At 38.9% G+C, this 142,781-nt stretch overlaps 2 protein-coding genes across 2 annotated transcripts; both read right to left on the reverse strand.

The window, feature by feature from the left end:
- Window positions 1–3,642: 3,642 nt before the first annotated feature.
- Window positions 3,643–66,059, reverse strand: LOC117299078 (the record flags this gene model as incomplete). Its single annotated transcript, XM_033782494.1, has 32 exons — window positions 3,643–3,915; window positions 4,523–4,649; window positions 4,996–5,061; window positions 5,661–5,731; window positions 6,900–6,997; window positions 8,657–8,842; window positions 12,591–12,734; window positions 16,630–16,802; window positions 19,501–19,737; window positions 21,210–21,391; window positions 22,996–23,091; window positions 23,984–24,069; window positions 25,729–25,912; window positions 26,522–26,681; window positions 27,881–27,988; window positions 28,776–28,880; window positions 31,541–31,690; window positions 32,564–32,638; window positions 35,079–35,213; window positions 35,392–35,525; window positions 36,566–36,745; window positions 37,261–37,363; window positions 38,324–38,386; window positions 40,348–40,511; window positions 42,483–42,636; window positions 44,505–44,692; window positions 45,901–46,041; window positions 48,793–49,004; window positions 50,013–50,182; window positions 64,238–64,410; window positions 64,959–65,102; window positions 65,708–66,059. Coding segments are annotated over 32 exons (4,749 nt in total), but the record flags the coding sequence as incomplete, so codon positions are not given.
- A 5,471-nt stretch (window positions 66,060–71,530) lies between these two features.
- On the reverse strand, window positions 71,531–137,672 carry LOC117299613 (chaoptin-like). Its single transcript, XM_033783161.1, has 40 exons — window positions 137,545–137,672; window positions 127,069–127,290; window positions 126,173–126,320; window positions 122,317–122,382; window positions 121,002–121,070; window positions 120,442–120,507; window positions 119,642–119,719; window positions 118,493–118,561; window positions 117,170–117,319; window positions 116,521–116,592; window positions 115,791–115,862; window positions 114,875–114,946; window positions 114,318–114,404; window positions 112,496–112,573; window positions 111,171–111,302; window positions 110,459–110,608; window positions 108,174–108,251; window positions 106,465–106,602; window positions 105,360–105,503; window positions 104,023–104,238; window positions 103,554–103,622; window positions 101,198–101,263; window positions 95,255–95,329; window positions 94,026–94,094; window positions 92,932–93,000; window positions 91,531–91,602; window positions 89,180–89,248; window positions 88,234–88,374; window positions 86,918–86,989; window positions 83,781–83,846; window positions 82,067–82,144; window positions 78,705–78,892; window positions 77,437–77,551; window positions 76,576–76,769; window positions 75,878–75,941; window positions 74,409–74,627; window positions 73,898–73,963; window positions 73,339–73,428; window positions 72,075–72,253; window positions 71,531–71,712 (listed from the first exon to the last, which is right to left on the reverse strand). The coding sequence occupies exons 2-40, from the start codon at window positions 127,199–127,201 to the stop codon at window positions 71,531–71,533; spliced, it is 4,161 nt and encodes a 1,386-aa protein (XP_033639052.1). The 5' UTR covers window positions 127,202–127,290; window positions 137,545–137,672.
- Between the last annotated feature and the right edge of the window lie 5,109 nt (window positions 137,673–142,781).

Consider the following 142,781-nt stretch of genomic DNA (forward strand, 5'->3'; position numbering starts at 1 on the left):
AAAGTACGTAATTGCCAAATCTGACGTCACACTTCCAGGCTCGCGAGGAAAACAAAACTGGGACCGGTCTAAATGCGTCTTCGCCATAATTAACAAAATAATGTGAGAAATTGCCATCGAGAAAACGCCATGTATGACCCATCGTACACTGCACGGGTCACGCATCAGATCACACATGCAAGGTTTTGTATGGGGAAACTGTACGTAGTTTCCCCATAATAGGGATTCGAACCCACGGTGGGCCATTGCAGTTGTGTGTATAATAAGAGTGCTCTCTCTAGCCATGAATGATATACGCCAGACATTTTAGAATACATTACTCAGAAACAGGAATTCAAAATAGAGGGTTAACTTACAGTACCGATGAGCTGCCGGAGCTGCCTCCAAAGATACATCCAAGGGTTCCATGAGAGCGGTGGCAACTAATTTTATAATCCATTTCCAGAACACAAATAAAATCCTTCCATACGAGCTGCAACAAGCAGCTGCTGATGCATGCAACATGTCTGAGTGATAAACACGCCCTCAAGAGGTCAATCAGAACCATCACGCGGATATTTCGAACTGTCTCGGTTCCCTGACGTGGCGCTCGGTTTGCGAGATAATACCGAAAGAAAAAAACAACATTGTCACACGAAGTTGTGTGCGTTTAGATGGTTGATTTCGATACCTCAAGTTCTAAATCTGAGGTCTCGAAATCAAATTACTTCTTTCTCGAAAACTATGGCACTTCAGAGGAAGCCAATTCTCACAATGTTTTATACCATCAACCTCTCCCCATTACTCGTCACCAAGAAAGGTTTTATGCTGATGAATATTTGTAGTTGATTGCCAATAGTGTCCACTGCCTTTAAAAAGCTCAGACAAAGGTCAATGATTGCATTATTTATCAAATAGAAACAAATAACCATAGAACGATAAAAAAAACCCTAAATGCATTGATGTCATTTGTCGCAGTGTTTTTCAATGTGGGATTTTATTCTTCTAAATCAATTCGAAAAACGGAATCCGTATCAAAACATAAAGAAAATGTTTGAGGATGGCAGGTTTGATACAGGCCCTACATAAACAAATTGCGGTTTGGCAACACAGTTAAATTCTAAGAACGTGTTGGTATGGCAAGATGTTAAAGCCATTGGACACTTCCGGTACAGAAAAAAAAAGAACAAAGTTCACAGATTTACAAATAACTTACAAGGTTTACAGAAGGTAATGGTGAAAGACTTCTCTTGAAATATTATTCCATGAAATACTTTACTTCTCGAGAAAACATTAAAACAATATCAGTTCTCGATATCGAGAATTACGCATTTATTTTAAACACATGTCATGACACGGTGAAACGTGCGGAAACAAGGGTGGGTTTTCCCGTTATTTTTTCCTGACTCTGATGACCAATTGAGCCTAAATTTTTGTTATTCTATATATAAGTTGTGATACACGAAGTGTGGGCCTTTGACATTACTGTTTACCGAAAGTGTCCAATGGCTTGAAGAATTATGCAAATTTGATGTGCCTAATTAACATTTACACTCTGCCCAATCCCAAAACAAAATAATGAGCAACCGGTTTCTCAGCATTCTCAAGGCAAGACAAACATATAATACATCTTACCAAACAAGCAAATCTAAAAGTTATCATCTTCATTGCTTTATTCTATCCTTTTGATAAAAACGAATAAACCTTTCCTCAAACAAACAATATTGCTCTGAAGCTATTTCATTGAAAATATCATTTAAAAAAATCTGTGTATAAAATTTAAAAAAAATATAATCACTCAATATTGATAAGCTGCATAAACGTGGACAGCATTTCTCAACATTCACAGATAACAATAACAATATGTCAAATATGGAATGATAAATAAATCCACTAATTGGACAGTATACAGACATAATCTACAAACAATTAAAAAAGATGAAAAAGTTTGTCCATACCTCAAATACTATATACAAAATCGTCATTGTTGGAATTTGAGTTTTTATATGAAGAAAATTGCACCTACATTCAAAACGAACTACTCTTAAAGGAACATTACCTAAACCATTTATGTGACGTCACTTTATTATCTTTCATTTTACAACAACATTGTGAGAAATAACAACTCTTCTAAGATCACAGATTTACATTAAACTTACACGGTCTAATGATGACGATAGTAGAAAATATCCCTTGAAATACATCTGTCCGAAATGTTGTATTTGATGAGAAATTTATACAACTATTTTCCCATTTTGGCGTAATCGCTCAGTGGGCGTTTCATTATTTTTTTTACTTGATATATCAGTTCAAAAATTGAATGGGTCGGTTTTTCACTTTTCTCTCGGGACCCAGATGGCCGATCGATCTCAAACTTTTACAGGGTTATCAGTTTATGTATATATGGTGGATTACATAAAGTGCTTACACTGCCAGCAATTATTTTGTCAGCAAAACCAATTCTGTAACGTTCCTTTAACTAATTAAACAAAAACAAAATTGCATATTCTCGCAAAACAGCTCCATCTGGAGTCATCATACTTTTCTTCTGAAAGACTTCACACAAGTTCTAAAAAATACTGAATTAAAATTGTGTTTACTGATAATAAAAAAATGAACAAAACAAACAACCAGTGCTTTTCCCCAGTCTTAAAATACTTATAATTTCTTTAAGGACGGAATGAAAATGGTTGTAACAACCAAATATATTATGAAAAGGTTTATTTTCACTAGTTCGTCAACATGTTAAAAAGAAATTTTTGTTTGTTGTTAATACATTTATACAGAAGATTTTCCAGCAAATTTAAATAATTTCAGCTATTTTTAGTAAGCAGCTTTTGAACTTATTTCTGTACTCCAAATCTTATAAGGTGTATTTGTTATTGCATCCTTCGAATTAAGAGAATACACACAAGTAGGCAAACTTAAAGAGCTTGAGTATTCTGGACGGAGTAAAACCGAAGAGCTCAGAGAAAACCAAAGCACAAATCTACTTCAGCCAAAACAGGAATAGAACCTGGGCCAGAGACATGGAGCAAGTTGGAGTGTGCACTCTTTTTGACTCGAACCCAGGCTGGTCAACCAGGCTGGTCAACCAGGCTGGTCAACCAGGCTGGTCAACCAGGCTGGTCAACCAGGCTGGTCAACCAGGCTGGTCAACCAGGCTGGTCAACCAGGCTGGTCAACCAGGCTGGTCAACCAGGCTGGTCAACCAGGCTGGTCAACCAGGCTGGTCAACCAGGCTGGTCAACCAGGCTGGTCAACAACCAGCCTCAGGACCATGGTTTCTTCACTGATGGTCCAAGTAGCAAAGTGTAGATCATCTATACTGCGTCCCCTGCGCCTGTTATCTGGGTAGGTAACCTGGAAGGGAGCTATGTCTAGAGAGCTTGGGGTGAAGAAAGCTCCTCCCATGAAAAACCCAGGTTTAAGTCTACAGTTCTCCATGGCTTTCTTCAAAGTGTAGATCATCTATACTACGTCTCCTGCGCCGTCTACGTCTGTTATCTGGGTAGGTAACCTGGAAGCGAGCTTGGTCTAGAGAGCTTGGGGTGAAGAAAGCTCCTCCCATGATAAACCCAGGTTTAAGTCTACAGTTCTCCATGGCTTTCTTCAAAGTGTAGATCATCTATACTACGTCTCCTGCGCCGTCTACGTCTGTTATCTGGGTAGGTAACCTGGAAGGGAGCTATGTCTAGAGAGCTTTGGGTGAAGAAAGCTCCCCCCCATGATAGACCCAGTTTTAAGTCTAGAGTTCTCCATGGCTTTCTTCAAAGTGTAGATCATCTATACTACGTCTCCTGCGCCGTCTACGTCTGTTATCTGGGTAGGTAACCTGGAAGCGAGCTTGGTCTAGAGAGCTTGGGGTAAAGAAAGCTCCTCCCATGATAAGACCATGGTGGGAATATGAACCTTGATCAAGTAGCATACTGGCACCTTAAGAAAAAAACACAAAAGAAACTAGTTTTAGCCGATCAGTAAGCAATTTGCAGGTTAGATTTGGATATTGCCTGGTATAATGCTGTGCTTGATCACAAGCTTGATCACAAGTATCACTTAAATATTTAATTCCTCAGACAATCAAACGCTGCTTTTAGCTTCTAGAGCCAATAGTTTGTATTACTATTGATTTAAGCGTACATGTAAAACTTCCCTTTAAAGGCATTGAACACGTTTGGTAATTGTCAAAGACCAGTATTCTCACTTAATATATCCCAACATATGCATTATATAACAAGCCTACGAAAATTTGGACTCATTTGGTCATTGAAGTTGCAAGAAAATGATGAAGGAAAAACACCCTTGTTGCATTACTTTGTGTGCTTATAGATAGGAATAAAGGCTTCTGGCCAGAAGTCTTTTATTATTTTAGTGAGAAATTACCTTTTTCTCAAAAACTATGTTACTTCAGAGGGAGCCGTTTCTAACATTGTTTTGTACTATCAACAGCTCTCCATTGCTCATTACCAAGTATCTTTTGATGCTGATATATTTGTTGAGTAATAACCAAACGTGTACAGTGCCTTAAGTAGTTTATTATAACCTTGTTCTTCATTGTCCATACTGTAGCGAGCGTCAAGTAGGTCTTTATGTTTCTGTCGAGCCAGACTAGCAAGTTGCATATGCTCTTGAACTTCAGTGTCAGTCAGAGTCAGTCCCCAAATACGAACCTAGAACAAAAATAATAATGATTGATCAGAAATAGGGTAGAAGATTTTGGTAAGTTAAGGTGTAACTGGACATTTCAATATGGGGGTGGGGAGGGGCTGATGCAATGGGCAAAAACATCATTACTGTTAATCTTTTTGTGTTGGGGGGGGGGGGTGGTTATTACATCAAAACATTCCTTTGTACATTTTGCTACTCTAATTGGTTCCGCTGAGCGGGTGAGCTCTGGTGCCACTCCCCCCACCCCACAATCCTTCTCACTACTTTCTCAATGTAAAAATGATTAACCTCCGAAATTAGTAACAATACCTCATAACATCTTATGATCTTAACAAAAAAAGACCTTACCTCATCCAAAATGCCTGTGAGGAAATTGTTCTCATCTCGTCCAAGAAACAACTGAGTACCATTTACCTGCAGAACAAAGAAATCCAAATCATTAATTATTAAACTGACTCATTCTGTCACCAATGTGACTCTGTTTTCTTTATGTACTGTCAACGAATGAATGTTAATCAGTCAGTTGCCTTACATTGTCTGTATTCTAAACAATAGTTCAAATTTCTCCTTTCAATGCATTTCCTTTCATATGCTTAATCAAAGTTTATTACCATGTGTAATATGTACATTTGTTTTTGTTTTGTTTTTACTCATCATTGTTTTTCCAATGTGATTGTGACTTATTTTAATTTTAATTTTTTTTTTATTGTAAATTTACTTGCAGTTTGACAACAAAATCGTAAATTTACAATAAATTTACAATTAAAAAAGTTTACAATTAAATTGTTCCGGTCCTGGAAATACACGTAGGCAACTGGTCTTGGCATTGGTTCCCCGCTAGATATAAGATTTTGTAATGGAAATGTCCTTTGCAAAGTAAAAAGGGCCTTACCCCCCTCAAAGATATAATTCCATACCTAAAAAGCGATTTGTTATTCAAAATGAAGGCATATAATTTTCTAGTTTTATGATTCTAATTTGTATTCCTACATTTGTTTAAACTAACAACCTACCCAACTATGAGTTGCTACACTTATCTCTGTAGTTTCCAGCACACCATCGATAAACACACTCAGCTCAGCGTCTGAAAAAATGTACAAATTAACAAAATTCATCAATCAGAAAAAGTCTTGATTGATCCAAGCCCCGTTGCAGTCAATCCAACAATCATATCAACCTCCTTCTCAAAATGATTGAGCCCCTCTTCTAGTTACTTTCAATCCACATGGAAACAAGGCTAAAGCCATTGGACACTTTCGGTAAACAGTATTTTCTAAAGGCCCACACTTCGTGTATCACAACTTTTATACAAAATAACAAACCTGTGAAATTTTAGGCTCAATCGGTCGTCGAAATTGGAAGAAAATAACGGGAAAACCAACCCTCGTTTCCGCACGTTTCGCCGTGTCATGACATGTGTTTACAATAAATTTGTAATTCTCGATGTCGAGAATTGATAATTGTTTTAATGATTTCTCAAAAACTAAAGCATTTCAAGGAATAATATTTCAGAAGTCTTCACTGTAAATTCTGTAAGTTATTTGTAAATCTGTGAACTGTTCCGAAAGTGTATAATGGCTTTAATGGGACGAGGTTGGAATTAAGCCCATATGAAATTTATTAACCTTAACTTAAGATCAGTTGAAATAGAAGTTTATCTTTGCTTTTTGTTCTGACTGATTGTTTTAGCCCTTTTACATGTAACATTTTGATATATCATATAATACTAACCTGCGCAAAATTCATTCTTAAAGGTGGTAGGATTTTTGAGATATCACAAAAATCTAGAGGAATTATGTCTGTAGAGGAAGATTAAACAATAATGGAATACATATTCTGAGAAATGTTTCCTGCAGAAATGTTTCTCAGAGTTCAATATTTTTTGAATCCCTGTATGTTTAAAGGGAATTGTTTCTCAAAATTGTGTACAATTTCAACAGCTGCAATACTTCTTATCAAGCACGTTTATATGGTAGCTCTTTTTTTGTGAGTAAATTACCCAAAGGTGTTCCCTCCATTTAAAGTGTATCTGTGTGAGGAGGACAAGTTGTTGTGAGCTTATTTGCTTTGTAAATACACATGAACTATAATCACTAGGACAAACCTGGACTAAGTAGAATATAGAAATTTCTCTAAGAACAAACTCTACCTGGCAAGTAGATACACAATGGTGTTACCGCAAAACAAATATTTATAAGATTGTCACAAACGAGAAAAAGATCCTCTCTTGGTCTGTAACATCCTATACTCACTTTGTGCATCAAATCTTACAGCGAGATGTTTCCAAGTAGAGTTAGTTACAGTGGATGAACTTACAGCAACTTGACTTCCTACTTTAGCAATAAGATTCCTTCAATAAATAACACAGACAAATACACATTAGAAAAAGAAACAATAGTTTTGTGCTCTGGGGCATTAAACTAATATCAATCATTAAGGTTTCAATGACTAGGGGAGGACTTCAAAATGAGTTAAGACTCATCTTATCATGAGTTAAAGCCATTGGACACTCTCGGTAAACAGAATTGTCCAAGGCCCACACTTCATGTATCATAACTTCTATATAAAATAATAAACCTGTGAAAATGTGACGTAGGTTTCGAGAAAGAAGTAATTTTCCATGAATTTGATTTCAAGACCTCAAATTTAGAATTTGAGGTCTCGAAATCAAGCATCTGAAAGCACACAACTTCGTGTGACAAAGGTGTTTTTTTCTTTCAGTATTATCTCACAGCTTCGACGACCAAATGAGCTCAAATTTTCACAGGTTTGTTATTTTATGCATATGTTGAGACACACCCTATAAGACGACTAGTCTTTGACAATTACCAGTAGTGTCCAGTGTCTTTAAGTATACTTTGTTAATCAATATAATTCAAAGCAATTACGATAAATCAGACTCAAAGTCAACAATTTATTATAAATTGTTTTTGTTTAAGATCCTTAACAGTGAGAAACATGCGTTGTTATTCAATTGTCAATTGATTATAAATTGACTGGCCCGTCCCGTAGACCATTTGCCTCGGGCAATTGGACCCATGTAAAAAATTAGCCCCACCATTCAGTGGTCCCAGTCAAAAGGCACTCGGAACAATGAACGGACTTAAAAACAACTCATGAGACTCACCCATTCTGGTAAATGGATAAAGACTCAAACCAAACCTACTCATCTACAACTCACAGCTACTCACAAACAACTCACTAGACTTACCCATTCTCTATGTACATACACAGTGTAGTATCCAATGTACATAATACAGGCATGCTGGGAGTTGGATAAAGACTCAAACCAAACCTACTCATCTACAACTCACAGCTACTCACAAACAACTCACTAGACTTACCCATTCTCTATGTACATACACAGTGTAGTATCCAATGTATATAATACAGGCATGCTGGTAGATGTATAAAGACTCAAACCAAACCTACTCATCTACAACTCACAGCTACTCACAAACAACTCACTAGACTTACCCATTCTCAATGTACATACACAGTGTAGTATCCAATGTACATAATACAGGCATGATGGGAGTTGGATAAAGACTCAAACCAAACCTACTCATCTACAACTCACAGCTACTCACAAACAACTCACTAGACTTACCCATTCTCAATGTACATACACAGTGTAGTATCCAATGTACATAATACAGGCATGCTGGTAGTTGGATAAAGACTCAAACCAAACCTACTCATCTACAACTCACAGCTACTCACAAACAACTCACTAGACTTACCCATTCTCTATGTACATACACAGTGTAGTATCCAATGTATATAATACAGGCATGCTGGTAGATGTATAAAGACTCAAACCAAACCTACTCATCTACAACTCACAGCTACTCACAAACAACTCACTAGACTTACCCATTCTATATGTACATACACAGTGTAGTATCCAATGTATATAATACAGGCATGCACGTAGTTGGATAAAGACTCAAACCAAACCTACTCATCTACAACTCACAGCTACTCACAAACAACTCACTAGACTTACCCATTCTCTATGTACATACACAGTGTAGTATCCAATGTACATAATACAGGCATGCTGGTAGATGGGTAACCTGATGGTAGATACACCCATGCTTCCAACGTGAAGCTTAGTGTTAATTGGAGCGTATCTATCATGGGTAGGATGACGTAATCATCAACTCCATCTAGCTCTAGGGCCTGATTCACTCTGCAAAAATAAACCAAGTAAAATATCTTGAAAGGAATAATCCATCAATACAAATTTATTTTCATCTTCTTGTTGCCACTAAGACCAATAGTAATAATAGAAATTATAAAAACAACTACCGATGCTCGTGGGGAGACCGCTCATTCTGTGTAGTTGCTCCACGAGTTTGGAACACTCTTCTAAGAAAAATTGCTACTGCTACCTCCCTTCAATGCTTCAAGACCGGACTAAAGACATACTTATTCAAGCATTCCTACTAATTCAGTTTCAAGTTTTCTGTTAAATGTTACATTGATTTTCTTATTTGTGCGCCTTGGGTGTCTCTATTGAGACAGCTATGTGCGCGTTATAAATTTATTATTAATAGTTTATTTATTTATTTATTATTATTATAGCATTTTACTTTGACGTATACCGAGCTTTACATTAGTGCCCATGGTACATTAATTGGCCAATAACATTCCTTTATCTTTTTTCAGCTCCCTGGGGAGTATACAACCTGGGCAACAGTAGCACTCCAAAGGTTTTTTCATACACAATATCAACCTCTACCCTCGCAGGTACCCATTTATACCCCTTGGTGAAGAGAAGCAATTATTAGTAAAGCATCTTGCTCATAAACGCAAGTGTCATGGCGGGGATTTGAACCCACACTCCGGTGACTTAGCCACCAGAACTTAAATTGATGCTCATAAACGCAAGTGTCATGGCAGGGATTTGAACCCACACTCCGGTGACTTAGCCACCAGAACTTAAATTGATGCTCATAAACGCAAGTGTCATGGCGGGGATTTGAACCCACACTCCGGTGACTTAGCCACCAGAACTTAAATTGATGCTCATAAACGCAAGTGTCATGGCAGGGATTTGAACCCACACTCCGGTGACTTAGCCACCAGAACTTAAATTGATGCCCATAAACGCAAGTGTCATGGCGGGGATTTGAACACACACTCCAGTGACTTAGCTACCAGAACTTAAATTGATGCTCATAAACGCAAGTGTCATGGCAGGGATTTGAACCCACACTCCGGTGACTTAGCCACCAGAACTTAAATTGATGCTCATAACGCAAGTGTCATGGCGGGGATTTGAACCCACACTCCGGTGACTTAGCCACCAGAACTTAAATTAATGCTCATAAACGCAAGTGTCATGGCAGGGATTTGAACCCACACTCCGGTGACTTAGCCACCAGAACTTAAATTGATGCTCATAAACGCAAGTGTCATGGCGGGGATTTAAACCCACACTCCGGTGACTTAGCCACCAGAACTTAAATTGATGCTCATAAACGCAAGTGTCATGGCGAGGATTTGAACCCACACTCCTGTGACTTAGCTACCAGAACTTAAATTGATGCCCATAAACGCAAGTGTCATGGCGGGGATTTGAACCAACACTCCGGTGACCTAGCTACCAGAACTTAAATTGATGCTCATAAACGCGAGTATCATGGCGGGGATTTGAACCCACCCTCCTGTGACTTAGCTACCAGAACTTAAATTGATGCTCATAAACACAAGTGTCATGGCGGGGATTTGAACCCACACTCCGGTGACTTAGCCACCAGAACTTAAATTGATGCTCATAAACGCAAGTGTCATGGCGGGGATTTGAACCCACACTCCGGTGACTAAGCTACCAGAACTTAAATTGATGCTCATAAACGCAAGTGTCATGGCGGGGATTTGAACCCACACTCCGGTGACTTAGCTACCAGAACTTAAATTGATAATCATAAACGCAAGTGTCATGGCGGGGATTTGAACCCAAACTCCGGTGACTTAGCCACCAGAACTTAAATTGATGCTCATAAACGCAAGTGTCATGGCGGGGATTTGAACCCACACTCCGGTGACTTAGCCACCAGAACTTAAATTGATGCCCATAAACGCAAGTGTCATGGCGGGGATTTGAACCCACACTCCGGTGACTTAGCTACCAGAACTTAAATTGATGCTCATAAACGCAAGTGTCATGGCGACGATTTGAACTCACACTCCGGTGACTAAGCTACCAGAACTTAAATTGATGCTCATAAACGCAAGTGTCATGGCGGGGGTTTGAACCCACACTCCGGTGACTTAGCCACCAGAACTTAAATTGATGCTCATAAACGCAAGTGTCATGGCGGGGATTTGAACCCACACTCCGGTGACTTAGCCACCAGAACTTAAATTGATGCCCATAAACGCAAGTGTCATGGCGGGGATTTGAACACACACTCCAGTGACTTAGCTACCAGAACTTAAATTGATGCTCATAAACGCAAGTGTCATGGCGACGATTTGAACCCACACTCCGGTGACTAAGCCACCAGAACTTAAATTGATGCTCATAAACGCAAGTGTCATGGCGGGGGGATTTGAACCCACACTCCGGTGACTTAGCCACCAGAACTTAAATTGATGCTCATAAACGCAATGTCATGGCGGGGATTTGAACCCACACTCCGGTGACTTAGCCACCAGAACTTAAATTGATGCCCATAAACGCAAGTGTCATGGCAGGGATTTGAACCCACACTCCGGTGACTTAGCTACCAGAACTTAAATTGATGCTCATAAACGCAAGTGTCATGGCGACGATTTGAACCCACACTCCGGTGACTAAGCCACCAGAACTTAAATTGATGCTCATAAACGCAAGTGTCATGGCGGGGATTTGAACCCACACTCCGGTGACTTAGCCACCAGAACTTAAATTGATGCTCATAAACGCAATGTCATGGCGGGGATTTGAACCCACACTCCGGTGACTTAGCTACCAGAACTTAAATTGATGCTCATAAACGCAAGTGTCATGGCGGGGATTTGAACCCACACTCCGGTGACTAAGCTACCAGAACTTAAATTGATGCTCATAAACGCAAGTGTCATGGCGGGGATTTGAACCCACACTCCGATGACTTAGCCACCAGAACTTAAATTGATGCTCATAAACGCAAGTGTCATGGCGGGGATTTGAACCCACACTCCGGTGACTTAGCTACCAGAACTTAAATTGATGCTCATAAACGCAAGTGTCATGGCGGGGATTTGAACCCACACTCCGGTGACTTAGCCACCAGAATTTAAATTGATGCTCATAAACGCAAGTGTCATGGCGAGGATTTGAACCCACACTCCGGTGACTTAGCCACCAGAACTTAAATTGATGCCCATAAACGCAAGTGTCATGGCAGGGATTTGAACCCACACTCCGGTGACCTAGCTACCAGAACTTAAATTGATGCTCATAAACGCAAGTGTCATGGCGGGGATTTGAACCCACACTCCGGTGACTTAGCCACCAGAACTTAAATTGATGCTCATAAACGCAAGTGTCATGGCGGGGATTTGAACCCACACTCCGGTGACTTAGCCACCAGAACTTAAATTGATGCTCTTAAACCCTCAGCCATGACACAGAATTTACTAAACGTTGAGAGGCATTTTTTTTTCATTTTTGCGTCACTTGATTGATGCAACCAATAAGGAAAACTGTTTTTTAGGTGTGTTAAAATGAAATTCAAGAGAACAGGTTTGGCCCAGTGTTTGCAGATTGAAATGCAGCACCTTGTAAACTCCAATCATGACAAGACTTGTAGAGTCAGTAGAAAGCTATAAAATCTTACATATCAGCGCATTTATAGCTGAGTCTAGACCATATGACATCTTGTTTATTATAGACAAAGACACCAAGCCGTCCACCTAGGTAGTTAGTATCATACAAGTCACCTGAATCAACCAGTATAGTGACTTACCTATCAGCACATTTATAGCTGAGTCTGGACCATATGACGTCTTGTTGATTATAGACAAAGACCCCAAGCCGTCCACCTAGGTAGGTAGTATCATACAAGTCACCTGAATCAACCAAAGTGTCTTCACCTTCTTTGATTACCACTCTGAAAAGAAAAGAAAAAAATCACACAAGAATGGTTCATTATTGGTTATTGGAAGAAGAATACTACGTTCAGCACTCAGCAGTATGCTAATAATAATAATTATAAGACTTGTAATGCGCACGTATCCACCCTGGTGTTCAAGGCGCAGTAAAACCAACAAACAAACAAAACAAAACAAAGAAAACCAGACACAACAAAATTAGTCCTTGAAAACCTGTGACATAAGATAAGTTTTGAGAAGAGATTTGAATGTTGTGGTACAAAGACAAGATCTAAGATTAAGTGGCAGAGAGTTCAAGATGCGTGGCGCAGCTGAAGAAAAAGACCTGTCACCCCATTGTCCTGCAAAGTATGCCGAGCTACGTTATTGTAGTAAGAGACCTCACCTTTATAGCACCATGTAATGGTTTACAAGGTACTGAAGTGCAATACGCAGCCAATCAAAACAGGAACACCGGGGTGAGCCCCTTTGCCTTACGATAAGTTCACATAAAGAACCAATGGTTGTACATCCCATCCCAATGCCAAAGGACGAAGCATCATGGTTAAGTGTCTTGCTTAAGCATCATGGTTAAGTGTCTTGCTTAAGCATCATGGTTAAGTGTCTTGCTTAAGCATCATGGTTAAGTGTCTTGCTTAAGGACACAAGGGTCCTGTAAGCAGATAAGGGTCTTGTATTTACATTTTTATGGATTGTTGTATTTCCTCACTTTTGTTATGCGCTTGTGTACATTTTATGGAATGGGCGCAATAAAAGAATAGAGTGTTATTACTAATATTCAGACCAGGACTCGAACCCAAACTGCGCTGATCAAAAACACCAGAGCTTGACTTCGGTGTTCATATCTGTGCGGCCACTTCACATCATAAAGGGATGGTACATCACTGGTTATTGGAAGAGTGCATTCATTCCAATCCTCTAGTAATAAAGGGATGGTTCACCATTGGTTGGTGTCATTCCTATGGTTTTGCACATCATTAAAATCAGTTAAATCAGTTGTTTTTTGAGGATTGAAGCAGTATAGGAATCATATAGTCTTACATTATCGGTTGAATTTGGAGGATTAAAGGCAGTGGACACTATTGGTAATTGTCAAAGACTAGCCTTCACAGTTGGTGTTTCTCAACATAAGCATAAAATAACAAACCTGTGAAAATTTGAACTCAATCGGTCATCGAACTTGCGAGATAATAATGGAAGAAAAAACACCCTTGTCACACGAAGTTGTGTGCGTTTAGATGGTTGATTTCGAGACCTCAAGTTCTAAATCTGAGGTTTCAAAATCAAATTCGTGGAAAATTACTTCTTTCTCGAAAACTATGACACTTCAGAGGGTGCCGTTTTTCACAATGTTTTATACCATCAACCTCTCCCCATTACTCGTCACCAAGAAAGGTTTTATGCTAATAATTACTTTGAGTTATTACCAATAGTGTCCACTGCCTTTAATGCAGTAAGCATCCTACAAACTCATATCAGTTAACTTTGGGGGATTAAAGCAGTAGGCATCCTACAAACTCATATCAGTTAACTTTGGAGGATTGCAGCCGTAGGGATTCTACGTAAACCCATATTGGTTACTTTTGGGGTCAGGGTAAATGTGAGTGTAAGGCCTACATGTACCTTATTAGTCCTATGTCGGGTCGATGAGTAAGGAACCATTTATACGGATCGTGCCTTAGTAGTGAGTCTACATAAGCTCATAATGGTTTGAATTAGGAGGTATTACTTAATTGGGATAAATGGAAGTACCTTATTAGTCCAATGTCGGGTCGATGAGTAAGGAACCGTTTATATGCAATCTGATGTTGCCATAGATACGGATCGTGCCTTAGTAGTGAGTCTACATAAGCTCATAATGGTTTGAATTAGGAGGTATTACTTAATTGGGATAAATGGAAGTACCTTATTAGTCCAATGTCGGGTCGATGAGTAAGGAACCATTTATATGCAATCTGATGTTGCCATAGATACGGATCGTGCCTTAGTAGTGAGTCTACATAAGCTCATAATGGTTTGAATTAGGAGGTATTACTTAATTGGGATAAATGGAAGTACCTTATTAGTCCAATGTCGGGTACATGAGTAAGGAACCATTTATATACAATCTGATATTGCCATAGATACGGATCATGCCTTAGTAGTGAGTCTACATACATGTAAGCTCATAATGGTTTGAATTAGGAGGTATTACTTAATTGGGATAAATGGAAGTACCTTATTAGTCCAATGTCGGGTCGATGAGTAAGGAACCATTTATATGCAATCTGATGTTGCCATAGATACGGATCGTGCCTTAGTAGTGAGTCTACATAAGCTCATAATGGTTTGAATTAGGAGGTATTACTTAATTGGGATAAATGGAAGTACCTTATTAGTCCAATGTCGGGTCGATGAGTAAGGAACCGTTTATATGCAATCTGATGTTGCCATAGATACGGATCATGCCTTAGTAGTGAGTCTACATACATGTAAGCTCATAATGGTTTGAATTAGGAGGTATTACTTAATTGGGATAAATGGAAGTACCTTATTAGTCCAATGTCGGGTCCATGAGTAAGGAACCATTTATATACAATCTGATATTGCCATAGATACGGATCATGCCTTAGTAGTGAGTCTACATACATGTAAGCTCATAATGGTTTGAATTAGGAGGTATTACTTAATTGGGATAAATGGAAGTACCTTATTAGTCCTATGTCGGGTCGATGAGTAAGGAACCATTTATATGCAATCTGATGTTGCCATAGATACGGATCGTGCCTTAGTAGTGAGTCTACATAAGCTCATAATGGTTTGAATTAGGAGGTATTACTTAATTGGGATAAATGGAAGTACCTTATTAGTCCTATGTCGGGTCGATGAGTAAGGAACCATTTATATGCAATCTGATGTTGCCATAGATACGGATCGTGCCTTAGTAGTGAGTCTAAATAAGCTCATAATGGTTTGAATTAGGAGGTATTACTTAATTGGGATAAATGGAAGTACCTTATTAGTCCTATGTCGGGTCGATGAGTAAGGAACCATTTATATGCAATCTGATGTTGCCATAGATACGGATCATGCCTTAGTAGTGAGTCTACATAAGCTCATAATGGTTTGAATTAGGAGGTATTACTTAATTGGGATAAATGGAAGTGCCTTATTAGTCCTACATGTATGTCGGGTCGATGAGTAAGGAACCATTTATATGCAATCTGATGTTGCCATAGATACGGATCGTGCCTTAGTAGTGAGTCTACATAAGCTCATAATGGTTTGAATTAGGAGGTATTACTTAATTGGGATAAATGGAAGTACCTTATTAGTCCTATGTCGGGTCCATGAGTAAGGAACCATTTATATGCAATCTGATGTTGCCATAGATACGGATCATGCCCTAGTAGTGAGTCTACATAAGCTCATAATGGTTTGAATTAGGAGGTTTTACTTAATTGGGATAAATGGAAGTACCTTATTAGTCCAATGTCGGGTCGATGAGTAAGGAACCATTTATATGCAATCTGATGTTGCCATAGATACGGATCATGCCTTAGTAGTGAGTCTACATAAGCTCATAATGGTTTGAATTAGGAGGTATTACTTAATTGGGATAAATGGAAGTACCTTATTAGTCCTATGTCGGGTCGATGAGTAAGGAACCATTTATACGGATCGTGCCTTAGTAGTGAGTCTACATAAGCTCATAATGGTTTGAATTAGGAGGTATTACTTAATTGGGATAAATGGAAGTACCTTATTAGTCCAATGTCGGGTCGATGAGTAAGGAACCATTTATATGCAATCTGATGTTGCCATAGATACGGATCATGCCTTAGTAGTGAGTCTACATAAGCTCATAATGGTTTGAATTAGGAGGTATTACTTAATTGGGATAAATGGAAGTACCTTATTAGTCCAATGTCGGGTCGATGAGTAAGGAACCATTTATATGCAATCTGATGTTGCCATCCTTGTAGATACGGATCGTGCCATAATAACTCCACCTGATCCGCTGTTGTGTAGGAATGATACAAAGCATTGGCTAAAGTCAGACCTGGTCCTGTGTTGGAGTTCACTCTCTGCAAAAATCAACAAGAAATTGATGCTTAGGTGAGAACAGGCTTTTACACTTAATACTGTGACAGGTTTCCATCATTAGTTTTATAATACTGTAACAGGTTTCCATCATGAGTTTTATAATACTGTAACAGGTTTCCATCATTAGTTTTATAATACTGTAACAGGTTTCCATCATTAGTTTTATAATACTGTGACAGGTTTCCATCATTAGTTTTATAATACTGTAACAGGTTTCCATCATTAGTTTTATAATACTGTGACAGGTTTCCATCATGAGTTTTATAATACTGTAACAGGTTTCCATCATTAGTTTTATAATACTGTAACAGGTTTCCATCATTAGTTTTATAATACTGTGACAGGTTTCCATCATTAGTTTTATAATACTGTAACAGGTTTCCATCATTAGTTTTATAATACTGTGACAGGTTTCCATCATGAGTTTTATAATACTGTAACAGGTTTCCATCATTAGTTTTATAATACTGTGACAGGTTTCCATCATTAGTTTTATAATACTGTGACAGGTTTCCATCATTAGTTTTATAATACTGTAACAGGTTTCCATCATTAGTTTTATAATACTGTAACAGGTTTCCATCATTAGTTTTATAATACTGTAACAGGTTTCCATCATTAGTTTATAATACTGTAACAGGTTTCCATCATTAGTTTATAATACTGTAACAGGTTTCCATCATTAGTTTTATAATACTGTAACAGGTTTCCATCATTAGTTTTATAATACTGTGACAGGTTTCCATCATTAGTTTTATAATACTGTAACAGGTTTCCATCATTAGTTTTATAATACTGTGACAGGTTTCCATCATTAGTTTTATAATACTGTGACAGGTTTCCATCATTAGTTTAAAATACTGTGACAGGTTTCCATCATTAGTTTTATAATACTGTGACAGGTTTCCATCATTAGTTTTATAATACTGTGACAGGTTTCCATCATTAGTTTATAATACTGTGACAGGTTTCCATCATTAGTTTTATAATACTGTAACAGGTTTCCATCATTAGTTTTATAATACTGTGACAGGTTTCCATCATTAGTTTTATAATACTGTGACAGGTTTCCATCATTAGTTTTATAATACTGTGACAGGTTTCCATCATTAGTTTTATAATACTGTGACAGGTTTCCATCATTAGTTTTATAATACTGTGACAGGTTTCCATCATTAGTTTTATAATACTGTGACAGGTTTCCATCATTAGTTTATAATACTGTGACAGGTTTCCATCATTAGTTTTATAATACTGTAACAGGTTTCCATCATTAGTTTTATAATACTGTGACAGGTTTCCATCATGAGTTTTATAATACTGTAACAGGTTTCCATCATTAGTTTTATAATACTGTAACAGGTTTCCATCATTAGTTTTATAATACTGTAACAGGTTTCCATCATTAGTTTTATAATACTGTGACAGGTTTCCATCATGAGTTTTATAATACTGTAACAGGTTTCCATCATGAGTTTTATAATACTGTAACAGGTTTCCATCATTAGTTTTATAATACTGTCACAGGTTTCCATCATTAGTTTTATAATACTGTGACAGGTTTCCATCATTAGTTTTATAATACTGTGACAGGTTTCCATCATGAGTTTTATAATACTGTAACAGGTTTCCATCATTAGTTTTATAATACTGTAACAGGTTTCCATCATGAGTTTTATAATACTGTAACAGGTTTCCATCATTAGTTTTATAATACTGTCACAGGTTTCCATCATTAGTTTTATAATACTGTGACAGGTTTCCATCATGAGTTTTATAATACTGTGACAGGTTTCCATCATTAGTTTTATAATACTGTGACAGGTTTCCATCATTAGTTTTATAATACTGTAACAGGTTTCCATCATTAGTTTTATAATACTGTGACAGGTTTCCATCATTAGTTTTATAATACTGTAACAGGTTTCCATTATTAGTTTTATAATGCCATCGTCTGTATACTTTTTAATATGATGAATTGTTTGTTCTTAACTCTATTAAATATGCAGGGACCAAATGGAAACCAGTTCTTTCATTCTTTACGCTGATTTGGCTCACCCTCGGTAAATAAAGGAAACAAATAAATAAAACTACTTTGGCAATTGTCTTGTTTGCTTCCAATTTGGAATAAAGCTGTAGTTTGGATATGTTATTGACTGGTCCAGCGAACTACAAATATAGGTGTTTTACCTCGGCACTATTTTCAGTTGAACACTCTTGTATCATTTGATTTTGCCCACAGTATACTGTTTTCAGAAAGAAATTGTTTGATGCCATTGGTCAATAAGTTATTTAGATTTGTCCTTTCATTATCTGAGGGGAATTTTTTTATTTTTATTGAGTTCTCAAGATAAAACCATTATGAATTGTGTTATGAAGTAAATATATTCTCTACTTTTAAGTTAAGTGTTTGTTCTTGCTAACCCTCCATTCTTTATTGCATTATAAGTTTAGATTTTGTTAAAATTGTAACCCTTCCCTCGGTAATTGGGTTGGTTTAAAAAAATAATAGAAATAAATAAAGTACAATACAATCTGTTTTATATTTCGACCTCAATAGTACAAGTAAATCAAATACAGAACAAATCATAATGATAAAAAAAAAAAAAAAAAAAAAATCAATCAATCAGTCAATCAGTCAATAAATAAAATCATTATTTATTTTAATTTCAAGCTTACCTTAATTTGAATACCTCTGATACCAGCCTTGTCATGAGGATTATTAGCATTACTGTGCCGCCACATTACAACGTAAAACTTCCGATTCGACTGGTAACCAAAAACAAAGCCCATATATTCACTGCCATCATTGCTGTTGACATACATGGTACCAGTGTAGTCTACTGATGCCATGGCAACATGGGTAAGAAGCATGCAAGGCATGATGGTATCGCTGATGTCACGAATTTCCTTGCCCTGTTAGGTTAAATAAAATAGAAATTGGAACTCATTAATCATTTCCCTTTTATGAATCTCTGAATAACCAAATATCTCTGAAATCATTTTTACCCAAACCAATTGTTGTCATAGGAGAGTAATTGTAATAAGGTGGCACTCCACAGGCAAACATTTGGTAACAAGTCACAAAAATGATGAAAGGCAGGGACAAACTCTTACTGTTTCTTATTCTATTTCTCAAGATATATGTGGTCTTATTTTATGATTCAAAGCTGCTTTTATATCAATCTTTTAACACTTACTAAATATTTCACTTTATATATTATTTATATATGAAATGCAAAGCTAATGAGGATTCGTTGAACCTTTTTTTAATATCCTGTCCAGTATTTTCTGTTTGTCTGCCAATAGGTCAATGCACAAAAACTCTGCTTCGCCCTGCAGTAATTGTTGTCCTACTTTAAACTTATTAATCATAACTGTTTATTTTTACAATGCTTGTGCAATACTTTGTTGCCATTTTTAAATTGTAGTTTTTCTATTTTCTTTATGATGTTTTTTATTTTTTACTTTTGTAGTATTTCTTTGTTTTCTTCGGTTGTTTAATTGTAATTGTGCTAATCCCTTGTCTGGTTTTGATGTGTGACCAAGGGTCCCCATTTAGCATGTTTAGTGGGCCTGAGTGCCTGTTAAGCATTGATGTCATTTTTTTTGTATTTGTGCAATGAAGGTATTTAAATAAAAATTAACAAAATAAATATCTAAACCATAGTGAACTATAAATTTTGTCATATCTTACTGTGTTCTACTTCTTATAATTTGAATATAATTGACAAACTTTGTTACAATGTGAAAATGTATGAAGGGCAGCCATAAAATAAACGTCTAATGAATGAATGAATGAATGAATGAATGAATGAATACAAGCCACAAGCTCCACGGAATAGTAAAATTTGATTTTTACTTTTTTCCCCCAAAACGTGACGACTAATGAAGCTGTAACTTCTAGAGGAAAATTGAATTCACAGTGAGTAGGGATTCATGTCATTGTTCAAAACTTGATCTATACAAGGTAGCAAAACCCTTTAAAGGCACTGGACACGTTTGGTAATTGTCAAAGACCAGTATCCCAACATATGCATAAAAAACAAGCCTGTGAGAATTTTGACTTACATGTAATTGGTCTTTCAAGTTGCAAGAAAATGATGAAAGAAAAAAAAACCTTGTTGTACAACATAGTGTGTTTTCAGGTAGAAATAATAGGCTTCTGGACAAAAATCTGTTCTTATTTTAGTGAAAATTACCTCTTTCTAAAAAACTATGTTACTTCAGAGGGAGTCATTTCTCATAATGTTTTATACTATCAACAGCTCTCTGTTGCTTGCTACCTAGTAAGGTTTTATGCAAATATATATTTTGAGTAATTACCAAGCGTGTAGGCCTCCAGTGCCTTTAAGGGTGAATTTTGGGTTAAAGGTTTTGTTACTCACAGTATCTGTAACAATCCAAATAGGACTTGTAGCGTCTGTTAACGTTGGATACAGCTCAACAGAAAGGAAATCTGTCGCAAAATCAGTCACTTGATATAAGTTACTGTTTGGGCAGATGTCATCATTATCTATAGTTCCATCTCCGTCATAGTCAGTCTCACAAACATCTCCAATATTGTTTCCTGTTAGACAATAAGTAGAATTTAAAACTTTGCAAAGGGTGGAAACTATTTCAAAGGAGTAGGGTTTGCAGTGTCACAAAGATTTGAAACTATTCATTCACAATATCAATTGAATGGGTTTAGGAATGAAATTTGGCTCTTTGAGAAAAAACTAAGAAACTTTACCAAGTATAAATATCTTAGGATTCGAGCTACCGGGCAACCTCGGTAGTCTAGTTGGTAAGACACTGCTGTAGAATTGGTTGCAAGGTTCCTGGGTTCAAATCCCACCCGAGTAACATGCCTGTGATATTTGTTCACAGGACATCGGGTACTTGAGTATACAGTGCTAACACCATCGGTGTATGGGTGGTAAAATAAAAATAAAAAATAAAAAAATGACTACAAATATCTTGTACAAGTTTTTTAGACTATTTAGCAACAACTTTACTGTTTTTCCTGAGGGCCCCTACAAAATCGAAAGTCAGACTTAATAGATAAATAAAAAAAGAAAAAAACATGCCTGTTTCTTTACAAAAATTGCAGAGGTTCTTTGGTAGACTTTTGGGACGCTTGGTGGCAGCAGACTTACCAGGTCAAATCCATGGTTCTCGGTCACGTGCGCATGCTGAGAACTATGCGACAATGGAAATTTACCTGGTAAGTCTGCTGCCACCTAGCGTCACAAAGTCTCCCATTGGAACTACATGTATAAATACAGTTTATGTAGCAAGGGGTTATAGCAAGGAGGTGGTGTGCAATCTGGAGGGAACCATATCGGAAACCTCACAAACCCCTACTCCCATAAGCAATTACCGGACTGCCTTATTTATTTAGTGTGCAATACACAACACTTAAAGCCATTGGACACTTTCTGAACAGAACAAAAATAAAAGTTCATAGATTTACAAATAACTTACAGGGCTTACAGAAGGTAATGGTGAAAGACTTCCCTTTTAAATATTTACGTGAAATGCTTTACTTTTTGAGAAAACATTAAAACAATTATCAATTCTCGATATCGGGAATAACAGATTTATTTTTAACAAATGTCATGACACGGCAAAACGTGCGGAAACAAGAGTGGGTTTGCCCGTTTTTTTTCTCCCGACTCTGATGACCGATGGAGCCTAAATTTTCACAGGTTTGTTATTTTATATAGAAGTTGTGATACACGAAGTGTGGGCCTCGGACAATACTGTTTACCGATGTTGTGCGATTGCTTTAAGACCTACAAGTTTATGTCTCAATTGGAAAGACAAAGCAAAAGTTATGTTTCCCACTAACATACACATGTTCCATGTGCAGGAACTGAACTCACACTAAGACAACGCAAGAACTTGTGTTTGGACACACATGTTCCATGTACAGGAACTGAACTCACACTAAGACAACGCAAGAACTTGTGTTTGGATACACATGTTCCATGTGCAGGAACTGAACTCACACTAAGACAACGCAAGAACTTGTGCTTGGATACACATGTTCCATGTGCAGGAACTGAACTCACACTAAGACAACGCAAGAACTTGTGTTTGGACCAAAACAGTTTCAGAACCATCACACCTAATTTTTCAAGATGTTTTTTTTTCTTTTTCCCCAAAACACTTTTTTATATTCCTTACCATTAGTGTCTTCCTGTCCACTGTTTGAGACATATGGACAATTGTCATTGTCCTCTGTAATGCCATCGCCATCTTTGTCATTGTCACAAAGGTCACCTGTGAGAAAATGTTACAAAGTAGTCAAAGGTTTGAAGTTTTTAAATTGTCTCACACTTTGACCCACTAGAGTCAGTCTCAAAAGCTAAACAGACTCTCAACAACAATCTTCTAAGAGGTCATTTTCGTTTTGCTAAAAGGACATTTTCGTTTTGCTAATAATAATAATAATAATCATAACAAATTCTTATAATAGCGCATTTCACAATAACTGTATCAAAGAGCTTTACATTAGTGCCCTGGTCATAGGGCCAATAACCTCCCTTTTTAATGTTTCTCAGCTCCCTTGGGAGTATACAACCTGGGCAACAGTTTATATCGCTCCAAAGGCTTTTTCATTCACAATATCAACCTCTACCCTCGCAGGTACCCATGTATACATGTACCTCTGGGTGAAGAGAAGCAATTATAGTAAAGTATCTTGCTCAAGGACACAAGTGACATGACCGGGATTCGAACCCACACTCTACATAGCACTTTCTATGGAAAAACCTTTCTTGAAGGCTACATCTTATTGACAACACAACAACCATGGACATGTACATAAGTGTAACGCAAGCAGCCAAGTAGAAACACATGAATAGAGAGACAGTAAGAGGATTTGAAAGCACACTGAAAAAGCGAGGGGTAAACAATGAGACAAAGAGGAGTAATATAAGAAAATGTAAAACCTGGTAATATTCTGAAGGTTATTTATAAACCACAACGTTGTGTGGCTTCTGACTGGCACCCCCAAACAAAGCTATTGACAAAATAGGGACACCGCCAACATAGGGCTAGATAGCTCCATTGGTAGAGCGCCGGCACGTTAATCCGGAGGTCATTGGATCAAATCCCACTCTAGTCAATTCGTTGTCCAACCCCAACAACTTTTTTTTATTAATTGACTCACCAATACCATCCATGTCATTGTCTGATTGATCTGAGTTAGGATTACTCTCACAGTTATCAAAGATGTCTAAAATGCCGTCACCATCTCTATAAAAAACAAGAAGAAATCAATTAAAAACAATTGGAGGAGGTTGAATGGGGGTAGGGGGGGAGGTTGGATGGGGGTAGGGGGGGAGGTTGGATGGGGGTAGGGGGGGGGGGGGATGGGGGTAGGGGGGTTGGATGGGGGTAGGGAGGGGGAGGTTGGATGGGGGTAGGGGGGGGGGGAGGTTGGATGGGGGTAGGGGGGAGGTTGGATGGGGGTAGGGGGGGGGGAGGTTGGATGGGGGTAGGGGGGAGGTTGGATGGGGGTAAGGGGGGAGGTTGGATGGGGGTAGGGGGGAGGTTGGATGGGGGTAGGGGGGGTTGGATGGGGGTAGGGAGGGGGAGGTTGGATGGGGGTAGGGGGGGGGGAGGTTGGATGGGGGGTAGGGGGAGGTTGGATGGGGGTAAGGGGGGAGGTTGGATGGGGGTAGGGGGAGGTTGGATGGGGGTAGGGGGGGGGAGGTTGGATGGGGGTAGGGGGGGAGGTTGGATGGGGGTAGGGGGGGAGGTTGGATGGGGGTAAGGGGGGGAGGTTGGATGGGGGTAGGGGGGGAGGTTGGATGGGGGTAAGGGGGGGGATGGATCCTATTAGGGCCAATATGGGGACCAGACCCCACAATGTAAAAAGTGTTCTGCACTTCCATTGCTTCATCTTTGACAGATTTGGCCCCCAAAAAATGTGCGTCTACCGTCTGCCCTTGGGGGTTACACACTTCTCCTTGTATTATTTCTCACACACATTTTGGTTGGCAAATATCTATCTTGCATGGTTAGGTATCATTGAGTATTAGGTTTGCTGTAACACCATGTGTAGATTGACTTGTTGGATAGGTTATGTTCTTTTGAAAACTTGTCCCAAATTCTGAAAAAAATCTACTTCTTGCCGCCATAGAATGTGAATCTGTTGAAATTTGTGGCTTGTTGCAGGTAAGATTTGAGTTATAAAGCTGTGAAAATTTTCCGCCCCAGAAATGTACCCTGATGTCCAGGACGTCACTGTAGTACAAAACGAAAGTGTAAGGCCGCCAGGGCTACAAAAGGAACATAATCTACCTAGCAAGAACATATACAAATCAAAATGTAAAACTGATGCATTTATAGTGACAAATATCAAACTCAGATTTAATAATAATAATAACAATAGTACTCGCGGCGCTTAGTGTATATACATTTTTTACACCAATATGGGTATTGAAGTTGTGAATTCTAAGAACCAATAATTTAGCACCTTATAAGGGTTTAAAAGGTGCTGCGGCGCATTAAGCAGCCACAGCCAGGAACACTGGGGCAAAAACTCCTTTCTCATTTCGATAAGTGCACTGGGTTATTGTACATGCGTTACACAACACATGGGCCCAATGGCTTTACATGTATGTCTCATCTGAAAGAGGAAGCAATGGCTAAGTGTCTTGTACATACATATAAGGACAAAAGTGTCTTGCTTGGGGATTTCGAACCCACACTCTTCTGATCAGAAACACCAGAAGACGAGCAGTGTATACTGTTCGAAACGCCAAGACCAAACCGGCTCTTTTCAGAGCCAATACTCAAACTAAAGAGGTTTTACACATGGTTGTACCCGCAAGTTTACTTCCTATCCTAGAAACACTTCCATTAAATAGAAATCTATGACATTGGTTACACAACTGCCACACTACGTACATGTCTTTGTCAGTTCCTCCAATGACATCACAAATATCTCCATATCGATTCTCATCTGTATCAGTCTGTGTTGGATTATAGTCATCGGGACAATTGTCACAAACGTCACCGACATTGTCACTATCGCTGTCATCTTGTGCCACATTGGGGATGAGGGGACAATTATCAGATCCATCAACAATACCTACAGTTTAGAGAAAACACAACCAGTTATTCATAAATACCTCAGACAGTTTCGCTATTCCTATTGGTGGAGAGCGCGTCACGTGGGTTTGTATAAACCTTTGTTTATGACCAGTAAAAAGTGTTGAAACATGGGCGTGACATCACGCAATACACGCGACGCGCACAGCATTCCCTTATAAGGAGTTGTTTACCCGAGGGCCTTACCATTACATAGCGCGAGGGGTGTTATGTTGAAAGAAATCATTGAACATTTAAAATTTTTGCATTTATTTTACTTTTTGACCAAAAAGTGTTGATGTTTTTTGGCCGTAAAGATATTTATGAATGGGAATCAAAGTGTGTTGAATCAGTATTCAACTAGTGGTTTAAACCCACCGAGGCTTGGTTGTTGATAATTTACCTCGACTTTGTCTCGGTAAAATTATCAAGAACCAGGTTGAGAATTGGTAATAATTGAGAACAAAATAGTTCATTTGAATGTGAAGGTTCAATAATTATAAAAGTTCAAACCAGTACAAACTTGTGTACTTCTCTTGCAACGTTGAGCAATTTTGAGTCACCTTCTTCAATGTCTGTATCTGTTCAAAAGGGATTTTTTTTTTCCTACCATCATTGTCACTGTCAGTGTCACATTCATCCCCCTGTCCATCTCCATCAGTATCCGCTTGATCTGGGTTGCTGTTTGAGGGACAGTTATCACACGCATCACCAACTCCATCAGTATCAGAGTCTACTTGGGCATAGTTGGCTACATACTGGCAGTTATCCTGAATAGGAGAGACAAATACAAGGTCAGAAATGGGGTGTCGTGGCCGAGCAGTAGGGGTGGATTCAAGCACACAGTGAGGGACAGTTATCACAAGAATCACCCACTCCATCGCCATCAGAGTCTACTTGTGGGCATAGTTGGCTACATACTGGCAGTTATCCTGAATGAGACAAATACAAGGTCAGAAATGGGGTGTCGTGGCCAAGCAGTAGGGGGGTGGATTGAAGCACACAGTGAGGGACAGTTATCACAAGAATCACCCACTCCATCGCCATCAGAGTCTACTTGGTCATAGTTGGCTACATACTGGCAGTTATCCTGAATGAGACAAATACAAGGTCAGAAATGGGGTGTCGTGGCCAAGCAGTAGGGGGGTGAGCTCACAAGCGCACAATGAAACCATGCGTCATGTTGAGCACCAAATTTTCAAACCTGCAGAATATGGGTTGGAGCCCTGGTCTGACACATTATTATGTCCGTCAGCAAGATACTTAACTATAAATGATATGCCCTTTGGAAATACAAAAACAACCAGTCCCATATAATGTGTTATGCTTGTAAAAGAACCGAGTACATGTATAAGGGGTTTGCCCTAATTTGTTTATTTGTCTGGAGTTTGTTGGCTGCATTCAAATTTTACTGTATCGCCTTAGAAGGGCGGTAGATTCAAGGTTTGTAATTTACAGAATGTGGGTTCGAAACCTGGCCTCGTCAGTCGTGACACTTGTGCCTTTGAGCAAGCCACTTTACCATGATTGGTTCTCTCCACCCCAGGAGTACAAATGGATAGCTTTGGTTGATAACATTATAACATAATAATAATTTGGGGGGCTAATCGTCCTTACTCGCAGCTAGAGCTGAATTGCGAATGACGCGGCTACAACATGTTCGAGAAGCAGGCATTCAAGGGCGCATTCAGCTGCCAGCCACATCAACCCATTATGACCACGGAGCACAGCCAAGATCGAAAGTGTTTGATTTTTCCCGAGGGAAGAAAACTGGATGGTCTGGAAAATCCTTGTGGCACAGCAGAGAACTAACGCACAACTCACCTCACTTATGGCCCCGACCGGGAATCGAACCGGGGTCACCTTGGAGAGAGGCGAGTGCTTTACGCACAAGCCAACCATGACACAACATGTTGGATGGATGTTGTGTTTTGCACAAAATAAAGGATAAAAATTAATGCGGATTTACCTGACTGTCAAATATGCTGTCATTATCATCATCATTGTCACATAAGTCACCAATGCCATCGCTATCAGTGTCCTCTTGACCACTGTTGGGAAGTTGTGGGCAATTGTCCTGATAAAAAGAAAGAAACCATAATCAGGTGAGGTTAGCGATGGCACTCTTTTGAGTACTGTACATGTAGGTTCTGAGAAGAACCAGTGGTTGACAACTCAACATTTTGATCAGTATGCTGGGATCGTTTTCAGTTTTAAAATAAACCAGTGGTTCTATAATCAAAGTTTCGATCAGTATGCACAAATCATCCTCATGAGAATGTTGGACTCTGTTGCTACATGTAGATGCTGCTTAAAGGCACTGGACATTATTGGTAATTACTCAATATAATTGCTAGCATAAAAAAATTCCTTGGTAACGAACAATGGAGATCTGTTGATACTACAGATGTACATTGTGCAAAACGGCTCCCTCTGAAGTGACATGGTTTGTGAAAGAAAAGTAATTTCTCACTAAAATATTTGAACTGAATTTGAGACCTCAGCTGAGGTCTCAAAATCAAGCATCTAAAAACTCACACAAAACAAGGGTGTTTTTTTAATTCCATTAAACTCTCGCAACTTCCACCAAATTTTCAATGGTCTGTTTTTGATGCATTAGTTAAGATACATGTACACCAAGTGAGAAGACTGGTCTTTGACAGTCACTGAATGTGTCCAGTGCCTTAAAGTACTGCCTTGGAGATTAACTGAGATTTGGGCAAGGCGTCTTTTCTGGTGTTAAGAGGAGAATACCGTACACCGGTGGGATTGGAACCTGGGTCAAAAAGGTGGAAGGTGAAGAAAAAGAACCCACCTTCCCTAGAGCTAGAGGTTGACAAAGATGAACCTTATGAAATACTTACAGCTTTACATGATAATGCACTGCATAGGAGCGTGAACTCTGGACGGCCATCAAGATCAATGTCTACGTCACAATACACGCCGTTACCTGCCCAACCACTGTTGCACTGTAAAATCAATCAAATACAACAATATTACAATTAACTGTTACCTGCCCAGCCACTGTTACACAACATCAATAAAATACAACAATGTTACAATTTACTGTTACCTGCCCAGCCACTGTGACACTGTAACATCAGTCAAATACAGCAATGTTACAATTAACTGTTACCTGCCCAGCCACTGTTACACAACATCAGTCAAATACAACAATATTACAATTTACTGTTACATGCCAAGCCACTGTTACACTGTAACTTCAATCAAATACAACAATATTACAATTTACTGTTACCTGCCCAGCCACTGTGACACTCTAACATCAGTCAAACACAACAATGTTTTTTTTTAGGATGTTTTTTCTTAAATATTGCATTTGTATTATTGTATTCTATACCACATGTTCTAGATTTCTCTCAACTTAGGTTTACATTTTAATTTGTGTTGTTGTTATTGTATATTAATTAATGCTATTGTTTGTATTTTAGCGCCATGAGCACTACTGTGGATTTGTGCGCTTTATAAGTTTTCATTATTATTATTATTATTATTATTAATGTTACTATAAACTGTCACATAAAGTTTGTTAATATTAACCACATGTAGCTCTTACAAAATGACAAAGCGTAATTCAACAATAACTGTTTCACTGTACTTTAAATTTATAATGCCCTGCAGCCGATTTCACGAAACGCTAGGATCAATTTTATCTCGAGTTAGGACGAGTAACCCGTCCTAACTTAGGATGAGTTCAATACGTCCTACGTATTTTCATACGGAACTGAACGCGTCCTAAGTCCTAAGATTAATCCTAAGTTAGGAAGAGTTTGGTGAAATCGACGGCTGGTCACTTGGCCAATAAAATTCTGGAGAGTGAACTAACCCTGGCTGCCGTGTCGCTCCAAAGGCTTTTTCAAACACAATATCAACCTCTTTCCTCGCATGTACCCAATGACATGTACATGTATACCTCTGGATGAAGAGAAGCAATTCAAGTATCTTGCTAAAGGAGACCAGTTTCTTGACCGGGATTCGAACCCACACTCCGATGACTTAAAGACCCTGAACACTTTTGGTAATTGTCAAAGACCAGTCTTCTCACTTGGTGTATCTCAACATGTGCATAAAATAACAAACCTGTGAAAATTTGAGCTCAATTGTCACACGAAGTTGTGTGCTTTCAGATGCTTGGTTTCGAGACCTCAAAATATCTAAATCCGAGGTCTCAAAATCAAATTTGTGGAAAATTACTTCTTTTATCGAAAACAACGTCACTTCAGAGGGAGCCGTATCTCACAATGTGTGATACTATGAACCTCTCCCCATTTCTCGTTACCAAGTAATTGGTTTTATGATGATAATTATTTTGAGTAATTATTAATAGTGTCAACTGCCTTTTAAGGGTGTATGTACTTTTTGTAGGACAAAAAACGCAATGTCCACAGATTTACACTAAACTTACACAGTTTGAAGATAATGATAGCACAACGCTTCCATGAAAATATTACGTGCTGAGGTGCTGTAGTTTTTGGGAAATGAGTAAAACAATGTCATAAAAATAATTTTGAGACCAAATTATTTTAAGCATTTACAAACGTATTTTCATGACATTGTTGTACTCATTTCTCAAAAACTACAGCACCTCAGGAAGTAATATTTGAAGGGGAGCTTTCCACTATCATTATCTTCAAACCCTGTAAGTTTATGAAAAAGTACCCAAACCCTTACAACCACAACTTTAATTCGCTGCTCTAAAGCACTCAGCCATGACACCCTTGTAACTTTAATTCGCTGCTCTAAAGCACTCAGCCATGACACCCTTGTAACTTTAATTCGCTGCTCTAAAGCACTCAGCCATGACACCCTTGTAACTTTAATTCGCTGCTCTAAAGCACTCAGCCATGACACCCTTGTAACTTTAATTCGATGCTCTAAAGCACTCAGCCATGACACCCTTGTAACTTTAATTCGATGCTCTAAAGCACTCAGCCATGACACCCTTGTAACTTTAATTCGCTGCTCTAAAGCACTCAGCCATGACACCCTTGTAACTTTAATTCGCTGCTCTAAAGCACTCAGCCATGACACCCTTGTAACTTTAATTCGCTGCTCTAAAGCACTCAGCCATGACACCCTTGTAACTTTAATTCGCTGCTCTAAAGCACTCAGCCATGACACCCTTGTAACTTTAATTCGCTGCTCTAAAGCACTCAGCCATGACACCCTTGTAACTTTAATTCGCTGCTCTAAAGCACTCAGCCATGACACCCTTGTAACTTTAATTCGCTGCTCTAAAGCACTCAGCCATGACACCCTTGTAACTTTAATTCGATGCTCTAAAGCACTCAGCCATGACACCCTTGTAACTTTAATTCGCTGCTCTAAAGCACTCAGCCATGACACCCTTGTAACTTTAATTCGATGCTCTAAAGCACTCAGCCATGACACCCTTGTAACTTTAATTCGCTGCTCTAAAGCACTCAGCCATGACACCCTTGTAACTTTAATTCGCTGCTCTAAAGCACTCAGCCATGACACCCTTGTAACTTTAATTCGCTGCTCTAAAGCACTCAGCCATGACACCCTTGTAACTTTAATTCGCTGCTCTAAAGCACTCAGCCATGACACCCTTGTAATATTGTTCTCCTCATGTAATATGACCTACCTCACAGACAAATGTACCAGCTCCAGTTGATATACACGTTGCGTTTTCATGACAGTTGTTTTTACCCAGAATGCAATAGTCACCAGGTGTACATCCGATTACACCGTTGCCAAGGTAACCAGGAGGGCAGAAACCACAACTGTAACTTCCCTGTGGATAAAAGAAAAAACAAAAAGTCATATGTTTTTTAAGGATTTACTTATGAATATTTTAAAGGCACATGAAACCTATGGTAATTGTCAAAAACCAGTTTTCTCACTGGTTTATCCCAACATGTGCATAAAATAACAAATCTGTGAAAACTTTGGCTAAATGAGTCATTGAAAAGGCAAAAAAATAATGAAAAAATGATGCTTTCAGATGCATCATAAAATAACCTAACTTGTTAACTTGAAAGTACAACCAACACTTCATGTTTAATAGTTAGAGTTATTTCTTGATTTTTACCATGCAAAGCCTCAAACATCACTTGACACCATACATGTACAATGTAGGCTAGGCGGTTGACACTATTGGTAAATACTCAAAATAATTATTACCATGAACTTTACTTGGTGACGAGTAATGGGGAGAGGTTGATAGTATAAAACATTGTGAGAAGTGGCTCCCTATGAAGTAATGTAGTTTTCGCGAAAGAAGTAATTTTCATCAAATCTGATTTCGAGACCTCAAGTTTAGAATTTGAGGTCTCGAAATCAAGCATCTGAAAGCACTTCGTGTGACAAGGGTGTTTTTTTCTTTCATTATTATCTCGCAACTTCGACGACCGATTGAGCTCAAATTTTCACAGGTTTGTTATTTTATGCATATGTTGAGATACACCAACTGTGAAGACTAATATTTGACAATTACCAACAGTGTCCACTGTCTTTAAGGTTGGTATTAGTGTCCAAAGCACATTCAATTTGTTCATATAATATGATACAAGTACAAACCATATAAATGTCTGAACTAAACAGGCTGTTCAGAGACTAAAATTAATAAATTTGATGCCTAAGAGCCATAAATATGTAGAAAACTTACGTCAGTATTAATGCATTCAGCAACGGGGTCACATCCGCCATTATTCATAGAACACTCATCAATATCAGTACAAACCTGGGAGAAAAACAGAATCACAATTAATCAATGCATTTATATATTCAAATTTTCATTTTTTTCTTCTTCTATACCAGGTTAAGCTTTTTATGTGTGTAATTTTTTTTTTTCAAATACATTTTTTTAAAATTGTTTTATCCTGAAGTTGGCAAAGCAGAAAATGTCTGAATAATAATAATTCATCCGGGGTTGTCAAGGCTCAGATTACACAAAAATTACATACAAATTGCAGCAAATTACAAACAATAACAATTACATAAAGAGCAGACAAAAAATCCCATACAAATGCAATAAAAGAGAGATACAAAAAATTAATGTGTTAATGACTCGTTTAAGAGTAAAAAAAATTGATTTCAATACCAAAGTTTGTGGTAAGACTGTACATCAGCTTTACCTACTGTAATGCATTTTGAGAAACATTGCACTCTCGAGTACTGTGCTTATGGAAAAATATATCCTTTTTTTATCCCCGCAAAAAGTTGAATATAAGAAACCTTATTGTGGGAACGCTTCTAAGATTGTGTAACCAAAGGTATTGTTTGCCGTTAAGTCCTTTACCAGGTAGACATTATAATCATCGCCATTATAAAATTAAACATGTTTTCACAGGTGCCCAATTACTATTTTACTCTGGCTAAAAAATCATAACTAAATTGTTTTGGGTTATAATTCAAAATAAGAAGAAACCTAAAAAAGCCTGATATTTGTTTGGTTACTTGTTGGTTTGTCTGAGCATGATCAACACCAATACCATGAGGTGTGTCTCCTACATAACCTGCTGGACAAGCACTACACTCATAGCCTGGTACTAGATTGATACAAGAAGGAACTAGACTTACTTGTTGGTTTGTCTGAGCATGATCAACACCAATACCATGAGGTGTGTCTCCTACATAACCTGCTGGACAATCACTACACTCATAGCCTGGTACTAGATTGATACAAGAAGGAACTAGACTTACTTGTTGGTTTGTCCCAGCATGATCAACACCAATACCATGAGGTGTGTCTCCTACATAACCTGCTGGACAAGCACTACACTCATAGCCTGGTACTAGATTGATACAAGAAGGAACTAGACTTACTTGTTGGTTTGTCTGAGCATGATCAACACCAATACCATGAGGTGTGTCTCCTACATAACCTGCTGGACAATCACTACACTCATAGCCTGGTACTAGATTGATACAAGAAGGAACTAGACTTACTTGTTGGTTTGTCCCAGCATGATCAACACCAATACCATGAGGTGTGTCTCCTACATAACCTGCTGGACAAGCACTACACTCATAGCCTGGTACTAGATTGATACAAGAAGGAACTAGACTTACTTGTTGGTTTGTCCCAGCATGATCAACACCAATACCATGAGGTGTGTCTCCTACATAACCTGCTGGACAATCACTACACTCATAGCCTGGTACTAGATTGATACAAGAAGGAACTAGACTTACTTGTTGGTTTGTCCCAGCATGATCAACACCAATACCATGAGGTGTGTCTCCTGCATAACCTGCTGGACAAGCACTACACTCATAGCCTGGTACTAGATTGATACAAGAAGGAACTAGACTTACTTGTTGGTTTGTCTGAGCATGATCAACACCAATACCATGAGGTGTGTCTCCTACATAACCTGCTGGACAATCACTACACTCATAGCCTGGTACTAGATTGATACAAGAAGGAACTAGACTTACTTGTTGGTTTGTCCCAGCATGATCAACACCAATACCATGAGGTGTGTCTCCTACATAACCTGCTGGACAAGCACTACACTCATAGCCTGGTACTAGATTGATACAAGAAGGAACTAGACTTACTTGTTGGTTTGTCTGAGCATGATCAACACCAATACCATGAGGTGTGTCTCCTACATAACCTGCTGGACAATCACTACACTCATAGCCTGGTACTAGATTGATGCAAGAAGGAACTAGACTTACTTGTTGGTTTGTCCCAGCATGATCAACACCAATACCATGAGGTGTGTCTCCTACATAACCTGCTGGAGAAGCACTACACTCATAGCCTGGTTCTAGATTGATGCAAGAAGGAACTAGACTTACTTGTTGGTTTGTCTCAGCATGGTCAACACCAATACCATGAGGTGTGTCTCCTACATAACCTGCTGGACAAGCACTACACACTCATAGCCTGGTACTAGATTGATACAAGAAGGAACTAGACTTACTTGTTGGTTTGTCTGAGCATGATCAACACCAATACCATGAGGTGTGTCTCCTACATAACCTGCTGGACAAGCACTACACTCATAGCCTGGTACTAGATTGATGCAAGAAGGAACTAGACTTACTTGTTGGTTTGTCCCAGCATGATCAACACCAATACCATGAGGTGTGTCTCCTACATAACCTGCTGGACAATCACTACACTCATAGCCTGGTACTAGATTGATACAAGAATGAACTAGACTTACTTGTTGGTTTGCCTGAGCATGATCAACACCAATACCATGAGGTGTGTCTCCTACATAACCTGCTGGACAAGCACTACACTCATAGCCTGGTACTAGATTGATGCAAGTTCCCCAACACGGATCATGAGTGTCACACTTCAAGAAAAACATACAAGAAAGATTATTTGACAAATAAATCAAAGTTGTTGATGCTTATTTAAATCAAAGAAGAATAAGAGGCTTTGAAAATGATTTTTTTTTAAACACAGCCAATTACTTACAGGGGGAATGAACCAAGGGATAAACCCTTGTTAATCAAGAAAGGAAACCTTACCTCATTAATATCAGCACAGTTTAGTCCGTCTCCGGAGAAACCATTAGGACATTCCCCACACACATAACTCCCTGAGCCTTGATTCACACAGAACACACCATCAGCACAGGGTCCGGAATCAGACATGCATGGACCTGATCAAGTACATTATGGAAATTAGAAAAGACACAACACCAAATGATTTCAGTTTTACTATTAACACTTTACTTCAAGTATCATAACTACTCCGGAGTAGTTCCAGCTTCCTAGGTCAAACGAGACTACAGTTTTATGACCCATGTGAAGGATAAAGCAATAATGGTTATTTGTTTGTTTTTGCTGAAAGGTAGCGGACACTATTGGTAATTACTCAAAATAATTATTATCATTAAACTTTACTTGTAACGAGTAATGGGGAGAGGATGATAGTATAAAACATTTTGAGAAACGGCTCCCTCTGAAGTAACGTAGTTTTCAAGAAAGAAGTAATTTTCCACGAATTTGATTTTGAGACCTCAGAATTAGATTTTGAGGTCTCGAAATCAAGCATCTGAAAGCATCCGAAAGCACACAATGTGTGTGACAAGGGTGTTTTTTCTTTCATTATTATCTCGCAACTTCGATGACAAATTGAGCTAAAATTTTCACAGGTTTGTTATTTTATGCATATGTTGAGATACACAAAGTGAGAAGACTTGTCTTTGACAGTTACCAATAGTGTCTAGTGTCTTTAAGAACGCTTATAAGTTGGGACTTGAGCCAATGCTCTGCTGATCATCAATGCCAATTCTTGAGTTTAATTGCAGTTGATTGTTTGTGCACACCACCAGTTCTATAACAGTACTCATTAAAATAATTTAAGCATTTCTTACGACAACAGTTTAAAACAACGATATTACAACAATCAACTATTAACAGTAAAGAAACGAGAAGGAAATAAAAAGCCTTTAGAGTAAACAACATAATCCTAGAAAATGTGAGTTTTAAACAATGTTTTGAACTCAGTAAGTGAATGACGTTATTGATAAGGAAGATTGCTTTAGAAGATGATGAGTATCTGGTTTGAGGTTTTGTGAGAATCCTTGTATCTAAGCTTGAAAGGAGTGTGTGATTGGACTGGTAAATTCAGTAACGTATGGAGGAGAAGTTTTATTTTAATGTGTCCGTTGGAATAAACAACAATGTTGAGACTTACATTGCGCTTGACTTGAGCATGATTTACAGAGAGTGCCATCCCCAACAGACCACTCAGTAACCTCACATGGTGCACATGACGTCTTGGCTGTAGTGCTCTGGTAGCCTGGAGGGCAGTTCAGACAGGATGATTGCGCTGTATCGTTATTGTATGTACCAGGCTTGCATTGCTTACAAAACTCTGTTGACAAGTAAACAATAAAACAGCAACATTTTATCATAAAATAGATGTTAGATTTGCATCGAGGATAAAGAATATTAATTTTTTGTTTTTACCCATACACCGATGTGTGTTAGCACTATAAACTCAGTACTTTCCCGAGTCCTGTGAAAAAAAGAAAAGAACAAAATCCCACCCGAGTAGTATGCCTGTGATATTTGTTCACCGGACTCGGGAAAGTACTGAGTATACAGTGCTAACACACATCGGTGTGAGGGTAAAAACCAAAAATTTAGAAATATCTTATCAGATAGACATGCCTAGAAATCCCTCCAATCACTTACCCAGGGGTAGGCTATTGCAAAAAAACTATAAGCGCAAAATGTGAAAGTGTTGCAAGCACAAAGCATGATAACGAGCACGAAGGCTTCCAAGTGCGTGGCCTGCTTTACATGTACATACATTTATTTTGGGTTTGAAAGCCCTACTCTGCAATCTGGAGAAAACGAAATACATGTAATCACATCCCTGCTCACCTGAGTCGGATCCTATTGAGAAGTATCCTCTTGGGCAGATGGACTGGACACCACTGAAGCAAGCGGTACCCGGCTCACATAGGGTGCAGGTTTCCGGACAATACTGTACAAAGAAAAAGAGTTCTTGAAAGAGGCTTGACAGCCAATAGCAGCCAGGTTGGTGTAGTGGTATCGTTCCACCCATGGAACCCCGATTCACATCAAACCAAGGGCACTACAGTACATCCGATCTTGTTTTCAGTCCCTCCCTGAGTGAGTGGGTTTTCCCTGGATTAATTATCTGGGGTTCCCCTCCCACATCTTAAAACCAAACTTCCTTCCTTGTCTTCTCTTCATTTGGGATCTCGGCTAGTACAGTTTCAGTCAGCCTCGTCATTAATCCTTTGTTGTTCTGTTTTTCTTTCTTTCTTTGCTTTGTTCTTGTTTTATTTGTTGTTTAGCGCTTTGACCTGTGTTAAAGGCGCTATATAAATACCTGTAGTATTATTATTATTATTATATTATTATTACAGTGAATAAGTTTGCTTTTCTAAGAGTCCTTGGCTGCACAACCAGAAATATTAAATTAAATGGAATGAAATGAAATTAAACCACTGATTCTTTTCAGAACTGGTACTACTAAAAACCGATTTACACTTGGTGCTACTGCAATCCTCACATAAGAAAAGAGAGGCACTATTGGTAATTGTCAAAGACCAGTCTTCTCACTTACACTGTAATGTATCTCAACATATGCATAAAATAACCAACCTGTGAAAATTTCAGCTCAATTGGTCGTCAAAGTTGCGAGATAACTATGAAAAAAAAAACACCCTCGTCACACTAAGTTGTGTGCTTTCAGATGCTTGATTTCGAGACCTCAAGTTCTAAATCTGAGGTCTCAAAATCAAATTCGTGGAAAAATACTTTTTTTCTCAAAAACTGCGTCACTTCAGAGGGAGCCGTTTCTCACAATGTTTTATACTATCAACCTCTCCCCAGTACTCGTCCCCAAGTAAGGTTTTATGCTTATAAATATTTTGAGTAATTACCAATAGTGTCTGCTGCCTTTAAACTCACTTACCGTTGCATTACATCTACCGTGGTGGTAGGTTGGACAAGGAGTGGCATAACCATCTTTACACAACTAAAAATCAATCAACAAAATCAGTTAAATCAGCAACGGTTGGTAGTTCTGAAAAGAATGAAACTCATATCAGCCTGACGGGTCACACACCACAAACAGTGTTCCTGACTACAAGGTCTGCCATCGATTTCAAAAAGAGTTAGGACTCGTCTTATCTCGAGTAAGGACGAGTTAGGACGAGTAACTAACTCGTCCTAACTTAGGATTAATCTTAAGGTCTGTATATGCTACGGTGCAGGGTTGGGACTCATCCCAAGTCATAAGATTAGTCCTAAGTTAGGAAGAGTTTTGTGAAATCGACGGCTGGCATATCCATCTTTACATGTAACTACAAATAAATCAACACAATGGCAAAGGTTTTCATCATTCTGACTAAACTAAAAAGTGGTTTGTATAAGAGGAAAAGCCATTGAATAGAACTCACATTGAAGACATTTGATCTACATACACCTCGTTCTTTTGAGGCATTACTTCGTTCTTTAATGTATGGATTACATTATGAAGTCATGTCCAAATGAATGTTCAGAAGTGTCACGACTGGGACTCGAACCCACACTCTGCTGAAACACCAGAGCTTGAGTCCACTGCTCTTAATAACATCTATCTACATACACCTCGTTCTTTTGAGGCATTACTTCGTTCTTTAATGTATGGATTACATTATGAAGTCATGTCCAAATGAATGTTCAGAAGTGTCACGACTGGGACTCGAACCCACACTCTGCTGAAACACCAGAGCTTGAGTCCACTGCTCTTAATAACATCTATCTACATACACCTCGTTCTTTTGAGGCATTACTTCGTTCTTTAATGTATGGATTACATTATGAAGTCATGTCCAAATGAATGTTCAGAAGTGTCACGACTGGGACTCGAACCCACACTCTGCTGAAACACCAGAGCTTGAGTCCACTGCTCTTAATAACATCTAGGCTACCCATTGATGTTACCTACCCATCCAACAGGGCAAGACACACATTCACAAACGAATGCTCAGAAGTGTCAGGACCAGGACTCGAACCCACACCATAGATTGAGTCTGGTTCTATTAACCGCCGTAATGGCTCTTAAGCTCTAAGAAACACCCCTGATGTTACCTACCCATCCAATAGGGCAAGACACACATTCACAAACGAATGCTCAGAAGTGTCAGGACCAGGACTCGAACCGTTTAGAAGTGTCATCTTGAGTAGTTTAATCCCTAAACAGCTCACGTAAGAAGCTAAACTGGGATGACTGCAATGGGACTCAAACCCACCCTCATAACATCTAGGCTACCCATTGATGTTACCTACCCATCCAATAGGGCAAGACACACATTCATAAACGAATGCTCAGAAGTGTCAGGACCAGGACTCGAACCCACACCATAGATTGAGTCTGGTTCTCTTAACCGCCGTAATGGCTCTTAAGCTCTAGGAAACACCCCTGATGTTACTTACCCATCCACAGTGCATGACACACATTCACAATGTTTAGAAGTGTCATCTTGAGTAGTTTAATCCCTAAACAGCTCACGTAAGAAGCTAAACTGGGATGGCTGCAATGGGACTCAAACCCACCCTCATAACATCTAGGCTACCCATTGATGTTACCTACCTATCCAATAGGGCAAGACACACATTCACAAACGAATGCTCAGAAGTGTCAGGACCAGGACTCGAACCCACACCATAGATTGAGTCTGGTTCTATTAACCGCCGTAATGGCTCTTAAGCTCTAGAAAACACCCCTGATGTTACCTACCCATCCATAGGGCATGAAACACATTCACAATGTTTAGAAGTGTCATGACTGCAATGGGACTCAAACCCACCCTCATAAAATCTAGGCTACCCATTGATGTTACCTACCCATCCATAGGGCATGAAACACATTCACAATGTTTAGAAGTTTCATGACTGCAATGGGACTCAAACCCACCCTCATAACCTCATGGCTACCCCCTTGATGTTACCTACCCATCCAATGGGGCAAGAAACACATTCATAAGCATGTCCAAATGAATGTTCAGAAGCGGATCTACTACATGAGTCTGATGGTGGATCACATCGGCCGCATGGTCGTTGGATACCATCCCCGATACAGTAGTTAGTTGTCTCACAACGTACACATTGTGTTAGATCTACAGTGTAGATATATATATAGTTAGGAAAACATCAGGCATGCAAGTTATTGGTTATTGTATGAGTAAGTATACAGTCTCATTTAAAGCAGTGCACACTATTGGTAATTTATCATTATTAGCATAACACCTTTTTTTTTTAAGTGCAAGCTCTTTTTTTATTTCATACATAATATGCACGTTATTAAGAAACAATGAATAATTAGTTATGCATAACAACTTGCTTGGTAACGAGCAGTGGAGAGCTGGGTTGTTTAGTATAAAACAATGTGAGAAATGACTCCCTCTAAAATAAAGTAATTTTTCAAGAATTGGATTTTGAAACCTCAGAATTAGATTTTGAGGTCCTGAAATCAAGCATCTGAAAGCACATAACGTTGTGTTGCAAGGGTGTTTTTTCTTCCACCATTAGCTCGAAACTTTGACGATCAATTGAGTTCAAATTTTTCGCAGTATTGTTATTTTATGCAAATTTTTTTTGAGATACACCGAGTGAGAGTACTGGTCTTCGACAATTACCAATAGTGTCCAGTGTCTTTAAGTGGTAAATTATAAGCTTTTAATGAGATCATGCAAAAATGAGTTTTTGTCAACCCAGGGATGGATTTCACAAAGAAAGTCGTAAGTTAGGACTGGCCCTAGGAGACATTAAAGACTTAAGGCTATGTCTTAAGTTAGGACAAGATGACGAGTAACAGGCCAGGATTATTATTTCCACTTAATAGTGGACGGAGGGACTTCTCGTTTTAAACTTCAATATTGTGGAGTGTTTTTATTTAAGTTGCATGGTCACCACATTTCACCTAGCTAGCTCCAGTCATCCTCAGTGGAAAAACAATTGTAAAAAGAAAACATTTAGAAAAGCGTATAATCTAAGCTTTAACACTGTAAAAAACCCTTATTGATACAACCTTTAGTTCAAAACTTGCCAAAGTAGAGATGCGAAAGAATAAAACAGAGAAAAGGAGTTTAAATTCGAGTTGGTTACTGACAAAAATTGACACACATGTTTTAATGCTTGGATCTGTTAAGCTGGATTGCATCACTCAAAAACATAATTTACATGCAGGGTGGAAAAGTAGAAAACTGATAAAAGCTGTCGGTTACTGAGGACAAAAGATGCCTGACTACGAGTCAACAGTTTAAAACAGTTGGAGATAAACAAAACAACAATATTATTCATGGGTGAATAGTGATTCACACATACAAAAATTAATGGACTGCACTCATGTTTTTCAAAATGAAAAAACAAAGTTGTTTATAAAATCCAGTGTTAGAATATTGTTATCGGAATGCATTCAGCATGCAACAAGTATAAATTCCTCTCATGTCTCAACTGATGATCAGAAACAACAGTTACGAGCACATGCGCATACCACACCACAGCCACAATCAGGTCTTTCTTTGACCTCAGCGAGGCAATTTATCAGCTTGTGTCATCACATGCAAGTAAACTTCAAAAACACATTGCATGCACCTTAAACAGCTAAGAATAAGACAGCCTGGCAAGCTGCAGTGCAATTTGGATCTGCTTCAGCTGAAGTGGCAAGAGCAGCAGACGCAAATGCTAAACAGCGTCAACGTCATGAACGGGAGCTATACCCCTTCTACAATCTACTGCATGCACACTATCGCCATGGCAGGTACGCATTGTGGCAGTTGTGTGATGCCATGAATAGGAAATGAAAGAGCTTGTGGCCGACGTCAGGCACCTGAACCAACTAAACTTGACTATGATATCATTATTCTCCCAAGCGAGCTGACAGCCTATAGACCTTTATCATTGGTCTTCATTTTCCCAATTGATAACAATTAAACCAAACCGAGGCTGGAAAAACAATATAGTCTGGTTCCTATTTGCATAATGATTATTAGCATTCATAATTGTAGTTCGATACAAGGAACATGACCAAGATCATCATGTCCCTATATTGTGCAGATGCAGGAAGCATGATAACGGTTTATACTTACATCTGAATCGTTTATCAGTGGAGCAGCCAACGATCTCAGCCCGTAATCCGATCAAACTGTGCCAACTTTGAGGTAGAAAACGAATATATCGGGCGTAGACCTCGTCAAAGTAACCGAAAGAGACGGAATCCTGATCTACATTGCCTGTAAATAACTGAAAAAGTAAAACATTGATTATAGAAACGTTGACATTTGAGTATTTATGAAGTTTTGCATTTTCCAATGGCTGAGCTACATGTAGGAGATAAAACAGAAAACAAATATTGATGGTTGATTGAAAAGTTGCATAGGGTCTATCTGGTATCTCAGTTATCTACCCCTATGTTGCCAGCCTCTGAGTTTTGACAATATATTTGTTTGTGGATTCCAGGCATTAATTATTATTTAGCCAAAGATTACACCCAAGTTTACAATTCAACCTGGACAGTGCCACCAATGGATCACCTTCAATCAATCAATAAAACATTTATTTCCACATTCACATGGGAAGTGTTATTTAAGAAGAAAAAAAGTTCTTAAAGGCAGTGGACACTATTGGTAATTACTCAAAATATTTATTGGCATCTATGTAAACCCTTACTTGGTAACGATTAATGGGGAGAGGTTGGTTAGTATAACACATAGTGATCGTTGTCTTTAAGTTTCCCCTGTGGTTTATTATTTGACATTGTTATAATTGTTATAAACCAAATTAGAGGAAAATTTTGTTGGCTGGGAAGATTGTTTAAAGGCTCTGTACAATGTATACGTTCAGTAATGACTCTGCAAGTTAATGGCAATCAAAATCAACATGGTTGGATGTACACAAGCTTTGGATAGTATAATATATTTTTAGAAACATTTCACTTTGAAAACTACGTTATCATGGAAAAAGAAAATCAATTTTTATCGCCGAAAATCTTAGATGATTTTGGGGGTTAAACAAAGAATTGACTAGAGTGGGACTCGAACCAACGACCTCCGGATTAACGTGCCGGCGCTCTACCAACTGAGCTAACTAGCCCTATATTGGCGGTGTCCCTATTTTGTCAATATCTTTGTTCGGGGGTGCCAGTCAGAAGATATACAACCGTTAACTGCCGTGTAGCCAGGGATCACACCCAAATTACGATACAACCTGGGAAGCGGCAGCCAGGGGATCACCTTAAGGGGATGCGACTTTTTTGTTTCAGATATCAATATAAACCACAAGGGAAACTGACTGGGTAAAACTTTGATAAAAGAAACGTTTCCGCAGTACCTGCTCAGATTGTGTATTCCAATAGGAATTTGTCTTACAGCATGGACATATTTGCTCGGTAGTTTGGGTGATATACAAACACGACCACCTTTTGAAATCAAATTTTCAAAGGTTAACTTGATTTAATACAACTACATTTACAAAGGATCAAACTATTGGAAAATTCTCAAAGTAAGGTTTACTTTGCCTTTAACATTGAACATGTTGAAGAAACTGGACACTATTGGTACTTGCCAAAGACCAGTCTTCTCACTTGGTGTATCTCAACATGCATAAAATAACAAACCTGTGAAAATTTATGCTCAATTGGTCGTTGAAGTTGCGAGACAATAATAGAAGAAAAAAACACCCTTGTCACACAAACATTTGTGCTTTCAGATTTTGAGACCTCAGAATCTATTTATGAGGTCTCAAAATCAAATTTGCTGAAAATTACTTCTTTCTCAAAAACTACGTTACATCAGAGGGAGCTGTTTCTCACAATGTTTTATACTATCAACCTCTCCCCATTACTCGTAACCAAGGAAGGTTTCATGCTAATAATAATTAATTTAAGTAATAACCAATAGTGTCAACTGCTTTTAACAGTAAGAAAGTTTAGAGACACCCGGTTAAAGTTAAAAGTTTAAACAATTAAACCTTCTTAGCCAATCAATCTTACCCCATCATTACCATCAGCATCTTGAATTCTAATCCATGTAGTAGAGTCATTGGAGTATTCTATACAGTAAGTCTCTATCCAATGGTTAAACAATTAAACCTTCTTAGCTTATCAATCTTACCTCATCATTACCATCAGCATCTTGAATTCTAATCCATGTAGTAGAGTCATTGGAGTATTCTACGTAGTAAGTTTCAATCCAAGCTTCAACGTCTCCGACTCCTTGAGTCTTCACTCCAGAGAAGATGCTAACAATTCCCATATCAATTTGAAGCCATTGATTGGTGTCTGAAGCACCGGCAATCCAACCTGGGGTTTAGCAAGGAGAGATGCATAAATGTCATAGTTTTAACCATAGCACTCGAAGCAGTCAATATTTGTATAATATAACCTGTACTTCATACATACATATCAGCATTTATAAGGGGTGCCTTTTTCCCAAGGTTACGTACAAAGCGCCTACAGAAGATGCAACAAAGAAGTCCAAACTCAAGATATTCCAATGTAAAGTGAAATAAAACAGTCAAGTCATTCTGTACAATTGAGTCTTTTGTAGTTTCTTGAATTGTCCATCTTATTTAGTGCTCACGTCGGGCACTTAGTTCAGTGATGCTCACCACTGCAGAGAGGTACTTTTGGCAACAATGGCCACGTTGCCTAGCGAAAAATAAACCTTTTAAAATATTGCAAAAATGCAGGGGCAGAATCCAACTGGCATCTGGTTGGTTAAGACCTAGAGGCCGCTCGAAAACATCTTGGATCAAGCTACCGGCCTGAGTCCACCAAACAAGATGACAGACTCTGGAACCTAGTAACTACAAAGTATGGATTTAGGAGATTGGCATAATGGACCTACATGTATGCGGTCTACGCAAAATTTAGATCATTTTTTGTTAGTGCTTCTAAAAACAGCTTAAAAGTTAAACTGTCTAGAAAGTGTTCTTCTTGTTTTGATTCCTGTTTTGTGGTCTTGTAACAAATTATCCAATCCGGTAAAAGTTTTGAGCTGCAATTACTTTTGTCTCAAAATTTGAGCCCTGAGCGATTGATAACTGGGCCAATTTCATGGCTCCGCTGCTTACCGTAAGCAAAGATACAGTGGTGATGCAAAAAGTGAACTTCGCACTTACATATACATCAACGCATTTCACGGGTAAGCAGGAAATTGTCCTTATGCGCATTCATAATCCACCTTACTAGGCCTCTCTTCATTTACAAAGCTAGCACAGAAATTTAGCACTTACTTCCTAGTAAGCAAGTAATGGTGATTGTAAGTGCAGAATTTGGCGGTAAGCATACATACCAAATTGTACATGTATTAATAGACCTTTATCATGGTGCAGCCATCTTGATTTTCAATCTTTGAGATCAATGCAACAAAACAAAGGATGGAAGAACAAAATAGTCTGGTTCCTCTTTGCAGAATGATTACTAGCATTTATAATTGTTATTTGAAACAAGAAAAATGACCAAGATGGAGGCAGCATGATCAAGTTCTATTGTTAGGAATGCCTCACCTGAGCCTATTTTTCCATCTGAGCTAGCATTTGCGAAAAGTCTCGCTCGATTCGCTGTGTGAGGTTCATTGTAATGGGATGAAGCAGACACCATAGAGTCTTGAATTACTCCGCTCCGTAAACCAAGATCATCTTTACAATCTATGGAAGAAAACATTATTTAGTCAAGTCAAGTCCGTCTCGAGCCAATATAGCTCATCAGGCCGATGTTTACAGTTTCCTAGGGATTAATCAAATGATATTGTATCTATTCCCTGGTACCAATATTATTATTAATAATTAATAATAATAATAAAGAGCACATTTTAAAGTGGAATGCTGGCCGCCTAAAGAAGGCGCTCATGGCACTTAAGGAGAGAAAGACAAGTTAGGACTGAGGATTGTGTGAGTATGCTTGTTTGAAAAGGTGAGATTTTAAGTTTGTCTTGAATGTTGTGATGGATGGAGATGATTTGACAGTCAGTGGGAGTTGGTTCCACACCCTGGCTAAAGCTACAGAAAAGGACCTTTTGCCCAGAAGAGTTTGCAGTAACACCATGTGTGTATCTACTTGCCAGGTAGAGATTGTTCCTTAGAGAACTGTCTTGCTATTATATTCTACTACCCCGGAGTAGATGTACATGTATCAGACAAATTTCAGGAGACTTCTCAGTTCTGGAAAGAGCTGTCCTGCTTTGTAACTACTACCTGTGCAGAGGCTACTACTTTAGCTTATAGGATCGTTATTAACTGTACTACCTGTGCAGAGGCTACTACTTTAGCTTATAGGATCGTTATTAACTGTACTACCTGTGCAGAGGCTACTACTTTAGCTTATAGGATCGTTATTAACTGTACTACCTGTGCAGAGGCTACTACTTTAGCTTATAGGATCGTTATTAACTGTACTACCTGTGCAGAGGCTACTACTTTAGCTTATAGGATCGTTATTAACTGTACTACCTGTGCAGAGGCTACTACTTTAGCTTATAGGATCGTTATTAACTGTACTACCTGTGCAGAGGCTACTACTTTAGCTTATAGGATCGTTATTAACTGTACTACCTGTGCAGAGGCTACTACTTTAGCTTATAGGATCGTTATTAACTGTACTACCTGTGCAGAGGCTACTACTTTAGCTTATAGGATCGTTATTAACTGTACTACCTGTGCAGAGGCTACTACTTTAGCTTATAGGATCGTTATTAACTGTACTACCTGTGCAGAGGCTACTACTTTAGCTTATAGGATCGTTATTAACTGTACTACCTGTGCAGAGGCTACTACTTTAGCTTATAGGATCGTTATTAACTGTACTACCTGTGCAGAGGCTACTACTTTAGCTTATAGGATCGTTATTAACTGTACTACCTGTGCAGAGGCTACTACTTTAGCTTATAGGATCGTTATTAACTGTACTACCTGTGCAGAGGCTACTACTTTAGCTTATAGGATCGTTATTAACTGTACTACCTGTGCAGAGGCTACTACTTTAGCTTATAGGATCGTTATTAACTGTACTACCTGTGCAGAGGCTACTACTTTAGCTTATAGGATCGTTATTAACTGTACTACCTGTGCAGAGGCTACTACTTTAGCTTATAGGATCGTTATAAACTGTACTACCTGTGCAGAGGCTACTACTTTAGCTTATAGGATCGTTATTAACTGTACTACCTGTGCAGAGGCTACTACTTTAGCTTATAGGATCGTTATTAACTGTACTACCTGTGCAGAGGCTACTACTTTAGCTTATAGGATCGTTATTAACTGTACTACCTGTGCAGAGGCTACTACTTTAGCTTATAGGATCGTTATTAACTGTACTACCTGTGCAGAGGCTACTACTTTAGCTTATAGGATCGTTATTAACTGTACTACCTGTGCAGAGGCTACTACTTTAGCTTATAGGATCGTTATTAACTGTACTACCTGTGCAGAGGCTACTACTTTAGCTTATAGGATCGTTATTAACTGTACTACCTGTGCAGAGGCTACTACTTTAGCTTATAGGATCGTTATTAACTGTACTACCTGTGCAGAGGCTACTACTTTAGCTTATAGGATCGTTATAAACTGTACTACCTGTGCAGAGGCTACTACTTTAGCTTATAGGATCGTTATTAACTGTACTACCTGTGCAGAGGCTACTACTTTAGCTTATAGGATCGTTATTAACTGTACTACCTGTGCAGAGGCTACTACTTTAGCTTATAGGATCGTTATTAACTGTACTACCTGTGCAAAGGCTACTTCTTTAGCTTATAGGATCGTTATTAACTGTACTACCTGTGCAGAGGCTACTACTTTAGCTTATAGGATCGTTATTAACTGTACTACCTGTGCAGAGGCTACTACTTTAGCTTATAGGATCGTTATTAACTGTACTACCTGTGCAGAGGCTACTACTTTAGCTTATAGGATCGTTATTAACTGTACTACCTGTGCAGAGGCTACTACTTTAGCTTATAGGATCGTTATTAACTGTACTACCTGTGCAGAGGCTACTACTTTAGCTTATAGGATCGTTATTAACTGTACTACCTGTGCAGAGGCTACTACTTTAGCTTATAGGATCGTTATTAACTGTACTACCGCAGAGTCAGTTCATAATTTAGAGACAAAATCTTGTGCAAAACTGTACCACAAAGCACCCTTTTCATGTGAAGTTGTCCCGGTTTTTAAACCCAATTCCGAATTGAATTGATTTAAATTTTGAATTTTGAACACAATTCATAATACAATACAATACAATAATCTTTATTACATGTAGATCCCAAAAAGGGTAATTCAAATGCTCGCATATAATAAAAACATTGACACATTTAAAACATTATAAAACAGCAAGTGCTAGTATATATAATTACAAGATTACAAGCAAAACCACTAAAAAGCGTTAAGACAAATACTTACCAAACACAATAACATAATATTTAGGGACTCGTAGAAAGAAACCATTATTCGCTGAATCAAAGTAGATATCAATTGGTTCATAGATTGCGTCATACAGACAGGTATTACTGAGAGTCACTGTGATGTTAACAATAGTTCCTCGGGTTGGGATACCGCCATCAATGGCTGCTATTGTTAACTCCAAAATAGAGAAAGTGTCGTTCTCAATCGGGCTGTAAGATTACACAACGAAAAACATTACACATTATTAAAAGATACCTAACAAAACAAGGTAAGAGTAAACAATTAAATATTCACATATTTGCAAAAGACTAAGAGATTTGTTGATGTGTTTTGTGTTGTCATAAAAAACGAGTCTGCTAAGGTCGAAAAAAAGTCAGGGTAGATGACGTTTTTGGCCGTGACAAGAATCCCTACTCACTGTGAATGAAGGTGTTCATGTATGTGATATCATTTACCTATACAGGTTTCAGCATCATAAGTTGTCAAGTTTTTGAAAACTTAGTGAAAAACAAGCACCAATGTTTTCAGGAGAGTCACACAAAATCTGTTAACCATGCAAAGAGAGTTTATGTTTCATTGAGACAACAATTATACTGGTCAAATGTTTTACTTTGCAAGTAATATTCTTCAGTTCTCAGGGAAGCTTTCTACTATAACTATCTTAACCATTTGGTGCACAAGGTGGTCGCTATAGCAACGACCAAAAACACGTCTAATTGGACTTTGAACTTAAAAATTACACCACCCACATACACCGCCATCATTCAGTTGTTTAGATCGATTGTTGAGCTTTCGTTTGGTGTGATGTTCAACAGGGCGTTCTATTGAAACATTTTGAGAAAAACATGGTTAAAAGACATACTTTTTTAAATAAATCTGTGCACCAAAAGGGTTAAGTCATGTAAGTTAAATGTAAAACTGTGGACGTTTGTGTTTTGTTTTTGCATTTATATATTCAATTTAAACTGACTGGGTAAATTTTGAAAAGATTTTGGGGGTTGAACAAAGAATTCACTAGAGTGGGATTCGAACCAACGACCTCCGGATTAATGTGCCGAACAAAGATATTGACAAAATTGGGAGACCACCAACATAGGGCTAGAAAGCTCAGTTGGTAGAGCGCCAGCACGTTAAACCGGAGGTCGTTGGTTCAAATCCCACTCTAGTCAATTCTTGTTCAACCCCAACAATTATTTATATATTCTATCTCAACTTACATCTGTGTTATATCTGATGTGTGATAAGTTATATCCTGATTGGCTCCACTATCAGCATCCGTCGCTAGAACGTTAGTCAAGGATTCTTGCTGCAGTACCGGTATCGGGAAAAACGCCAGACTGTTATTTGCTACAACAGGGCAATTGTCATTCACATCTAGAACGGTTATCTACAAGAAAGAAAACATTCAAATTTTATTTTAACAGTGGTTTAAAGGATTTGGGTATTTTTTTTTTTAAACACAAAACATAATGTCCACAGATTTACATTAAACTTACACTGTTTGAAGATAAAGGTGGTAGAAAGCTTACCTAAAAATATTACTTGTTGAGGTGGTGTAGTTTTTGAGAAATGAGTAGAAAAGGTCACGAAAATACATTTTACATGCTAAATAATTGTCATCTCCTAAAACGAAAACTATGTTTGCTCTTGTTTTTACTCATTTTTTTCAGGTACACATGTAAGCTTTCTACCATCATGATCTTCAAACTGTCCAGATTTAAATGTAACCTTTCTACCATCATGATCTTCAAACTGTCCAGATTTAAATGTAAGCTTTCTACCATCTTGATCTTCAAACTGTCCAGATTTAAATGTAAGCTTTCTACCATCTTGATCTTCAAACTGTCCAGATTTAAATGTAACCTTTCTACCATCATGGTCTTCAAACTGTCCAGATTTAAATGTAAGCTTTCTACCATCTTGATCTTCAAACTGTCCAGATTTAAATGTAAGCTTTCTACCAACATGATCTTCAAACTGTCCAGATTTAAATGTAACCTTTCTACCATCTTGATCTTCAAACTGTCCAGATTTAAATGTAAGCTTTCTACCATCATGATCTTCAAACTGTCCAGATTTAAATGTAACCTTTCTACCATCGTGATCTTCAAACTGTCCAGATTTAAATGTAAGCTTTCTACCATCGTGATCTTCAAACTGTCCAGATTTAAATGTAAGCTTTCTACCATCATGATCTTCAAACTGTCCAGATTTAAATGTAACCTATCGCCCCAAACTTGAAGCATGCATGTATTGGAAGATGTGAGATCGCACAGGAGTAAATGACCTATCGCCCCATGACTTGCTACTCTTAGTAACTTGAAGCATGCATGTATTGGAAGATGTGAGATCGCACAGGAGTAAATGACCTATCGCCCCATGACTTGCTACTCTTAGTAACTTGAAGCATGCATGTATTGGAAGATGTGAGATCGCACAGGAGTAAATGACCTATCGCCCCATGACTTGCTACTCTTAGTAACTTGAAGCATGCATGTATTGGAAGATGTGAGATCGCACAGGAGTAAATGACCTATCGCCCCATGACTTGCTACTCTTAGTAACTTGAAGCATGCATGTATTGGAAGATGTGAGATCGCACAGGAGTAAATGACCTATCGCCCCATGACTTGCTACTCTTAGTAACTTGAAGCATGCATGTATTGGAAGATGTGAGATCGCACAGGAGTAAATGACCTATCGCCCCATGACTTGCTACTCTTAGTAACTTGAAGCATGCATGTATTGGAAGATGTGAGATCGCACAGGAGTAAATGACCTATCGCCCCATGACTTGCTACTCTTAGTAACTTGAAGCATGCATGTATTGGAAGATGTGAGATCGCACAGGAGTAAATGACCTATCGCCCCATGACTTGCTACTCTTAGTAACTTGAAGCATGCATGTATTGGAAGATGCGAGATCGCACAGGAGTAAATGACCTATCGCCCCATGACTTGCTACTCTTAGTAACTTGAAGCATGCATGTATTGGAAGATATGAGATCGCACAGGAATAAATGACCTATCGCCCCATGACTTGCTACTCTTAGTAACTTGAAGCATGCATGTATTGGAAGATGTGAGATCGCACAGGAGTAAATGACCTATCGCCCCATGACTTGCTACTCTTAGTAACTTGAAGCATGCATGTATTGGAAGATGTGAGATCGCACAGGAGTAAATGACCTAACGCCCCATGACTTGCTACTCTTAGTAACTTGAAGCATGCATGTATTGGAAGATGTGAGATCGCACAGGAGTAAATTACCTATCGCCCCATGACTTGCTACTCTTAGTAACTTGAAGCATGCATGTATTGGAAGATATGAGATCGCACAGGAGTAAATTACCTATCGCCCCATGACTTGCTACTCTTAGTATCTTGAAGCATGCATGTATTGGAAGATGTGAGATCGCACAGGAGTAATTGACCTATCGCCCCATGACTTGCTACTCTTAGTAACTTGAAGCCTGCATGTATTGGAAGATGTGAGATCGCACAGGAGTAAATGACCTATCGCCCCATGACTTGCTACTCTTAGTATCTTGAAGCATGCATGTATTGGAAGATGTGAGATCGCACAGGAGTAAATGACCTATCGCCCCATGACTTGCTACTCTTAGTAACTTGAAGCCTGCATGTATTGGAAGATGTGAGATCGCACAGGAGTAAATGACCTATCGCCCCATGACTTGCTACTCTTAGTATCTTGAAGCATGCATGTATTGGAAGATGTGAGATCGCACAGGAGTAAATGACCTATAGCCCCATGACTTGCTACTCTTAGTAACTTGAAGCATGCATGTATTGGAAGATATGAGATCGCACAGGAGTAAATGACCTATCGCCCCATGACTTGCTACTCTTAGTATCTTGAAGCATGCATGTATTGGAAGATGTGAGATCGCACAGGAGTAAATGACCTATCGCCCCATGACTTGCTACTCTTAGTAACTTGAAGCCTGCATGTATTGGAAGATGTCAGATCGCACAGGAGTAAATGACCTATCGCCCCATGACTTGCTACTCTTAGTATCTTGAAGCATGCATGTATTGGAAGATGTGAGATCGCACAGGAGTAAATGACCTATAGCCCCATGACTTGCTACTCTTAGTAACTTGAAGCATGCATGTATTGGAAGATGTGAGATCGCACAGGAGTAAATGACCTATCGCCCCATGACTTGCTACTCTTAGTATCTTGAAGCATGCATGTATTGGAAGATGTGAGATCGCACAGGAGTAAATGACCTATCGCCCCATGACTTGCTACTCTTAGTAACTTGAAGCATGCATGTATTGGAAGATGTGAGATCGCACAGGAGTAAATGACCTATCGCCTCATGACTTGCTACTCTTAGTAACTTGAAGCATGCATGTATTGGAAGATGTGAGATCGCACAGGAGTAAATGACCTATCGCCCCATGACTTGCTACTCTTAGTAACTTGAAGCATGCATGTATTGGAAGATGTGAGATCGCACAGGAGTAAATGACCTATCGCCCCATGACTTGCTACTCTTAGTAACTTGAAGCATGCATGTATTGGAAGATGTGAGATCGCACAGGAGTAAATGACCTATCGCCCCCTGACTTGCTACTCTTAGTAACTTGAAGCATGCATGTATTGGAAGATGTGAGATCGCACAGGAGTAAATGACCTATCGCCCCATGACTTGCTACTCTTAGTAACTTGAAGCATGCATGTATTGGAAGATGTGAGATCGCACAGGAGTAAATGACCTATCGCCCCATGACTTGCTACTCTTAGTAACTTGAAGCATGCATGTATTGGAAGATGTGAGATCGCACAGGAGTAAATGACCTATCGCCCCATGACTTGCTACTCTTAGTAACTTGAAGCATGCATGTATTGGAAGATGTGAGATCGCACAGGAGTAAATGACCTATCGCCCCATGACTTGCTACTCTTAGTAACTTGAAGCATGCATGTATTGGAAGATGTGAGATCGCACAGGAGTAAATGACCTATCGCCCCATGACTTGCTACTCTTAGTAACTTGAAGCATGCATGTATTGGAAGATGTGAGATCGCACAGGAGTAAATGACCTATCGCCCCATGACTTGCTACTCTTAGTAACTTGAAGCATGCATGTATTGGAAGATGTGAGATCGCACAGGAATAAATGACCTATCGCCCCATGACTTGCTACTCTTAGTAACTTGAAGCATGCATGTATTGGAAGATGTGAGATCGCACAGGAGTATATGACCTATCGCCCCATGACTTGCTACTCTTAGTAACTTGAAGCATGCATGTATTGGAAGATGTGAGATCGCACAGGAGTAAATGACCTATCGCCCCATGACTTGCTACTCTTAGTAACTTGAAGCATGCATGTATTGGAAGATGTGAGATCGCACAGGAGTAAATGACCTATCGCCCCATGACTTGCTACTCTTAGTAACTTGAAGCATGCATGTATTGGAAGATGTGAGATCGCACAGGAGTAAATGACCTATCGCCCCATGACTTGCTACTCTTAGTAACTTGAAGCATGCATGTATTGGAAGATATGAGATCGCACAGGAGTAAATTACCTATCGCCCCATGACTTGCTACTCTTAGTAACTTGAAGCATGCATGTATTGGAAGATGTGAGATCGCACAGGAGTAAATGACCTATCGCCCCATGACTTGCTACTCTTAGTAACTTGAAGCATGCATGTATTGGAAGATGTGAGATCGCACAGGAGTAAATGACCTAACGCCCCATGACTTGCTACTCTTAGTAACTTGAAGCATGCATGTATTGGAAGATGTGAGATCGCACAGGAGTAAATTACCTATCGCCCCATGACTTGCTACTCTTAGTAACTTGAAGCATGCATGTATTGGAAGATATGAGATCGCACAGGAGTAAATTACCTATCGCCCCATGACTTGCTACTCTTAGTATCTTGAAGCATGCATGTATTGGAAGATGTGAGATCGCACAGGAGTAATTGACCTATCGCCCCATGACTTGCTACTCTTAGTAACTTGAAGCCTGCATGTATTGGAAGATGTGAGATCGCACAGGAGTAAATGACCTATCGCCCCATGACTTGCTACTCTTAGTATCTTGAAGCATGCATGTATTGGAACATGTGAGATCGCACAGGAGTAAATGACCTATCGCCCCATGACTTGCTACTCTTAGTAACTTGAAGCCTGCATGTATTGGAAGATGTGAGATCGCACAGGAGTAAATGACCTATCGCCCCATGACTTGCTACTCTTAGTATCTTGAAGCATGCATGTATTGGAAGATGTGAGATCGCACAGGAGTAAATGACCTATAGCCCCATGACTTGCTACTCTTAGTAACTTGAAGCATGCATGTATTGGAAGATATGAGATCGCACAGGAGTAAATGACCTATCGCCCCATGACTTGCTACTCTTAGTATCTTGAAGCATGCATGTATTGGAAGATGTGAGATCGCACAGGAGTAAATGACCTATCGCCCCATGACTTGCTACTCTTAGTAACTTGAAGCCTGCATGTATTGGAAGATGTCAGATCGCACAGGAGTAAATGACCTATCGCCCCATGACTTGCTACTCTTAGTATCTTGAAGCATGCATGTATTGGAAGATGTGAGATCGCACAGGAGTAAATGACCTATAGCCCCATGACTTGCTACTCTTAGTAACTTGAAGCATGCATGTATTGGAAGATGTCAGATCGCACAGGAGTAAATGACCTATCGCCCCATGACTTGCTACTCTTAGTATCTTGAAGCATGCATGTATTGGAAGATGTGAGATCGCACAGGAGTAAATGACCTATCGCCCCATGACTTGCTACTCTTAGTAACTTGAAGCATGCATGTATTGGAAGATGTGAGATCGCACAGGAGTAAATGACCTATCGCCTCATGACTTGCTACTCTTAGTAACTTGAAGCATGCATGTATTGGAAGATGTGAGATCGCACAGGAGTAAATGACCTATCGCCCCATGACTTGCTACTCTTAGTAACTTGAAGCATGCATGTATTGGAAGATGTGAGATCGCACAGGAGTAAATGACCTATCGCCCCATGACTTGCTACTCTTAGTAACTTGAAGCATGCATGTATTGGAAGATGTGAGATCGCACAGGAGTAAATGACCTATCGCCCCCTGACTTGCTACTCTTAGTAACTTGAAGCATGCATGTATTGGAAGATGTGAGATCGCACAGGAGTAAATGACCTATCGCCCCATGACTTGCTACTCTTAGTAACTTGAAGCATGCATGTATTGGAAGATGTGAGATCGCACAGGAGTAAATGACCTATCGCCCCATGACTTGCTACTCTTAGTAACTTGAAGCATGCATGTATTGGAAGATGTGAGATCGCACAGGAGTAAATGACCTATCGCCCCATGACTTGCTACTCTTAGTAACTTGAAGCATGCATGTATTGGAAGATGTGAGATCGCACAGGAGTAAATGACCTATCGCCCCATGACTTGCTACTCTTAGTAACTTGAAGCATGCATGTATTGGAAGATGTGAGATCGCACAGGAGTAAATGACCTATCGCCCCATGACTTGCTACTCTTAGTAACTTGAAGCATGCATGTATTGGAAGATGTGAGATCGCACAGGAGTAAATGACCTATCGCCCCATGACTTGCTACTCTTAGTAACTTGAAGCATGCATGTATTGGAAGATGTGAGATCGCACAGGAATAAATGACCTATCGCCCCATGACTTGCTACTCTTAGTAACTTGAAGCATGCATGTATTGGAAGATGTGAGATCGCACAGGAGTATATGACCTATCGCCCCATGACTTGCTACTCTTAGTAACTTGAAGCATGCATGTATTGGAAGATGTGAGATCGCACAGGAGTAAATGACCTATCGCCCCATGACTTGCTACTCTTAGTAACTTGAAGCATGCATGTATTGGAAGATGTGAGATCGCACAGGAGTAAATGACCTATCGCCCCATGACTTGCTACTCTTAGTAACTTGAAGCATGCATGTATTGGAAGATGTGAGATCGCACAGGAGTAAATGACCTATCGCCCCATGACTTGCTACTCTTAGTAACTTGAAGCATGCATGTATTGGAAGATATGAGATCGCACAGGAGTAAATTACCTATCGCCCCATGACTTGCTACTCTTAGTATCTTGAAGCATGCATGTATTGGAAGATGTGAGATCGCACAGGAGTAAATGACCTATCGCCCCATGACTTGCTACTCTTAGTAACTTGAAGCCCGCATGTATTGGAAGATGTGAGATCGCACAGGAGTAAATGACCTATCGCCCCATGACTTGCTACTCTTAGTATCTTGAAGCATGCATGTATTGGAAGATGTGAGATCGCACAGGAGTAAATGACCTATCGCCCCATGACTTGCTACTCTTAGTAACTTGAAGCCTGCATGTATTGGAAGATGTGAGATCGCACAGGAGTAAATGACCTATCGCCCCATGACTTGCTACTCTTAGTATCTTGAAGCATGCATGTATTGGAAGATGTGAGATCGCACAGGAGTAAATGACCTATCGCCCCATGACTTGCTACTCTTAGTAACTTGAAGCATGCATGTATTGGAAGATGTGAGATCGCACAGGAGTAAATGACCTATCGCCCCATGACTTGCTACTCTTAGTATCTTGAAGCATGCATGTATTGGAAGATGTGAGATCGCACAGGAGTAAATGACCTATCGCCCCATGACTTGCTACTCTTAGTAACTTGAAGCATGCATGTATTGGAAGATGTGAGATCGCACAGGAGTAAATGACCTATCGCCCCATGACTTGCTACTCTTAGTATCTTGAAGCATGCATGTATTGGAAGATGTGAGATCGCACAGGAGAAAATGACCTATCGCCCCATGACTTGCTACTCTTAGTAACTTGAAGCATGCATGTATTGGAAGATGTGAGATCGCACAGGAGTAAATGACCTATCGCCCCATGACTTGCTACTCTTAGTAACTTGAAGCATGCATGTATTGGAAGATGTGAGATCGCACAGGAGTAAATGACCTATCGCCCCATGACTTGCTACTCTTAGTATCTTGAAGCATGCATGTATTGGAAGATGTGAGATCGCACAGGAGTAAATGACCTATCGCCCCATGACTTGCTACTCTTAGTAACTTGAAGCATGCATGTATTGGAAGATGTGAGATCGCACAGGAGTAAATGACCTATCGCCCCATGACTTGCTACTCTTAGTATCTTGAAGCATGCATGTATTGGAAGATGTGAGATCGCACAGGAGTAAATGACCTATCGCCCCATGACTTGCTACTCTTAGTAACTTGAAGCATGCATGTATTGGAAGATGTGAGATCGCACAGGAGTAAATGACCTATCGCCCCATGACTTGCTACTCTTAGTAACTTGAAGCATGCATGTATTGGAAGATGTGAGATCGCACAGGAGTAAATGACCTATCGCCCCATGACTTGCTACTCTTAGTATCTTGAAGCATGCATGTATTGGAAGATGTGAGATCGCACAGGAGTAAATGACCTATCGCCCCATGACTTGCTACTCTTAGTAACTTGAAGCATGCATGTATTGGAAGATGTGAGATCGCACAGGAGTAAATGACCTATCGCCCCATGACTTGCTACTCTTAGTAACTTGAAGCATGCATGTATTGGAAGATGTGAGATCGCACAGGAGTAAATGACCTATCGCCCCATGACTTGCTACTCTTAGTATCTTGAAGCATGCATGTATTGGAAGATGTGAGATCGCACAGGAGTAAATGACCTATCGCCCCATGACTTGCTACTCTTAGTAACTTGAAGCATGCATGTATTGGAAGATGTGAGATCGCACAGGAGTAAATGACCTATCGCCCCATGACTTGCTACTCTTAGTATCTTGAAGCATGCATGTATTGGAAGATGTGAGATCGCACAGGAGTAAATGACCTATCGCCCCATGACTTGCTACTCTTAGTAACTTGAAGCATGCATGTATTGGAAGATGTGAGATCGCACAGGAGTATAAGCTTTTACCAAAGAAATGTTATATATAGGAGCAGAACCATTAATGCAATGAAAGATAAGCAACAGAAACTTTAATACAAGATGTTTCTGTTTGTTTTCTACTTCCCGTCCTCTTTGTTTCAACTTCACTGCTGCGGTTACACTAGAATACTTCTTATGTGTGTCGTATTGTCACTTACATGTAGCTTATGAGAAAGACTCTGCTAGGGACGAACTGCCAGTTCATTAAAGGGAAGGTACACGTTTGGTAATAGTCAAAGACTAATCTTCTCACTTGTTGTATCCCAACATAAGCATAAAATAACAAGGCTGTGAAAATTTGAGCTAAATTGGTCGTCGAAGTTGCGAGAAAATGATGGATGAGAGAAAAACACCCTTGTTGGACAAATTTGTGAGCTTTCAGTTATTATTTTAGTGAGAAATTACCTCTTTCTCAAAATCTACGTATTGCTTCTTCAGAGGGAGCGGTTTCCCACAATGTTTTAAACTATCAACAGCTCTCCAATGCTCGTTACCAAGTCAGTTTTTAAATAAATATTTGTTTTGAGTAATTACCAAACCTATAAACAGCTTAATTTTTGCTCAAGGTAAGATGAATTGATAATAAGAGGTAATTTGCCTTAAGTGAGTTTGTCAAATTTCAACATGTCAGGCATAACTCAAACAAGGACATTTAGCCTTTGAGAAAGGCCCTGCCCGGGTCAAAACTACAGACCATTAACTTATCATAAAGGCCCTGCCTGGGTCAAAACTACAGACCATTAACTTATCATAAAGGCCCTGCCTGGGTCAAAACTACAGACCATTAACTTATCATAAAGCCGCGGCTATGAGGCAGTGTAGTTTACACTCAGGATAAGAATTATAGATGATAAGAGATAATTTGCCTAAGTTTGACTAATTTCAACAAGTCAAGCATAACTCCACCAGGGACATTTAGCCTTCAAGAAAGACTCTCCCAGGTTCCAAACTACAGACCTTTGACTTATGATATAGACATACATGTCATTGCGATGCAATTTAGTTTGTGCACAAGATATTAATAGATAATAGGATGTAATTTGCCTAAGTGAGTTTGCCTAATTAGAACAAGTCAAGCATAACTCCAACGAGGATTTTTAGCCTTCAAGAAAGACTCTACCAGGGTTAAAACTCTAGACCATTAAATTTCGCTTAGGATAAGATGAATATATAAGACGGTATTTCTATCATTGGCCATCACTGCATCATATGCTGGTAAGAGAAATAAGATATTTGTTTTCATTTGGTATTTAACCAAAACGAATTGGCAAGGGCTGAACATGCTGAATGTGAACCTACTGATTAACTTTCTGGGATTTTACCTACTGAGCTAAATATGGACAATGTGTAACGCTAACATTCTCCATAAACAGTCAATAGGCGCAATATTTTATTTTTTTATGCAAGTCACCAGACACACAAGGCCTGAAGGCCACTTTAAGGTGTGGGCTACATTGTTTTCTTTAGCGATGGTTTACCTGATTGGCCAAGAGCCTTATCCTGGGTCAAGCCAGAAGCTCTGATGGGTCATCCCAGTGAGAGACCCATGTAGTTGCACTAAGCTTCAACTGGGTGGCATGAACACCATTACACCCTATCGACCTTTCATTTTTCACCCCTTGCTATTGTTATTGTCTTCCTTAGCAATGGTTTGCTTGATTGGTCAAGAGCCTGACCCTGGGTCAAGCCAGCAGCTTCGATGGGTCATCCCAGTGATAGACCCATGTAGTTGCACTGAGCTTCAACTGGGTGGCATGAACACCATTACACCCTATCGACCTTTCAACGTCAATTACTTCGATGATATCAACTTGGGTGACATCAAACAATGGCTAAATTGTTCAAGTAAGTTCTTAAATAGACTATACTTTAAGTATTGTTTGAAGCTTTTCTTGCATGGTGGCGATAAAAAGGAAGAAACTATATGTAGAAATCAATAGCAAACTTGCGGCTGCAACCATGTGTAAATCTCTTTTGTGTGAGTGATGGCTCTGAGAAGAGCCCATGTGGACTCGACGTTTTGAACAGTTTCCTCTGCTCGTCTTCAAGAGCATACTGGTGGTGGCTGAGCTTAAGTATCGCTGGAGGGATGCGCAGATCCAAGCTGTTCTTGACCGGTGATTGGGTTGGCTTAAGGTTAGATGACCAGATGTTGACCACACTCACTAGCTGGACTTTGGACCAAGCCACATCTAAACATAATGGAACCCAGACACCACTTCAAAGATGGTTTAGCTACATGGATGGAGGTTTAGAATGGGGGTGATATGCTTAAGATAATAATAATAGCCATTTATACTGCGCTTTTTGTCAAGGCGGGTTTGTCATAAGATAACCTGGACCTGTGAGTGTTAACCGAGTTCCATATAAGAATTGTTAATTGTTTTTATTACACATCTTCATGTTCACTTTCCAGAACAAGCTCAGCTCCCCAATGTCATTCTTCATCGAAGTCTTGGAGCAAAGCGAGACATTGACATCCCATGTAGGAACCAATCGGTGAATAACAACAGGTATGAAGTCAGAGGGAACCCTGACCTTGTGAAGATGGTTCCTGGTCCTGACGTAGCTGGTCACGCATGCGCTGTGTATGCTCAGTCAGGTTCATACCTAGATCTTGGTGACTTTAAAGACACCTGTATCTCTGACCCGGGTCTCTGTGAATCGATGACGGGGTCTTTATGGCTCAAGATAAATACGTCATCAGGTTTCACTGGGAACCATTACTACATTAGCTCTAGAGGACAAACCAGTCAGGCGGTGGGTTTTGCTATGTTGTACGAAAGCAACTTAAAAAAGTTTGCACTTATTTCCCGATCGGTGAGAAATACTATTGATAAGAGATATAAGAAAAATAGAATCCCTTTAGATAGTTGGTTTCACTTGGCTGTAACTATTGAAATGAAACAGAAGGTAGTGAAGGATGTGAAGCTTTACATTGATGGGGAATTCATACTACAAGATGAAACTAGAACCCCAATCGCTGGTATCGAGGGGCGCTACACTAAGCTGTACTTGGGTATGTCTAACAATAACAGGGTTGATGAGAATAATATATTAACCACATACAGTGGTTCAGCTGCATACAGCAATCTCATGGTGTTTGATCGTCTCCTTAACCAAGACCAGATCAAAAATCTCATGAAATAATCACTATGCAATCTTGTTTGCACCTTTTAAAGGCACTGCACTTTATTGGTAATACTCAAAATAATTGTTAACATAAAAACCAACTTGGTTGTAGTTGATGTTGAATGGTCAGACAGTAGGAGGGTTGACTGTGTACTTTGTATTTACATATTATATTGAATAGAGCACCTCACTCAATAAACAGTAGATGATGTTGAATGGTCAGACAGTAGGAGGGTTGACTGTGTACTTTGTATTACATATATGTATCACAAGGGTTAACCCTAATGAGGGGTGCCCAGCCACAATTGTGAATTTTTTTTTCACTTGGTGATTTGCAAGGATGTTGTTTTTTACACTAGTTAAATTTTGTCACCTTTTGTAATTGCTTTTTTTTTTTTTTTTTTTGCAGGTTTAAAACAAATTAGAGTTGCTTTAACTTGGTGTTAAGATCTTTTACAATGCTTTGTAAGGCTGTTGGGTTTAATTTCATGTTGAATTGTTTGGCTGCTATCCGTACACTTGAGTTTTAAGTTTGAAATGTGTTTATTGTAAAACATGTCATTGTCTTGGTTTTATGTTTTTACGTTAACGCCCTTTGGGGTATTTTACATAAAGTGCCATAATGCATTTTATTATTATTATTATTATTATTATTATTGTTATTATTATTATATTATTATTATTATTATTATTATTGTTTGGCACCCCTGAACAAAGATATTGACAAAATAGGGAGACCGCCAACATAGGGCTAGATAGCTCAGTTGGTAGAGTGCCGGCAAGTTAATCCGGAGGTCGTTGGTTTGAATCCCACTCTAGTGAATTCTTTGTTCGACCCACCCCCCAAACAAATATTATTATTATTGTTACAATAAAACTGAACACTTCTCTAATTTACTTTATATAACACTGGCTGTAGTCAAATAAATACATTATATGTAAAGTGTTAAAGAATAAATGTAGCTAATACTCTGTTTGGAAACAAACTTGATGTCTGTGGCAGTTCTTGCATTAAGATAGTCGACTTCCATCGTATTCAACTGCATAAAAGTTGTGTCATATTATGGGACTTAAACTCGTCACTCAGTGACACTCAGGGTGCTACAACAGTTTGTGCTTTTCCTGTAAGGCATTTTTAAAGTACAAGACAATATAAGTTATCACAAAAGCGCAAGTGGAATACGGAAAAATATAGCCACTGCGTCCCATATCCCACGAGGCGCATGACATAGAACACACAAGACCCAGGTATTAGATATTAGCAGATATTAGCATGTTTTTATCACCACTTCATTCTGCAAATCTGATTGGAGGATAAACCCCTTTATTCATGTACCTGTAATGGTTTACAAGCTGCTGTGGCACAATAATGCCAATCAAACCAAGAACACAGGATTGTGACAATTTAACTTATTGTTTACACAACAGTACATGGAACCTAGCTGCTTTAGTGTATGCCCAACCCGAGCGAAGCAGCAATAACAGTAAACCTCTCTAGTAGCTAGACTTCCACCATAAAGCATTAAAGGCAGTGGACACTATTGGGAATTACTCAAAATCTTTATTAGCATAAAACCTTACTTGAACGAGTAATGGGGAGCTGCAGATAGTAAACAACATTGTGAGAAACGGCTCCCTCTGAAGTGATAGAGTTTTCGAGAAAGAAGTAATTTTCATCGAATTTGATTTCGAGACCTCAGATTTAAAATTTAAGGTCTCGAGATCAAGCATCTGAAAGCGCACATTTTTGTGCGACAAGGGTGTTTTTTCTTTCATTATTATCTCGCAACTTCAATGACCGATTGAGCTTAAACTTTCACAGGTTTGTTATTTTATGAATATGTTGAGATACACCAAGTGAGACGACTGGTTTTTAACAATTACCAATAGTGTCCAGTGTCTTTAAGGACGCAAGAGTCACAGACAGGACTTGAACCTTCACTCTGCTGAACGGAAACACCACATCTTAGATTCAGTGCTCCTACCACTGGGCAAGGACATGCCAATAAGTTGACATGCACAGCGGACAAAGACGAAAATTGAGCTTTCTACTTGCTCTTTTTCGGTATTACTAAGAATACAAACATTTGAGTGCCAGCCGTCGATTACACCAAAATCTTCCTAACTTAGAATATATCCTAGGATGAGTTAAGTTCCTCAACCAAAGACGTCAGGATGCATTGAACTCATCCTTAGTTAGGATGAGTTACTCAGCCTATTGTAGAGATAGGATTAATCCTAGCGATTTGTGAAATCGGTGGCTGGTCCCCCGCCCTGGTAAACAGGGATTGTTCTTACCTGCACTGTAACACTTCCTTCATACTGTGGATTTGCATTGACGTCAATCACGCTGATTATAAGAAGATATGATGATGAACCGGCTTCAAAGTCCAGTTCCGTTGCCAAGGTAATTAGTGCTTTATCAGAATGGACATCAAATGTTTCCGTCTCACTCACATTCAGTTCAGGTACTGAAACAGTAATGAAAACAATCCACAGCTCTCAATGCCTAAAATCTTATGTTCTTGAACACACATACATGTACCAAGGGGAAAATGAAGCAACCTTTTAGCTTTAAAAGTGAGGAAAGAATGATGTTTTGTCTCTAAGAAGGACTCTGGAAGGGTCAAAACATCAGGGCCCAAATTCATAGCGCTGCTTAACGGTAAGCAAATTTGCATGCTTATTGTAGCAGAAAAATTTGCTTACATGTAAGCCTTAGCGTATTTCACAGGTTAGCAGAAAAATTGGGCGGCCATATGGCGTGTTTACCGTGGATTTGCATTGTGACATCATTTATTTTTGTGCAGTTAGCATGCCTTTTCGTGTGCTTATGGTTATAGCAGCGCTATGAAATAGACATCGCACAGTAAGCAAAAAATGGGCCGCTAAGCAGCGCTATGAAATTGGGCCCAGGTATTTTAACCTTTTTGCAAACAACAAAACCTCAACTAACTTTTGATAATTTGATAATTGCATAATCTAACCAATCAACCACCCCTTTTGCTAATGAACTTACCGATTTGTGGTACAGTGTCGCATATAATGAAGGCTGTACCATTAGCATAATAGGTATCTGGTGGTGATTCAGTCGGGGGCTCAGCACCATCTGCAATATTTTCTGCTGTGTTGTTTTTCAGTGTGAAATGTCTGGCCTCGTTCCCTGGGAAAACACAAACAAAAGAATTAAACAAAATCGACGATCTACTCTGAACAGAGACGAGGGAGGGTATGAACTATCACACATATGGGACCCCCTCATACCCCAAGTTCCACCCCGGGGGAGGACACACTCGGCCAAACCACCATCCAGTGGCCGAAGCAGGCAACAGCGCCACCAACCGACTGGTGGTGCCTCGTTCTGAGGATGACTAGTGAAACTAGTCGAAACGTAAACAAAATTACGTGGGTATTTGGCTGTGTTTCTTAGAAAATACATTTAATAAGTTGAAAGTTGAAAGTTTGGTCCAGAAGAGAAGATATCGGGGACCCATATTCCATTCTTATATATTCTGCCTTCTTACATTACAGGTGGCTTTCATTCCATTTAATTCAATTAATTTTTCAGTATTTTATTTATTTTCCAGTAGTTGATGTTTTTTGGTAAGCGCTGTGATTTAGTTTAGTTAGTAGAGCGTATTTAAAAGCCGTTTATTATTATTCTTGGTTTTTTTCCAAGATGTACACAGTGTGTTTTTGTGACCAAACCTGGAGATCATTTAAGTAGAAGGGTTAAACAAACAAACAAACAAAATCTGATATACACACCTTTTGTAATAGTGACTTGAAAGTTGGGTCCAGAGGAGAATACATCAGCAACCCATATGGATTCAATGACAGCGTTGAGATGTAGATCTTCATTGATCGTTACTGAGTAGTCTACCGGTGGGTTCTCAGCTTCAATGGAGAGGAAGGTTACCCCTTGAAGCTCCAGGTAGAACTCTGAGGAACATGGATTACGCTCAGTGTGAAAGAGATCAAAGAAATAACTCACTCCAGTCTGTGGATATAATAACGTGAGAAGTAGGTTTATATAAACTGGATTACGCTCAGTGTGGAAGATATTAAAGAAATAACTCACTCCAGTCTGTGGATATAATAACGTGAGAAGTAGGTTTATATAAACTGGGTTACGCTCAGTGTGAAAGAGATCAAAGAAATAACTCACTCCAGTCTGTGGATATAATAACGTGAGAAGTAGGTTTATATAAACTGGATTACGCTCAGTGTGGAAGAGATCAAAGAAATAACTCACTCCAGTCTGTGGATATAATAACGTGAGAAGTAGGTTTATATAAACTGGGTTACGCTCAGTGTGGAAGATATTAAAGAAATAACTCACTCCAGTCTGTGGATATAATAACGTGAGAAGTAGGTTTATATAAACTGGATTACGCTCAGTGTGGAAGAGATCAAAGAAATAACTCACTCCAGTCTGTGGATATAATAACGTGAGAAGTAGGTTTATATAAACTGGATTACGCTCAGTGTGGAAGATATTAAAGAAATAACTCACTCCAGTCTGTGGATATAATAACGTGAGAAGTAGGTTTATATAAACTGGATTACGCTCAGTGTGGAAGATATTAAAGAAATAACTCACTCCAGTCTGTGGATATAATAAAATGAGAAGTAGGTTTATATAAACTGGGTTACGCTCAGTGTGAAAGAGATCAAAGAAATAACTCACTCCAGTCTGTGGATATAATAACGTGAGAAGTAGGTTTATATAAACTGGATTACGCTCAGTGTGGAAGAGATCAAAGAAATAACTCACTCCAGTCTGTGGATATAATAACGTGAGAAGTAGGTTTATATAAACTGGATTACGCTCAGTGTGGAAGATATTAAAGAAATAACTCACTCCAGTCTGTGGATATAATAACGTGAGAAGTAGGTTTATATAAACTGGGTTACGCTCAGTGTGAAAGAGATCAAAGAAATAACTCACTCCAGTCTGTGGATATAATAACGTGAGAAGTAGGTTTATATAAACTGGATTACGCTCAGTGTGGAAGATATTAAAGAAATAACTCACTCCAGTCTGTGGATATAATAACGTGAGAAGTATGTTTATATAAACTGGGTTACGCTCAGTGTGAAAGAGATCAAAGAAATAACTCACTCCAGTCTGTGGATATAATAACGTGAGAAGTAGGTTTATATAAACTGGATTACGCTCAGTGTGAAAGAGATCAAAGAAATAACTCACTCCAGTCTGTGGATATAATAACGTGAGAAGTAGGTTTATATAAACTGGATTACGCTCAGTGTGGAAGATATTAAAGAAATAACTCACTCCAGTCTGTGGATATAATAACGTGAGAAGTATGTTTATATAAACTGGGTTACGCTCAGTGTGAAAGAGATCAAAGAAATAACTCACTCCAGTCTGTGGATATAATAACGTGAGAAGTATGTTTATATAAACTGGGTTACGCTCAGTGTGAAAGAGATCAAAGAAATAACTCACTCCAGTCTGTGGATATAATAACGTGAGAAGTAGGTTTATATAAACTGGGTTACGCTCAGTGTGGAAGAGATCAAAGAAATAACTCACTCCAGTCTGTGGATATAATAACGTGAGAAGTAGGTTTATATAAACTGGGTTACGCTCAGTGTGGAAGATATTAAAGAAATAACTCACTCCAGTCTGTGGATATAATAACGTGAGAAGTAGGTTTATATAAACTGGGTTACGCTCAGTGTGAAAGAGATCAAAGAAATAACTCACTCCAGTCTGTGGATATAATAACGTGAGAAGTAGGTTTATATAAACTGGATTACGCTCAGTGTGGAAGATATTAAAGAAATAACTCACTCCAGTCTGTGGATATAATAACGTGAGAAGTAGGTTTATATAAACTGGGTTACGCTCAGTGTGAAAGAGATCAAAGAAATAACTCACTCCAGTCTGTGGATATAATAACGTGAGAAGTAGGTTTATATAAACTGGGTTACGCTCAGTGTGAAAGAGATCAAAGAAATAACTCACTCCAGTCTGTGGATATAATAACGTGAGAAGTAGGTTTATATAAACTGGATTACGCTCAGTGTGGAAGATATTAAAGAAATAACTCACTCCAGTCTGTGGATATAATAACGTGAGAAGTATGTTTATATAAACTGGATTACGCTCAGTGTGGAAGATATTAAAGAAATAACTCACTCCAGTCTGTGGATATAATAACGTGAGAAGTAGGTTTATATAAACTGGATTACGCTCAGTGTGGAAGATATTAAAGAAATAACTCACTCCAGTCTGTGGATATAATAACGTGAGAAGTAGGTTTATATAAACTGGATTACGCTCAGTGTGGAAGATATTAAAGAAATAACTCACTCCAGTCTGTGGATATAATAACGTGAGAAGTAGGTTTATATAAACTGGGTTACGCTCAGTGTGAAAGAGATCAAAGAAATAACTCACTCCAGTCTGTGGATATAATAACGTGAGAAGTAGGTTTATATAAACTGGATTACGCTCAGTGTGGAAGATATTAAAGAAATAACTCACTCCAGTCTGTGGATATAATAACGTGAGAAGTAGGTTTATATAAACTGGATTACGCTCAGTGTGAAAGAGATCAAAGAAATAACTCACTCCAGTCTGTGGATATAATAACGTGAGAAGTAGGTTTATATAAACTGGGTTACGCTCAGTGTGAAAGAGATCAAAGAAATAACTCACTCCAGTCTGTGGATATAATAACGTGAGAAGTAGGTTTATATAAACTGGATTACGCTCAGTGTGGAAGATATTAAAGAAATAACTCACTCCAGTCTGTGGATATAATAACGTGAGAAGTATGTTTATATAAACTGGATTACGCTCAGTGTGGAAGATATTAAAGAAATAACTCACTCCAGTCTGTGGATATAATAACGTGAGAAGTAGGTTTATATAAACTGGATTACGCTCAGTGTGGAAGATATTAAAGAAATAACTCACTCCAGTCTGTGGATATAATAACGTGAGAAGTAGGTTTATATAAACTGGGTTACGCTCAGTGTGGAAGATATTAAAGAAATAACTCACTCCAGTCTGTGGATATAATAACGTGAGAAGTAGGTTTATATAAACTGGGTTACGCTCAGTGTGAAAGAGATCAAAGAAATAACTCACTCCAGTCTGTGGATATAATAACGTGAGAAGTAGGTTTATATAAACTGGATTACGCTCAGTGTGGAAGATATTAAAGAAATAACTCACTCCAGTCTGTGGATATAATAACGTGAGAAGTATGTTTATATAAACTGGATTACGCTCAGTGTGGAAGATATTAAAGAAATAACTCACTCCAGTCTGTGGATATAATAACGTGAGAAGTAGGTTTATATAAACTGGGTTACGCTCAGTGTGGAAGATATTAAAGAAATAACTCACTCCAGTCTGTGGATATAATAACGTGAGAAGTAGGTTTATATAAACTGGGTTACGCTCAGTGTGAAAGAGATCAAAGAAATAACTCACTCCAGTCTGTGGATATAATAACGTGAGAAGTAGGTTTATATAAACTGGGTTACGCTCAGTGTGGAAGATATTAAAGAAATAACTCACTCCAGTCTGTGGATATAATAACGTGAGAAGTATGTTTATATAAACTGGGTTACGCTCAGTGTGAAAGAGATCAAAGAAATAACTCACTCCAGTCTGTGGATATAATAACGTGAGAAGTAGGTTTATATAAACTGGGTTACGCTCAGTGTGAAAGAGATCAAAGAAATAACTCACTCCAGTCTGTGGATATAATAACGTGAGAAGTAGGTTTATATAAACTGGATTACGCTCAGTGTGGAAGATATTAAAGAAATAACTCACTCCAGTCTGTGGATATAATAACGTGAGAAGTATGTTTATATAAACTGGATTACGCTCAGTGTGGAAGATATTAAAGAAATAACTCACTCCAGTCTGTGGATATAATAACGTGAGAAGTAGGTTTATATAAACTGGATTACGCTCAGTGTGGAAGATATTAAAGAAATAACTCACTCCAGTCTGTGGATATAATAACGTGAGAAGTAGGTTTATATAAACTGGGTTACGCTCAGTGTGGAAGATATTAAAGAAATAACTCACTCCAGTCTGTGGATATAATAACGTGAGAAGTAGGTTTATATAAACTGGGTTACGCTCAGTGTGAAAGAGATCAAAGAAATAACTCACTCCAGTCTGTGGATATAATAACGTGAGAAGTAGGTTTATATAAACTGGGTTACGCTCAGTGTGAAAGAGATCAAAGAAATAACTCACTCCAGTCTGTGGATATAATAACGTGAGAAGTAGGTTTATATAAACTGGGTTACGCTCAGTGTGAAAGAGATCAAAGAAATAACTCACTCCAGTCTGTGGATATAATAACGTGAGAAGTAGGTTTATATAAACTGGGTTACGCTCAGTGTGAAAGAGATCAAAGAAATAACTCACTCCAGTCTGTGGATATAATAACGTGAGAAGTAGGTTTATATAAACTGGGTTACGCTCAGTGTGAAAGAGATCAAAGAAATAACTCACTCCAGTCTGTGGATATAATAACGTGAGAAGTAGGTTTATATAAACTGGGTTACGCTCAGTGTGAAAGAGATCAAAGAAATAACTCACTCCAGTCTGTGGATATAATAACGTGAGAAGTAGGTTTATATAAACTGGGTTACGCTCAGTGTGAAAGAGATCAAAGAAATAACTCACTCCAGTCTGTGGATATAATAACGTGAGAAGTAGGTTTATATAAACTGGGTTACGCTCAGTGTGAAAGAGATCAAAGAAATAACTCACTCCAGTCTGTGGATATAATAACGTGAGAAGTAGGTTTATATAAACTGGGTTACGCTCAGTGTGAAAGAGATCAAAGAAATAACTCACTCCAGTCTGTGGATATAATAACGTGAGAAGTAGGTTTATATAAACTGGGTTACGCTCAGTGTGAAAGAGATCAAAGAAATAACTCACTCAAGTCTGTTGTAATGAAGACAAAATGAGGAATGTGTATAAACCATTACATAATGCTTTGTAAAAAGAGTAGATCTCATAATTCAAAACATAGTCCCATACACAATGCAGGAAAATTCAAGGTGACAGAACATTAATGATTTCTGAACCCACTTACCTCTAGCTGTAAGAAGACCTCATCATCAGTCAAAGAGCCAATAATGACACATTCTCCATTTACAATCGTTCCATCCTCTGGTATAAACATTGACTCATTCTGAACCCACTTACCTCTAGCTGTAAGAAGACCTCATCATCAGTCAAAGAGCCAATAATGACACATTCTCCATTTACAATCGTTCCTTCCTCTGGTATAAACATTGAATCATTCTGAACCCACTTACCTCTAGCTGTAAGAAGACCTCATCATCAGTCAAAGAGCCAATAATGACACATTCTCCATTTACAATCGTTCCTTCCTCTGGTATAAACATTGACTCATTCTGAACCCACTTACCTCTAGCTGTAAGAAGACCTCATCATCAGTCAAAGAGCCAGTAATGACACATTCTCCATTTACAATCGTTCCTTCCTCTGGTATAAACATTGACTCATTCTGAACCCACTTACCTCTAGCTGTAAGAAGACCTCATCATCAGTCAAAGAGCCAATAATGACACATTCTCCATTAACAATTGTTCCTTCCTCTGGTATAAACATTGACTCATTCTGAACCCACTTACCTCTAGCTGTAAGAAGACCTCATCATCAGTCAAAGAGCCAGTAATGACACATTCTCCATTTACAATCGTTCCTTCCTCCGGTATGACAAATCCTCCTCCTACGAGACAAAACAGATAATAATGTCATTTAAGGCACTGTTGATAATTACTTGAAATAAGTAATTTTCCACAAATTTGATTTTGAGACCTCAGAAGTAGATTTTGAGGTCCTGAAATACAGCATCTCTAAGCACACAACTTTGTGTGACAAGGTGTTTTTTCTGTCATTATTATCGCGCAGTTACAACCACCAATTGAGCTCAAATTTTCACAGGTTTGTTGTTTTATGCGAATGTTGAGGTACACCAAGTGAGAAGACTGGTCTTTGACAGTTACCAATAGTGTCCAGTGTCTTTAAAAAGCCACTTTTATAACAGTAGCTCCATTCGATTTTTATTGTTTTCCCTCATTCCTATATTACCTTCTTGTCCAGCGTTAGCCAAGTTGATCTTCTTGCATTTAATAGGATTTCCTGAGATATCTCCATGAAGTTCCAAGACTAGAATCTTATTGACATAAAACCAGATCTCATCTCCACCTCCAATAGTAATGGTCTCTGAGCCATTAAACGTCATACCAGTACGTATTGCACTTGTAAATCTATGGAGACAAAAACAAACATTCAACTCAATAATTTACATCATTTTAGGAGACCCATTTCTTATCTAATATTTCCATTGGAATAAAGAATAAAAAAACTTTCTCAGACATTTGCCAAAATTGTCTGCAAATTTAAAGTGTCTTTTAAAGGAACACGTTGCCTTGGATCGGACGAGTTGGTCTATAAAAAGTGTTTGTAACCGTTTTTTTAAATAAAATCTGTATGGTTGGAAAGATGTTTTAAAAGTAGAATAAAATGATCCACACAAATTTGTCTCGAAATTGCGTGGTTTTCCTTTTACTGTGTGAACTAACAAGGTCAGGCATTTATGGAACTCAAAAATCTGACTCCCATCAATGGCCGACCGTGTGAGTCAACAAGGTAAAACGAAAACCATGCAATTTCGAGGCATCTTTGTGTGGATCATTGTATTCTACTTTTACAACATCTTTCTACCCATATGCATTTTATAACAAACGGTCTCAAACGCTTTTCAAAGACCAACTCGCCTGATCCAAGGCAACGTGTTCCTTTAAAAGACACAAGTGCCATGACCCAACTCAAAATCTGTACTTGATAGCTACTGTGTAAACTCCATTTGGATATTCAGCACAGGGCGCTGACGGGGAAGCAGGCAGCAAGCATAGTGAAGAGGCCCCCCCCCCCCCCCCGGTCAGTTCAAGTAGACTACTGGAAGTTAATTTATTTTTTAGGTAGAGTAGGAATCAAGACAGCGTTACCACCACAGTGCTCAACCACTCTATGGAATAACTTACATTAACCTGCAACATTCAAACTTCAGAAAAAGAAACAACAATCTATGAGTACACAGATAGCAACGCCAGAAGTTGTGCAAGAAAGCTTAGTACTTATAAATATACACATGATAAAAAAGCAATGTACAAATCTAATTGTATACTATAAGAAAGTTTCTACTGTCTTAAAGCAAATGGCACCCTCTTTTGCCTGAACTTTTCTATCTTATTCATTGCAGCTCTTGTCAGAAATTGGAACATTCTGATTTTTTTGCAGCAGATTTGGACAAGTTCAATTAAATGTGAATAGTTGGCAGATATGAACTTACCCAAAGTTATGAAGAATGAAGTTGCAATCTCTCTGACCCTGTGCAGTGAAGCCGAGACCATCGACTGGATAGTATGAAGCTGAATAATACCTGGCAAAACAGAATGAGAGCTAATATAATAATACTTTTGGTTGTAACCTCCCCAAAAAAAACTGGAAAGCGTCAATGTGAAATAATGTGGTTATGTAAATTATTATCAGTTTGTGTGCCCTCGTACTGCAGTAACGCTTCTGAGATTGTGTATTTGTTTGAGGGATAAGTCTTCCTGCGTGGACATACTTCCAGATTTTCAGCGATATCTCAAAAATTTGAACACAATTTGAAATGAAATTCTCACAAGTTAAATTTGTTGTATACATCTACATTTATATCTAATTAAAACAATCGACCGTTTCCAAAACCCAAAGTTATGGGCGTTTCAGTAGGAGTCGTTTGTGGCTGCTCAGGTCTCTCAGGTAAACCTCTTACCTGTTTGTTGGGTTAGGGTTAGGGTTAGGGTTGATAACACCAGATGAGTTAACCCACTCAAGTACTAGGTCTGTTTCTATAAACCTCTTACCTGTTTAATGGGTTGATAACACCAGATGAGTTAATCCACTCCAGTACTAGGTCTGTTTCTATAAACCTCTTATCTGTTTAATGGGTTGATAACACCAGATGAGTTAACCCACTCAAGTACTAGGTCTGTTTCTATAAACCTCTTACCTGTTTATTGGGTTGATAACACCAGATGAGTTAACCCACTCCAGTACTAGGTCTGTTTCTATAAACCTCTTACCTGTTTAATGGGTTGATAACACCAGATGAGTTAACCCACTCAAGTACTAGGTCTGTTTCTATAAACCTCTTATCTGTTTAATGGGTTGATAACACCAGATGAGTTAACCCACTCCAGTACTAGGTCTGTTTCTATAAACCTCTTATCTGTTTAATGGGTTGATAACACCAGATGAGTTAACCCACTCAAGTACTAGGTCTGTTTCTTTAAACCATTTACCTGTTTAATGGGTTGATAACACCAGATGAGTTAACCCACTCAAGTACTAGGTCTGTTTCTATAAACCTCTTACCTGTTTAATGGGTTGATAACACCAGATGAGTTAACCCACTCAAGTACTAGGTCTGTTTCTATCAACATATTCAACGATGGATCTTGTCTAAACCAACGTGAGAAGGAATCTCCTGAAGGATTCTCTGATATCGCTAACCACGCTCCGTACGGTGACACCACGTAGGTTGGGTTTGAGATTACATCTTTTCCAACAGGAGTGAAGTCAGGATTTCCAAAACTGTAAAGGAACAATTAGTGATAAAATTGAACTAAAGGTTTTCTGAGTACTTAAACTGCATTTTTACAATTCCTTTTAGTTGTTTTTAGTATTTTTAATGGATTTATTTATTTAGGTAACAGCTGGTCTTGCCTAATTTTATACAATTTTGCTGGTAGGCTTAAATTTTGGTATTATACTCATTTGTTTTTAATCCTTTTTATTTTGCTGTGAAGTGCTTTGGAAATGTTTGATTCAAATTGCGCTATAAAAATACTGTTTTATTATTACCATTAATTAGTTACAGTTTCAAACCTTTCTTTCCAATGACTTGCAAGTTTTTATAAACGAATATAAGAGTGGTATTGAGAAAAATAAAAAAAGAAACACTGACACCACGTTGGTTTAATTTGTGATGACTTCCTTTCAAAATTGGTGAACTCTGAGTTCTCAAAACTATAAGGGAACGATTAGTGATCAAGTCCAATAAGGAACAGTTTCAACAACTATTTTTAATGACTTGCAACTTAGTTTTTGAGAAAGAGGTAATTTTTCACCTCACTGACGTATATGAATCTGAGAAAGACTATAGACTTGAAGCCTCTCCCAGGCAACTGAAAGCACACAGATCTGTGCAACAAGGGTGTTTTTTCTTGCTTTATTTTCTTGCAACTTTGATGACCAATTGAGCCCAACTTTTCACAGAATTCCTACTCATATCAGTCATGTATATACTAATAATAAATAAATAAATAAATAATAATAATATCAAAGTCTTATATAGCGCACGTATCTACCAAACAAGGTACTCAAGGTGCTGAGTATATACAAACTTTCAGAAAGATAGGTAATTGCAGTGATGAATTTTGAGACCCAAATATTTAGCACCTTATGGGTTTACAAGGTGCTACGGCGCATACAGCAGCCACAGCCAGGAACACTGGGGCAAACCCTTTCTCTTTTCCAAAAGTGCACTGGGTTCTTTTACATGCGTTACACAACACATGGGACCATCGGCTTTACGTCCCATCCGAAGGACGAAGCAATGGTTAAGTGTCTTGCTTAAGGACACAAGTGTCAAGACTGGGGATTCGAACCCACACTCTGCTGATCAAAAACACCAGAGTTTGAATTTGGTGCTCTTAACCGCTCGGCCACGACACTTCCATACCAAATATAAGAAACTATGGCTAGGATTATGAGTGCCACCATTAGGTTACCTGAAGTCATAGTATTTAACGGCCAGTTTGAGATCCATTCCATTAGCTTACCTGAAGTCATAGTATTTAATGGCCAGTTTAAGATCCATTCCAGTAGCAGTTGCATTCGTTTCAGCTATTAAAAAAAAAAAAAAAGACATTCAGAAATGAGACAAAAGAAATAACACAGTATACATGTATCTGTTCAGGAAACAGAAACGACTATTTGATAGAAATTAACAAAATTCAAACAACTTTAGAAAGTAGTTTACATGTAGCTGCTACGAACTGTTTACCACCTAAAAGGACCTATGGTAAAAACGCAAACAAATTAGAGAATGCTCCAATGTTTTGACCCTAGAAGAGTCTTTCTCGAAAGATAGACTACCACAACACACATGAAGTGGTACAGTGTAAAATATATAAGTGAAAACAACTTTGGGGAAGCCTGTTTACACATGAACATACATGTAGATGTAGATGTACGTATCTGATAAAAACCCTAGCTCTGCAGTCTGGGGCATTCGTTAAGGTTTGTGTCTCTATGTTTTATGAATTTGATCTTTATTAAAAACAAATTAATATTAACAAATAAAAACTACTTATCTATTTTTTATTTTTATATTTTTTTTAATTTTTTTTTAAACAAATTTATCATCTATTAAAAAATTTAACATCTATTTGCAAATTGAACATCTATTAAAAATTAAAGAAATCATACCCATGATTATAGCACAAAGGAAAACAAGTATAGAGTATGATTAACGTACCCACACTCTCCATCGTGGTCACTGGTACATATTCATCCGCTACACTAGTGTAGTTTCCAGACATCAGCGTCACATGACATAAATAGTCGGTACCCGTCTGTACCATGTCATCGGCATCAAAGAGTAATGAACTACTATTCGTTATATCATACAATGTGATTGCTGTCTCACTGGTGCATGTCACACTAAATTGCCTGCAAAATAAACAATAAAAACAATAATAACAAATAGTTTGTATAAAGTGTCCTTCACAAAAACCAGATAATAAATCAATAGACCATTTGAATATATTTTGTCAACATCTACTGTACCTCAACTCAACGGCAATAATGAAATAAATGCAACTGGACAATAGAATGGAAATGTAGCAAAACCTGTACAGGAATCATTTCCTAACGATACATCAAGGAGTCAGAGTAGCTAACAACCGTCAAAGCACGATTACCACAAAAATGGCGCTTTTTCATTTACAAAAGTCCAGTATTATTATTATTATTATTATTATTATTATTGTCATTATTATTACATATTACAGCTTGGCCAACATTATACTCTAGGCATATACAATCAAATCTCTTCTCAAAACTTATCTTATGTCACAGGTTTCCAAGGACTAATATTGTTGTGTCTGATTTTTATTTTTTTTTTTTGGGTTTGTACTGAGCCTTGAACACCCAGCAGTGTGGATATGTGCGCATTACAAGTCTTTTTATTTATTTTATTATTTAATATTTTGAATCAAAGAGAGTAACCAAATTAGAGGTCAACCCTCTACAACCAGCAAAGCCCATCTCCTTCTGTACTTGGTACTTTGGGGGGGGGGGGGGACTTGACACGGTCTGTGTAGACCACTATACTCACCAGTCACTAAAGTCAGTTTCATTTACTGTGATGTTTGGATTAATCTGGACTGGTTCCATCCAAGTCACTAGGATCTGCTCAAGATCTGGTGCTGTTGCAGATACATTGTAAGGAGCTGTAGAGAAAAGAAAAACGACATTAGGAACTAGACGCTAGAATCTGCTCAAGATCTGGAGAATCTGCTCAAGATCTGGTGCTGTTTCAGATACTTTGTAAGGAGCTGTAGAGGAAAGAAAAACGACAATAGAAACTAGACTTTGTGAATTTTGCGTTAAATCTTGTAAATTTGTTAGCCCTTTTTGAAAGCCATGGCTTTGATGTCTCCTTCTGCAACTGTTTCACAGCGACCCTGTGGTTATGAAGGAGTGTCATGACTAAGTGGTTTAGAGAATCAAATTCACGCTCGCTGGGCCAATAAAAATTATGTAATCTTTTTCACCATCCTGGGGAGCATACAGCTCTGAACTGCCGTGGTGCTACAAAGGTTTTTTTCAAACACAATATTCACCTCAACCCTGGCAGGTACCCACTTAAACCCCTGGGTGAAGAGAAGCAATTATAGTAAAGTATCTTGCTCAAGGACACAAGTGTCATAACCGGGATTCGAACTCACACTCCGGTGACTTAACCACCTGAACTTGAATTTGATGCTCTAAACTCTTGGTCACGACATTCACACTTGTGCATGGCTAAGTAAAATGAACCTATTGATAAAAGAGCAAATTGGTTAAAGGATTTGGGTACTTTTTGTAACACAAAACACAACGTCCACAGATTTACATTAAACTTACACCTTTTGAAGATAATGATAGTAGAAAGCTTCCCTTACCAACTACAGCACCTCAGCAAGTAATATTTTTAGGTAAGCTTTCTACTATCATTATTTTCAAACTGTGTAAGTTTAATGTAAATATATGTGTTTTGTGTCCTACATTGTGTTTTGTGTCCTACAAAAAGTACCCATACCCTTTAATGGGTGCGTTCGTTTAGCTTCCCTGGGTCTACCCCGCGGTGCTCACTTGGGTGAGCCCCTGACAAGAGCTAAAAGAATGACCACTCACCGCTCACGTAGTGACGTCGTTTACCTGGGGCCAGCCCCCAAGTGACCCACTCCACAAGCAGGGCACTGGGGGCTGACCAGGGTGAGCCCCTGGAATGACGTCAAAAGCTATTGTAACGCACCGGGGCAGACCGGGGATGACCCAGGGAAGCTTAATGAGTGCACCCAATAAAACAGTAAACCAGTTGAGCAAATGAAAGCAACTCACCACATTGGAAGAGTAATTGGTTATCCCATTGTTGGAAATAGTCCTCACTGTAGCTATTGCTATAAACGAATGTAACTCCATCTGCTTCCTGCGGCGTGGAACATTCTCCACCTTTAATGGCGTCATCATGGTAGACCAATGAGAAGTACATATTGCATGAACAACCCAGGACGTTATTGGCAAGGTTGCTGTAAATACAAGAAGAATTCTGTCTGAAATGCTGTGCATGTCAAAACGTATTTATTTCCAACGTGGCAATAGAAATAAGTATCAACGATTTTATGCTATTTTCATGAATCGGACAATGTATCTGGGTTTATTTGATTAGAAATGCAGTGTGGAAATAAGCAATGGTGGTTTTATGCGAGTCTTTCATTACTATTTTCTTGGCTCTGTGAAAGTTTTCAAGAGAAATGTTTTTCTTGAAGATTGGGTACTGGTGTGATTTTTCAAAAGGGGCTCAAAGTTATACCCTCATTCTTCTAAGAGTCCTTGTAAAAATGGAAAAAGTCCATACATGTACGTCAAGATTTGTCTATGGATGTTTTTATATAATTTGGGAAAGTACTGAATATACAGTGCATAACACAAATCAGTGTAAATGGTTCAACACAAATTAATTAGGCCTATATTATTGTTCATCCCTGATGCAAAATTAACATCTGTTATTAGCATTGATTTTAAAGGGTCTATGTAACTTTTGTACATGTTTGTAGGACAAAAAACACAATGTCCACAGATTTACACTAAACTTACACAGTTTGAAGATAATAATAGTAGAAAGCTTCCCTAAAAATACTACGTGCTGAGGTGCTGCAGTTTTTGGGAAATGAGTAAAACTATGTCATGACAATAATTTTCGTCTCATGAGACAAAAATTATTTTAATCATTAACAAACGTATTTTCATGACATTGTTTTACTCATTTCTCAAAAACTACAGCACCTCAGTAAAAAAGATATGAAGGGAAGCTTTCCACTATCATTATCTTCAAACCCTGTAAGTTTAATGTAAATCTATGGACATTTTGAAAAAGTACCCAAATCCTTTTAAGTAGGATTTGAAATTTTGCAAAGTCATGGAAATACGATATAATGTACATGTAGTAATAATAAAAGAGTATTTCTATAGCGCCTTATGCCAGGACTCAAGGCGCTTTCCACTAAAATACAATCTTTTAAAAACAACACATACATGTATAGTAGGGTTTGGGATAACACCATGTAATGATAACCTCTAAATGAGTTGTGGTGGTTCTAAAGCCTTGACTTAATTGCGATAACACCATGTAATGATAACTTCTAAATGAGTTGTGGTGGTTCTAAAGCCTCCACTTAATTGCGATAACACCATGTAATGATAACCTCTAAATGAGTTGTGGTGGTTCTAAAGCCTCCACTTAATTGCGATAACACCATGTAATGATAACCTCTAAATGAGTTGTGGTGGTTCTAAAGCCTCCACTTAATTGCGATAACACCATGTAATGATAACCTCTAAATGAGTTGTGGTGGTTCTAAAGCCTCCACTTAATTGCGATAACACCATGTAATGATAACCTCTAAATGAGTTGTGGTGGTTCTAAAGCCTCCACTTAATTGCGATAACACCATGTAATGATAACCTCTAAATGAGTTGTGGTGGTTCTAAAGCCTCCACTTAATTGCGATAACACCATGTAAATGATAACCTCTAAATGAGTTGTGGTGGTTCTAAAGCCTCCACTTAATTGCGATAACACCATGTAATGATAACCTCTAAATGAGTTGTGGTGGTTCTAAAGCCTCCACTTAATTGCGATAACACCATGTAATGATAACCTCTAAATGAGTTGTGGTGGTTCTAAAGCCTTGACTTAATTGCGATAACACCATGTAATGATAACCTCTAAATGAGTTGTGGTGGTTCTAAAGCCTCCACTTAATTGCGATAACACCATGTAATGATAACTTCTAAATGAGTTGTGGTGGTTCTAAAGCCTCCACTTAATTGCGATAACACCATGTAATGATAACCTCTAAATGAGTTGTGGTGGTTCTAAAGCCTCCACTTAATTGCGATAACACCATGTAATGATAACCTCTAAATGAGTTGTGGTGGTTCTAAAGCCTCCACTTAATTGCGATAACACCATGTAATGATAACCTCTAAATGAGTTGTGGTGGTTCTAAAGCCTCCACTTAATTGCGATAACACCATGTAAATGATAACCTCTAAATGAGTTGTGGTGGTTCTAAAGCCTCCACTTAATTGCGATAACACCATGTAATGATAACCTCTAAATGAGTTGTGGTGGTTCTAAAGCCTCCACTTAATTGCGATAACACCATGTAATGATAACCTCTAATGAGTTGTGGTGGTTCTAAAGCCTCCACTTAATTGCGATAACACCATGTAATGATAACCTCTAAATGAGTTGTGGTGGTTCTAAAGCCTCCACTTAATTGCGATAACACCATGTAATGATAACCTCTAAATGAGTTGTGGTGGTTCTAAAGCCTCCACTTAATTGCGATAACACCATGTAATGATAACCTCTAAATGAGTGGTGGTACATGTAGTTCTAAAGCCTAAGGTGGAGTTGAAACCAACGGTTCTTTTCAGAACCACCTCAACTCAATTAAAGATTATCATTACATGGTGTTACTGCAAACATTAATGTACCGTGTGTCTCAAAAAAAAAAAAAAAAAAAATCGAAATGGCTGCCGAATAACAAATATATGATTCTGGGGAAAAAGGTTTATACAATGTATGTATGGTTAGCTTATGGATTCAACTTTCATATGACCGATGACACCAACAAGTCTGCAAATAATTGATGTTTCGATGAGCACTGGTCACTTTTGTAAAAGGGTATGAAAATGAGGCTGCGCATGAATTAGGATTCAATTTGTGAGAGGTAAGTCCTTTGGAGCTTACATACTTCAATTCAAGATGATGGCTACTTTTATTCTTCAGGTCAATGGGTAACCTGAAGAAGAAGTAGCCAACATGTATGACATTCCTTTTTCAAACAAACTGATCTTGAATAACCAATTAACATAATCCCCATCTTGTTATTAGGTAAATCAACGAGATGTTCAACTACATGTACTCTGACAATAACTGAAGTGTGGGGTGAAGGTTTTTCTTCAAAGTCTCATTTTCATACCTTTTACAAAAGTGAGCGGTGCTCACCCAAGCATGAATTATTTTTGGACTTTTTGGTGTCCTATGAAAGTTGAGTACATAAGCTATCCATACATATAAACATTTTTCCCAAGAATCATATATTTGTTCTGGCAGCCATTTCAAAAGTGTCTAGTTTTTTCTTGAGACACCCTGTATTATGTAGTAGTAGTGGATATTAATAAGATCTTACAGTGAGCTGAAGACAGTTGTGCTAAGTTGATGGAACGCTTGGATACCAACAGATTCGATCTTGTTGTTTGATAGATCCCTGTAAAGAATCAACAATAGGTTCAGTTCAGTAATTCCATTGCATCTTTGAACAAATAGCCCGTTTCATAAGAATATGTGGTCGAGCGGATGAGAGCACCAAACTCAAGCTCAGGTGTTTCTTTTCAGCTGAGTGTGGGTTTGAGTCCCAGTCATGACGCTTGTGTCCTTAAGTAAGACACTTTGTGGGGTGTTGTGGTCGAGCGGATGAGAGCACCAAACTCAAGCTCAGGTGTTTCTTTTCAGCTGAGTGTGGGTTTGAGTCCCAGTCATGACGCTTGTGTCCTTAAGTAAGACACTTTGTGGGGTGTTGTGGTCGAGCGGATGAGAGCACCAAACTCAAGCTAAGGTGTTTCTTTTCAGCTGAGTGTGGGTTTGAGTCCCAGTCATGACGCTTGTGTCCTTAAGTAAGACACTTTGTGGGGTGTTGTGGTCGAGCGGATGAGAGCACCAAACTCAAGCTAATGTGTTTCTTTTCAGCTGAGTGTGGGTTTGAGTCCCAGTCATGACGCTTGTGTCCTTAAGTAAGACACTTTGTGGGGTGTTGTGGTCGAGCGGATGAGAGCACCAAACTCAAGCTAATGTGTTTCTTTTCAGCTGAGTGTGGGTTTGAGTCCCAGTCGTGACGCTTGTGTCCTTAAGTAAGACACTTTGTGGGGTGTTGTGGTCGAGCGGATGAGAGCACCAAACTCAAGCTCAGGTGTTTCTTTTCAGCTGAGTGTGGGTTCCAGTCCCGGTTGTGACACTTGTGAACATGGCACCGCATCAATTGCTGCTGGGTACTATTGGAACCTTGAACATGGCACCGCATCAATTGCTGCTGGGTACTATTGGAACCTTGAACATGGCACCGCATCAATTGCTGCTGGGTACTATTGGAACCTTGAACATGGCACCGCATCAATTGCTGCTGGGTACTATTGGAACCTTGAACATGGCACCGCATCAATTGCTGCTGGGTACTATTGGAACCTTGAACATGGCACCGCATCAATTGCTGCTGGGTACTATTGGAACCTTGAACATGGCACCGCATCAATTGCTGCTGGGTACTATTGGAACCTTGAACATGGCACCGCATCAATTGCTGCTGGGTACTATTGGAACCTTGAACATGGCACCGCATCAATTGCTGCTGGTTTATTTCAAGGCCTGAGATCAGATTTCCATTGTAGTCAAAACGGGAACAGACAATTTTTATCTGTTTCTGATATAACATGTACAAATGGTTAATTACAAATAAAGGAACAAGAAAAGCGTTTGAAACTGTTTGTTATGAGATGCATGGTTAGAAAGATGTTTTAAAGTAGATTACAATGATCCTCACAAATATGCCTCGAAATTGCACGGTTTTCTTTTTAATTTGCAAACTAACACGGACGGCCCTTTTGTGTAGTCAAATCTTTGACTCGACAAATTGGCGTGCCGTGTTAGTTCACAAAGTTTAATTGTAATTTTGATCTGTAATTTCAAGTCATATTTGTGTGGATCATTATATTCTACTTTTATAACATCTTTCTAACCATATGCATTTCATAACAAACGATTTCAAACGCTTTTCAAAGACCATTGCCCAATCCAAGGCAATGTCCAACTTTTAACTAAGAAAATCAATTTCAATTGACAATTGGACTTACAGTGTTCTTAGGTTTGGTAGGCTTGGCATTGTTGGCCAGAAACTAAGCTCGTTGCCCGAGAGATCTCTGCAAAATTTAAGAAATGTGTAAGAAAATTGGTAAAACGTGGAATGTAGGTTACAGGGTAGCGTTATGTAAGGGGTCTATAAAAGTCAATAGACATCCTTGCATAAAACGCTACAGGTTCGCTCAGCCCTTCCATTGCAAAACAGCCTTGAACTCTAAACATACGATTTTGAGAAAAGAAAGTTCAGAGATAAGATTTGCCATAATAGTAAGTGGACCGTTTTTAAGCCTCCTACAAAAGACTCATTATCTGTGAGCTGTCCATTGACTATTCTTTTTTTTTCATTTTCATTTTAGTTAAACAAGTTGTTGTTGTTGTTGTTTGTAAGTTGTTTTGTGCCTATTTTGTACGTCCTCTGTTTGTCCGTTTATCTTGTCTCTGTCTGTCCACAGGCTGATTACTACCAGCCTCGGCTTGTCAAATCAGCCCCTATACTGTCTGTTTGTCTATTGGTCTTCACTGTCCGTATACGGAGCGTGACAAAATGACATTTCACAATACGCACTGTGTAATAAAAACAGAGGAAGTAGGATATAAAACAGAGGTCGTAGCATATATGTTTTTATCCCCCTAGTAGTTCGAGCTTCTGATTGGTGGATTAGCGCGTACTGGAGATATATGTTTTTATCCCCCTAGTAGTTTGAGCTTCTGATTGGTGGATTAGCGCGTACTGGAAGATATATGTTTTTATCCCCCTAGTAGTTTGAGCTTCTGATTGGTGGATTAGCGCGTACTGGAAGATATATGTTTTTATCCCCCTAGTAGTTTGAGCTTCTGATTGGTGGATTAGCGCGTACTGGAAGATATATGTTTTTATCCCCCTAGTATTCCAAGCTTCTGATTGGTGGATTAGCGCGTACTGGAAGATATATGTTTTTATCCCCCTAGTAGTTCGAGCTTCTGATTGGTGGATTAGCGCGTACTGGAAGATACATGTATATGTTTTTATCCCCCTAGTAGTTCGAGCTTCTGATTGGTGGATTAGCGCGTACTGGAAGATATATGTTTTTATCCCCCTAGTAGTTTGAGCTTCTGATTGGTGGATTAGCGCGTACTGGAAGATACATGTATATGTTTTTATCCCCCTAGTAGTTCGAGCTTCTGATTGGTGGATTAGCGCGTACTGGAAGATATATGTTTTTATCCCCCTAGTAGTTTGAGCTTCTGATTGGTGGATTAGCGCGTACTGGAAGATATATGTTTTTATCCCCCTAGTATTCCAAGCTTCTGATTGGTGGATTAGCGCGTACTGGAAGATATATGTTTTTATCCCCCTAGTAGTTCGAGCTTCTGATTGGTGGATTAGCGCGTACTGGAAGATACATGTATATGTTTTTATCCCCCTAGTAGTTCGAGCTTCTGATTGGTGGATTAGCGCGTACTGGAAGATATATGTTTTTATCCCCCTAGTAGTTTGAGCTTCTGATTGGTGGATTAGCGCGTACTGGAAGATACATGTATATGTTTTTATCCCCCTAGTAGTTCGAGCTTCTGATTGGTGGATTAGCGCGTACTGGAAGATATATGTTTTTATCCCCCTAGTAGTTTGAGCTTCTGATTGGTGGATTAGCGCGTACTGGAAGATATATGTTTTTATCCCCCTAGTATTCCAAGCTTCTGATTGGTGGATTAGCGCGTACTGGAAGATATATGTTTTTATCCCCCTAGTAGTTCGAGCTTCTGATTGGTGGATTAGCGCGTACTGGAAGATACATGTATATGTTTTTATCCCCCTAGTAGTTCGAGCTTCTGATTGGTGGATTAGCGCGTACTGGAAGATATATGTTTTTATCCCCCTAGTAGTTTGAGCTTCTGATTGGTGGATTAGCGCGTACTGGAAGATATATGTTTTTATCCCCCTAGTATTCCAAGCTTCTGATTGGTGGATTAGCGCGTACTGGAAGATAATATATGTTGTTACATAACCACAATCTACCACTAAAGGCTTCTACCCCAAAGTTTGTAATGCCATTAATCTTAAGAGTGATTACCAAAATAGCCTCTCTTTGGAAGAATATATTCTACCCAGCAAGTACAGTAGATGGTCTTACAGCAGACCAAATATACAGCAATAGCGGCAAGAAAACAAATGGGAATGATATGCATGAAACAATGAACACTGTAACAATTAAAAAGGTGTAAAAAAGCAAACATTTCAGAAAGTACCAGCCAAGTTCAACAAAAATCCATTCAGTTTAACATACTGCTTATTCAATATTAATTCAAAAAAATGCTCCAATAAGTCAGCTTTTGACAGTCAAAAGGAGTTATTCAATTTCACTAGTATTCACTGGTTAATTAAGATTATTCAATTTCATTGGCCCACCAGACTTATTCAATTTGGTAAAAGCGAGCAGCAAGACCTGGTCAACCATTCAATTTCATAAGGTTTAAAGGATTTGGGTACTTTTTCAAAATGTCCATAGTTTTACATTAAACTTACAGGGTTTGAAGATAATGATAGTGGAAAGCTTCCCTTCAAATGTCAATTACTGAGGTGCTGTAGTTTTTGAGAAATGAGTAAAACAATGTCATGAAAACACGTTTGTAAATGATTAAAATAATTTTTGTCTCATGAGGCGCAAATTATTTTCATTACATTGTTTTACTCATTTCTTAAAAACTACAGCACCTCAGTAAGTAATATTTTCATGGAAGCTTTCTACTATCATTATCTTCAAACTGTGTAAGTTTAGTGTAAATCTGTGGACATTGTGTTTTTTGTCCTACAAAAGTTACATAGACCCTTTAAATAGGTAATAGACATTCAATTGAAGAATAGTCAAAGTGTAGTCTAGAATGCCTAAATGAAATAGATTGACTGAAACAAATCTGAGTGAAAAAAAAACGAATCCCTAGTTTGAGTGGATTAGGGGAAATGCATGAAATGAAATGCGTGTATTAATTTAATTGATTGATATTTGCCGATATTGGTCGGAACACCCACACTATTCATGAGGAAATGACTGTCTCACATCTATGCAACAATTTAATATTCTGAAAATTTGTAAATGTCTTAAATGTTGAAATGTTAAAACCAATTTTAATACTTGAACATAATTTGACTTACAATTCCTGTAAGCTGGTTAGCAGTGCAAAAATACCAGCTGGAAGATCGGTGAGTCGATTATTCTCCAAGTTTCTGAAAAAAAATACAATAATGGGAAAGTAGGATTTGAAACTTTGCATGGTGGAGGTAAGATATAGAAAAGTTTGCGGTAACACCATGTAATAACAATCTCTCAATGAGTTGGGGTGGTTCTGAAAAGAACCGTTGGATTAACTCGACGTTTCGATCAGTATGCTCTGATCGTCTTCTGGAGAATGCTGGACTCTGATGCTGCATGCTGCTTAAGTACTGGGCGGTGGATCAGCGGTGATGCATGAAGGCGGGAAAATAATGGGAAAAGAATAATATAATACATAGTCTTTGAACAAATTAAAAGGGACATCAGTCTGATTCATGCTCAATACTAAGTGTAAAAGTGAAGAAAAGTTTAAACAGGGCAAACTGGGTTTTTTTGGCGACGCCAAATTTGCATGATTGTTTACAGGAATGATATTTGGTGCTAAAACACATTTCGTTTAGTACATGGTGTCTGCCTGAGAAACTTTTCTGGCTATTTAATCAACTTTCAATTTTTTCTAGGGCAAAAAAAACAAATTGGAAATCAGACTTATGGTGTAGAGGCACTGGACAGCTTTGGTAATTGTCAAATCCCAGTATTCGCACTTAGTGTATCTCAACATATGCATAAAATAACAAACCTGTGAAAACTTGAACTCAATTGTTCATCCATTAAATCGTTGTACCAGCTGCTAAATTATGGGATTGAAAGTGCTGCCTCTAGCTACCTGCAATCACGGTGATCTAGTTGGTAAGATATTGCTCTTAAATCCCACCTGAGTATAATGCCTGTGATTGAAAGTGCTGCCTCTAGCTACCTGCAATCACGGTGATCTAGTTGGTAAGACACTGCTCTTAAATCCCACCTGAGTATAATGCCTGTGATTTGTTTTCACAGAGCGAAGGAAGGTACCGAGTATTTGGTGCTAACACTAATCCGTTAGTTTGCCTTTTACTTTTTTTAATTATCTTTGTATTACTCTCATCATCATCATATAACGGTCGCGACCGAGAGTCCATGCACAATGTCACGCCCGAGGTGTTTATCCCTCATGTTTGGAAGCTCCACGATTTCAGACTCCGTATCTCTACCGATCACGTCGATGTAGTTGAGTGGTCGAGGTAATTTATTACTCTACGTACAGTTCTGTCAAGCTAGTTTGTCATTCAAAAAGAGGAGTCTGTGATTTGAGACCTAACTTTTTGTTTTAACATTGAGGCCTAATTTTGTCACACAACCTATTGGTTACTTTACGTACAGTTCTCTCAAACTAGTTTGTCCTTCAAAAGCGTTGTCCGGTAGGGTTCCAATCTGATTATTGTTGAGATCGATCTCTTGTAGATTCTGGCTGGCCAATGCTTTAGCAGGATAGGTCGTTAACACATTGCCGTACATAAGTCTAGGAAACAAGGAATAACAACAATGGTATATCACATTCTCATTTGGGGGCGGGGGGCGGGGGGTGGGGGGCATTTCTTTTTTTTTAGCCATACAATGGCAAAATAATAGGCTTCTGGGGGGATCCCAAGACCAGTCCACAGGTCGTGGGTTCGAATCCCACCTGAGTAATATGCCTGTGATTTGTTTTCACAGGACCCGGGAAAGTACTGAGTATACAGTGCTAACACACATCTGTGTATATGTGTAAAAACCAAAACTAATATTCTTTATCCCCGATGCAAATTTAACATCTATTAAAAAGTTTGGAGTTGATATGCCAAGTCCTTCTGCAGTTTTTGCTCGGACATTTCTTTTGTTTAGACATAATGACCTTTAGATGCCCCTTGGGCTGGCGTTGTCGGCAGGGCATAAAAACTACCTAGATCGACAACTGACTCACATTTATTGATTGAAGTGTTGATTGATTGACTCATTACTAATTGGCCATATTTTTGACTGCGTGAGGGCGCTGTCAATCACTTCTAGGGGTATATTCATTCATACCCAAAACAGTTATTAAAGATTGGAACACATTACCACCACAGACATGACAGACATCTAATCCATCACAAACAATAAGACTTTTAAAGGAGCTGTTATAATCCACCTCTAAATCAACTCAAAACTACGGCGCAACAAAAGTGACAGAACGCCTATTAAGGACGAATCCCGCATGCCCCCGGATATGAAAAAATACTGTTTAGAGCGCCCTCACGCAGTCAAAAAAACAGCGCATTCCATACTTGATCTGTAGGTATACTCACAGTTTACTCAAAGTGGCTCCATCAAACGCATCCGGTGGAATAGAAGGTAGCTCATTGTTCTCTAGATGCCTGAGGAAAACACCAAATAAAACATTGTTAGGGGAATCACCCGTTAAAAGCCAATTCTCTTTACCTTCAGCCAAGGTAGTAGTTAAAAAAGACAGACAGTTCTTCTCAGAACTGAGAAGTCTCCCGAACATCCGATAAATCTACTCCGCACTAGTAGAATAAAGAAAGCCAGTTCTCTAAATCAAACAGTGTTCAGTGTTTACATGAAAGTAACCATGAATCATTCAAAAAACAACCAAACTAAACTGATAAATCAAACAAGAAACAGTGGGACTTTCTCACCGCTATTCAGCAATATTCTGTTAGCCAGCAATAGGATTGTAGGTAAGAATCACTGGACTTATTAATACCCGCTCACACTTACTTTGTCAACTTTTTGTTTCATTTCACATTTTTACAATTTTTTTTACAGAACCAACACTACTCAAAAGAGATATTCACATATTTACTGCAAATCTCTCTTACACCAGTTTCTTGGAGAGCCAGAGTCACGCCGAACCAAACAGATCAGGAGCGACTCTAAGTCGACCCAAATAAATTTCGATTGTAGAGGGGGGAACTTAACATACATTGGCTCGGCTTATTACAAGATCGACGTCTGAAACCAAGGCACTCCAGAGTCATTCCAAACGACTGCAAGCGTCCATCTTTCGCCTTTTAGCGCATCCACACATTCCAAAATGTTTTAGATGTCAATGTAGTTCATTCAGGATTTGGTTAGGCATGACATTGGAGCGCCTTTCTAAACGGTTGTTAGTTATATAGGATTTGGTTAGGCACAACATTGGAGCGCCTTTCTAAACGGTTGTTAGTTATATAGGATTTGGTTAGGCACAACATTGGAGTGCCTTTCTAAACGGTTGTTAGTTATATAGGATTTGGTTAGGCACGACGTTGGAGTGCCTTTCTAAACGGTTGTTAGTTAGATAGGATTAGGTTAGGCACGACGTTGGAGTGCCTTTCTAAACGGTTGTTAGTTATATAGGATTTGGTTAGGCACGACATTGGAGTGCCTTTCTAAACGGTTGTTAGTTATATAGGATTTGGTTAGGCACGACATTGGAGTGCCTTTCTAAACGGTTGTTAGTTATATAGGATTTGGTTAGGCACGACATTGGAGCGCCTTTCTAAACGGTTGTTAGTTAGATAGGATTTGGTTAGGCACGACATTGGAGCGTCTTTCTAAATGGTTGTTAGTTATATAGGATTTGGTTAGGCACGACATTGGAGTGCCTTTCTAAACGGTTGTTAGTTATATAGGATTTGGTTAGGCACGACATTGGAGTGCCTTTCTAAACGGTTGTTAGTTATATAGGATTTGGTTAGGCACGACATTGGAGTGCCTTTCTAAACGGTTGTTAGTTATATAGGATTTGGTTAGGCACGACATTGGAGTGCCTTTCTAAACGGTTGTTAGTTATATAGGATTTGGTTAGGCACCACATTGGAGTGCCTTTCTAAACGGTTGTTAGTTATATAGGATTTGGTTAGGCACCACATTGGAGTGCCTTTCTAAACGGTTGTTAGTTATATAGGATTTGGTTAGGCACGACATTGGAGTGCCTTTCTAAACGGTTGCTAGTTATATAGGATTTGGTTAGGCACGACATTGGAGCGCCTTTCTAAACGGTTGTTAGTTATATAGGATTTGGTTAGGCACGACATTGGAGTGCCTTTCTAAACGGTTGTTAGTTATATAGGATTTGGTTAGGCACGACATTGGAGTGCCTTTCTAAACGATTGTTAGTTATATAGGATTTGGTTAGGCACGACATTGGAGTGCCTTTCTAAACGGTTGTTAGTTATATAGGATTTGGTTAGGCACGACATTGGAGCGCCTTTCTAAACGGTTGTTAGTTATATAGGATTTGGTTAGGCACGACATTGGAGTGCCTTTCTAAACGGTTGTTAGTTATATAGGATTTGGTTAGGCACGACATTGGAGTGCCTTTCTAAACGGTTGTTAGTTATATAGGATTTGAGGCATTGCATGGTGAGGTATCAATGTATATTTGGTTTGCGGTAACACCATGTGTGTATCTACTTGCCAGGTAGAGTTTGTTCTATAGATAAGTGTCTAATTATATTCTACTACGCAGAGTAGATTTATCGGATTGTTCGGGAGACTTCTCAGTTCTGACAAGAACTGTCCTGCTTATTTAACTACTACCCGGGCGGAAGGTATAGAAAATTGGCTGGGACTACTACTATAGGATTGTAATTAACTGCACTACCGTGGAGTCAGTTCTTGAATTGTGTTATTTATAAATAATAATACTTACAGTTCATTAACACTTGATCCATCCACAAACATCTTGCCTCTTATATCATACAGCTTGTTACTCTGTAAATACCTGTAAGTAAAGAATAGTCATAAATACCCAAGACAGTTTCGCTATTCCTATTGTTGGAGAGTGCGTCGCGTGGGGGTGTTGAAACGGTTGATAATGACCAGCTGGAGCTGTTTATAACCGGTTGTTTTCGGATAGCATTTATACAGGTTAGCGCACAACCTTGTTCCCCGGGGTGATTGATCTTGCTACGCCATTAGCCCATGGGTACGAGGATGCATTACTACGTACACGGACTGTAAAAGGGGTAACCCTGTGTCAGCCCCAGGAGTAGGTGGCAACGGCCCCTAGAAAAAAAGTTGATTGTACATTGTAGCCCACACGTTACAGTAGCCTCTAGGCCTTGTGTGTCTCGACACCTGCATAAACAAAATCGTTTAAATGGCCATAGCCATAGCAACTACAAGTGGCCATACTAATAATAACAATACTTGGTTCTTATGTACATGAATATAGCGCTTTTTGTCATACCCCTAGGACCGTATCAAAGCACTGAGTATTTTTCCTGAAAGGTATGTGAAGTTACGTTTTTAAAGTATGAGACCCTGTTCTCATAATAATACTTATAATAATAATAAACATTTCTATGGCGCTCTACAATTAACACAGCGCCTCACAAGAAAAACAAAATAACATGAGTAGAAAACAAAACAAAAGAAAGTTACAAGAGGCTCTCAGTGGGGAAACAAAAACGTTTTGAGAGACCGCTTGAAGATCGAAGTAGACTCTGCTTCTCCGACGTCACAAGGCAGTTGGTTCCAAAGCTTAGGAGCTGCATTGAAAAATAGATTGTCTCCAGCCTTCTTATAGGAGTGAGAGCAGAGCGAAGCCTTTTACGGTCTTCAGAATGACCAGTATTGTAGAGGATGAAGTTTTCTGTGAGGTATTTTGGTGCTTGACCATGAAGACATTTGTGTACATACAGGAGGATTTCATATTTGATTCTTACTCATACTGGCAGCCAGTGAAGAGATCTCACCAAGTCAGAGGAATTTTGTTCTCTGCCACAGGAATGTGGTGCAACAATATGCTGCCAATTAAACCAGGAACACTGGGGCGAACCGGGTCTCTTTTCGATAAAAGGCACTGGGTTCTTTTACATGCATTACACAAAACATAGGACCAACAACTTTACGTCCCATCCGAGGGACGAAGCAATGGTAAAGTGTCTTGCATAAGGACACAGGTGTCACAACTGGGATGCGAACCCACACTCTGCTAATTAGAAACACCAGAGTTGTAGTTTGGTGCTCTCAACCGCTCGACCATGACACACCACAAGATTTGACAAAAACTAATAAGACATCAGAATAATCAAAAGTATGGACTTACAGTTGGGAACTTATAGACACATCAAATGCTTCTTCCTCGATTGTTGTAATGGAATTGGACTCCATATACCTGCAATAAAAAGATAATAATAGATTACCAGATTGTAGCGTATACAAAATTCAGCAGCCAGACTTGTCACCAGAACTTGCACTCGGGAATCCATCACACCCATTCTTAAGGACCTTCATTGGCTGCCAATACGGGCTAGAATTGATTTTACATGTTTGGTTCTGACTTATCAATGTATCCATGGTATTGCCCCTGTTTATCTTCAAAGCTTAGTTCAGGAGTACAAAACAACCAGGAATCTGCGACCTTCAAATAAATCCCTGCTGCTTCCCCCTGTTATCAAAACCAAGTCGTACGGTTACTACTCTTTCCAATATGCAGCAGTCCAGTTATGGAACAGTCTTCCAGAGGTTGTCAAACAGGCTGAGACATCATACAATTCAAAACCCGGTTAAAAACATATCTGTTTACTTTGTACAATAATTATTATGGTTTATAATTATTATTATTATTATTATTATTAATAATGTAGTGCCATAGGGACCAACGCATCCTTATTGGCTCTGCTGCCAAACGCAAACAAGAAACAGACAAACTCAAATACCTTAAATTAATAACAAGCCATTTGCTTGTTAGATTTGAATATTGTCTAGTACAATGACTTGCTTGATCACAAATTAACACTTAAGTTCAAATTCCTCAGACTATCGAGACAGTTGCTATGTCACATGATTAGGGGCAAGCTTTTGCTTTTACAAAAAAGACGTTGTACACCCATACAGGAATCTGAATGGATGTGTGTCACAATGGTACTAGGGTTTGCTTATCTGGAGGTTGCTAAGCAAAAGCTTGCCCTGAATCATTTGAAATAATAATAACAAATTCTTATACAACGCATTTCACAATAACCGTATCAATGCTCTTTACATTAGTGCCCTGGTCATGGGGCCAATAACATCCCTGTAATGTTTCTTAGCTCCCTTGGGAGTATACAGCCCCGAGCTTTGTCATACACAATATCAACCTCTACCCTAGCAGGTACCCATTTATACATAGCAAGGGTCTCTATACTAATGAATACTTACAATCTAGATGCAGTTAATCCACTGAAAGCCAAGGATGGGATAGTTGACAATCCTACTGATGTCATATACCTGCCAAAACAATATCAATATTCATTTTATAATCAAATAGTCACCGCGGCCAATGTGGTTAGACTGCAGGACTTGCAATCACGAGGTTGTGGGTTCAAATCCGCCAGCTAACCACATGTTTTCACAATGACTAGAATAAATATTGTCGTCTAGTTACTGAATCACAATTCATTGATTTGTGTGATTCCTTATCATAGAACCAATGTTTGTATGAGAGAGATTGGCTGTTGCCAGCTTGGCGTTTATAACCCTAGTATGAGTATGCCGAGTTCCCTTGATGGGAAGATCATTAAAACAAACAAACAAACAAACAAACAAATATTAGTCAAATTGGATTTTATGAGGGGGGCTAATGTCAGATTGTTCAGTTGTTCGGGGGGCTAACATTACAGAATTGGTAAAAGAAAACTCGTCTAAGATCACAGATTTACATAAAACTTACAGTCTAAAGATGATGAAAGTAAAAGACAGCCCTTGGGGAAGCACGGTGAACTGATGACCCTCCTGTCAAATTACCGCAACCGTTAAGTAAAACTAACAGGCCAAAGGAGGTCATAGAACAGGGCTGCTAGTCAAAAGGGAACAGCTCCGCGCTGTAAACCTAGCGCGACTGTAAACCTATTGCTGTAAAACGCTATGCAAAAGAAGTGGAATGTAAGTCCAGGTGGTAAAGGCAGGGTAAAATAAGACCAAAGCAAGTCACTGTAACGTTCTGCATTGCAGCGGTACAAATCCTCAAATGGGAACACGACTTAAATGCACTGGACACTATTGGTAATCACTGTTAGCATAAAAACTTACTTGTTAACGTTCAATGGAGAGCTGATGATAGTATAAAACATTGTGAGAAACTGCTCCCTCTGAAGTAATGTAGTTTTCGAGAAAGAAGTTATTTCTCACTAAAATATTTGAATTTAATATTGAGACCTCAGAATTTGTTTTTGAGCTTTCGAAATCAAGCATCTGAAAGCACACAAGTTCCTGTGAAAAGGGTGTTTTTCCTTTCATTATTATCTCGCAACTTCGACGATCAATTGAGCTAAAATTTTCACAGGTTTGTTATTTTATGCATACAATGGGATACACCAAGTAAGAAGACTGGTCTTTGACAATTTCTAGGTGTCCAGTGTAATCTTTAAGCCGTGATTGAGAATACTTACAAATATCTGCAGCTGACTGTGTGGAAAGAATAGGAACTTATTGTCCATAGTGGATTGCTGTTCAAACTAATGTCACTATAAACAAAACAAGAAAAGTAATAATAATAGTTTTTTCTTATATATTTGTTTTATGCATGTTTGCCCCAAACAAACTCAAAATAACTGTTAGCATAAAAACTTTAAAACGAGCAATGGGGAGCTGTTGATGTATACAAAATTGTGAGATACGGCTCCCTCTGAAGTAAAATAGTTTGTGAGAAAGAGGTAATTTCTCATTTTAAATAGTAACAAACTTGAGTCCTAAAGCCTTTTTTAGGCATCTGAAAGGTCACAAAATTTGAGCAACAAGGGTGTTATTTCTTTCCTTATTCTCTTGCAACTTCAATGACCAATTCATGCAAATTTTTCACAGAATTGTTATTTTATGAATATGTTAGGATACACATACACATACATGTCAGTGGGAATAAGTGGGAATGCTGGTCTTTGACAATACTACCAAAGGTGTCCAGTGTCTATAATGATACTTACTAAGTGCATGAAACATCCTTGAAAGCATCCGGCTCAATGAAGGAAATATCATTGTCTGATAAGTGAGAATGGTGGTCTTTGACAATACTACCAAAGGTGTCCAGTGCCTATAATGATACTTACTAAGTGCATGAAACATCCTTGAAAGCATCCGGCTCAATGAAGGAAATATCATTGTCTGATAAGTGGGAATGGTGGTCTTTGACAATACTACCAAAGGTGTCCAGTGTCTATAATGATACTTACTAAGTGCATGAAACATCCTTGAAAGCATCCGGCTCAATGAAGGAAATATCATTGTCTGATAAGTGGGAATGCTGGTCTTTGACAATACTACCAAAGGTGTCCAGTGCCTATAATGATACTTACTAAGTGCATGAAACATCCTTGAAAGCATCCGTCTCAATGAAGGAAATATCATTGTCTGATAAGTGGGAATGCTGGTCTTTGACAATACTACCAAAGGTGTCCAGTGCCTATAATGATACTTACTAAGTGCATGAAACATCCTTGAAAGCATCCGTCTCAATGAAGGAAATATCATTGTCTGATAAGTGGGAATGCTGGTCTTTGACAATACTACCAAAGGTGTCCAGTGCCTATAATGATACTTACTAAGTGCATGAAACATCCTTGAAAGCATCCGGCTCAATGAAGGAAATATCATTGTCTGATAAGTGGGAATGCTGGTCTTTGACAATACTACCAAAGGTGTCCAGTGTCTATAATGATACTTACTAAGTGCATGAAACATCCTTGAAAGCATCCGTCTCAATGAAGGAAATATCATTGTCTGATAAGTGGGAATGCTGGTCTTTGACAATACTACCAAAGGTGTCCAGTGCCTATAATGATACTTACTAAGTGCATGAAACATCCTTTAAAGCATCCGGCTCAATGAAGGAAATATCATTGTCTGATAAGTGGGAATGCTGGTCTTTGACAATACTACCAAAGGTGTCCAGTGCCTATAATGATACTTACTAAGTGCATGAAACATCCTTGAAAGCATCCGGCTCAATGAAGGAAATATCATTGTCTGATAAGTGGGAATGGTGGTCTTTGACAATACTACCAAAGGTGTCCAGTGTCTATAATGATACTTACTAAGTGCATGAAACATCCTTGAAAGCATCCGTCTCAATGAAGGAAATATCATTGTCTGATAAGTGGGAATGGTGGTCTTTGACAATACTACCAAAGGTGTCCAGTGCCTATAATGATACTTACTAAGTGCATGAAACATCCTTGAAAGCATCCGGCTCAATGAAGGAAATATCATTGTCTGATAAGTGGGAATGCTGGTCTTTGACAATACTACCAAAGGTGTCCAGTGCCTATAATGATACTTACTAAGTGCATGAAACATCCTTGAAAGCATCCGGCTCAATGAAGGAAATATCATTGTCTGATAAGTGGGAATGCTGGTCTTTGACAATACTACCAAAGGTGTCCAGTGTCTATAATGATACTTACTAAGTGCATGAAACATCCTTGAAAGCATCCGTCTCAATGAAGGAAATATCATTGTCTGATAAGTGGGAATGCTGGTCTTTGACAATACTACCAAAGGTGTCCAGTGCCTATAATGATACTTACTAAGTGCATGAAACATCCTTGAAAGCATCCGGCTCAATGAAGGAAATATCATTGTCTGATAAGTGGGAATGCTGGTCTTTGACAATACTACCAAAGGTGTCCAGTGCCTATAATGATACTTACTAAGTGCATGAAACATCCTTGAAAGCATCCGGCTCAATGAAGGAAATATCATTGTCTGATAAGTGGGAATGGTGGTCTTTGACAATACTACCAAAGGTGTCCAGTGTCTATAATGATACTTACTAAGTGCATGAAACATCCTTGAAAGCATCCGTCTCAATGAAGGAAATATCATTGTCTGATAAGTGGGAATGCTGGTCTTTGACAATACTACCAAAGGTGTCCAGTGCCTATAATGATACTTACTAAGTGCATGAAACATCCTTGAAAGCATCCGTCTCAATGAAGGAAATATCATTGTCTGATAAGTGGGAATGCTGGTCTTTGACAATACTACCAAAGGTGTCCAGTGCCTATAATGATACTTACTAAGTGCATGAAACATCCTTGAAAGCATCCGGCTCAATGAAGGAAATATCATTGTCTGATAAGTGGGAATGGTGGTCTTTGACAATACTACCAAAGGTGTCCAGTGTCTATAATGATACTTACTAAGTGCATGAAACATCCTTGAAAGCATCCGGCTCAATGAAGGAAATATCATTGTCTGATAAGTGGGAATGCTGGTCTTTGACAATACTACCAAAGGTGTCCAGTGTCTATAATGATACTTACTAAGTGCATGAAACATCCTTGAAAGCATCCGGCTCAATGAAGGAAATATCATTGTCTGATAAGTGGGAATGGTGGTCTTTGACAATACTACCAAAGGTGTCCAGTGTCTATAATGATACTTACTAAGTGCATGAAACATCCTTGAAAGCATCCGGCTCAATGAAGGAAATATCATTGTCTGATAAGTGGGAATGCTGGTCTTTGACAATACTACCAAAGGTGTCCAGTGTCTATAATGATACTTACTAAGTGCATGAAACATCCTTGAAAGCATCCGGCTCAATGAAGGAAATATCATTGTCTGATAAGTGGGAATGCTGGTCTTTGACAATACTACCAAAGGTGTCCAGTGCCTATAATGATACTTACTAAGTGCATGAAACATCCTTGAAAGCATCCGGCTCAATGAAGGAAATATCATTGTCTGATAAGTGGGAATGGTGGTCTTTGACAATACTACCAAAGGTGTCCAGTGTCTATAATGATACTTACTAAGTGCATGAAACATCCTTGAAAGCATCCGGCTCAATGAAGGAAATATCATTGTCTGATAAGTGGGAATGGTGGTCTTTGACAATACTACCAAAGGTGTCCAGTGTCTATAATGATACTTACTAAGTGCATGAAACATCCTTGAAAGCATCCGTCTCAATGAAGGAAATATCATTGTCTGATAAGTGGGAATGCTGGTCTTTGACAATACTACCAAAGGTGTCCAGTGCCTATAATGATACTTACGAAGTGCATGAAACATCCTTGAAAGCATCCGGCTCAATGAAGGAAATATCATTGTCTGATAAGTGGGAATGGTGGTCTTTGACAATACTACCAAAGGTGTCCAGTGTCTATAATGATACTTACTAAGTGCATGAAACATCCTTGAAAGCATCCGGCTCAATGAAGGAAATATCATTGTCTGATAAGTGGGAATGGTGGTCTTTGACAATACTACCAAAGGTGTCCAGTGTCTATAATGATACTTACTAAGTGCATGAAACATCCTTGAAAGCATCCGTCTCAATGAAGGAAATATCATTGTCTGATAAGTGGGAATGGTGGTCTTTGACAATACTACCAAAGGTGTCCAGTGCCTATAATGATACTTACTAAGTGCATGAAACATCCTTGAAAGCATCCGGCTCAATGAAGGAAATATCATTGTCTGATAAGTGGGAATGCTGGTCTTTGACAATACTACCAAAGGTGTCCAGTGCCTATAATGATACTTACTAAGTGCATGAAACATCCTTGAAAGCATCCGGCTCAATGAAGGAAATATCATTGTCTGATAAGTGGGAATGCTGGTCTTTGACAATACTACCAAAGGTGTCCAGTGTCTATAATGATACTTACTAAGTGCATGAAACATCCTTGAAAGCATCCGTCTCAATGAAGGAAATATCATTGTCTGATAAGTGGGAATGCTGGTCTTTGACAATACTACCAAAGGTGTCCAGTGCCTATAATGATACTTACTAAGTGCATGAAACATCCTTGAAAGCATCCGGCTCAATGAAGGAAATATCATTGTCTGATAAGTGGGAATGCTGGTCTTTGACAATACTACCAAAGGTGTCCAGTGCCTATAATGATACTTACTAAGTGCATGAAACATCCTTGAAAGCATCCGGCTCAATGAAGGAAATATCATTGTCTGATAAGTGGGAATGGTGGTCTTTGACAATACTACCAAAGGTGTCCAGTGTCTATAATGATACTTACTAAGTGCATGAAACATCCTTGAAAGCATCCGTCTCAATGAAGGAAATATCATTGTCTGATAAGTGGGAATGCTGGTCTTTGACAATACTACCAAAGGTGTCCAGTGCCTATAATGATACTTACTAAGTGCATGAAACATCCTTGAAAGCATCCGTCTCAATGAAGGAAATATCATTGTCTGATAAGTGGGAATGCTGGTCTTTGACAATACTACCAAAGGTGTCCAGTGCCTATAATGATACTTACTAAGTGCATGAAACATCCTTGAAAGCATCCGGCTCAATGAAGGAAATATCATTGTCTGATAAGTGGGAATGGTGGTCTTTGACAATACTACCAAAGGTGTCCAGTGTCTATAATGATACTTACTAAGTGCATGAAACATCCTTGAAAGCATCCGGCTCAATGAAGGAAATATCATTGTCTGATAAGTGGGAATGCTGGTCTTTGACAATACTACCAAAGGTGTCCAGTGTCTATAATGATACTTACTAAGTGCATGAAACATCCTTGAAAGCATCCGGCTCAATGAAGGAAATATCATTGTCTGATAAGTGGGAATGGTGGTCTTTGACAATACTACCAAAGGTGTCCAGTGTCTATAATGATACTTACTAAGTGCATGAAACATCCTTGAAAGCATCCGGCTCAATGAAGGAAATATCATTGTCTGATAAGTGGGAATGCTGGTCTTTGACAATACTACCAAAGGTGTCCAGTGTCTATAATGATACTTACTAAGTGCATGAAACATCCTTGAAAGCATCCGGCTCAATGAAGGAAATATCATTGTCTGATAAGTGGGAATGCTGGTCTTTGACAATACTACCAAAGGTGTCCAGTGCCTATAATGATACTTACTAAGTGCATGAAACATCCTTGAAAGCATCCGGCTCAATGAAGGAAATATCATTGTCTGATAAGTGGGAATGGTGGTCTTTGACAATACTACCAAAGGTGTCCAGTGTCTATAATGATACTTACTAAGTGCATGAAACATCCTTGAAAGCATCCGGCTCAATGAAGGAAATATCATTGTCTGATAAGTGGGAATGGTGGTCTTTGACAATACTACCAAAGGTGTCCAGTGTCTATAATGATACTTACTAAGTGCATGAAACATCCTTGAAAGCATCCGTCTCAATGAAGGAAATATCATTGTCTGATAAGTGGGAATGGTGGTCTTTGACAATACTACCAAAGGTGTCCAGTGCCTATAATGATACTTACTAAGTGCATGAAACATCCTTGAAAGCATCCGTCTCAATGAAGGAAATATCATTGTCTGATAAGTGGGAATGGTGGTCTTTGACAATACTACCAAAGGTGTCCAGTGCCTATAATGATACTTACTAAGTGCATGAAACATCCTTGAAAGCATCCGTCTCAATGAAGGAAATATCATTGTCTGATAAGTAACTGTAACAAATCAAAAAGTTGTGTCATAAAATAATAAAATAATACTGGGTTCTTAAAACGCTCAGTATTTTTTTTCTGCAAGGTATATGGGAGCTATATTTTGAAGTACAGCACCTTGTAAACTATTACATCGTGCTAAGTAGCACCATGTAATGGTTTACAAGATGCTGTAGTGCATTACATGTATGCTGCCAATCAAGACAGGAACACCAGACAAACCCCTTCTCTTTTCTATAAGTGCACTGTGTTTGAACACCTAACACTGCTTATGACAACCAAGGTTCTAATACAAAAATACTGGTGGGATTCGAACCCATAACCATCGTATTCTACTATCTCACCCCTGAGGAATATCAAAACTATTGGTAGGGATCGAACCCATTCAGAACGGCCAGTGAGACCAAAGCTATATATGGGATTCGAACCCATAACCATCGTATTCTACCATCAGAACACCCAGTGAGACCAAAGTTATATATGGGATTCGAACCCATAACCATCGTATTCTACCATCAGAACACCCAGTGAGACCAAAGCTATATATGGGATTCGAACCCATAACCATCGTATTCTACCATCAGAACACCCAGTGAGACCAAAGCTATATATGGGATTCGAACCCATAACCATCGTATTCTACCATAAGAACACCCAGTGAGACCAAAGCTATATATGGGATTTGAACCCATAACCATCGTATTCTACCATCAGAACACCCAGTGAGACCAAAGCTATATATGGGATTCGAACCCATAACCATTGTATTCTACCATCAGAACACCCAGTGAGACCAAAGCTATATATGGGATTCAAACCCATAACCATCGTATTCTACCATCAGAACACCCAGTGATTCCAAAGCTATATATGGGATTCGAACCCATAACCATCGTATTCTACCATAAGAACACCCAGTGAGACCAAAGCTATATATGGGATTCAAACCCATAACCATCGTATTCTACCATCAGAACACCCAGTGAGACCAAAGCTATATATGGGATTCGAACCCATAACCATCGTATTCTACCATCAGAACACCCAGTGAGACCAAAGCTATATTTTGGATTCGAACCCATAACCATGGTATTCTACCATCAGAACACCCAGTGAGACCAAAGCTATATATGGGATTCGAACCCATAACCATCGTATTCTACCATAAGAACACCCAGTGAGACCAAAGCTATATATGGGATTCGAACCCATAACCATCGTATTCTACCATCAGAACACCCAGTGAGACCAAAGCTATATATGGGATTCAAACCCATAACCATCGTATTCTACCATCAGAACACCCAGTGAGACCAAAGCTATATATGGGATTCGAACCCATAACCATTGTATTCTACCATAAGAACACCCAGTGAGACCAAAGCTATATATGGGATTCGAACCCATAACTATCGTATTCTACCATCAGAACACCCAGTGAGACCAAAGCTATATATGGGATTCGAACCCATAACCATCGTATTCTACCATAAGAACACCCAGTGAGACCAAAGCTATATATGGGATTCGAACCCATAACCATCGTATTTTACTATCAGAACACCCAGTGAGACCAAAGCTATATATGGGATTCGAACCCATAACCATCGTATTCTACCATCAGAACACCCAGTGAGACCAAAGCTATATATGGGATTCGAACCCATAACCATCGTATTTTACCATCAGAACACCCAGTGAGACCAAAGCTATATATGGGATTCGAACCCATAACTATCGTATTCTACTATCAGAACACCCAGTGAGACCAAAGCTATATATGGGATTCGAACCCATAACTACCGTATTTTACCATCTTTGGGATCTCAAAACTAATGGTATGGTTCGAACCCATAGCCATCGTATTATACTATCAGAACACCCAGTTATTCCAAAGCTACTAAGTGGGATTCGAACCCATAACCATTGTATTTTACCAACTTAGGGATCTCCTAGCTACAAGTGGGATTCGAACCCTTAACCATTGTATTTTACCAACTTAGGGATCTCCTAGCTACAAGTGGGATTCGAACCCTTAACCATTGTATTCTACCATCAGAACACCCAGTGATTCCAAAGCTACAAGTGAGATTCGAACCCATCTTAGTGATCTGAAAGCTACTGGAATGGGGTTCGAACCCATAACCATAGTATTCCATCATTTGACGACCGAGTGTGCCAGTAAGAACAGGCCAGTTCCAGTTTGCCAGATCCATGGGAATCTCACACAATTAGCCCTTGGTTTTTGTTTTCTAAAAAATTTAAGACGCTTTTCTAAAAAGCCTAAACTTACAGATAACTTCCTTTGATATTTTTAAAGGTTCCATTCTGGACGCTTGTGATAAAATTCTGCCGGAAAGATCTATAAAAAACCAGAGGGAAATGAAAACAAAAATAGATTTCTGTTTGAAACTGCTAGCGGACACTTTGGTAAAGGCACAAGTAATTGATACTTTAGGTAGCAATATGATCGGTAAAGTCTCAATTAATTTGATTTTGCACATAAATAGCGGACACTTTGGTAAAGGATCAAGTAATTGATACTTTAGGTAGCAATATGATTGGTAAAATTTCATTTATTTGGTACTTACTTACAAAAAGCAGTCAATTTGATAAAGGCACAAATATGTGATATTTTAAGTACATGTAGTACCACGATCGGTAAGGTCTCACTCATTTGGTACCAACATGTGAAATGACACAAATAATGTGTGCTTTAGGTAGCAGTACAAAATGTAAAGTCTCAATTATTGAATACTTACATATAATAAAAACTCATATCAGCAAAGTCTCCTCCGTTGGGTATTTTGGTGAGCCGATTATTCTGAAGATATATCCTGCTTGTTGAAGTGATATGAGCAAAGGATCCATCCTCAATATACGCAATCTCATTATTATGAAAATAAACATTGCCAGAAAGCGGACAATCCTCAATTGTGGTTCTCAAGATCCGACCAATTTTGTTGTCATACAGATATCTGTAGATTAAAAGAAATGTTAATTTGTGACAATTGTCCCAATGACTATAATCCAACACAGGCCGATACAGATGAGAATCGATATGGAGATGTTTATGATGTCTTTGGAGGAACTGACAAAGACATGTAACTATTGTGGCAATTTTGTAACAATGGTCACAAAGTTCAAACTCTGGTGTTTCTGATCAGCAGAGTGTGGGTTTTAATCCCCCAGTCGTGACCCTTTTGCCTATAATATAAGCAAGACACTTAACCATTGCTTCGTCCTTCGGATGGGACGTAAAGCCGTTGGCCCCATTTGTTGTGTAACGCATGTCAAAGAACACAGTGCACTTATCGAAAAGGGAAGGGGTTCGCCCCGGTGTTCCTGGCTGTGGCTGCTAAATGCGCCGTAGCACCTTGTAAACCCTTATAAGATGCTACATAGTTGGGTCTCAGAATTCATCACTGCAATAACCTATCTTTCTGACAGTTTGTATATACTCAGCGCCTTGAGTACCTTGTTTGCTAGATGCGCTATATAAGACTTTGATATAATTATTAATATTTAAAACTATGTTGAAGATTATTCACATCTATGTAAGAACCCCATTCTGCAGCTTGGTAATTTCTGGTTATTTGTTAACCCTTCTCATGTTGATTTCTGCTTTTGTTATTGCATTGTTTTTGTACATTTTGTCTCTGTATTTGGTGCTTTTGCCCTGGTTTTACTATAGTCTCAAAGGACACACACAGCATAGGGCTTAGAAACGGTATTAGTATCTGTTTTGGATTGAAAGCTAAGGCCATCTACCCTACTCATTTTTTTATTATTACAGATCTTGATTACAGACAAACAGTTGCCACAGGGGTCCACCACGCTGAAGAGAGGCGCACTTCCTTGCTGCAGGAGAAGAGGCAGAGGAGGAAATTGCGAGTAGCAGCCCCCACCCCTGTGTCAGCCCCCTCCCCGTACGTCTGCAACAACTGTGGCAGAGACTGCCATGCAAGAATCGGACTTCTCAGCCACAGCCGTAGCTGCAAGAGAGAGGACAACCCACTGGGCGCAGTCCATCGTCAGTATTGACGGACGGATGCCTACTACTGCTACTGATATTGTACAGATGTGCTGATTTACTTACAAGTTAGCTAGTGATGTACAACCATCAAACGCGGTGTCTGGTATAACATCAATTTCATTATATTGCAGAGACAGAGAAGACAGCATTGTGAGATTCCGGAATGGGTTCTCATGCAGGAAGTAAAAATCATTATAACTCAAGTCTCTGTAAATAAACAAAACAATTGTCAAATTAATAACTTAAAAAAAATATATATATATATTCATAAATACCTCAGACAGTTTCGCTATTCCTATTGGTGGAGAGCGCGTCACGTGGGTGTGTATAAACCTTTGTTTATGCCCGGTAAAAAGTGTTAATTCATGGGCGTGACACGCCCATTTAAGGAGATTGCGCTCAAACGCTTAAAAATCACACATTAGAAAACATTAAAACAAAAGCAAATCCAGATTATTGCAAAAACAGCACCCACAAAACACCATAACAACAGAAGAAGGGACAACGGTTTAAAAACAAAAACATAGCCAAACACGAATGGACTAAAAAACCTCAAACATAGCCAAACACGAATGGACTAAAAACCCTCAACAGCCAAAATAAAACTGGTACAGAGAACAACTTTTAAAACTATGAAGCAGGAGCTAAAACATAAATGAATAAAACATACAATTAAAAACCCACCACAGTAACAAACAAAAGAGGCCCACAGTCAGCTACACCCCCCCCCCCAGCCAAATTAAAACTGGTACCAAAGAACATCTTGTTCCTTTAAAGGCAGTGGACACTTTTGGTAATTACTCAAAATAATTATTATCATAAAATCTTACTTGGTACCGAGTAATGGGGAGAGGTTGATGGTATACATTGTGAGAAACGGCTCCCTCTGAAGTGACGTAGTTTTGTGACGAATTTGACTTCGAGACCTCAGATTTAGAATTTGAGGTCCCAAAATCAAGCATATGAAAGCACACATCTCTGTGTGACAAGGGTGTTTTTTCCTTCATTATTATCTCGCAACTTCGACAACCAACTTTCACAGGTTTGTTTTTTTCTGCATATGTTGAGATACACCAAGTGAGAAGACTGGTCTTTGGCAATTACCAATAGTGTCCAGTGTCTTTAATAATACTATTAATAACAATTTGGCATATTCCACAATACTCACATGGTCCTAATATCCAATGGGAAAGCTCCATTCTCAACAGAGATAATTTTGTTTGATTGAAGAGACAACGATCTTAGCGTGGTGACGTTTGAAAATGCTCCAGCTAACAGAAAAGTCAAGTCATTGCTTCCTAGATACCTGGAAATAAGAAAAGAACCATTCAAATAAGACTCAATGCAATTCGCATTAATAACAATAATAATGAACAGTTTTTATGTAGGGCAAAATTACAGTGAAGTCTCAAAGCGCTTTTGGAAAGTCAAGAGAGAAAAACCAGGACTATTGAACACCAAAAATACACAAAATACTGAAAGAACTACAAAATGCCTACAATGAAAAATATAAGTTATTGAGAAAAAGATATGTCTTCAAAATAGACTGAAACTGTTCTAGAGAGGAGCTTTCTTCTACATTATTAGGGAGATGCAACCTGAAAAGCCTTTTGCCATGTTATGTTTTGGTGGTGGCTGGAAAAGGAGTGAGGAGATTTTGCAAGCAAGAACGAAGATTTCTAGTCGGCAATAGTCGTGGATTAATTCTTTGAGATACATGTATTGAGGAGCTATACCATGTTTGCATTTGAGTGTCGTAACTAGGAGTTTGAAAATTATTCTCTGTTTAACTGGTAACAAATGTAACTTATACAAAATTGGGGAAATGTGAACAAGTAGAAGTCTTGCCGGAAGAGTTTTGAATTCGTTGAAACTTATCAAGAAGAGAGTCGGGTAACCCATACAACAGACCATTACTTTTATTAAAGACACTGGACACCTTTGGTAATTGTCAAAGACCAGTCCTCTCACTTGGTGTATCTCAACATATGCATAACATAACAAACCTGTGAAAATTTGAGCTCAATTGGTCGTCAAAGTTGCGAAATAATAATGAAAGAAAACATGTGTGCTTTCAGATGCTTGATTTAGAGCCTTAGATTTTGAGGTCTCAGAATAAAATTCAAATATTTTAGTGAAAAAGATACTTCTTTCTTGACAACTACATGTACTTTACTTCAGAGGGAGCCGTTTCTCACAATATTTTATACTATCATTAGCTCTCCATTGCTCAATACAAATTAACAATTTCATAAAGCTGTTTTAAAAGCAGACAATACTGCATGATAAATTTCTTTGTTAATGAGTGGGGCACAAGTTGAACCAACATAAACATTCAGGAGTTTTAGCCGGTAACAGTTTCTGTTATTAGTAAGATGTTTTTATGCTTACTGGCTTCATATCCATGGCCTATCTCCTGTCTATATGCCTATATCTGACCTTCAACATAAATACATTCCTGTTTATCCTCTTCACTCTGCTGGACAATCCATACCGACTCAAATTAACTTTTCCACTAAATTCTACCGTCAAAGAGCCTTCCACTTCATTGCACCTTCATTATGGAACGACTTACCTCTTCATATTCGTCAAGCTGCCTCTCTTCAGTCTTTCAAGGGACTTTTAAAGACTCATTTGTTTGAATCTTTCTTTTGTAACACTTGCTTTCAGTAAACCTTGTAATTGTTCTTTGTTTTGTGTATAGAGGCTCATGCATTATGCGCATTATAAATGCCTCATATTATTATTGAGAAATATGTGCTGCACGCTTGAGTAGTCAAATGCTGCAGTTACATGTACCAGCAGTGGTTTTTGTCAAAACAATTCGGTAACAAAAGGGTTAAGAAATATTGGACTGATAGATTACAGTGTACTTACAGTGTACTCAGGCTGAGAGCTCTGTCTTGGTATTGCACGGCTGGAGGGACATACTTGAAGTTATTAGAACCAAGATACCTGCAATCAAATTAAACCAATGAGTTTAAGTGATTGAACTCTGTTTGAGTGATAAGGCCTGGTAAAAAGAAAATACCAGTTGATCGTCCGGGTTTTTAAGCCATGCTTACAATACAATGTCTACGCAGTGCAGTCAACCCTCCTACTATTTGACCATTTTATATTATCCACTGTGGTTTTGAATGCATGATAAACAATGCCAGCTCTCAATAATATTGTGCAATAAAGGCAAGCATAGTACACAACACAAGAAAATGCTCGAGACTCGTCTATACCCAAATACTTGACTGTTTTATATGACTATATATTGGAACAACTTTAGTTTCAACTTTTCTGTTGCATCTTCTGTAGGCTCTTTGTAACCTTAGGAAAAAAGGCGCCTGATATAAATACTTATGTGTATGTGTATATAACATTTCCTTGCTAAAGTAGTAGTCCCAGCCAATTTTCTATACCTTCTCTAGTAGTTAAAAAGCAGGACAGTTCTTTTCAGAACTGAGAAGTCTCCCGAACAATCTGATAAACCTACTCTGCGGTAGTAAAATAAAGAAAGACAGTTCTCTAAGAACAAACTCTACCTATGGTGTTACTGCAAACCAAATACATTTTTTCTTTTAGATTTCTAAATTTTACAGTCCATTTTTGATGCACTCGCGCAAATTTTTACCTTTTGCTTTGAATGTCTTTTAATCCATACCTGCCAACCATTCTAATTTAGGCGTAATCATTACGGAAATATTATTTTTTCAAAAGCATTTCTTCAAAATCATGTACATTGTTAATTTAATACAGTGATTTATGAATATTTTGAACGGTTTGATGTATCAATTATTTATCCGTCTTGTTTTCCCATGGAGGTACATGTAGATGTTTTCCAAGCAATATATTTGTCGCGTAAAATGCGTAAAATGCTCCACGTTGGTCTTTCATTGGAGCCGTTGTTAATTTTTCGTCTAGCGCGATGGCCATATTATACACGTACTTCAATGCCATTGTTCCATTGCACCAAGAGAGGGCGCTTTACTAAAAGCTGTAATAAATAGCCAACACCTTGAGACAAGACTAGGCGCACATGGTTTTCCCACACAACATACGTGTATGTGAGTGTGTTCTTTTGCGACAAGTAATATGGCAGTCAGACCATGCATATGGATTCCTTTGGGGAACTTAAGTCACTGGACAGTTTTCACGTGACATCTCTATGAGAACGTGTATCTAAAAACATTGAAAAACGGGTCCTTTTTCGCATCTATCGCCACCACAACATTATTTAACAAAGTATACCTTAGTTCTTGCAACATTATGACCCTAACATTGCATTCTTTTAGAAAATACAAAAAACACTGGAAAAAAAATGTTTTTCACATGCGTAAATCATGTTAAAACTTGACTTTTTTGTCAAAAATCGACCCGTTTCCTGTGTAAAACTCGCGTGTAGCCAAAAACTGCTGTACTAAAATAATCATAACATTAAATAGCCCCCTCTGTAAGCTTAGATCTCTGGAGTCATTTCTCTCTGGCTTGTCAGCTTTCTAACAATGTAAACCTTTTTGTGAGTGGTTGAGGTTTAGGCTCGCGTGTATTCACTTAAAAAGAAATTGTGGATCTGAAAGCCAATGAAATTTATCGTTGTATGGCTCGGCGAGCTGTACACAATACACATAACGCACGTGTAAGTTATGCATCCTTTATGCAGCGTGGGTTTCGTCTCTTATCTTTTTAATCCAAGGTCACTGGACTGTGCGTCTTTGGCTGGTTTACTTGGGGTCCTTTTGACTAGAAAGGATTTGATATGGTCCGAAAAGGACGCATTGCGCTTGTGGAATTACTCTAAGGAATGCTACAAAAATATCTTGAAAATCAGGATGCACAATACATTATTACAATGTAAGAATTGTGGCCTTTGTTTCTGTGAATGTTTTGTCTACGCTGCAGTTTTAACGTTCGTAATGCTGGCCCAAAATCCGGAAAACATTTTTCTCGCTTTTTTAAATATTTGTTTTAGGGTGCACATTCAGGGTGCATACTTTTTGTAAGAATCACATGATTTTGCTTGATTTTGCTTGATTCCTCTTTTTCATTCCTCAAAGTTGGCAGGTATGTACAGTAATACTGTAAATCCAAAATCCAATTCAATCGTTGGACCGCAATTTTTTGAATGTTTTTACATAAACCATAAACCATATATTAAGAAAAAAAATACTTACAGACTTCCAAGGTTGGTGAGACACGTAAAGGCATTCTCATCCAATGTATCATCAGTCAGTAAATTAGAATCCAACTGCAGCCAATTCAAGATGATCATTTTACACAAGTCATCAGGATTAATTCCTTCAATTCGATTTGAATCCAGATGCCTGCAAAAACAAAAACAAGTAATCAATGCAAGTTGCTCTGAAATTTCATTTCAAATTGTGGTCCTTTTTTTGAGAAATCATAGAAAATCTGCAGCGATTATAACAATATTAGTAGTGGTTTCTTATATTGCGTGCATACCCGTCACTCATATGACGCTCATCCAAGGCTCTTTAAAATGCATTTTTTTCTTGCAAGGTATGTGTGACAACATATGAAATATAAGAGCTGCTTCTTTAACAAAGCACCATGTAATGATTTATAAGGTGCAATATGCTGCCAATCAAACCAGGAACACCGGGGCGAACCCCTTCTCTTTTCGATAAGTGCACTGGGTTCTTTAACGTGTGTTTCACAACACATGGGACCAACGCCTTACGTCCCGTCCGAAGGACGAAGCAATGGTTAAGTGTCTTGCTTAAGGACACAAGTGTCACGACTGAGGGATACGAACCCACACTCTGCTGATCAGAAACACCAGAGTTTTAATTTGGTGCCCTTAACCGCTCAGCCACGACACTTCCATATTGATGGGAAGATCAGCCAAACTAACTGTGTACTTACAGTTTTTCCAAGTATGGTATATTAGCAAACGGGTCGTGTAAAGTCAACTTGTAGCTGTAGAGAGTCAGAGCGCCGTCAAACTGATCGTCAGTGAACTCTGTTATGTTGCTAATCTCGTTATGATCAATGTGCCTGCAATTAAAAACATTCAACAAAAGGACAACCACTTCAAAGTGAGGACTACATTTAACTGGGCCCAATTTCATGTCTCTGCTTGCCATAAGCAAAGAATGGGTGCTTGCGGAAGCAGGGAATTCTGCGCTTGTGCGCGTGCGTACTCCACATTACTAGGCATTCTACGCTTACACAGCTAGCACAGAAATTTAACGGTTGCATGTGGAGAATTGTGACCATCAGCGCAGAATTCGGCGGTAAGCAATGTCACGAAATTTGGCCCCTGGTTTTGGCTGTTGACCCGGATCAACTCTTACCAGAGACACATTGCTACCTACTCCTGGGGCTGAAACAGGGTTACCCCCTTCACACTCCGAAAGGATATAGGCTTGGGTATCATCCACTAGGAGCCACCTACTCCTGGGGCTGAAACAGGGTTACCCCCTTCACACTCCGAAAGGATATAGGCATTGGTATCATCCACTATAGGAGCCACCTACTCCTGGGGCTGAAACAGGGTTACCCCCTTCACACTCCGAAAGGATGTAGGCTTGGGTATCATCCACTAGGAGCCTGGCTGCTAGAGCAAAATGCAATACCTTCCCTACTTTTTATGAAACAATTATTGTTAAGTGCCTTGCTCAAGGGCCCAAGTGTCATGACCAGGAATCGAACACACAATCTGCTGCTGACAACAACGGAGCTTTGGTCCGGTGAACTAGATCATTAGCTATTGTGCTTTATAGCAATAAAGCACAATTATGTAGAAATTATCGGGCAATTTTGTTGTATGAGATATGATATAAAAGCACTGGACAAGTTTGGTAATTGTCAAAGACCAGTCAGTATTCTCACTTGGTGTTTCCCATGCATAAAATAAAAAATCTGTGAAAATTTGTACCCAATTGGTCATCAAAGTTTCAAGAAAATAATGAAAGAAAAAAACAACTTTATCGCACAAATTCTGTGTGCTTTTAGATGCCTGAGAAAAGCTTCAGGCCTGAAGTCTTTTATCGGAATCAAACATTTTAGTGAGAAATTACTTCTTTCTCGTAAACTACGTTACTTCAGAGGGAGCCCTTTCTTACAATGTTTTATATAATCAACAGCTCTACATTGCTTGCACCAAGTAAAGCTTTTATGCTAATAAATATATTTTGAGTAATTACCAAACGTGTCCACTGCCTTTAAGCTTCATAATAATCACTTACAAGTCTCGAAGTTTGTCGTATGTTTCCTCAGAGAAAAAGCCATGGGGGAATGACGTCAGTTTATTGGAACTTAAATACCTGAGGGCAAGAAAACAGACATAATAATAATATCAAAGTCTAATATAGAGCACGTATCTACCGACAGGGTACTCATGGCGCTTAGTATATGGGTTAATACATTGACCCATCATGATGCAACTTGCTCTCTAATTCTACCCTTTCATGTTTCCCTGCATTGTTATCTAACAATGCATTTACCACTTTCATGGTCCATCGAAAGCTAAGGCCATCTACCCTAATCATTACATTAATACAGGAAGATATATTATTGAAGTTATGAATTCTGAGACCCATCTATGTAGCACTGTATCGGAGTTTACAAGGTGCAGCCACAGCCAGGAACACCGAGGCGAACCCCTTTTCATTTCTATAAGTGCACTGGGTTATTTTACATGCGTTACACAACACATACATGTAGGACCAACGGGTGTAAGTCCGAAACTGAAGGATGAAGCAATGGTTAAAAGTCTTGCTTAAGGACACAAGTGTCACAACAGGGCTAAGTTTGTCAACTTTGTGTCTTCAATGCATGTCCAAAATGCGCATTACCATGGCCCAATTTTATAGACTTTTACTGCTTATAAGAAGGAAAACAGTAGCTAAGCACAACAAAGTTAAGCTGACCAGAGTATGGTTACCAGCCAAACTACCATAGTACAAGTACTTGTGTGACTGGTATCCTGCTCATTTCTGCAGCACTGACAAATGTGAAGCAACATTTTGTGCTATATGCAGCTCTATGAAATCGGGAAAAGACATAATCACCACTGTGTTGATTGTGAAGCAATGCAGTGCATTGTACTTAAAGGAACACAGTGCCTTGGATCGGTCGAGTTGGTCTTTGAAAAGCGTTTGTAACCATTTGTTATAAAATGCATATGATTAGAAAGATATTTTAAAAGTAGAATATAATGATCCACACAAGTATCACTCAAAATTGCGTGGTTTTCCTCTTACCTTGTCGTCAAACACGGTCGGCCATTTATGGGAGTCAAATTTTTGACTCCCATAAATGGCCGACCATGTTAGTTCGCACAGTTAAAGGAAAACCACGCAATTTCGAGGCAAATATGTGTGGATCATTGTATTCTACTTTTAAAACGTCTTTCCAACCATATGCATTTTATAACAAATGGTTACAAAACGCTTTTTATAGACCAACTCATCCGATCCAAGGCAACGTGTTCCTTTAAACCTGTCACAGTTACATGTAAACTACAGCACAGCGGCCAAGTTTATCTTGGCAGCTTGTTTTATACCATACACGATTTACCAAAATTCCCTGAGGTTTATTTCAAAGACAGCTCTTGCGCTATGACCTATTGTTTCAAGTCAATTGTAAAACAGAACTAGCTATTGAGAACTGCTTACCACCATTAAAGAGTCCTTTGAAAAAAAACTGAAGTATGACTGAAAGCGTGAAAGCTTGCAAGCTTGAAAGCAAGCGAGTGCGAAGCCTGCTTACATAAATTTATATTTGGCTTTAGAAAGCCCCACTCTGCAATCTAGGGTGTTCAACATGGTTTTATCTTCATTATCTTACGAATTTGATCTCAATTATTAAAAATATTTTTAAAAAAGAATTCTGGTTAAAAACAGAGAAATTACATCCCTGAACATAGTTGATGGCCTGACGTTCCAGCCCAAGCAGAGTATTTTTTTTGCCTTCGAGAAAGACTCTGCAAGGGGCGAAATGTCAGACTATTACACTTTTGGTTGCATGATAAAAAGAAAAAAATATGAGATTTTCAGCTTAACTTACAACTCTGTGAGATTTCCTCCTATTCCAATGAAAGCATTGTAGCGAATGACAGACAATTCAAATCCATCTAGTTGATTGTGTAACACCCTGTAAAATATAAATACAAATAATAATAATATTGAAGTCGTACAAAGAGCGGGTAGACTGTTAAACATGCAATCACAAGGTTGTTGGTTTAGGGAACAACCAGTAATGAACAAAGTGGATGATCAAAGACATCTTTAAGGATTGTAAAGGGTAACTTTTGGTTTAAGACTTGTAAAAATAGAAACACCAAGAGATGCAAGAGAATTGAGAAATCGTGGGGTATACATGTACAGTTGAGGGGTTAATTGAACATATATCGGCAAATTTTATTTTAAACCCAGTTTGATGTTAGTTACCAAGAAGGAAGCTGTCAACATAAACAACAAATGTATTTTGGCATTTAAATTTTAAAAAAATAAAAAATTTGTCTGGTTTATAAAAACGGTTTTCCCACAAACAAATCATTTAGCATGTTTAGCTTGATTGCATCATAATTTGTCTTCAGAAATCCTGACATAACTTAGACTTACAATGTTCGCAGAAACGGCAGATCAGTTATAGCCTTGGCCCTCAGAGCTGCAAGCTTGTTGTAGCTCAAATCCCTGTAATCAAACAAATAGAAAATCAAAATAGCACCATGTAATGGTTAACATGTGGCACACCTTGCTGCCAATCCAACCAGAAACACCGGGGTGAACCCCTTCTCTTTGCGACCAGTGCACTGGGTTCTTTCATAACACATGGGACAAAGCATCACGGTTTGTGTCTTGCTTAAGGACACAGGTGTCGCGCCTGGGACTCAAAAATGGTTAACTTGTGGCACACTATGCTGCCAATCCAACCAGAACCCATTCTCTTTACGATAACTGCATCGGGTTCTTTCATAAATAATAATAAATAATAATAGTAATAATTTGGGAGGCTAATCATCCTTACTCGCCGCTTAGAGTTGAGTTGCGACAATGTGTTCGAGAAGCAGGCATGCAAGGGCGCATTCAGCTGCCTGCCACATCAACCCATTATGACCACGGAGCACAGCCAAGATCAAAAGTGTTTGATTTTTCGCGAGGGAGGAAACTGCTTGGTCTGGAAAACCCTCGTGGCACAGCAGAGAACTAACGCACGACTCAACTCACAAAAGACCCCGAGAATCGAACCGGGGTCACCTTGGTGAGAGGCGAGCGCTTTATGCACAAGCCAACCATGCCAACCAAGTGCTGTACACAACACATGGGACAAAGCATCATGGAATTGTGTCTTGCTACAGAACACGGGTGTCTTGCCTGGGACTCAAACCCACACTCTGTTCATCAGAAACGTCTGTTGTTCCGTTGGTATTTCTTTTCCTGTGAGTTTTTTTTCTTTTTCTATCGAGCGCATAGAGACTTAGCAACGATTTGCACTACACACATGTAGTTTTATTAGTCAATACAATGTGTTACTCACAGATGTAGAAGTTGTGGGATTTGATCCATTGTTTGTGAAGGCAGATCAGTCAGCAGGTTTCTATGCAGTTCACTACAAACAATAAAACAAATTAAATTTAATAAAAAGACCATACATACATAAGTACAACATTGGTAAATGTATTTCAATCAGTTTTTATATATCAGTTTTAAGTGTTTCTCCAATCATGTTGTTTGTTGGGGGGTTGTGTTCTCAGGTGTTTAATATTACTAACTAAGGATTAATCTTAGGACTAAGGACAATTTCAATTCCGCAACTACATTGAACCCATCCTAAGTTAGGACGGGTTACTCGTCCTAACTTAAGATAGGATTAATCATGATGTTTTGTGAAATTGGCTGCTGAACACCTTTGGATTGTCAAAGACCAGTCTTTTCACTTGGTGTACCCCAACATAAGCATAAAATAACAATTTTATGCAAATTTTGACTCAATTGGTCTTGAAATTGCAAGAGAATAACAAAAGAAAAAACACCTTTGTTACACAAATTTGTGTGCTTTCAGTCTTTTTAATATTTCAGTGAGAAAGTACCTCTCTCTTAAAATATATGTTACTTCAGAGGAAGCTGTTTCTCAGAATGTTTTATTCTGTCAACAGCTCTCTATTGCTCGATACCAAATAAGTTTTGATGCTTTCATTACCAATAATGTCCAGTGCCATTAGATTTAAAGTAACCATTCTTGATGGCTGCTTCAAAATGAGACTTACAGAATCTTGAGAAGCTGGAGTTGTCTGAATGCTTTGGGTGCGATGTAGTCTATCAAGTTATTGCTGAAATTCCTGCAACGAAAAAACAAACAACCAAAACTGAAAAAACTTAACATTTATATAGCGCCAAAATCAACAAAAAAGTTCCAAAGGCGCTCAAGACAGTTACATGAAATTAATAACAACAAACTCGTTGAAAAACGATAACATTAGAGCAGTTTCTTGATACGAACCATCTTAGAGCATCCTTGATGTGATTTGGAAAAGTGTTCTATTCTTTTGGAATGACCAAAGACCATTGGCCAAGGACGAATGATCAAAGTCCAATGACCAAGACCGTGTTTAATTCTGTATGGACAATATAAGCTAGTGGAAGTTCGAATCCTATGCAGTCCCCGCTGCTAAAACATAGGATTCAAACTGCCACTAGCTACCGAGCAATCTCGGTGGTCAAGTTGGTATGACACTGCAGTAGAATTGGCAAGGGTCGTGGGTTCGAATCCCATCCAAGTAATACATGTATGCCTGTGATTTTTTTTACAGAACTCGGGTAAGTACTGAATATACAGCATGTACAGTGCTAACAGACATCGGTGTAAAACCAAAAATATTTTTTATTCTTATTAAACAAAAATTTAAAGCTACTCACAGATGTTGAATAACAGTGGAAGCTAACGGCAGCAGATTCCTTTTTGATATTGATGTAATCTGATTCTCATCAACCGACATAAACGTCAAGTTCAGCATATTCTGAAGAGAGTCACTTGGGAACTTTGTCAATGCGTTCCGGCTAAGACCACTGAGAAAAGAAATAACAAATAGAATTTATTTGCAAAACAAGTTTAAATCTTATCCCGACCTTGACACTTGTGGTTTTGAAGGAACACGTTGCCTTGGGTCGATCGAGTTGGTCCATGGAAAGCGTTTGAAGCCGTTTGTTGTCAAATTGAAATGTTTAGAAAGATATTTAAAAAAAAAGTAGAGTATAATAATCCATACAAATATGCCTCGTAATTGCGTGGTTTTCACTTTACTTTTCAAACTAATACAGTCAGCCATTTTATGGAGTCAAAAAACTGACTCCACAAAATAGCCAGCCGTATTAATTCAAAACCATCTAATTTGGAGGCATATTAAACTCTGTCCATAGACCAACTCGCCCAATCCAAGGCAAGAGTTTTAAACTCTGTCCATAGACCAACTCGCCCAATCCAAGGCAATAGTTTTAAACCCTGTCCATAGACCAACTCGCCCAATCCAAGGCAATAGTTTTAAACCCTGTCCATAGACCAACTCGCCGAATCCAAGGCAATAGTTTTAAACTCTGTCCATAGACCAACTCGCCCAATCCAAGGCAATAGTTTTAAACCCTGTCCATAGACCAACTCGCCCAATCCAAGGCAATAGTTTTAAACCCTGTCCATAGACCAACTCGCCCAATCCAAGGCAATAGTTTTAAACCCTGTCCATAGACCAACTCGCCCAATCCAAGGCAATAGTTTTAAACCCTGTCCATAGACCAACTCGCCCAATCCAAGGCAATAGTTTTAAACCCTGTCCATAGACCAACTCGCCCAATCCAAGGCAATAGTTTTAAACTCTGTCCATAGACCAACTCGCCCAATCCAAGGCAATAGTTTTAAACTCGGTCCATAGACCAACTCGCCCAATCCAAGGCAATAGTTTTAAACTCTGTCCATAGACCAACTCGCCCAATCCAAGAAATGTATTCAAGTAGTGCCTTATGTTAGGCCTCAAAGCGCTTAACACGAAAAAGAATACTTAGGTAAAACAACGAAAACACGTAATTATAGAGGAAACCACTTAGAAAAACAAAGATAAGAAACTACTATAAGAAAGCATCTATGAGTGACCTTTGACATATGACCTTTGACGAACAGATATTGAATGAAAGATTACAAACTGCAAGGATCTATGAGTGACCTTTGACATGTGATGACCTTTGACTTACAGATATTGAATGTTTGTCTTTGAGAAGAATCCGGGTGGTAACCAGTTAATTTCATTCTCCATCAGACTCCTGATGAAATACAAAGATAAAAAATAACAAGATATCAAGGATTATATATATCCCCCTTTATAGTCTGCCTCATAAATGTTCTCTTTCTTCCCATATTAGATTTTGTGGCTAAACTAACCCCTTCCATCCCCTTTTGTCTTCCAACCTTCTTAATTGGGTGCGTTCAATTAGCTTCCCTGGTCTGCCCAAGGTACGTTTGAATAGCTTTGACGTCATTCCAGGGGCTCACCCCGGTCAGCCCCAAGTGCCCTGCTTGTGGAAAGGGTCACTAGGGGCTAGCCTGAGGTGCATGACATCACCACGAGAGGGTAAGTGGTCGTTTTGATTAGCTCTTGTCAGGGGCTCACCCAAATGAGCAGCGTGGGGTCAACACAGGGAAGCTGATCGAACGCACCCATTATTTATGATGCAATCCAACAAAATGTCCTAGCCTTTGTGTTCCTGCTGCCAGCAGATTGGCACGACCCCCAGGAATTAAAAATCTTTACAACAAACCTCTTGCTAGACCTGTTTTCTCGATGGCCCAAATTTAAAACACCGCCACTTGGGGTAAACTAATAAAGGTTTTTGAATGAGATTTGCGCCACCATGGACTAGATGCACCTCAAGATATTAAACAGGGGTAGTAATGCAGGAAACAGTTGCCGAAGCCTCCAATAAATTTAACATTTTATGACGGTTAGAGAAAAGACTTATTTTATAGAGTACATATGGACTGGCATGATTAGGTCAACATGGTCAAGAATGCACGTCTATCCCCCTCCAGCCTGTCAGTAACCAGAAGAGGGACCTTGGGTCGATTTCACAAAGATAGTCCTAACCTAGGACTAGTCCTAACTTAGGACTAGTCCTAGGACTCTTTAGAAGTACTCAAATCTTGAGGCTATTCCTAAGATAGGGTGGGTAGAAACTCATCCTAACTTGAGGTATATCTTAACTCTTTGTGAAATCCAGCCCTAGACCTCAGGAAAAAAAAAATCCCTGTTCTGGTCACTAGCGGTCCCTCAAGGGAATAGGCGTGCTCTAGTGACCTCACTGCCAGTCCATGTGTATAATCATAGATGACACGCAATTACTTACACTCGTTCAAGCGTTGGAGAAAACGTGATGGTCTTGTAGTTCAGTGGAGACAAGTTGATTTTGTTTCTCGTCAGATCCCTGTGAAAGAAAATTAATAACATAAGAGATTAACAGATATATATAAAAGGCTGGTTCATACTGCTGTGTTTCCACTGTATTCAAAGTGGAGCTCAAGCCGAGGTTTGAGACAGGCCCCTAGACTAACATACATTGCCGAGTGAAGTGATGGGGTCAAGATCCTGACCTTTAAAATAAATGGCTCAGGTGAAGAAAAGTGATGATGTGAGGATGGTGGGTCCAGGCTTCAAACTGACGCCTGCATTAGTTGGTAAAGCGCCAGCACTGTAGGTTCATAGCCTAAGTCTAGTCAACGCTCCCTTGTTAAACCATACATTGCTAAAGGCAGTGGACACTTTTGGTAATTACTTAAAATAATTATCAGCATAAAAACCTCACTTGGTAACGAGTAATGGGTACAGGTTGATAGTATCAAACATTGTGAGAAACGGCTCCCTCTGAAGTGACGTAGTTTTCGTGAAAGACATAGTTTTCCAAGAATTTGATTTCGAGACCTCAAGTTTAGAATTTGAGGTCTCGAAATCAAGCATCTGAAAGCACACAACTTCGCGTGACAAGTGTATTTTTTATTTCATTCATATCTCGCAACTTCGATGACCAACTGAGCTCAAATCTTCACAGGTTTGTTATTTGATGCATATGTTGAGATATACCAAGTGAGAAGACTGGTCGTTGACAGTTCCCAATAGTGTCCAATGCCTTTAAGACAATAGTATACTTACAACCATTGGAGACTTGTGCAGTTTGATACATCTGGGAATATTGTTATATCTGTGTTGTGAATCGTTCTGTAAAATAAAAATTAAAAAAATGGTTCATGGCCAGGGCCCAATTTCATAGAGCTGCTAAGCACAAACATTTGCTTAGCATGAAATTTCTTTCTTGATAAAAACAGGATTACCAACCAAATTTTTGTTTGTTGCACATTGCTTGTTACTGGTATTCAGCTGTTGTTTCCTTACCCTGAATATCACATGGATATTTGGTTGGTAATACTGTTTTTATCAATATTTGTTCATGCTAAGCAAATTTTTGAGCTTAGCAGCTCTATGAAATTGGGCCCTGATGTTTGGACCCTACCAGAGTCTTTCTAAATGGCTATGTGACAATACAATAATCAATACTAACAGAGTAAAAACATGCAGAGGTCTACCTAAGGTAAAAATAAAACAGGACAACAAGAACAGCCGAGTAAACAAAACCATACATTTTTCACTTTTCACAAGGTTATGTTTCAATAACGCAAATCAAAAATATTTATGGAATGTATTTTATTACTTACAATTTAGTGAGCTTATTGAGAAGTGCAAAAGTACCAGGATGTATGGTCTTCAGATTACTGACGATGGTGCTGTGTAGAGAAAGAGAAACAAATAAACTTTAACTTTATCAGCAGCGATAGTTTGTTTTCTTCTCAACTAATACAACAGGAGGGGCATAGAGCCATAAGTACTGTGTAAAAAAAATCACATTACATGTATGTACCATCAGAATTATGTCGCGGTTTGCCCTTAACTTCCTTGGCAATAGCCATTAGGACCAGTTAGCTTGTCATTTCACTGGTCCACCAGCTTTTTTTACAGCTGTCCGTACTTTGGGGTTTCTTTTTGAATTGTACTACATGTAGCATAAATCTACAGTATGTTATTTGAAGCATGAACAATCATTAATAATACAACATTTGTTCATTTTGGTTTTTACCCATTTACACCATTGTGTGTTAGCACTGTATACATACTCCGTACTTACACGAGTTCTGTGAAGAAAATCACCGGCATATTACTTGGGTGGGATTCAAACCCACGACCTTTGCAATTCTAGAGCAGTGTCTTACCAACTAGACTACCGAGATTGCCTGGTGGCTAGAGGTAGTTTCTATAGCGCTTCATACAAAGTTTCTAAGCGCTTTACAAAAATAACCACTAGGAATAAACAAGGAAAAAAAGTGTAATTCATGAGTAAAATATACAAGATAAGTTTTCAATTTAGTTTTGAATGTGTTCACAGTCAGGGAATCGCGGATGATGATAAGGAGATTGTTCCAAAGTTTGGGGGCACAAACGGAGAAGGCTTGTTCACCGTAGCGAGTATGGGTACATGTACATGGACCAGGAGTTAGTTGCAGGTGTGCTGTCGATGATGAGCGGAGATGTATTGAGGAAGTTTGAAGTTTGGGTTTGATGAGTTCTATGATGTAGGATGGAGCTAGTCCATTACGAAGCCTTGTTGTGAGAAGGAGGATCTTGAATTGGATTCTTTGTAGTATTGACCCCTTGCACGCAACGTCACACGCGGCGACTGTGCCTTGCTCACAATTTTGGTGGTCAATAGGTTTATGTGTAAACGCCGCATCGCCTAAAATGGGCACTTCACTGAACAACGCACAGTGACATTGCCCACCAATATGGCATATCCAAGATTATTCTGATGATGACGTCAGGTGAATTGGGTCAATGGGCAGCCAATGTAGAGCTCAAATATCAGTGGTTTACGTGTAGCAGTGGCAAACGATCTAATACCCAGCGAGACAAGGAATTGGGTGTTTCAACTGGCCAGTGGACCAGACCTGAGAGGGACATAAGTTGTGGTATACTCACATTTCGGTCGTGCCCGGATGAAACGTTTCCGCAGTAAGGTTCTCAAAATTGTAATTCTTCAGAGTTCTACAACAAACAAAAAGCAACTTCATTAGATTCAACCTTACAGCTGATTGATTATTTAGTTCATACTCTGTACCAGTCTTCCAAAGCAAAATTGCTGTCTAAATGGTGTAAGGCTTTTAACCAAAAGATGTTGTCATTGATTTTAAGAGTGATTACCAATTGCATACTTGCCCTTTAAGCTCCCCCCCCCCCCATAAAAAAAATATAAACAATTTCTGTGGTATTTTTGATGTCTACATTTTTTTAACAGTTCCAAAAACCAAGGTACATGTAAAGGCCAACTTGCCCAACCTACTATGTTGGTCAATACTATAATTGGGTCCCCATGGTTGCACAAATCAGAGATCCATTTCACATGACAGTGGTTTGGTCATTCAATGACAACATTAAGTTTTGTATTCCAAGGTCTGTTTGTCAGTTTTTTCTTGTGTAAAACATGATTAATTTTGTCCAAAGTTGCTTAGCCATTGTTGGCCCTAGAGTAGAGGGGTCTGGGTGGTGATGGGCTCAGGGTGCTGTCTCAGTACGACTCTTCTTAAAGAAGTTGCTTAGCCATTGTTGGCCCTAGAGTAGAGGGGTCTGGGTGGTGATGGGCTCAGGGTGCTGTCTCAGTACGACTCTTCTTAAAGAAGTTGCTTAGCCATTGTTGGCCCTAGAGTAGAGGGGTCTGGGTGGTGATGGGCTCAGGGTGCTGTCTCAGTACGACTCTTCTTAAAGAAGTTGCTTAGCCATTGTTGGCCCTAGAGTAGAGGGGTCTGGGTGGTGATGGGCTCAGGGTGCTGTCTCAGTACGACTCTTCTTAAAGAAGATGCTAAGCCATTGTTGGCCCTAGAGTAGAGGGGTCTGGGTGGTGATGGGTTTAGGGTGCTGTCTCAGTACGACTCTTCTTAAAGAAGTTGCTTAGCCATTGTTGGCTCTAGAGTAGAGGGGTCTGGGTGGTGATGGGCTCAGGGTGCTGTCTCAGTACGACTCTTCTTAAAGAAGTTGCTTAGCCATTGTTGGCCCTAGAGTAGAGGGGTCTGGGTGGTGATGGGCTCAGGTTGCTGTCTCAGTACGACTCTTCTTAAAGAAGTTGCTTAGCCATTGTTGGCCCTAGAGTAGAGGGGTCTGGGTGGTGATGGGCTCAGGGTGCTGTCTCAGTACGACTCTTCTTAAAGAAGTTGCTTAGCCATGTTTGGCCCTAGAGTAGAGGGGTCTGGGTGGTGATGGGCTCAGGGTGCTGTCTCAGTACGACTCTTCTTAAAGAAGTTGCTTAGCCATGTTTGGCCCTAGAGTAGAGGGGTCTGGGTGGTGATGGGCTCAGGGTGCTGTCTCAGTACGACTCTTCTTAAAGAAGTTGATTAGCCATTGTTGGCCCTAGAGTAGAGGGGTCTGGGTGGTGATGGGCTCAGGGTGCTGTCTCAGTACAACTCTTCTTAAAGAAGTTGCTTAGCCATTGTTGGCCCTAGAGTAGAGGGGTCTGGGTGGTGATGGGCTCAGGGTGCTGTCTCAGTACGACTCTTCTTAAAGAAGTTGCTTAGCCATTGTTGGCTCTAGAGTAGAGGGGTCAGGGTGGTGATGGGCTCAGGGTGCTGTCTCAGTACGACTCTTCTTAAAGAAGTTGCTTAGCCATTATTGGCCCTAGAGTAGAGGGGTCTGGGTGGTGATGGGCTCAGGGTGCTGTCTCAGTACGACTCTTCTTAAAGAAGTTGCTTAGCCATTGTTGGCTCTAGAGTAGAGGGGTCTGGGTGGTGATGGGCTCAGGGTGCTGTCTCAGTACGACTCTTCTTAAAGAAGTTGCTTAGCCATTGTTGGCTCTAGAGTAGAGGGGTCTGGGTGGTGATGGGCTCAGGGTGCTGTCTCAGTACGACTCTTCTTAAAGAAGTTGCTTAGCCATTGTTGGCCCTAGAGTAGAGGGGTCAGGGTGGTGATGGGCTCAGGGTGCTGTCTCAGTACGACTCTTCTTAAAGAAGTTGCTTAGCCATTGTTGGCTCTAGAGTAGAGGGGTCTGGGTGGTGATGGGCTCAGGGTGCTGTCTCAGTACGACTCTTCTTAAAGAAGTTGCTTAGCCATTGTTGGCCCTAGAGTAGAGGGGTCTGGGTGGTGATGGGCTCAGGGTGCTGTCTCAGTACGACTCTTCTTAAAGAAGTTGCTTAGCCATGTTTGGCCCTAGAGTAGAGGGGTCTGGGTGGTGATGGGCTCAGGGTGCTGTCTCAGTATGACTCTTCTTAAAGAAGTTGCTTAGCCATTGTTGGCCCTAGAGTAGAGGGGTCTGGGTGGTGATGGGCTCAGGGTGCTGTCTCAGTACGACTCTTCTTAAAGAAGTTGCTTAGCCATTATTGGCCCTAGAGTAGAGGGGTCTGGGTGGTGATGGGCTCAGGTTGCTGTCTCAGTACGACTCTTCTTAAAGAAGTTGCTTAGCCATTGTTGGCCCTAGAGTAGAGGGGTCTGGGTGGTGATGGGCTCAGGGTGCTGTCTCAGTACGACTCTTCTTAAAGAAGTTGCTTAGCCATGTTTGGCCCTAGAGTAGAGGGGTCTGGGTGGTGATGGGCTCAGGGTGCTGTCTCAGTACGACTCTTCTTAAAGAAGTTGCTTAGCCATTGTTGGCCCTAGAGTAGAGGGGTCTGGGTGGTGATGGGCTCAGGGTGCTGTCTCAGTACGACTCTTCTTAAAGAAGTTGCTTAGCCATTATTGGCCCTAGAGTAGAGGGGTCTGGGTGGTGATGGGCTCAGGTTGCTGTCTCAGTACGACTCTTCTTAAAGAAGTTGCTTAGCCATTGTTGGCCCTAGAGTAGAGGGGTCTGGGTGGTGATGGGCTCAGGGTGCTGTCTCAGTACGACTCTTCTTAAAGAAGGTGCTTAGCCATTGTTGGCCCTAGAGTAGAGGGGTCTGGGTGGTGATGGGCTCAGGGTGCTGTCTCAGTACGACTCTTCTTAAAGAAGTTGCTTAGCCATTGTTGGCCCTAGAGTAGAGGGGTCTGGGTGGTGATGGGCTCAGGGTGCTGTCTCAGTACGACTATTCTTATAGGCACTCCGGACACTAATGGTTTAATACTCGATACAATTGTTAGCACAAAAACTTGGCTTTGTAACAAGCAATGGAGAGGCTCTGTTGATAGTATAAACCATTGTGAGAACTGGCTCTCTCTGAAGTAACGTAGTTTTTGAGAATGGGGTAATTTCCACTCAAATAATTAAATAATTACAGCTGAAGCTTTTTATTGTGCGTCTGAGAGTACAAAGGTTTGTGCAACAAGGGCATTTTTCTTTTATTATTCTCTTGCAAATTCGCTGATCGATTGAGCCCAAATTTTCACTGGTTTGTTATTTTGTGCACATTACAAGATACACCAAGTGAGAATACTGGTCTTTGACAATTACCAAACATGTCCAGAGTGCCTTTAAACAAAAAATCAACAGAGAGACTCTTCCATGCATGTAATGTCATGTATTTATTTTTGTAGGACTTCCCGATCAACAAATTAACAAGCTTCAGAGAATCCTAGTGTCCTGCCTGTTACAAAAAGGATTAAGGTGTTTTGGGTTTTTTAGGGGGGGGGGTTAAAGCTGGGTTTTTTTCGTTGTTTTATCTTACAAGATCAATAAAATGTCTCCTTTTTTTATTTTGAGTTGTGCGGACGCTTAAGTACGCTGACTGAACATGGTCTATTGAGAGAAGGGTTGTGTCTGAAACAGCGACCCCAGCTACAGCTACAGCTAGATAGCGCCCATCTGCCTATTTTCAACACACAGGCGCGCTGATCTAGCCAGAGCTGTAGCCAAAGTCACCGATTTAGACACAGACTAACTTACACTGTTGTTGTCCCAGTGCAGTCGACAGTCATTTCATTCTCATTACAAGCGCAGGAACAAGACCTTGATGAGTAGTCTGAATTGGGACGGCCATAGCCATCGCTCAAAGATCCCGTTGCCGACCATAGACCATTAAACATATCAGAACCTATACAAAAGAGATTACAAACTGCCATTTGAAAACAAAACTGTATGATACATACTCACATACCTTCATGCCCTACATGTAAATCATTTAGTTACAACTGAGCAGGCCTGATACTTCACGGAGGCAACTAAAGTAATTGTCTCGCTGCCCCCCCCCCCCCCCCCGGGTCATTGGATTGCTGGTGCCCTTGAAATGCTCCGACAGTAAACAAATTATAATTTCCTCATCGAGGTATCCTTTACCTAGCCCTTTAAAACTGAAGCATACAGGCCTTACCGAGTATTTACAAAGCGCCTCTTTGACAAGATCAAAGCGGAAAGGGCTATAAACATAATAAAGTGAGCAAACTAATGGAACAATACTACAACATACAGTGTATTACATTTGATACGTTCTATCTTCCTTCAAGTACAGTTCCTCTTAGAAGTTCGGTGACTCCTCGAGAAATGTCGTACTATGTGCGGTGTAAACGGTGCGGGTACGGGAACGCGTAAGTAGTGACGAATTGGGTGATGAAGGGGGTGCGAGTAAAAACAAAAGGCAACAGCAATATTTATCGGAGCCGCAGTGGCATCAGTCGGCTCCTGAAAACTTTCAGGGGCTGGGCCCATACAACTGATACAGATGTTTTAAGAGATTTCTTGAACATACAGTGTATGCAAAGAGTTACAATTTCTAAATGAATACTTGGAGGTTTTTCCAGATTTGCATAGAATAACTGACAGTCAACTTTTTATCAATAATTTACCGGTCTCATAGTTGATCCCTTGTCCAGAGTATCGATCATTCCAATAGTTTGCACCATAGAAGTTAGCTCCTGTTCGACTGAGCGTGGACAACAGGAAACTAAGATGGACGATGAGGGTCGACTTGGATCTCATCGTGAGAAGCTCAAAGCACCAAGGCCTTGTTGATTGACGTTCCAAACTTTTATTGATCCCTTTGTTCACCTTGAGAGTACACTCTAAGACTGAAAGAAAACATGAGACTTTATTTAGCATTCTTGTGTTTACTCTTTTTAATAATGATGATAATAATAGGCCCTACAGGGTTCTTAAATAGCGCTTTATCACACCCTTAGGGCCTTCTTGATTTGTGGTTTCTTCTTTTATGGTCACTTATCCACTGAGAGTACATCAATTCTAAGACTGACAGAAAAAAATAGACTTTAATATTCTTGTTTTTATTCCATTTAACAATGATGATAATGGGTTCTTAAACAGTGCTTTATCACCACTCTAAAGGCCTTGTTCATTGCTATGAGAAAAAATCATAGAGCTGTAGTACTTGAATGAAATTCAAACCCACAAACTTGTCATTGTTTTATTGAGAATCGCATTTGTCTCCTACTACAAACATTATTTTCATGACAGGCATTCTTAAAAACCACAGCACCTCAGCAAGTATTACTTGTATTAAATACATGTTTTTTAAAGCCATTGGACCCTTTCGGTACAAAATAAAAAAAAAACAGTTCACAGATTTGCAATTATCTTACGGGGTTTACAGAAGGTAGTGGTGAAAGACTTTTCTTGAAATATTATTCCATGAAATGCTTTACTTTTTGAGAAAACAGTAAAACAATATCAATTCTCGATATCGAGAATTACGGATTTATTTTAAAAACATGTCATGACACGGCGAAACGTGCGCATACAAGGGTGGGTTTTCCCGTTGTTTTCTCCCGGCTCCGATGACCGATTGAACCTAAATTTTCACAGGTTTGTTATTTGATATATAAGTTGTGATACACGAAGTGTGGGACTTGGACAATACTGTTTACTGAAAGGGTCCAATGGCTTTAAGGGAAGCTTTCTATCATCATTTTTATTATATTCAAACTGTGTATAAGTTTAATTTAAATCTGTAGCCATGGTGTTTTGTGTGGTACAAAAAGTATCCAAACCCTTTAAACAGGTACTTGAGCAAATTCTTTACCAAGAATGCTATTTAAACTTATTTGTACGTGTTTGTTTACATCTGTACACTCCTTCATTTTTCGTATGTCGATAAAAAAAATGAGGCACCAACCTCGAAGTTTTGATAAACTAGAAACACTTCTGCTGTTCACAGCATTCATAAAAATGACAATGCTTTCGTCATGCTTGGGAGTTTGCTTTGTTATGCATCCACACTAGATACAAATTGGAGCTCCCACATAATATGACGTAACATGAGTGATGACATAACAGAGCTTATAATTTTGAATCTTTCTGCAAAGCACCTGAGAAGGGTATTCAAAGTGCTTATTTTTCACAACTAAAATATATTTATACTCATGTGATCTCAATTTCCTTATTGCTTGCCAATCGTTTTAAATAAATTCAGCAAAGATCAGCATGACTTGCTCGTTCAAGTGGGTCTTTACAGTTTTTAAAGGCATTTGGACAAACAAAGTTGAAACCAGATGAGTTCAAACTGCTTTAAAGGAACTCGTTGCCTTGGATCGGACGAGTTGGTCTATAAAATGGATATATGGGTACAAAGATGTTTTAAAAGTAGAATATAATGATCCACACAAACTTGCCTCGAAATTGCGTGGTTTTCCTTTTACTTTGCAAACTAACAGGGTAGGCCATTTATGTTAGTCAAAAATTTGACTCCCATATTAATGACCAACTGTGTTAAAGTTGGTCGATCCAAGGCAACGTGTTCCTTTAAACTGACTTTAGTAAGTCCCCCTATCTGAATGAAATCTTTAATACGTAGCTGTAGCCTGCCAATTTATCACATATACTGGTCAAAAGGAAAGGTAAATATCAAACATCAATACCACTGAAACTTGGCACTGTACACAATCATCAACATTCATTGGCTAACCCTTCTCTGAAGCACAAATACTAGTCAATATCAAACATCAACACACACTGAAACTTGGCACTGTCATCAACATTCATTGGCTAACCCTATTGAAGCACTTGATAGTAACTAGGCAAGCTGCACCATTGTAACATGTTGTATGCAGTCTTGCAAACAGTCCAATGTGTGGATTTGGGATCAAGCTGATTACACTGCCAGTCAAACTCTAGTGGCACTAGTTTATTTACTTCAGTGTGTTCTAGCTGTCACATAGCACTGAGCCCTGTCCATGGCTCTCTACTACCATGAAGGAAGGAAGAGAAGGAGCTCGAACGAAGGGACTTCAAAAGTCGAACCCGTGGTAACGACACCTCGTAATCTCCCACATACCTTAAATACAGACAATGGGCGACCTGGCGTATGTGAGTTTGCGCGTGCACACTTGTTCTTCACTCAACTATGGTGTCGTATGTCGTATGGATATAATACAGAAAAACAACTTTTTTGAGACCTGATAAAATTTGTGTACACTTGTGCCCACCAAATCGAAAAACACAATTGAATACCAACCACCCTCGTGTGCTAATACCCAAATTATGAACCACCGCTAGTGACCGGAAAGTCACAAAAAATGTAAAAATATGACATGATGTTTCAGTGAAACACCACAAACGGTACATGAAAACGTGTATATTCACAATTCTTGTCTCCAATGATTCAACTTTACACGAAGGCAACAGTGCAGAGCAGCGGTACCGCACATTCTGTACAAAGAGATCTAATCCTGCTTGTTAATCGGCCGTCCAGCTGGAGGTCTCCTATCTTTTTCCACTGGTCAGACAGGGGCATTGTCAGGGTATTCTTTTGTTACTCTGCGGTTTTGTGGGTCGTTCGAGCTCCTTCTATTCCTTCCTCCATGCTACTACGCAAGCACCGGCCCACTCTGAATTCACAAACTGCATAGATGTGGATACCGTATGTACTACCTGGACTATACGGTGTACATGTATAACAGTACTGCATGGTTTTCAAGGTTTTCCGAGGCTTTGTTAACGTACGAGGTTTGAAAACCTCGAAAAACTATGCTTCGACCCCAGAAGGTATTAAGTCGTCGTCGTCGTCCTATGAGTCATGGCTGACCCTTTGTGACCCTGTTTATGATGTAGTTCCACTTCTGCCTATCCAGTGCAGATCGATAAGCAACGTTTATTGATAAGCCCGTGAGTTCTTTGATTCCGTCTGTCCAACGAAGTTTTTGACGGCCACGCTGGCGACTACCTGCAACACATCCTTGCATAAAGATCTTCTCAAGGTTGTCCCCCTCTCTTCTGGATATGTGACCATAGTACTGAAGCTTGTTTTTGTTAATTTTTGAGGACAAGGTGGGTCTATCCTCTCCTATCAGGTTTCTAACAAAAACATTGGTCTTGTGCTCTTGCCATGATATTCTCAGCATTCTCCTCCAGCACCACATCTCAAAAGCGTTGATCCTGTTCCTGTCTGCTTTACCCACAGCCCACGTTTCAGACCCATAGGTGGCTATTGGGAAGACGAGAGCATTCATGAGTCGAATTTTGGTAGTTCTGGAGATCCCTCTGTCCTTCCAGATGTCAGTCAAGGAGATAGCCGATGTTCTCGCCATAGCAAGGCGCCTTCTGATGTCCTTAGAACTTCCACCTTCGTTGACGATCAAAGAGCCCAGAAAATTGAAGTTATTAACTACTTCAATATCCTCATCATCAGCGTGCAGTGCCAGGTTTTGATCAAGAGTTCCTCCGTAAATCATCGCTTTCGTCTTCTATTAAGTACAGTATATCAAATACCCAGTACCGTGCCAGTACGTGTACCTAGATGCAGTTTGTCGTCCAACGCTACCTGGTGAATTCAGAGCGGGCCGGTGCTTGCGTAAAGAGCCTTGGACTAGTCTACTGATGCAGTTCGTCGTCCAATTAACCCTCCATGGAAATATCAAACTCATTATCCAAAAATGGCATAAAGTGTTGCACTCTAATCTGGAATCGAATTGAGTCTCTTTAAAATCAGTAGACAACAGACTCTCTTTACTTTTTTTTAAACTGCAAACTTAATTAGTATTACCACGCTAACAAATTGTATGATATGGGAATAACAACAGCCTTATTTCTGTCTTACACCCTTTTTTTGTCCTGTCTTATCATGTATGCCTCCAGGTCATCTTTGTCTGTCCATCCATAGGCTGGGGAACAAAAGCTTCATCCTGGACCTCGATGTTGCCATTTGTTTCCCTTTGGACTATCAATTTTATTTTACTTTTAGGCCTAACATTTGGTTATCAAAAATCAATTCATTTATTGCAAGAAAAACTTTTTAAACTGCACAGTTTATTACCCCTGTAGGCTACTGTATAGCTTATTTACACGCAACTGGACTTCAAATCAAAATCGCAACATGTCTCTTAAGGTTTCTGAGAGTGATTATTGCTGGGCTATGTACATACAATGCGTCAAGTTCAAACCAATCCGGTATCCAATGTACATGTTTTCAATTGATCTGTCTATTAATAAATAACCAATATGAAACCAATTCAAGCAATGATCTACTACACGGGTACAACATGTACCCCCTGTATAGAAACCACTCAAAGTTTACAGTCTATAGACCGCATGGTGACTACATCTTGCTCATTGTTCCTCATATCAAAAAACAATATGCTTTAAAGACACTGGACACTATTGATAATTGTTACACACCAGTCTTTTCACTTGGTGTATCTCAACATATGCATGAAATAACAAACCTGTTAAAATTTGAGCTCAATTGGTTGTCAAAGTCGCGAGACAATAATGGAAGAAAAAAACATCCTCAAGTGTCACACAAAGTTGTGTGCTTTCAGATGCTTGATTTTGAGGTGTCAAATCTAAATCTGAGGTCTCGAAATCAAATTAAAGGAAAATTACTTCTTTCCCGAAAACTACGTTACTTTAGAGGGAGCTGTTTCTCGCAATGTTTTATACTATCAATAGCTCCCCATTACTCGTTACCAAGTAAGGTTTTATGTTAATAATTATTTTGAGCAATTACCAATAGTGTCCACTGCCTTGAATAATCATTTTGCAATAGGCATCTGACTGTTGTGTTCTTCCAGCCTCGATTTGGTTACATTGATATCAATGAGAGAAATTCAAGATGGCTGCACTACAATAAGTCTATGCCGGATGCATCCAACTTAAAGGGAGGGCAATTACAGGGAAATTTTGTTTAATTAATCATTAATATTTTACAGCAAGAACTTCCAATGTAATTACTTTTTGAAGACTAACTGACATTAGAAAAACTGCATTCTGAGCTTTTGTTACAACTCTTAATTCATCACATTCCTGATGATTGAAGTAGTTGTTGTACGAAATAGTTTTTCTAATTAGTTAAGTCTTAAAGAGCATTTTTATAAGTTCATTTTTCATCTATTAGTCTAACAGGGCTATTATTATAATATTTTACCCAACATTTTTTGTTGAAGAAATGTATCAAATTTGTCCATCTGAACATGAAAAGACTGGTTGATTTTCATGGAACTTTCTACCACCAATGTGCAGTGATGTGTTGTCTGTTGATTATTCAAGGTGTCTAGGCATAGAGTAAAGACAGGTAATCCCAGTCAAGCATGCAGGCCAAATGCATTATTGTGGGTGCTAAGCTTTTCAAACACTTAACTACCCTAACTGTTGCCCTGCAATCAATTCACAATCCTTTTGAACCACCTAATCCCTATACAATCCTAAGATCGTTAATCCCTTCCACAAACTCTACAGACCCCCAAGGCTGTCCAGATGTACAGACCAACAACAGCCATCTCAAAAGACTATTCAACCAAATCTTTACATAAACACTTGTCTGTTTAAAGGCACACTCAGCTGATTTCACAAAATGCTCTAAAAAGGAATCCTGTATCTCGAGTTTAAAGACAGTGGACACTATTGGTAATTGTCAAAGACTAGTCTTCTCACTTGGTCATGTTGGTGTATCCCAACATTATATGCACAACATAACAAACCTGTAAAAAGTTGGTCATCGAAGTTGCGAGTTTATAATGACAGACAAGTCACCCTGGTCACACGAAATTGTGTGCTTTCAGATGCTTGATTTCGTGACCTCACATCCTATCAGGTCTCGAAATCAAATTTGTGGAAAATTACTTCTTTCTTGAAAACTACGTCGCTTCAGAGGGAGCCGTTTCTCACAAAGTTTTACACTATCAACCTCTCCCCATTACTCGTAATCAAGAAAGGTTTTGTGTTAATAATTATTTTGAGTAATTACCAATAGTGTCCAATGCCTTTAAGGCTTTTAGTATTCGAGTGAGAAACTTCCTTTTTCTCAAAACCTATGTTACTGCAGAGGGAGCCTTTTCTCACAATGTACTATCAACAGCTCTCCATCCCTTGTTACCTAGTAAGTTTTTATGCTAACAATTATTGTGAGTTATTACCAATAGTGTCCACTGCCTTTAATGCAAACCTACTCATCAGTCCTTCTACAGCCAAACTGTCCCGCCAAGGTCGACCTGTATTCTTCTCTGGGTCCCCAGGTTTACAAACTTTCTGGGGAATTCCCAACAACTTGTTGAGCTTTGTTTGTCTTTTCACATTAGTTGGTTGGCCCTGCAAATGGTTTTGTGTGCCTTGTTCTTCATACTGTAAAATAGCTTAGTTGGTAGTGTATGCATTGCATTATTATGGTCTCTCTCTCATTTCCACTACCCAAGGCTCACAAACCATCCAAACACCAGTGTCCACGAGCCGATTTCACAAGGAGATACAAATTGATCTTAAAGTCCCTGCAAATCAATTGTAGTTGCTTAAAGACACTGGACACTATTGATAGTTGTCAAAGACCACTCTTCTCACCTCTTGTATCTCAACATGAACCTGTGAAAATTTGAGCTCAATTGGTTGTCAAAGTTGCGAGATAATAAGGAAACAAAAAACACTCTTGTCATACGAAATACAATGCTTGATTTCGAGACCTCAAAATCTAGTTCTGAGGTCTCGAAATCAAATTTGTGACAAATTACTTCTTTCTTGAAAACTATGTTACTTCAGAGGGAGCTGTTTCTCACAATGTCTTATACTATCAACAGCTCCCCATTACTCGTTACCAAGTAAGGTTTTATGCTAATAATTATTTTGAGTAATTACCATTGTGTCCACTGCCTTCAAATAAAGTGTGATGTCACAATGTAAATCACTATGGTGATACTGACAATTTGTCTTACGATGGATTTTATTGCTTTGTGAAATCGAGCCCTGTCTATATAAACAGTCAGTCTCCTGATGACTCTCTATTATATATAGTAGGTTCACATTAATAGGCTATCTGAAGTTTAATCATGAGAAGTCCCCTCAATAAGCTATTAAAGGCTCTGGACAATTGGTTATTACTCAAAATAATTGTTAGCATAAAAACCTATTTTTTTTATGAGGAACGGAGAGCTGTTGAGTGTTGATAGTACAAAACATTGTGTGAAATGGCTCCCTCTGAAATAACTTAGTTTTCGAGAATTTGAATTAACTTCCCACTAAAATAATTTAATTTAATCTGAGACCTCTGTCAAAGAAGCACTTTGGTGGCTTTAATCAATTATATATCTGATATTTTTAGCAACAGAAATCATTACCACAGAACTTGAATAACATGGATGCCACGTAGGTCATGGTATCTGTTGTCTTGGCCTTGGTGCCCCTTCACTTCATTAGACTATTTTCCAATGGAAGTGCCCTTTGCAAAATGAGAATAGCCGTGCCCTCTTTTAATGATGAATAGCACTAGCCAGACCTGGACTCACTGGAGTTTCTAGTTGTTAATGGATTATTGGACTTGGACACAAGTCTGAAAGCTAAATCAAATCAGTACCAATCCGATAAAAGACCCAGTCAAATAGGCCCCTTATATCTTTTTTGTCAAAGAAATAGCATTCAAAGACGGATAAATCAAGCATTTTAATTGCTGAAAATAATTTCTTTTTGTTCTTTTGCACAAATCATTACAGGCCTAGGACTACACAGGCGCCAGCCGTGATAAAATAAACAAACTTTACAATGATGGCAGCTTATATTATGCTCGATTGTTGATTTGGTGTTTTCACAAACAGAAGAAGGAATTTATTGTTTTGTTTTTATATACCTCTTGCGTGTGACGTCACACGCTCAAAAGGTGCCCTCACTCAGGTCAAAAAGCGCCCTCACTGGGGTCAAAGGAGGCAAATGATTGGACGAAGACGAAAGCTGTTCTTTGTGCATAAAAATGTACGCGTGAGCTCAGCCGCCCCTGTAGCGTCTTGCCTAATGCAAGGGTCTATTGTGAGTTGAAGTGATCCGGAATAATAAGGCCTACACTATAGGCTATTATGTCTCATGTATAGAATCCTCTATTCTGATCGGTTACAAATGGAGTCATGGAAATAGCTATGCCCCCTTTTTCTATCAATATGACGTCATAGTGACTATGCCCGGGGCATTTGTTTGTTTTGTTCGTTTTCTGTCTGTCCGTAGGTACGGGAACAAAAGCCTTGCTTCACCCTATGCCTTGATGTTGTCCTGTTTGTCATTATTTACTCAACTTCGGTGTAAATTGTTATTGTCTTTACTTCATCTGTGGTTTGCCATTATTTATTCATTACCATGTATATTAACTTTAATGATGTACACAAATGTAACTTTATGGCAACATTGAAATAAATGTATTGAAATGATAGTCAATTGACTAAAATAACACAACTATGATGAAAATAATGCAACTATGATGTATAATGTACGACTAGCGTTCCGTGTCACAGGCGCGACCTTTCTTCGCACAGACGACCTTTCACCATATTATAGTCAGTCAGAGTGTTGTTGATTAGAAGAATCTTTATTCGGTATATCGGCCCTAAAAGAAATATTGACTGCTTAATAATCGGGGAACAGTTAAAATTATAGGCCCTCGATGATGTCAAAACCATGGCTATGCCCTCAGCCTTGGGCATAGTCATGGTTTTGACAACACCTTGGGCCTATAATTTTAACTGTGCCCCTCATAGCAGTCAATATTTCCATACTATAAAAAACTATCCTTTAACATTAAACCATGCCTCAATGTTAAATGTGAGTTGTTGTCATTGTTGTCATTGCTGTCATTGCTGTCATTGTTGTCTAATTGTTGTCATCCAGTAACTGGGGCCCTGTACTCCTTTTTTCAAAATGTTGTCATTATCGGTCAGACTGGTACGACCGAAATTTACAAAATTTTGAAAAAAAGGACTAGGCTACAGCACCCAAGTTAGTGGGTCTAGTTGTCATGCTTATAATATTCATGTACTTTGGTAAACGATTTTATAGGTATTCTACTTACCGTGTTTAATTTCAATATTTATTAAGTTATACTTTTAACTACTCTTTTATGATGTTAAAAATGAAACTCAATTCAGCCTCCAAGTCTGTCAAGCTTTTATTTCTAAAATAGCCTAAAAACCACTACTACAGTACAATGAATAATAAAATACATCACAGTATACATTGGGTGCGTTCGTTTAGCTTCCCTGGGTGTGGCGGGGTTTTTGTCCAGGACGAACGTGGGTAATTATCTGCACACGTTCGTCCTGGAAAAAAAAACCACACACACCGGGGTCGACCCAGGGAAGCTAAACGAACGCACCCACTGTAGGTGAGACAAACGATGTTTATTTAATAATGGCAATGGTAGCATTAGTAATACTACAGCCGTCGATTTCACCAAACTCATCATAACTTAGGCTTAATCCTACTACTACTAGTACTAGTAGTAGTACTAACTACTAGTACCTAGGACTTAGGACGATACTTTATAATACTTTATGATACTTTATGATGCGTTAGGTAGGAAACATTAAACCCATCCTAAGGGACAGGTTACTCGTTCTAGTCCGTGAAAGGATTAATCCTAGCGTTTCGTGAAACCGGCTGCAGTGCAACTATAGACAGTAAATCACTTAGCACTCACATTTTCGTACGAAAATGCAAATGTCAAAATTGATATAACACCGCTGAGTACAGACAGGGGAGAGCCCCACCCATCCAGCCGGGTCTGTACTGCTAGCTGTTAGTGTTAGTTAGGCCTATAAATGCTGAAGGCCGAATACAACTTAAAATGTACACACAAATTTCTAATCTATGGCAACAAGAGTAGATTAACCACCAATACAATGACCTATGGTTGCCCTTTTGATCATGATCAAATCAACAAAGATTTGATGGCAGGTACTGGACCGAACCTCAACTGACGAACTGACTACACAAGTTCAACAACTTGCAAAGTCGAAAGCGATATTCTAATCATTGTTTTCCCGTTGCAGAGCTCAAATTCCCGTCAGACATTCTCGACAACTCAACACCAATCTAGACAATTATACACACAAGTAAATTACTCAAAATACCTTATAGTTTCACGCCACATAGCAACATAATTCCAGAAAGTTTAGACAGCAACGGTTGGAGCATGCAGGTAGAAGTTTGACATCATTTTGGTATGGACCAAAGATCATTTTTAGCACCGTCCGTGTGGTGTTTGTCTGGATCATGTATGCATTGACACAGACCACCGTGCTTCATGACACCTACATCCGTAAAGCCCAAAATAGCCCAATCGAGCCCAAATCACCACAGTAACTGTCAACATGGCCCAAATTGTCATAAAGTTGTTTTAAACAGGAAATACTGCTTTGAAAATGTATTTCCTTGTCAAAAATTGAGTGAGACACAAGTCACAATAATGTGTACTGGCACTTGTGTAATTTTCGACGATAACCTGTTTCTTCTAAGCGATACTATTCCATTCTTAGCAAGTTTGTGTTCTTTCAGCATTGAAATAAACAGTGTTGTTGAGCAAAAAGTACTGCTTGACAATAATTTTCCCTGATCCTGACAATGTAAACTGTCCCCTAAAACCACTTTCTAAGAGATTTGTTTTATTTGTGTTGTGGATGTTGGACTTCATTTCAACTATTTAAATATTCCTCGTGTGTGTAAAACTGTCTCTCTCCTCTTTACATTTAGTGTAACCAAAAGAAATTAACCCTTCTAAAAAAGTACAGAGGATAATGTTGCCTAAACGTGAGTTAAAGTGGTGGTATAAGCTGCGGAAAATTTGCCAAAACTACAGGTATAAGTAGATTTGCCCTTTTTAGAGAGAAACATATTATCAATTATCTCACCAGTTAGAAAATCATTATAAAGGCGCTGTGCCTCACTCTATCTTTCGAAAGTTAAAGGCATGACTGCCCAAGCTAACCTTGTTCTACCGTTGGCGGCGTGATTTCATTCTTGTTGGGGGATAGCCTGAACGTCTGACGTCATTCTTCACCCGCTGCGCAGCTGCACCTACAAACTAAACAGGATTTGAAACCAGTGCTGATAGTATAGTCAGATGGTCCGCACTCGTTCTGGGTATAGGAGTTGGTTCTGAAGGCCTTGACTCAATAAAACCACGGCCGGGAATAATTTCCTAAAGTTTACATAATAGGATTTGAGGCATTGCATGGTGAGGTATTATTTGGTTTGTGGTAACACCATGTGTGTATCTACTTGCCAGGTAGAGTTCGTTCTTAGAGAAATCTACTCCGCGGCAGTAGAATTAAGCAAGACAGTTCTCTAAGAACAAACTCTACCTGGCAAGTAGATACACACAACCGCAAATCAAATTTACATTTTTGTTTTATTGTGTATAGTCTACGCACCATTACACTTGTCTGACGAACCTCGTCAGCCATTCAAACAAAATGTAATTAAAAAGATAATATTTTTTATTTTTAAGGTGTATGCCACTCGTTGACGTCTCAGCTCTAAATTATGCCCCCCCCCCCCCCCAACCACCCCTCCCTGACTCCAGCTAATCTTACCGGCGCGGTGGCGGCGTGAACTACTTCTAACAGCGCCCTCTTGTGAATCATTCAGTCCATCAATGATTAACGGACCATTTTAAAAGCTTAGCATTAAAGTTATTATAAAATAATCAGCTACATTTTTATAGTTAAACAAAAAAATTTGAGTAAGAAACAACTGAAAACAAGCTTTTTGAAATGTCCAACTGTTTTTATTTTCTAAGTGGACAGTTACCAACTTACTCTCTCACTCTTAAATTAAAAATTCACATAATAGTAAATGATATTAATAGTAAAAGTTGATATAGCACCGGCACAAAAATGACCCATGGCGTTTACGGAGAAACATTTAGAAACAAAATCTGTGTAGATAAACACAAAGTAATTATCATAATTAACAACAAGGTACATAATTATGTTTAAAACCAGCAAAATAAATACAAGCGAAAAATGACAAGCAATTATTAGAAACATGCTACTCCTCCTGTTTTTCCCCCTCCCCCTCCCCCCTAATTGTGTTTTGATGAGTGGAATGTCAATAAACAGTTAACTAAGGTTTAAACAAATCAGTTCTTATGTTATTTACAAATTTAAGAGTATACCCCAACCCGAGAGGGCGCTGTTCGTGACGTCAATCGAGGCAGACTTTGCCTGTAACGCGTAGAGTAAACACAATTGCAAAGTACATGTACGGACCAACCGTGAGTTTGTACGTTTCAAAAAAAAAATTGTGTTTTTTTCCCCGGCAATGCCGACCAGGTGTATTGCAGCTGCTGAATGCAGAGAAACACTTTTTGAAATGTACCAACTCACGACTTGGACGTACATGTACTTTGCACGTGTGTTTACTATACGCATTGCAGGCAAAGTCTGCCTCGATTGACGTCACAAAAGGGGTAGGCGGAGTCAGCCCCCAAACAACTTTATATATTTTTTTAAACATATAAATCGTGACAAACAATTATTACTAAAAATATTGTTTTATTGTTCGTAAGCATATACTCTTATGTTTGAAAGAAAACAAATATATTTCCAGGTGACTTTAAAGGTGACTGTTCAGGTGGAGACTCACCCCAAGCTAAATCTGCTTGTAATAGTATATTATCCGGCTAGGTTCCATCAGGGATATGTAAGAAAATCGTGATATTTAACCTGAAGTATATTATTAATTGTTGTTGTATACGACAATCACACGAATAATACAGTACAGAGCAAGACAATGTTATTTTCAATGATTCGGGCACATACAATAAAGCCAGCTAGCAACACATGTCAGAGAAAAAGTGTTTTACCTCTGTGGTCTGTGGCCTTTGTTTCATAAACTACTGGCTTTTACAAAAAAACATAGAGATGTTAAAAAATTTATATACAGCAGAAAAGGAGAATGTTTTTATGTAACAACTGCACAAGGAAACATTGATACAATTAGAAGCACCTGGGCCCAATTTCAAAGCGCTGCTTAACGGTAAGCAAATTTGCGCGCTTACTGTAGCAGAACCCCTATAAATAACCCCTACAAATATGCCCACTCTTCTCTTACCTCTTCATTCCCTGACGATGACTAGATCAAGCTAGTCGAAACGTTGAGCATGAGACCAATTCAGAACTGACTCCGCGGCAGTACAGTTAATTACGATTCTATAAGCTAAAGTAGTAGTCCAGTCTAATTTCTATACCATCCGCCCTGGTAATAGTTAAAAAGCAGGACAGTTCTTTTCAGAACTGAGAAGTCTCCCGAACCTCCGATTATCTACTCCACGGCAGTAGAATAAAGCAAGACAGTTCCATAAGAACAACTCTACCTGGCAAGTAGATACACACATGGTGTTACCGCTGCAAACCAAATATACAAAAAATACCCTTGTCACACGAATTTGTGTGCTTTCAGATACTTGATTTCGAGACCCCTAAATCTGAGGTCTCGAAATCAAATTCGTGGAAAATTACTTCTTTCTCGTAAACTATACGTTATTTCAGAGGGAGCCAATTCTCACACTGTTTTATACTACCAACCTCTCCACAGTACTCATTACCAAGTAAGGTCTTATGCTAATAATTTTTTTTAGTAAATACCAATAGTGTCCACTGCCTTTAAAAACACTGCGATCATAAGAAACAACATACTCGACACGCACCGGCATACGCGATATGCACCAAGGCTTACGTTCCGATTGCTCCACGCCAAGGGGCCGTGCGACACAAGTCCGTTACACGGACTCTCTGAATGTGCAAATCTTAGATCGATTTGTTACTATTATTTACAGTTCGTATCCATAACCTGATCACATAGTCCTTTTCGCCATATACTCCAGAACAATTGTAAATCTAAATATATTATTTAAATTTGGTTCAACAAATTTAATTTTAACGGCTGGAAGTTTAACTAACTCGGAAGATCACGTGATCGTGTAGAACCACTTTTTGGTTCAATAGATCACGTGACCTTCGTTTTTTGAAAAATGTTCAAAAAAGCAAAATTTGATGGTCTCTTTTAGGGACTGTTCTTCTAGCAGACCTTCGGAGTCATTATATTATTTTGAAGAAAAAAAAAGAAAAAGAAAAGAAAAAAAAAAAACGAAGCCATGTGTCCCTTAAATTTGTTAACTATTCTCCCTTTTTTGAACAATATGGAAATAAAATTAATTTTGATTGAATTGAATTGAATTGAATTGAAAAATGTTTTTGTTGAAAACTTACCACCTGGACAAGATGAGCGATATCGACTCGAAGAATCATGTAGCAAAGCACAGGCTATGACGTACAGGAATAGCACATCCATGACGAGGTCCTGCCAACAAAGTTAGAATAGAGAGATATATATTAACAGACATTCATAAATACCTCTGACAGTTTCGCTATTCCTATTGGTGGAGAGCGTGTCACGTGGGTGTGTATAAACCTTTGTTTATGACCAGTAAAAAATGTTGAAACATGGGCGTCACACGCAAGCTTGCACCTGTTCTTATAAGACAGTTTCTTCATTCCTATTGGTCGAGAGCAACGGCTGAAACATTATGTATGAGTGAGGATGGGAAATAGATTAATAATTACTAAAAAGTTAGGTGTGTTAAAATAACATAGATATATTAAGTAGTCTATAAATCAATCAAAATCGTCTTTACCTTTTTACGAAAAAAAATAAAAATACACTGACTGACTGTTTAAGTTCTGCATTAAGACTATTCCAGTAAAGGACTCCTTTATGAAACACACTCTTAAAAAAACAACCTCAGTTCTACTTGTTAACAACCCTAAAGTAATTTGAATATTAACTAAAACAAACACAAAAAAATATAATATTATTTAGTAGGAGCTTGATACTGCTTACCATTCTCTGTTGATCAACCGAGTTTAATTTCAGACATCAAGATACACAGCAAGTTACTATTCTTGTAAGAGAGGAAACTAACTATTACGGTAAGTACCATATGCAAATCTTTTTAAGATAGTGTTGGTTCTCAAAATAACAAGCGGTGAACAACTCAACGTTTCGTTCAGTATGATTTCCCTGAATGATTTCCGGAGAATACTGTACTCTGTTTATAATAGATGCTGCCTATGTACATGGCCCAGTGGTGCGCAAAAGTTGGAACTGATGAGCTGTGATGCGTGTAATAGATTGATGAATCAGCTGTGATGCGTGTAATAGATTGATGAGTGGGACAAAAACATTGATTGGTCTGGTTAAACTGATTAAATATTGAATGACGAGTTTCATAGCCGGAAACCTATCAAAATAAAAATGCAAATGAGATGATTGCAAATTTCGCTTATTTGCCACTTTTTATTTATTT

Source organism: Asterias rubens, chromosome 14 (genome assembly GCF_902459465.1).
Source record: "Asterias rubens chromosome 14, eAstRub1.3, whole genome shotgun sequence".
In the NCBI taxonomy this organism is placed as follows: Eukaryota; Metazoa; Echinodermata; class Asteroidea; order Forcipulatida; family Asteriidae; genus Asterias; species Asterias rubens.

What these genes read in the sequence shown, in the direction of transcription:
- LOC117299613 (XM_033783161.1), bottom strand. Translation starts at nt 127,201, where the DNA reads ATGAGATCCAAGTCGACCCTCATCGTCCATCTTAGTTTCCTGTTGTCC. An exon ending in ATCCCACAACTTCTACATCT is followed by an intron (nt 114,947 to 115,790) that starts GTGAGTAACACA and finishes GTTTGATTACAG; the next exon opens with GGATTTGAGCTACAACAAGC. An exon ending in GCTCTCAGCCTGAGTACACT is followed by an intron (nt 106,603 to 108,173) that starts GTAAGTACACTG and finishes TCTTATTTCCAG; the next exon opens with GTATCTAGGAAGCAATGACT.